The sequence below is a fragment of the Sciurus carolinensis genome, chromosome X, assembly GCF_902686445.1.
Source record: "Sciurus carolinensis chromosome X, mSciCar1.2, whole genome shotgun sequence".
Lineage (NCBI taxonomy): Eukaryota > Metazoa > Chordata > Mammalia > Rodentia > Sciuridae > Sciurus > Sciurus carolinensis.
In genome coordinates, this window is record NC_062232.1 from 56926867 (window position 1) to 57071045 (window position 144179).

Sequence of the window (144179 nt, forward strand, 5' to 3'; positions counted from 1 at the left end):
ATGGTTTAACACCACCACACATGCCTATGTATGGAATTCTTTATAGTATTAAGCCTTCCAATCCATGATCACAGGTTATCTTTTCATTTATTTAGGTTGTCTTTAATTTCTTTGAGCAATATTTTGTTGTTTTTAATTCTTGTACTTCATTAGCTAAATTTACTCTGAATTTTCTCATTCCTTTTGATATTATTATGAATAAATTTTAATATACTTTTCAGATTCTTTATTGCAGTGTAGGTAATACAATTTATTTTTGTATATTGGTCTTATGTTCTGAAACATTGTCAAACTCATTTATTAGTTCTATTTTTGTGTTGATTCTTTAGTGTCTTCTATGTAAGACCATGCCATCTATGAATGGAGAAGTTTCTCTTCTCTTTCTTTTGTTCTGGCTTTATTTCTTTGTTTATTGGTCCTGGGAATTGAACCTTAGAGCACATGCTAGGCAAGTACTCTACCCACCGAATAAGTATTTCTTGATTTCTAACCTGGATACCTTTTATTTTTGTTTCTTGCCTAACTGCCCTGGCTAGAACTTTAAATAAAATGTCAAAGAGAAATAGAGCGGACATTATACTGTTCCTCACCTTATTTGGCAAACGTTCTCTTCATTTCTAGTTTGTTTAGTGCTTTTCACTAAATTCCTTCACTTCTAGTTTGTTTAGTGCTTTTCCTTGAAAGGGTGTTAGATTTTCTCTAATGCTTTATCATGTCTATTTAGGTCATTACTTTTTAAAAAATAAAGAAATCAATATTTTTTGTTTAGGAAACAACACCAAAGCCAAAGAGGCCAAAATAGATAGAGCACAGAGAGGTATAGGAGATGTTGTAACTCATTGAAGAGGGCCCAGGGAAGACCTTGTGGGATTGTACTCGGCTTTTAGTTGGGTGTCGGGGTGCACACCTGTAATCTCAGTGACTCAGAGGTTGAGGCAGGAGAATCACAAGTTCAAAGCAAGCCTCAGCAATTTAGTGAGGCCCTAAGCAACTCAACGAGACCCTGTCTAAATAAAATATAAAAAAGGGCTGAGGGATGTGGCTCAGTGGTTAAGCGCCCCTGGGTTCAATCCCTGATAAACTTGGCTTTTACTCTGTAAGAAGTAGGAAGCTATTGGTTTCTGAGTAGCAGAGTGACCTAATCTAACTGACTCATGTGGAGCATATACAGTCCTATGACCAAGACAAAACCATTTAAGAGGTAATCGTACTAATCCTGGAGAGGTGACATTGTTTGAGACCAGGGTGCTACATATATATGGAGTTTGTGAGAAGGGGTCAACTTTGGTTTCCTGGTGTTTATGTGTTCCTTTTGACAAACCACGTTGTTGAGCAATTATTAAAGAAACCATTTTCAAGGAATAATTTCTCAGTCATGATTAATAATTAAAATTGTAACTTTTACTTATACGAATGAGGCACAGGTCACAATCACTATACCAAGAGCAAGAAAACTTTAGTAATTAGAGTAGAACATATTTAGCAGATTGGTCCATCAGAAGGAAGGACATTTTAATGGCCTCAGCTTATTGATTCAGTTAGCCACAGGATAACTAAATGAAGCTCAGTTAAGCCATGGTTTACAGAAGCTGTTAACTCATCAGTAGCAGATCCAGTCAGCCCTCACACTCCAAAGTCCATGACACCACCTCAAAAAGTGTTTTTCTAATACATATATATAAAAAAAATGGCTTGTGGTAATGAACTTCATTTATAAAAATGAGGATAATTTCAAAACAGATTGCCCAATATTGCAAGGTCACCAAAAATGCATTTCATGGAACATTAACTTGCCAAAGATATTAACATGTATTCTTTAAATACTATTATATTAGTATCTCTGGACATTAAGGAAATAAAAAAATAATACACAACTTTTCTCTTATGGAGATTTAGAATGTACATGGGTATAGTGAAAGACCTGAGAAGTTGTGCAATAATAAAATGTGTTTAACTTGGGCTGGGACTGTAGCTCAATGTAGAGCACTTGCCTAGCATGCACAAGGGCCTCAGTTTGATACCCGTAACTGCAAAGGAAAAAAAAAATCTGTTCAACTTAACAGAGCATATCAGAAACTGCTATAACCACAGAATGCTTTAAAAACCATCTACTATATTGAGAGACACTAGTGCTTAAGACAAACAGTTTGGGAAATGCTAAAGAGAGGTCTTGTAAGATTTATCTCTACACAAGTTCCTCAGAGGCAAGGCTAAGACTTTATTGAGCATTACATGCCCAGAGCAACAAACGTGAGGGAAGAGAGAAATAAAACAGGGGAAGATTGGATGTCAATATGAAGAAATAATGCACCTAAGCTGATCGCTGATCCATGAGCTCCAATCAATACAGACAATCATGCAGCCACATAGGATGATGGCAGATTGGCAGGTTAGAAAACTGTGCTTTGGAACAGTCTCTCAACAAGAGGAACAAAAAATTTATCTGCCGATTCCATATCCAGTCTCTCACTGGGAAGCATACTGTCCACGGGTAAACTCTCACAAATCAGGGTTTGTCATCTGGCTTCTTCAAGCAGCTGCTGGTAAAGCAAAATCCCACACCCAGTGACCAGGTGCTTCATATGCAAATAGTAGTAGGTAGAGTCAGAACCACCAAGGGTACAGCTGGATCAGGTCTGGGAACTGGCACTGCAGGGGCTGTCTCTATAGCAGTTGTGTTATGGTTTGGATATGAGGTTTCACCTAAAGCTCCTGTTAACACAAGAATATTCAGAGGTAAAATGATTGCATTATGAGAGCTGTAACCTAATCACTCCATCCTAGTTTGAATGGACTAACTGGGTGGTAACTGTCAGCAAGTGGGGAGTGACAAGAGGAGGCAGGTCACTGGGGGCATGCCATGGAAGGGTACATATGACTCCCACACTCTCTGACACCATCATAAACTGAGCAGCTTTTCCTCCACTGGTCCTTCGCCCATGGTGTGCAGCCTCATCTTGGTCCCAGAGGCCATGGAGCCTTAGAACTGAGACCTCTGAAATTTCAAGTCTCAAATAAATGTTCCTGTTGGGTATTTTGGTCACAGTGACAGAAAAGCAAATTAAAAGAAGGTGCTATTGAGGCCAGAGTCTAACACCCTGGGGAGGAGACTGCCAGCTGTGCTGGTGCTTGTGGCAGGAACAGTCAGGGCTATCCATGAGCAAGCAGCCAAGGGTCTCAGACACAGATGAGGCCAAAAGAGAGGACTCCCACATAACCAGGAAATGTAAAAGGGGACAGATCTATCTATGAGAGGTACAAGGGACAAAACGCACCTAGGAAAAGATGAAGGAACAGAGCATACATAGGGAAGGGATGAGGGAATAAACATGTGGAGAGAAGTGAAAGGGACAAAATGTACCTCGAAAGGAAAGTGGGACTGAGATGCTCTGAGATGATTTCCCATGATCATTTTAAACTGGGCTGTTTCCTGGGGAAAAAATGTTTTGTGTATAAATAAATTTCTCAAAAATAGAACCTATAAAGGTACAGATTGAAGATTTTTTCGTGAGAAAGGATTTAAAGTGTCACAGAATGAGGTCAAAAAATTCTTTAGCCCAGGGAAAGTATGAGGCATGATACAAGTCACCTAGGTTATTCTGACTCAGCACAGCATATTTCAGCCACCTCCATGATACAGTAAAGATAATAAAAGTCTTTCCCACTTATTGCACTTCTCTGAATGAGGAAGCAATGACAAATCAATGACCTGGGCTATGCTGGTAGAATAATGTAACTGTAACAAGCCACTTACTGTAACCCCCTTCTTGTTCTATTTTTAACCTATAAAACCAGACCCCAGGCCAGGATGCCATTTTGGAGCACTGAATCTGGGCAACTAGAATACATGTTTCCAGGAGGCCACCTCATTTTGGCTTGAATAAACTCCGCGTTCTCACATTTGGTGTGCCTCCTTGAAACAAAGTGTTAAGGGCTCCTATTTAACTTTACCCGACCCTTGTATTTTTTCTCTGACTTTTGTATTCTTCAATAATACATTCACATAACACTTCTGACACCAACTGGATAGGGTGTCCCAAAACACCAACCAATTCTTCAACTCTGGACGACAGCTGGGTATCCCACAAGTCACTTCTGACACTACCTGGAGTTAGCGCAGACCCCACAAGGGCTCAGTCCCAATAAGATTGTCTTCACTTTAGACACCACTAACAAATAGTGGGTCCCTAGGTACCCACACTTCTGTATGATGTTGCTACAAATTGAGGGTTCTCACAACCCTCTCATGAGTTTGATAATTTGTTAGGATGATTCACAAGACTCAAGGAAACACTTAAGTTTACTAGTTTATTATAAAGGGTATTATATAACAGATACAGAAATAATAGCCAGATGAAGAGGTGCACAGCGTGAATTTCATAAGGGTTCCAAGCACAGGAGATTCTGTCCTTGTCCAGGTGGGGTGCACCATCTTCTTGGCACATCACAATGTTTTTTCCAACCATGAAGCTCTCCAAATTCCATAGTTTAGGGATTTTTATGGTGGCATCATCTTGACATCATCAATTACTAACTCAATCTCCAGCTCCTCTCCACTTCTTGGGACAGTAGGCCGGTGGGGGGACAGCTAAAACTTGGAAGGAAACATCTACTCATGGTTTTGTCTTTGTGATCAAACCCCATTCTGAACCTGTTCAAGAGTCCACCAAGAATCACTCATTAGAGGCTCAAAAGTTGCTCCTATCACCAGGAAATTCGCAGTATTTGAGGGCTCTGTGTAAGAAGATAGGACAAAGATGCACGTCTATCATACAGGACATAACAAGGGTTTTAGGAGCTCCAAACAAAGAACTGAGGATAGAAGACAGATAGATAGATTGATTGATTTCAGGGGGGCTGCTTCCTAATGACATATGGGAAAGCATAATAATCAGAGATGCCACCTCCAAATGCACTTGGAGGAAGCCTACCTTTAAACTGAAATGCCTTGGATGAATTTAGATGCTAATAATCTTGCATTCCAAAGGGTTTGGGTATACTTGACCTTATCTTCTTGAACTTTTTCTTCCAACATCACATCTGTACCCATTTGATTGGGGTCTGTAGCATTGTCCACTAAGTACAAAAGTAGACATGAGCATTTTGTAGTTACATAATATAAACAGTATAGAGGCTTATATAGCAGGTAGATAAATATTTACCTAAAGGCACTGATTTTGAAAATACATGTTTATTTCTACAAAAAACAGAACTACAAAATGAAAAATGAAAAGGACTAGCAAATGAAAAGTTAAAGAAACCTAAGAAAATTATAGGACTCTATACCCTATTATCATTTAGTTCCAAAGTTCACAAAGGCCTCAGGTTCTGACATAATGAATGATGAGTCCTCCCCCTCCATCTTCTGACAGCCTTCAGCTGTGTTAAAAATATTCAGATAACAAGAAACCTCTTGCAGGCCATATAGCCCAACTTGTAGAGTGCCTGCCTCATATGCTCAAGGCCCGGGTTCGAGACCCCAGCACTGTGGGATTGCGGAAATAACAAACAAGAAACCTCTTGTCAGCTTCCAAAGTCGTGAATTCCTTTATGTCAGCTCCCACTATAAAATAATGATCTTAAGTATTCACTGTTTCTTCATTAATAAATCTATGATTTTTTTCAGAACTCATAGTTTTTTGGTTGATGTACAATCAAATGGGATTTCATGTAAGGCAGGAATACCATTGAACTCATCGGTAGTTATAATATAATTTCTTCAACTTTGCTCTTTAGGGGGCTTCTTCATGGGTGCAGATTCCTCAATTTGGGTTCTTCAGGGTCAAGATCAGATCCTTCAACCTTTGAGGGAAGTGGTGGTTTGTTCTTCATTATTCCTATTCAAATTTAGAAGTTCATTTACTATAATCTCATCTCCTATTTTATTTAATATTGTCTTCCAGGTAGGTTCCTGGCCAATTTTTCAGTAACATGAGAACATAATTGATTCAGATCTGAGGAGACCACCCATTAAGATTACATTCTGGGAGCAAATGGGCCATTGGTTGCTTGTTACAGAGTTAGAGGTACTTTAGTGTAGGAAGGAAACCCGGAACCAAGGGAAGCAGCTCAGGAAGTGAAATTCAAACTCTTTTTTTGGTACCAGGGATTGAACCCAGCGGTGCTTAACCACTGGGTCACATCTGCCGCCCTTTTTTATATTTTATTTAGAGACAGGGTCTCAATAAGTTGCTTAGAATCTCTAAATTGCTGAGACTGTCTTTGAAATTGTTATCTCCTGCCTCAGCCTCCCAAACCACTGGTATTACAGGCATGCACAACCATGCACTACTGTTTTTTTTTTCTTTTATTAATGCATTTTATGTGGTACTGAGGATCAAACCCAGGGTCTCATGCATGCTGGGTGAGTGCTCTACCCCTGAGGCACAACCCCATACCAAGATCCCCTTTTTAAATTCCTTTTTTTCTCTCTAGCTTCCACATATGAGAAAGAACATCCAACTCTTGACTATCTGGGGCTGGCTTATTTCACTTAGCATGATGTCCTCCAACTCCCTCCATTTACCAGCAAATCCCATAATTTCATTCATCTTAATGACTGGGTAAAACTCCATCGTGTATGTATTACACATTTTCTTTATCCGTTTGTCTGTTGATGGGCACCAGATTGATTCCATAACTTGAGTATTTTGAAAGAGTTTGAGAATTGTTGTTAATCATAGTGTAAAAATTCAGAATTTACAGGTGAAGTCATTTGAACCTGTGCTTTCCTTCTTTGGAAGGTTTTTGGTTACTGACTCAATCATTTTTGTTATTACAGGTATATTCAAGATTGCTTTATTTTTTCTGTTTAAGCCAGCGTTGGTACTTTGTGTCTTCCTAGGGATTATTTCTTTTATCTAGCTTATATAATTGGTTTGCATAGGATTGTTCATACTAATCTCATATAATAGTTTTTAATTCTCTACAGTAGATAGTAATATCTCCTTTCTTGATCTCAGTGAGTCTTCTTTCTTGGACAGTTAGCCAAAAGTTTGTCAATTTTATCGATTTCAAAGAATCAACATTTATTTTCATTGATTTTATTTCATTGAGTCACTCATTTATTTTCATTGATTTTCTTTATTCTCTTTCTGTTCTATTACATTTCTCTCTTTATTATGCTCTGTGCTTGCTTTTTCACCAGTTTGTTTTTTTCCCCAGTACTACAGATTGAACCATGGGGCACTTTACTACTTTACCACTTTACCAGTCCCCACCATTTTTTATTTCAAAACATCGTCTTGCCAAGTTGCCCAGTACCATCTTTCTACCTCAACCTCCTACGAATTACAAGTGTGTATCACCACACTCGGCTTTTTTTCTAATTTCTTAAGTTTTTCAGTATGTTTAAATTTGGGAAGTGTGCTATCACCAATTATTTTTTCTCAAGTTTTGCTTTCCTTTTTGTATTTGGGGTCCCTTAGATTCCATGTGAAATTTAGAATAGATGAATGTATGTATGTATCTATGCATGGATTTGTTTGTTTCCAGTGCTATGGATAAAACATGGGGCCTTACACATGTTAGGCAAGAGATCTAATACCAAGCTACACCCCAGGTCTAGGATGGATTTTTCTGTTTTTGCCAAAACATCACTGAGATTTTGATAGGAATTACACTGAATCTGTAGAGAACATTGAACAGAATGGATATGTTAACAATATTAAGTCTTCTAATCCATGAACAAGTGATATTATTTCTTTTGGGGATGTTTTCTTTCTTTCAGTTTCTTTCACTTATAGTTTTCAGTGTACAAGTCTTCATCTCCCTGGTTAAATCCTAAGTATTTTATTATTTTTCAAGCTATTGTAAACATGTTTTCTTAATTTCCTTTTCACATGGTTTAATGTTAGCATACAGAAACATGACTTACTTTTGTGTGTTCATTGGGTGTCCTGTAAATTTAGTGGGGTCATTTATTATGTCTAACTTTTTAAAATAGTTTATTTGTTTATTTTATTTATTTATTTATTTATTTGGTACCAGGGATTGAACCCACTGGCGCTTAATCACTGAGCCACATACACAGCCCTTTTTATTTTTATTTTGAGACAGGATCACACCAAGTTGCTGACACTGGCTTTGAACATGCCATCCTCCTTCCTCAGCCTCCAGAGCTCCTGGGATTACAGGTGTGTACCACGCCCAGAGGTTGGTTGGTTGGTTGGTTGGTTGGTTTCTTTCTTTTTTTCAATATGAAATCATTCAGGTTTTTTATATGTAAGATCATGTTATCTATAAACAGACATAATTTTATATTTTCCTTTTCAATTTGAATGCTTCCTCACAAACACATTTTCTTGCATAATTGCTATGTCTGGAACTCCCAGTAAAATGTTGAATAGAAGTAATCAAAGTAGGCATCTTTGTCTTCCTCTTGGTCATAGAGGAAAAGCTGTCAATCTTTAATCCAAAAGTTGAGAGTTGCTCTGAGTTTACCATATATGGCTTTAGTATGCTGAGGGAGTTTCCTTCTATTCCTAGTTTGTTTAGTGTTTTTAATCATAAAGGTTTACTGAATCTAATATTAAATTTATGTCATGATTTTTCTGCATCAATTGAGAGGATCATGTGTTTTTTCCCTACATTCTATTAATGTGATGTACTACATGGATTTTCACATGTCAAATCATCCTTGCATTTCAGAGTTTGATCCTACATGATCATGGTATATAATCCTTATAATGGGCTGAATTATATTTGCTAGTATTTGGGCTATGTGTGCATGTTTGCTTGCATGTGTATGTGGTGCTGGGGAATGAACCGAGGGTACTGTACATGCCAGGCAAACCCTCTACCACTGAGCTATACTGTTGACTTGTGTATGTGGTTTCTTAATAAATGAAAGGAACTATTGAACTCACTTGAATTTGTCTATGAACTTCTATTAATAAATGCTTTGTGTATTTCTTATTATTTAAGTATTTCCTAGATTAATATGTGGCTTAGAATACATCAACTCTATTTATATCCATCATAGTTATACTATCATATATTTTCTCTTTATAAACATGTATCTAGATTTTATAAATTAAGCTACTTTTTTATTGAAATGTAACATACATACAAAAGAGTACATAAATCAGGAGTGTGGAAGTATGTGAATTATAACTCAGTGAACCAAATCAAGAATCAGAACTTCAGCCATGCTGAGAATATAGCCCATCTCGTAGGGTGTTTGCCTAGCATGTGCAAGGGCCGGGGTTCGAATCCCCAGCACTGCGTGATGGGGGGAGGGGAACAAGAATCAGAACATCAGTAGGATTGTAGAAGCTATCTTCAAGTAAGCTCCCAATTTTTAATTGCTCCCTCTTTTCCTGTGAGTAGAACGAATATCCTTTAACAGCATAGATTCATAATACCTGTTTTGAATTATATATAAGAAATCACACAGCATGCAATCTTTTATCATAATGTTTGTATACTCCTCCATAGAATTTTTTTGATGCACATTTTAGTCATTTACAGTCTGGGATTATTATAGTACTGTTAATTGAAAGTACTTATACATATCTAGTAGTGTACATATGCACATACTTCTGTTGTTTTCATACAATGTTTCACTCAGTGAAATTTTTGGGTCATAAGGTATGCTTTTGAAACTGTCACAGTGCAGGCTTATTATAGCATATACTATAATATTATACATCAATTCACATATTCACCACTCTATTTTTCAGTTCTTATTCTTCAGGTTAACGGTATGGATAAAAAGTGGGAACCAATGATGTGATTTAAACAGGAAACCTACTTAATAATCACTTATAAATATGCAAACACAAATCAAAAGAAAACTGTTATGACAATACTGATATTAGAAAAACAGATGTCAACATGAAGAAATTACCAAGGAGAAGGACATTAAAAGTGATTAGATTGTCAAGAAGACAACAAAACCATTCTAAATAAAACAAAAATTGATAGAACTAAAGAAACATAAAATTTCAATTATTTGGATATTAAGAGTTTCACTCAGTAATTTAACAGAATGAGTTGAAAGAAAATCAGTCTATGCAAGACATGAACACCAATTGTTAATCATGTTCAACTAAATGACATTTATACCACGCTTCCCCCAAAATACAGAATACACACTACTTTATAATAGACATGGCATATTCAACAAAGCAAACTTGTGAAACACTAATAAAACAATATTAAAGCTAAGGGAATTGAACTAATTCAAAGTATGATCTCTGGTCATAATGTAATTCAACTAGAAATCAATAGCAGAAAGACATACAATAAGTTCACAAACAATTAGAAATTAAACAATACATTACTAAGATATGTATTGGATAAATATTAAATTTTGAGGGAAATTAGAAAATATTTTGAACTGAATGAAACAAAAAGATGAAATACAAAAATGTGATAGCTGAAGAACTGCTTAAAAATTTTACAGTAAATATTGATGTTATAAAATGAGAAAATTCTCTAAATAAAAAACTAGCATTGTACCTTAAAAACTTTTAAAAAGATGCTTTGAAAAAGAAGTTAAGCACCAGAAATAGGCAGAAGAAATGAAATTAAATACTATATAACCTCAGGTGGTTTTGCAGATGCTCTAAGCAGAGGATGTGTGAAGAACAGGAAGTAAAGTCATGCTAAGCAGATGCAGCCTGAAGCAAATGCAGATACTAGTAGAAGAAAGATTCTGCTCACAACCTATTTCACAAAGGAATGTGGAATAATGAATGAAAAAAATCAGAAGAAACTGGATTCCATACTGTGAAGGCTGTCGTCTCTCCACCAAAGAAGGGCTAATAAATATTAAGGGAATTGCTGAGGCAGCTAAATTAGTTCCAGTGGGATTCAGCACTGCAAATGATTTCTACCAAAGGCAATCAGAGATCAGAGTACAACTGGCTCAAAGTGTTTGAAAAACAACTTCACGGTAGAATTGAGACTGGATCACAGAGATGTTTGAAGAACTGTAAACTGGGAAAACTAGTCCTGTCATTCACTGTCTGTTAACATGTCAGCCTCTCTCTTTTTTTTTTTTTTTTTTTTTTTTTTGTGGTGCTGGGGATCGAACCGAGGGACTTGTGCTTGCAATGCAAGCACCCTACCAATTGAGCTATCTCCCCAGCCCATGTCGGCCTCTCTTTGACTGGGGTAGAGGACAAGGGAAGTCTGTATACATTAGCACAGAGGGTACCTCAAATCCAGAACAGCTGCTTGCAGTGTCTGAGAGATATGGCCTCTATGGCAGTGATGTTCTGGACAATGTAGTACATGCTGAGTATTCACACAGGCCATCAAAATCGTTGTTTTTTTTTTTTTATTTCTATTGCAGTACTGAGGACTAACCATGCCTTGTGCATACTAGGCAAGTGCTCTACCACTGAGCCACAACTCTAGCCCCAGTTTCTTTATCAAGCATCAACCATGAAGGTGGAGTCCAGGTATACAACTATGTATTATAGATAGTGTATATACCCTTTGTAGAACAGACTACTTGGGTCAAGGAAAGCTCTCTACCAGATGGGCAGATTTCCACAGATGCTTCTACAACTGGCTGATAAATTTGGTAAAGTAATGGTAATCACAAACCAGGTAGAAAGAGTCCCTCTGGGTCAATCCATGGTACAAAAAAAAAAAAAAAAACAGAATCCCACCCAATATAACACTAATGAATTCTGCCTAATATTAAAGGCAGAAATTTTATCAATTCTATACAATAGCCATAAGAAAATACAAGAGCAGAGGACCGGGGCTGTAGCTCAGTGGTAGAGTGCTTGCCTTGCGCGTGTGAGGCACTGGGTTCAATCCTCAGCACCACATAAAAACAAGTGAATAAAATAAAGGCATTTTGTTCATCTACAACTAAAAATATTTTTTGAAAAAGAAAATATAAGAGCAGCAAATGTCTTTCACCTCCTTGAGTCCAACTTTATGCTTATACCAAAATTAAATAGGAGCATTATAAGAAAAGAAAGTTACAAGATGATATCCATTAGAAAAAGAGATGCTTTTATGTTCCCCAAAATGTTAGCAAAGAAAATCCAGCAACATTAAAAAGAAAAAAAAAAATTGACATCATAACCAAGAGCCATTAGCTAGGCATGATAGTACGTGCCTGTGATTCCAGCTATTTAGGAGGCTGAACAAGAGGGCCACAAGCTCACGGACAGCCCAGACAAATTAGCAAGGCTCTGTCTCAAAATAAAATTTAAAAAGGGAGAAGAAATAAGTCAGCAGCAGAGCACCTGCTTATCATACTTAAGGCCATGAGGAGTCTGGTACCTAAACCTGGGAGAGAGATGGAAGGAGGGAGGGAGGGAGAGGGGGAGAGGGAGAGAGGGAGAAGAAAAAGAGGAACCTTTATACCAGGATGCAAGACTAACCCAACATTTAAAAATCACACAGAAGAAAGTGGCTGAAGGGAAAAAGGCAAAAGAGAGAACTTGAAAACTCCATCCCTCCACAAAAACAGATAAACTGGAAATAATGTCACCATCAACTATATCAGAATTCTGGAGAGGAAAAAAGATTTTTAGTAAATAGGTAAATGACTAATTTTTTAAAAAGGCAACTGAACCTCAATAGGATATCATTGTGGTATTTTAACTTACCCCTCCTTCCATGCCCCAGCTCGTTGGCAGCCTTAAATATGGCATCCTGAATTCTCAGGGAGGGTTCCTGGTACTAAATGAAGCAAAAGAGACTTTAATCTCTCAGAAGAATGGTTGTTTTTTTTGGTCTGTCAGTAGTGGCTCTGTGAAGGACTGGCTCAAATGTGTTGATTTTTACTTCACCTAATTCATAACTCTGGGAAGGGAAAAGTGCTTCTGAAAGGCGATAGTTGAAAAGATTTAATGGCAAACATTGGGCCACTGCTACCTGGGGTATGGAATAATACTTGGGGAAACAACAGAGAAACTAAAAAGCCTGGAAGGAAAGGCTGAGGAGTTAGATGCCATGGGGAATAAGGGCCACAAAAAATTCTGGGATATTTTTCAGAATCGTGAAGTCAACATTTGATACCTTAGATTGGGTGCATAATCACAAAATACATAAGAAACTTTTTACCTCTGGCTGACTTCATGACTCTGCCCAAATAGGAATTGAAAGCTAAAACATAGTAGCAATCTGCCCAGTTGAGTGTTGAAGGTGTGCCCTAAGACACACATGCACATACACACACACACATACACTTGGCTCTGATTTTGGTTCAAGGAACTTAGAAAAACTTCGGTTGAATCACCTGATCTACAGTGGTCACACAATAAACTCCAAAACTCCAAAAATAAAAAAGTTAACAAAAGAATAGAGAGTTTACAAGATTAGTGCAGGAAAACCACTAAACATCATTTCCTTTAGCTCCATGAGCATTGATTAAAAATCTTTGTCTAACTATTCCAATGTCTGGGTTTCCTCAAGCACATTTTTTATTAAAACTATTTCCCCCTGCATAGAAACCATATTGTTATTGCATGCCTCATAATTTTTTGTTGTGAACAGGATGTTTTTTATTACTACATTTGGGTCACTGTGTAAATGAGATTCTCCCATCTCCCCAGGGTTTGTGGGTGCCATTTGTCTTTGGCAGAATCTCATTTACACAATGATGTACAAAGAACTAAGGAAATAATCACAATATATCTTACCACTAAGAAAATATCAATAAACAGTTTGGAAATTATAAAAAAGGAACCATGTAGAAATTCTACAATTAAAAAGTATAACCAATGAAATAAAAATTCACTAGATGGGTGCAACAGCATATTGCAGTAGACAGAAGAAAATATCAGTGAACTTGGATATAGGTAAATTGAGATGATCCAATCTGAGCAAAGAGAGTAAAAGCAAGCATACCAACATATACATAATGTGAATACTTTTGCAAAAGCAGAGGGGAGATAGAAAAAGGCAGAAAAGATACTTGAAGATATATATAATGGCCCCCAAATTTCCAAAATTTGAGGAAAGACATGAATCTAAACATTCAGGATGCTCAACAAGACCTGAATAGGATAGACTCAATCCCCATCACCTGGGAAAAAGATTTAAAAATACAAAGAGATAGTACTGAAAGCAGCAAAAAGAAATGACTCATCAAGTACAAAGGATTCTCAATAAGAGCAATAGTGAATTTCTCAGCAAAACCTATGGGGGGAAGAAGGTATTGAGGCGACAAATAGAAGGTGCCACCCCAGTTCTATATTTTGAAAAACTATCCTTTAAAAAAATATTATAGCTTGGATCTTGACTGTCGCCAGAAGCTCATCCGTTGGAAGTCTGGTTTCCAATTGAGCAAGGTTCAGAGGTGGGGTTTGCAGGTAATGTCTAGGCCTCTGACCTCATCAGTGCCTTAATCCGTTTGCTATATTAATCTAATCAAGGACCACTGGAAGATAGGAAATAGGTCACTGGGGACATGGCCTTGGACTACATTTGTCCCTTCCTCTTTTTTTGCTTCCTGATTGCCATAAACTGAGTAGCTTTCTGCTATGATATTCTGCCTCACCTCAGGCCCAAATAAATAGAGTTGGCTGACTAACCTCTGAGCCAAAATAAACTTTTCCACCTTTAAGTTGTTCTTGTCAGTATTTGTCACAGGAACATAAAGGTGACCAACACAGAAATATGAAGGAGAAATTAAGATATTCTCAAAGACTGAAATTGTCCCTAATAATTCTGCCTGACGGGGAAAGGTGAAGATAGTCCTTCAGACTCAAATGAAAGGTCTCTAGACAATAATTTGAATACATATGAAAAAATAAGGAACATCAGTAAATAAGAACATAGGAAAACATAAAAGTCATCATTAATGTATTTTTGCTATATAACTCCATGTTGTTATCCTAATTAAAAAAAAGTCATAAAACAATAACTAAAAACTATGTTGAAAGACACACAATATATAAAGGATTAATTCATGGCAATACACATAAAAGGGAACTGGGATATAGAAGAGCCAAGATTTTCTATATGATTAAAAGCAAGTCTTTATGAATTAAAAAAAGGAAGCAAGTAAGAATTAAATAAGGCCACAGTGAAAACGTACCAATAAAAAATGTGAGGGAAAAAAAAAAAGACTTAAAGGCTGTAAATATATCTCAATTGCAGAGCTCTGGACTACCATGCAAGAGACCCTAAGTTCAATCCCCATTATAAAAATTAATTAATTAACTGATTAATTAATTAAATTTTTAAAAGGAACTGAATAAGAAATATAGAAGAACAGGGCATGGTGACACACATCTGTAATCCCAGTGGCTCTGGAGGCTGAGGCAGGAGGATGGTGAATACAAAGCCAGGCTCAGGAACTTAGCAAGGCCCTAAGCAACTCAGTGAGACACTGTCTCTAAATAAAAATATTAAAAAGGGCTGGAGATGTGGCTCAATGGTTTAGCTCCTCTGGGTTCAACCCCCAGTACCAAAAACAAATATATATATGAATGATATATAGAAAATCAGTAACTGTAGAGCACAAAAATGTCCTAAGTTGCTGAGGCAGGCTTTGAATTTGTGATCTCCTGCCTCAGCCTCCCAAGTTCCTGGAAATACAGGTGTGTACTACAGTGCTTGGCCAGAGGTTTTTGATTAATGATTATTTTATTCATCATAAGTCTATTCAGATTTCCTATTTCGTCATTATTCAGTTTTCTTCCATTTTGTCTTTCTAGGAATTTATTTCTTCTAGAACACTTAATGTTTTAAAATACTATTGTTCATAGTATTCTCTTATAATTCTACTTCTGTGAAGTGAGCAATAATTTCCCAACTTTCATTTATGATTTTAGTAATTTGAGTCATCTCTCTTTTCTCTTTGTTCAGTCTATCTACAGATTTGTGAATTTTGTTGCCTTCCTTAAAGAAACAACCTTTGGTTTTGGCTATTCATTCTAATACTTCTATAGTTTGCATTTATTTTATCTCCATGCTGGTTTTGGTTCTGTCCTACTTTCTTTGGGTTTAGTTAGCTTTTCAAAGTTTTATAAGATACAATTTGGTTACAGATTTTCTAGTCTAATTTTGGCATTTATAGTTATAATTTTTCCTTTTGTAATTATTGAAAATATGTTGAATTTTTTAACTGTCATTGTCAAGTTGCTTATTTTTCCCCTCAATTCTGTAATTCCTATTTTTTTATTATCTTTTTTAGTTGTTGATGGATATTTATAATTAATTTATTTATACATGGTACTGTGAATCGAACCCAGTGCCTCACGTGTGCTAGGCAAGCACTACTTCAATGAGCCATAACTCCAGCCCTGCATTTTCTATTGTTGGGTCAGTACATGTTTATAATTACTACATCTTTTTAATGAATTATCTATTTTATAAATATATAATACTTTTGTGTCTCTTCTTATAACTCTTGACATAAAGTCAATTTTATCTTATGTTGGTTTAGACCCCACCACACACATCAACTGTTTATTCTTGGCAAGCAATATCACTTTCCATCCTTCTGCTTTCAAACTGTTCATTTCTTTGGATCTACGGTGAAACTCTTGTCATCAATATATAATTGGATTGTGGTTTGTGAACCTCCACCATTTAATTAGAAAATTGAGTTCATCTATACTTAATACAATTACTGAGTCAGACATGGTTTCACAGACCTGTAATCCCAGAGAAGCTGGAAGTTGAGTCAGAAGATCACAAGTTCAAGACCATCCTTGGCGCCTTAGTGTGACCCTGTCTCAAAATAAAAAATAAAAAGAGATGAGGATGTGGCTCAGTGGTTAAGCACCTCTGGGTTCAATCCCCTGTACGAAAAGCAAATACAGAAACAAACAAACCTCTGAACACAAAAAGCCCAAAGAAATAGCTTTACTGGTGAATTCTAGTAGGGTCTGAAAGAGAAATTTTTACATGAATGCTTGCCATATTATTCATAATAACCAAAAAGATGGAATCAACTCACGTGTACTTCCATGGATGAATGAACAAAATGTGGCATATACCTACAATGAAATATTTTTCAGTCTTAAAAGGAATTCCTGGCATAAAGTACAACATGGATGGACCTCAAGGATATTATGCTATATAAATCAGGCACAAATCAAAAAACACTACCATTTTACTTAGATGAAGTACTTAGTAGAGTGAAATTCATAGAAAATGAAAGTACAATGTTGGTTGTCTGGAACTGGATGGAGGGGAGAATGAGGAATTTTTGTTTAATGGATGCCAAGTTCCAACATAGCAAGATGAGTTCTAGAGAAACATGGTAGTAACTGTTGCACAGTAATATGAATATAAAAATTGACAGTGAACTGTATATTTAATAATGGTTAAGATGGCAAATTTCATGTTATATGTATTTTATCAAAACTAAAAATAAATAAAATATTATAACAATTTTAAAAGAATTAACAAAACTTTTCTCAAAGATTAAAAAAATACATTGGGAGAGAATATATTCCTTAATCATTCTATGAAACTACAATTACTGTGATAAAAAAAAATCACACAAAGGAATAACAAAAGAAAAATGAACAACCATATCTTTTAAAAATATAAATGCAAAAATACTCAACAAAATACCAGCAACCTAAATGCAGGACATTAAAATAATTATATACCCTAACCAACTAGGATTTGTCCCAGGAATGCAAGTGTGTTTGAGCATATGAAAAACAGTTGCTATATTTATTAATAAACTCATAATTAATTTGTATACATACAATAATAATTTATCAGAAGGATGGATAAACACAATCATCTCAAATGATGTAGATTCAATGCTTTTTCATATGAAAACATTCAACAAACTAAGAATACAAAGGAACATACACAATTTGAGGAAGGGAATATAAGAAAATTCCACAGATAACAGAATACTTCAAAAGGAAAAATTGCAAAGTTTCCCAAAATATTAGATGAATTAACATACAAAATATTCTCCGAAGTGAAAGGACCCAGTGAAAAAAAGGACACAGACTGTATGATTCCATTTATATGAATTACCCAGAAGAGGAAAACCAACAGAGACAGAAAGGAAATTAGTAGACAAAAAAGAGGAATCTTGGTAACTGACTGGTTAATGGATACAAAACAATTTGGGACTATGGAAATGTCCTAAAAATGATTCCTGATGATGCTTGCATAATATTGTAAAATTTCTTATGGGATTAAGTTCACCTCAATAAAATCTCAATAAAAATCAAAGCATGGGCTGAGGTTATAGATCAGAGGTAGAGTGCTTACCTAGGATGTGTGATGCATTGGGTTGGGTCCTCAGCATCACATGAAAAAAAATAAAAATTATTGTGTCCATCTACAACTAAAATAAATGTATGTAAAATATATGTATATATGTATATATTTTTTTAAATCAACTAATGCAATTAAACATAAATAAGTAAACTGATTCATGGAGTGCTGGGGTGCTCTCTACGGATCATCTGGAACTGCTAGGGAATTTATTTCTCCATGTTCAGCAGGCAAAGTACTCCATAGCATAGCTATGGCCATGGTTCAAGTAGACCCAGGCAGAAGACCTTGGTGCCACTCACATGATGCTCATTTTTCAGGGGTGGATAATGCCAGAATTATCGATTGATAACTTTCCAACAAAATTTCAAAGGAAGACCTGGCAGGCCAGGAAAAAGTGCTGCAAGGTTAGAGTCCCTGCAGGGAGCCTCTGGATTTGGTATCTTATGGAGTTCTATGGAGTGAAGCCAAAGTGCAGACCCCAGGAAAGTAGAAGTGCCAGCAACAGTCCACACTAGTCATAAAAAACCACAGATATCCACCTGTAGCTTCAAAGGGCAGCCATGTGAGCTGCTACCAACAATGGCACAGAAGCAGGGTTACCCAAGGCTTTGGGAGCCCATATACAAAGAAAGTGTACCAAGGATGCCAGACTTGGAGCTTAAAGATTTCACGTATAGGGCTGGGGAGGTAGCTCAGTTGGTAGAGTGCTTGCCTTGCAAGCACAAGGCCCTGGGTTCAATCCCCAGCACCACAAAAAAAAAAAAAAGATTTCACGTATGCCATGCTAGGTTTCGGTCTTGCTTTGGGCTGTTTCCTCCTTTCTGTTTTCCTATATCTCTCTTTTAGATTGGGAATGTGTACTGTGCCTATCCCACAATTATATCTTAGACAGGTTGTTCTGATTTTACTGGAATTTGCCTTGACTCTCAGATGAGACTTGGAATTTGGTCTTTTGAATTTGGAATTATTGGGAATGAAATCACTGAATGTTGTGAGAAGGATATGAGTTTGAGGGAAGAGCTGGTGGGGACAGAATGTTAGTTTGGATAATTTCTCATGCAGGAATTTAATCACAAAATCCGATGTTAATTGATTAAGACAGTGGAAACAATCGAATTATGGTATTTAGAAATGAGGCCACTAGGATGCGATTAGATTAAGTGATTAGTGTAAAACCCATATTATTGAATATTAGCAGCCTTATATGGGAGAGAGCCCACACAGAAATACACACATACTCCAGAAATGTGAGTCCACCAAACCTTGTTTTAAAGTAATTACCTTAGGTAATTTGTTATAGTAACAAAGCTAACTAATATGCCATGTTGGTGGCCTAGAAGACAAAATATTGTTCAGATGTAAATTTTCTCCAAATTCATCTACATATCTAATTCAATCTTAATAGACACACTAACAGAATTTTTCAAATAGAGCAACAAAATAATTCTAAAATTTATAAGAAAAACCAAAGAACTCAATTTATAAGATAAACAACATTATATATATACTACCTGATTTTAAGTCTTCCTATAAATCTAAAAATCAATAAATCTATAAATCAAGAAACTTCAGTATTAGAGAATGGATAAACATATATATCAGTGGAACACAACAGGCAGCCGAAAAAACCCACAAAATATGGTCAACTGATTTTTGACAAATGTACAAAAACAATTCGATGAAAATAGTCTCTTCAATGAATGGTACAATTATATAACCATATTTAAAAAACTGAACCTTGAACTATAGTTAAATCTTGTACAAATATTTACCCAAAAATGATCAAAGAGGCAAGGGGTAAAGTACAGTGCTGCAGCACTTGCTTAACATCCACAAGACCCAGGGTTTAATCCCTAGCACCATTAAACAAAAAAATTCTTCAGGTTTATTTCTAGGTTTCCTTCCCTATACTGAGGCCCAGGTTTCTGTTATACAGGAGTTGAAAGATCTATAGGGGGAACACTGGGCACCCTGAAAGTCAGGAAATGGTGCAGGAGGAAATCTAGAGAGGTTGCTTAGACACACCAGAAGCCAGGAAATGGAACTCTTGATGTTCAGGATGTGGCTATTGATTCCTCTGTAGAAGAATGGGAATGCTTGAACCCTGCTCAACAGAATTTGTATAGAGATTTGATATCAGAGAGCTATAGAAACCTGGTCTTCCTGGGTCTGCCTGTCCTAAGCCATCCTGGTCACCTTTCTGGAAGTAAAGGAAGGAATCCTGGAATTTGAAGAGAGAAGAGACATTAGCCAGGGGAGGAGGATGGCAGAGCAGAGCCAAGGAGAGTTCTCTTAACAACACAGAAAGGAGGGAGTGAAGGAATACTGGAGAGGTAGATGGCAGAATAAATGCTCTAAGACCCAATATCAGACAATATGAGTCCTGGAGAGACTTAAAATTTGATTACTGGAGCAAAAAATACGGACAGAGTTCCCTAACCCTGAACCAGAACCAGGCTAGGGGTGGGGAGTAGTAATACAGAAAAAGGGAGAGGAAAAGCACATACGCTCACATCTTTCATCATAGTTGGAAAGAAAAGCAGACTGAATTGAAATGCCATAGGAATAGTGGGGTCATTCTAGAAAGAATATGTAGAAGAATGGCTACCAGTCAAAAAAGTTCCTGAAACTCCAAGAAGTGAGAGCTCAGATCCAAGTGGAAGGCACTTTTGGAAAGGGAAGATATCCAGATCATGAGTGCCAATGAGAGGTCCATAAAGGCTAGAAGCTACCTGTAGCCCAGGCAGCTTAAATGGATAGTCCCCAGATTACAGCTGGAGCCAGTGGTAGGACTGTCAATATGGGAAGTCTTCTGTGTCCCAGGAGGCATAGGGCAACAGTGCCAGGATCAAGGTCAGTGCTGGCAGGTATTTGGACACTGACTGGATGCTATCTCAGTCCCAGTCAGCAGAGGGAAGCAGTGCCCATGGTTTACAACCAGGGCAGTGGAAACTATTACCCAGCTGAACCAGTGATTGAGTCTCTTCACCCAGTAGTAGAGACAGTACCCTGATGAAGTGTCAGCCACAAATCACCAGTGGAGAATGCACTGCACACAGCCACCAGAGTCTATGCTACCTTGAAAAGGATCCTGTAGGGCCTTAAGTACGCGGTGACTCACAGCAATCAAACAGCCCAGAGCCCTGCCTACTTAACTCCTATACACAATAGAAACAACCAAGACACAACATCGAATCAGACATAACTCCTATGTTCATATATGAATACATAACCAGTGTAACTCCACATCATGTACAACCACAAGAATGGTAAGTTATACTCCACATATGTATGATATGTCAAAATACATTATCTCAGGTGTAACTAAAAGAACTTTTTTAAAAATGCCTGGTAGGAGGTCCATAGCAACTAGGAGAGTGGCTCCTGTACCCAGCATCTCTGGAGGGATCCAGAGTGAAAGAATGATGGACATCTTCTAAAGGTCCCAAGTCCTGGTAAAATCAATTCAAGACAAAAAAAATTTCTTCACTTTGGCTTGGTTTACTGTGAATAGCTCTAAATTCAACTTTGATTACAAATATAATAACTCTTCATTTTGATTTGAACATTATCATAATAGCCAAAATTGTGCCCTCAACCCATTTGATTGTATTTCTACTAATGTTTTAAAGCACTGATTGGAATCATTCTCTTTTGTTTTCCAAGCTCTGACCTATACTTTCTCCTCTTATCCCCTTTTACCTCTTAAATTACCTGCTACTGCCTAAAACCCAACTATTCATCTTTTTCTTTTTACCTTGATGTGTATTATTCTTTTCTCCTTTATTTTCTCTTCTTTCTCTCTTCTGCCCAATTTCTCTCTTCCCCCTTTTAGCCCATATATATAGTCATACCAATTTTATAATATTTAATAACTAATTTTTGAAACTATTTGTTCCAGAACTTTATTACAGGTTTATCCTGGAATTAAAGGAACAGTGGGAAAGAGGATCAATAAGTTTTTCATTTTTCATAAAGTTAAATAGGGTATGGTAAGTAGGGTTCGGTAACTTCTCTCAAAGTAGTGCTGATACTGGGAACAGCAGAGGCCACACACTGAGTGAAATTATCAATACCTGGATATTCATCCAGCCCTTCTTAGAGAAAGAAGCTCACAAAATAGTCCCTTCCATAAAAGAAGAGATAAGCAATATGAAAAGGCAAGGGAACAAAACTATCCAATACAGCCTACAACAATTCAAAAACTGACACAATAAATGTCTGAGAAAGAATTTAGAAAGTTCATAGTTAAAATGTTCAACTGACTAGAACACAAAGGATTGAAATTAGAACATACAGGAAGTGAAAGATCATTTTAATGAAAAGAGAGCGACTGTAAAAAAGAATCACCATTAGATCAGTCATTAAGACATGTTAACCAAAGATTCTTCAAAACTAAAAAATACTATTAAGTGTACCTAACAGACATCTATAAAATATTTCATCCATTGAACACTGAATACACTTTCTTCACATGAAACACTCTCTAAATACATCATATTGTAGAGCACAAGGCAAATCTCAGCAAATACAAAAGAGGTAATTTCTTGCATTCTATCAGATCATAATGAAATGAAATTAGAAATCAACAATACGATAAAAAACAGAAACCACTCTAAGACCGGGAGATTAAATAATATGCTTTTGAATGATGACTGCATAGCAGGAAAAAAATCAGGAGGAATAAAAAAAAAATTTAAACAAACAAGAATAGTGATATATCAAAATCTCTGGGACAATATTAAGGCAGTTCTAAAAGAAAAGTTTGGATCACTGAGTTCCTCCATTAGAAAAAATAGGAAGATCCCAAATAAATAATCTAACATTACACCTCAAGGTCCTAGTAAAAGGGAAACAAACTACAACCAAAATGGTAGAAGACAGAAATAATTAAAATCAGAGCCAAAAATCAATTAATTGAGAATTTAAAAAATACAAAATATCAACAAAACTAGGAGTTAGGTTTTTATAAGGATAAACATTGGTAAACCCTTAGCCAAACTACCAAAAGACCTAAATTAGCAAAGTTAGAGATGAAAAAGGAAATATAAAAGATACTACTGAAATTAAGAAGTATAAGAAATTATTTTGAAAATTTATACATCAATAAGCTAAAATATTGAAGATATTGACAAATTCCTAGACACACATGATCTACCCAAACTGAAATATGAGGATAAAGAAACCCTAAATAGGGGCTGAGGAGATAGCTCAGTTGGTAGAGTGCTTGCCTTGCAAGCACAAGGCCCTGGGTTCTAACCCCCAGCACTTGAAAAAAAAAAAAAAAAAAAAAAGAAACGCTAAACAAATCAATATTAAGTAATGAAATTGAAGCAGTTGTTAAAAACCTTTCCAACAAAGAAAACCCAAAACCCAAGGACCAGATAGATTCACAGCAGAGGTCCACCAGATCTTTAAAGAATGAATACCGATCCTTCTCAAATTATTCCACAAAATAGAATAGGTGGAAACAATGCAAAATTTGTTCTATTAAGTCAGTTTCACCTGATACCAAAAACCAGACAAAGACACATCAAGGAGAGAAAATTTCAGGACAATATCCTCGATGAACATAGATGCAAAAATTTCATTTTTGTACTTCCACTGGACTAGGGAAAGAACAGAGGGGCACTTAACCGCTGAGCCACATTCCCAATCCTTTTATTTTTTATTTATTACTTTTCTTGAGACAGGGTTTCACGAAGTTGCTTAGGGTCTTGCTAAGTTAGAGGCTGGCTTTGAATTCTTGATCCTCCTTGCCTCAGCGTCCTGAGTCACAGAAATTATAGGCATATGCCAACACATCTGGTTTAGATGCAAAAATTCTTAATATTAGCAAACTGCATTCAAAATCACATTGATAGTGCACCATAATCAAGTGTTTCATCCCAGAGATACAAGATTAGTTCAACATAAGCAAACTAATAAATGTAATTTATCACATAAACAGAGTTAAGGACAAGAATCACATGTTTATCTCAATAGATGCAGAAAAAGCATTTTACAAAGTGCAGCACCCATTCTTACAGAGAAACTAGGGATATAAGGAACTTACCTCAACATAATAAAGGCTATTGACAAACACAAGGCCAACATCATACTTAATGGAAAAAAACTGATAGCATTTCCTCTAAAATCAGGAAATGAGATGAGGATGTATGTCCACTCTCAATACCACTATTCAACACAGTCAGAGCAAGCAGGCAAGAAAAGGAAATTAAAGGACACAAACAGGAAAAGAAGTCAAATTAACTGCTGATGAGATGATCTTATATTCAGAAGACCCAAAATTTCCACCAGAAGACTTCTACAACTGCTAAACAAATTTAGCAAATTTGTATGTTACTCTTATATTCTGGGATTACAGGTATGTGTCAATGCACCTGGCTTCCTGGTTTACATTCAAAATTTAAAGAATACAAATTAACATATCAAATTGATCACTTTCCTATTTTCCAATAATGAATCTTCTGAAAAAGAAATTAGGAAAACTCTCCCATTCATAATAACCCACCCAATATAGAATACTTGAGAATTAGCCTAATGAAGGAGGTAAGGACCTCTACAATGGAAAGTATAGAACACTGAAGAAATTGAACATCTTAGAAGGTGGTAGATAATGAAGCAGAGGATACAGATAGTAAGTCCAAATGTCAGGGAAGAAGCCACTTTGCTAGTTAAGAAGGCAATATATAGTGAAAAGTATTTTTCAGAAAACTAGATTTATTTTTCTTTTAAAAAATAAAACTTTTTTTTAGTTGTCAATGGACCTTTATTTTGTTTGTTTCTATGTGGTGCTGGGGATCAAATTCAGTGCCTCACACATGCTAGGGACTCTACCACTGAGCCACAACCCCAGACCCAGGTTTATTTCTCTTGTTATCACAGACATTTCCTGACATGTTTTTCATGCTTTCAAGTTCTTTAAGGCTCCTTCCTCCCTTCCAGTGATCTCCCAGTATATTCAAACTATCAAAATACTCCCCTTTCCCTGTGAGGGTCTACACGATCTGATAGCTCTTTATTGTTCTTAGGGGTGTCCAGCAAAGCTGTGCACATTTCTGAAGACCTCTAGGTTGAGCTATTATAATATGTTAATATATCAGTTTCTCCAACATTATATAGCTATTTATCCAAATTGTCTCTTCAGATCTCTTAATGAATGCTCATAATGGATTTTATGTAAAAGATTTTCTGCCATATAATGAATGTCAGTGATTCACCATACCTGGGTATCACTTTGTGTGTACAGTTGAAAACTGTAGTTCTATAGAAGGATTTTTAAATTAATACATCTATGATTACTCATGATACGATTATTCATGATTTCTTTTTCTTGTTTCCTTTTCTGTTATATTTTTAATTAAGTTCCCTGTCATTGAGTAGGTACCACCACATCAGTTAATTATTTTTTATATTTTTATCTACACATTATGATTGGATATAATTTTCATTACTTCACAATTTAGGACAATATAGGTTGAAATTAAAATATGCATAAACCATGTGATATTTCAATAAAATTATAAATGCTTCAAAAGGATCAGATATAAATATAAATGAAAAACTATGAAATTCCTAGACGAATATACGAAAATATGGCAAATCTTCATGACAACGGGTAGTTCTCACATGTAACACTGAAAGCATAATCTGTAACTTTAAAATGTGAAAACCTTTGCTGTGAAAAAGGCAGTATTAAATAAATGAAAGAAACGTTACACACTGCGAGAACATATTTCCATGTAACGTATGTAAAAAAGAAACTGTATAAAGAATATACAAAGAAATCTATGGGCTGGAATGTACCTCAGTGGCAAAGCATCTGCCTCGCATTCTCAACGTCCTGGGTTCAAACCCCAGTTCCCCCCCCCAAAAAAAAAAAAAAAAAAAGACAAAAGAAACCCACCAAAAATAATAATAATTATTATAATAATATTTTTAAAAATACAAAGAAATCTAAAACCTAAAAGTAAGGAAAAAAACAATCAAAATTGGCACAAAAGATTTGAACAAATATTTTATCAAAGAAGAGATTTAAGAACCAGGTATAGTGGCGCATGCCTGAAATCCCAGCTATTTGGGCAGCTGAAGCAGCAATACTGTGAGTTTGAGAGTAACCTGGGCAAAGGAGGACCCATTTTTTTCTCAAGAGAAAAAGAAAAAAAAAAGATCCAGATATGTCAGATAATCACAAGAAAACATACGCAACACCATATGTCCTCAGAGAATTGCAAATCATGATAGCTAAAAATCATATATATGTAAAATACCAAGTGATGCTAAAGATGTGGAACTCTCATGGTTTGTGGATAAAATGCAAACTGATAAAAACAATTTAGGAAATAGTTTGGTACTCATTTTGTTCTTAGGTATTTATACTACAGAAATGAACAATTTTTTTCCACACAACGTTTGTATCTAAAAGTTGATAGCAAACTTATTCATATTCATCCAAACTAGAAATATCTCAAGTGTCCATTGGTTAAGTGAATGGATAAGGAGCTGGTCCATCCACACAATAAAATATGACTCAGCAATACAAAGGAATGATCCAATGAAACACATAACAATATGGATGATGCTTAAATACATTTTACTAAGTGAAAGAAGCCAGACCAAAAAGTCTACATATTGCATGATTTCATTTATATGACCTGATGAAGGCAAAATCATAGGGATGGATAACAAATCGGTGGTGCTCCGTTTGGGGGGTAGAAATGGATCAAATATAAAAATTATTAAGTTGATAGAACTATACTGTATGGGTTGGAATATACATGACTCCATGCATTTGTCAAATTCCATAGAACTATAAGACATACATAGAAAACTTTACTGTATATAAATTAGAAATAAAAATTTAAAGGCAACAAAAGTACAATTTTATCTATCAAATGAGTAGAGAGTTACAAAAAGAGAAAGACCATGTTTTGATGAATATGTAAAGAAATATTCACATTTATACATGACATAGGAATATAATTCCTATAACTTTACTGAGAACAATTCAAACACCAGCTTTTCAGATGCCCTAACACTGTTTTCATCATCCGAACAAAATAATACCAAGTTTTAGAAATTTATTCTAAAGAAATACATGTTAACATTAATGTACAATGAATGACATTCATTACATTTAAATTTCATAAGCAATATTTTAAATGTCCAAAATGTCCAGCAACATGGTATCATTAAAATAAATTTTGTTAGAGCCATATACTATTTAGAATTTAATATTGTTTCTCAAAGAACAATAATGACATGGAAATATGCTTGTGAATTTTCAAATGGAAAATAAAAACATACAATGTCAGTTGTTAGAAAATTATATTAAATACATTTACTTTTTAAGACTTTAAGGGAAATAAATCCAAATGTTACAAATTGTTGTTTTCTGGCTTATAAAATTATACATGTTCTTTGCTTCTTGATGTATACTTTTCACTGAATTTTTTAAAATGGTGACCATCCATTACTTTTACTATCAAGGAAAAAGTAGTTTTTAATTTAAAATTTTAAACAAGTCTAGCCCAGTCTAACCAATCCCATGATTTTTAAAGTTGCTCTTTCACTCAAAAGGCCAGACTTGTCCACAGGGTGGTTGTCCACTTGTTCCTTTAAGTACTGGGGTCTACTAATGAACACCTGACAAAGTGAGCAGGTGTCCAAATCACTCCAAGACCATAAAAGCTTTAAGTTAAACTGGCCTAGTAAGCCACAGGTGATACTGGGACACATGTCTGTGACCCATATAGGAAATATTTTTTAAAAAATTTTTAAACCTTTAATGACCATTCACCTTATTTAATTGGTAGTTTTCCCTCTTCTAAATGTCTTCCATGAAAGAATCTTTTTACAGTCCCTCTTGGAAGCAGCTCTTCCTTATATTTTGGATACTCCAAAATGTCTTGGGAAATAACAAATAGTTCTAAGGATTGAACTTTCATTGACAGTATTGTTTCCTTCTGACAAATATTGTGTTTAGGGCTGTTTCAAGCCATTCTACCCACTGTTCCTGGACTATCCATTGTGGGTTTTTTTTTTTTAACTATTTAGTACTACTTGTGCTATGTCCTTGATCCCCTTAACAACCTGCCACAGAATCAGAGAACTCTAGATTGCACACCTTGCCACAGGATCAGAGAATTCTAGATTGCAAAACTTGGTCTGGGTTGTTTCTCAATTGGGTCAACAGAAATCTCTACTCCACATAGGTAGGGAAGAACAACTCCAATTTTAAAAATATGGATATACGAAATGTCTTATTGCCTGCTCCATTGAAGCAAAGCATTGTCATCTCTCACTTTTCACCTTTCCCTCTCCATTCCTAAGGGTAATTAGGAATTCACTCCTAAATGCACGCTGAATATCAGAGATGTCAGGTCTACTTCCTTCATCCATGCAAACCTGTAGTCCAACATCCACTAAAAATGGTAAAGCATGTTACTCTATCATGGTATTCCAAAGACTCCCTCTCCTTCCTCTGTCCTCAACACCTCTCTTCTTATATTCATTATGCAACATGAATGTTCCTTCCAACACTGACTGAGGTTTTAATCACTAATTAACCATAAACCTCCTCTGAGAAAGAGGTTGGAGCTGATATGTCCTAGGGAGAAGGAAAGTAAAAAAAACCTGCTAAAATTCATTAGGGTGGGGCAATAAAAATGGAGAGAGGCTAGTGAGATCAAAATTTTCACTAGGATTCCACAGAAGAAAGAGATCGATCCGGGAGTGATCAAGGGTGTTCTAGGGATTCATTGGTAAAGTATTCAGAAACCACAACACTTTCTCCTTCTGTATCTTATACCATTCATCCCGAACAGACGAAAGCTAACCAGAACTCCTCATGACTACTATTACTCTATAAAACTTCCTTCCTTGGGGCTGGGGTTATGGCTCAGTGGTAGAATGCTTGGCTAGCATATATGAGGCCCTGGGTCTGCTCCTCAGCACAACATAAATATAATAAATAAAATAAAGGTAGTGTTCATCTATGACTTAAAAAATTTTTTTCAGTGTTGGGGAGATAGCTCAGTCAGCACAAGGCCTTGGGTTCGATCCCAGCACAGCAAAAATAAAAAAAAAATTTTTTTAAATTTAAAAAATTCTTTCCTTATATATGTCCTAAAACAAATGCTAATATATGATTAACAAGTCATAACTGGGGAATTGGGTTGAAGACAGTGGTTTCATGATCAGTTGAGACATAAGGATTAACTCATGGGGCTGGGGTTCATGGAGTTGCTGGCCTTGTCTACAAGTTCTCCAGTGGTCACCCTCACATCAGGCGGGGAGTAGGTATCAGAAAGATTGATATGAACTTACCCTACTGTAATACTAACTGTAACAAATTCAGCCTCAAACTTAGCATTCATACCTATGGTAGCAAAAAGGTAACTCCCAATGGCATACATGTGGACCAGACACATGGTAGAGGGAGAAAGTTATAGCTTTTATTTGCTTTCATCAGTGAAATATTTTAGTCATAGAGATTAAGGAATAAGGATATGAGCACTGGGTTTGAAGGTACTTTCAAATCAGCTGACTACCCTCCTTCCATGAAGCTGGGGTCTTTGTTTAAACTCCGGGCAATGAGGAATTTTTGACTGTTGGAGGCCTAACAGCAAGTATGCTACTGTGTTTGGGGATTGTTTCATTGTGACTACAGGGGACTCTATGGGAAGTAAGAGCTCAAATATACAGATGCAACAGAAAACAGCAACCTGTGTTCTGGAGAGGATCAAAGAGAGTGATCCCTTGTTAAGGGATGCTTTGTGAAGCTATGATCAACAGAACCTGTGGACATACTTACTGCTCTGTTCCTTTTTACTCCCTTACATAAACTCTTCTAGTTTATTCCTGAGGAATTAATACAAAGACCTTGTAACTTTAACAGTGTAGTTTTAAAACTTTGTTGAAATGTTGAATCATTTCAAGAATATAACAAAAGCCATTTATCCTATTCAAAATAAACTGAACCTGAAAAAAAAAATATACTTCCCATGTTAAAGAATCACAAACTCTCTTCTCCTTTGCTTTACCTTCTAAGTCCATAGGATATCTCTCTGCTTCAATTTCCAGCCCTCTTTACAAACAGCATGGAAAAATTCTACACTATGATCCATTAAACTGGACGTAACCTGACCTAGAATAGCTTTAAGAAAGTGGTCACATTACACACCTATTGATGTGAGATTTCTTTTCTCTATACTTCATCCTAAGAGTTGAATTAGATAATTAATAGAACTATGTCTTCTTCTGGTTATTCAATGTGTATTTTTAAAGTACTGTAATTTTCACTGGGGAGCAGTATCTCACCCCTCACCCGAGGCTCAGATACCAAAGTACCTCATAGAACATGGACAAAAAAATCTCATAACATATAATGAACTTAGATCAAGGTCAAGGAAAAAAAATTCCACCCTGAAGAAATAATTTTATGCTTCTCCAAAGTGACTAGGCTATAATACTTTCAAAAAATTAGAAGATTGCCACAGAATTCCAGCAGCACTAAAGTCTAGCAGCCCCTCTGGCTATCTTCACTAGGGATTGCTACACATTCTCACACACATGAAATGGGACAGATTCAAAAGGGGTAAATGCAAAGCACAAACCAAGTTGTCAGGCATAGAACAAGTACTTAATGGGATTACCTGGAATGTCACTGCTCTTGTAAGGCTCATACGACTATCCCATTATAACCTCTTCAGTAGCATTTGTAGTCATTGAAGTCTTTTGTCCCTGGCCCAGAATACACTCTAGGCCTTCCTTCTGTTATAAACCTTGGTGACTTCTACATTCACAGAAATCATATCTGAAGTCCTAGTTTCACTGGTATCTTGATCACTCCAGTTCTGAAATCTTAATACTCCAAAATCTACAGATTACAGGTCCTATCATTCTATTTTTCCACGTGCTAGACCTCCATTTCTTTACACTGAAACCCTTCTTTGTGTGTGTGCCCAGATTGAACCTACTCCTGACCTCACCTCCTTCTATGCCCATTCTGGATAGTCAAATTCATTTCTGGGGTGGGGATGCAGCTCAGTGGCAGAGTACTTGCTTAGCATGTGTGAGGCCCTGGAGGTTCAATCTCCAGCACCACAAAGAATTATATAAAATGGAATGTAATCCATTCCTATGTAACTCCTCTCTTCCTAGCTATCTATTTCTCAATTAATCAAAGCAAACAAACAGTACTTGCGACAATGACCCAAAACCAGTTGACATCTTCCTGGGTTTCTAATCTGATTCCAAATTTGTTTCTCACTATGCTATACTATAAGCTCTTGTTATTTTGTCCAACTACAGCCTTTTAGTCTGGATATTCATTTCATTCCCAACCACTCCTCCTCCTCTTCTACTAGCTTCGCATTCATACTCCTGGTTAGCTACCTTTGTATCATCCACTTTATAATTATAAAACTTAAATGCACTTGCCAAGTTCTCTTCTTACTCCTATCCCTATGCTCTATTGAAGAGGTAATTCTTTTTATCTAAGGCTAACCCTCCACCTGTGTTCTAAGAAATCATAGGTTTCATTTTTCAACCATCAATGGCATCATCATCATCGAAGATGTTATTCCATCTGTTATGATCTCATTTCCACATCTACAATGACTGACTTCTAGACTCTTACTGCTCTATGATCTGCAAGCACACTGCATTTTCCCCCCATATTAGAAGGGTAACTATATGGCTCACTGTAGAGCATTGAAGGGGTGGTTTATTTCTATTCTGGTTATCACATCTGCAAAAAGAAAGGATTCTCATGGAACAGTAACAACTAAGCACACTAAATAAAGAAAAGGAACTATAAGCATGGTGACTGGGTAGAGAGGAAAGTGGAGGCCTACCTTTAAATGCAGGTAAGGGGATAGCTACAGTGAAGCTGAAAGGGGAAAATTGTGAATACCAACCACGGAAGCTGAACCCAAACTACAAGAATGAGGCTCCTTCTCAGATTATGATTACTTTGGTCCAACCTAGTAAGCAACTGGCAGAATTTGTAGTAGCAGAAGCAGGCATGCAGCATTTCCAACTAGCCAAGACTAAAACCAAAGGTATATAAATGGAATATTTCATTGAAAACACAATATCAATATCACATATATGTAACACTTGGGCTGCTTCTCCCCTTTCTCCCACCTTCAGTAATATCACTGATTATATATAACCCTCTTTCATTCTGAGAGAAGAACTGACTTGGGAATCTTTTTTATAAAACACAATCGAGGCAGGAATTATCAATTAATTACAGATGGTACTTGAGATGAAGTGTATTTGCTATCATAGCACTACATAGAAAAGTCCTCAGCACAAGAATTAAAAGACAGGAGTAAGCTTCAGGAGTAAGCATTTTGAAGAGAGCTTGGATGTTGTAGGCAACTGGCGGGGACAAGCTGAGCCCATGGAGATCACAGAGCAGGCGCCCAATTAATGTCTGTTGATGATTCATTTTTTCATTCAACAAACATTTAATGAGGCCTACAATGTGCACCGGATTAGGCACTGCGAATACAAAGATGAATAAGGCACCATCCTTGCCCTTATGGAATTTAGTCTGGTAGACGAGAGCCATAGACACGGACAATGATAATACAACCTGATAAGTGTTAGGACACTTAGCAGGTTGTATTATATCCATCCGAGTAGGATTTCTTCAGAGGAACACCACTCCAGGTTGCTGATGGATCCATGAAGTCCTCCCAGGCACCAGGGCCTTCTGTTGTTTCTGTCACGCGGTGAGTGTCCCAAGAACTAACAATAATAGCTGTAATTTATAGAGTGCCTATGATATACTCTTTACAAAATCTTCATGGAACCCCTGAAAATTAATCATTAGATGAAGAAACTGAGGCTCAATGATGATAAGTAACATTCATTAGATCATATAGCTAGTAAGCAATTGAATTAGATTTCAAATTCAGTTTTGAACATCTCCAAAGCATTTTTTTTTCTTCTCATTTTAGGATAACCTTTATTCAGGTGTAACACAACTTTTTCACAGCTTTCTATTTGGAACTATGAGCAAAGGCAGTATGTTATACTAGCTAGAACATGAACTCAAGGCTTCATCTGGTTTCCTACTCTACCTGGCAGAGAGAAAAAAATTTGAAGTGACTTCATACTAGTGTACTATTGAAAAAAATCATGTAGTTTTTCTTTCTTTCTCAACCCTAACATCATCATTAATCACGAGAAATAAGTAGCAATAGTCAACCATCATCTTTTAGTCCTTGTCATAGTCAATGATTATCAGGAACTATGTTGTTATAGCATTTAGTATATTCCAAAGTTGTTTTATAAAATTTACATAATTTCCTTAACTCCTTATATTTCCCATCCTTTTTCCAAATCCTTGAAAGCAAATACTATTGCTATTTTCATAAAAGGAAACAAACTCCCAGAGGGATAAGGAATCATGCTCAAGACCACATTGTTAAGTATCAGAGGAGGTCTGAGGGCAGGCTATCTTGTTCAAGGCTAAGACCCTCAATCCACAAAGTTCACTTCACTGCTCAGGGCTTCCTTTCCAACTCTTCATTTCCCTATTGCCTCCAGTATAGCAGGTTATATAAGGTCTTGTATATAAAAACAAAACAAAGAAACAAAAAAAAAAAAAAACCAAAAATCTCTGTACTACTAAAATATAATCATTCTAGTAAAAGAAAGCCATTCTCTGAATCCCAATCAGTAATGATCTGAGCTTTAAAGTAGAAAATGCTCTCAAAACACCATGTTTATATTGCTTTGAGATGGAGGGGGACCTGGATATATTTAATTTTTGATTATTATATATGTATTTCTGTTTTTTAACTTGCAGGTATAACTATAAAAGTTTCTAAGCCCCTTAGTAAAGTTACAGAGTCAATAACAAATAAGGTAATTTCTTCATTCAGTGGTGCTAAATACAAAAGTCTGTACTTTTTATCTAAAAAAATAAAATTTAAAAAAACTTTCAGACATGTGAGGGCGAGAGTACATCTGCTACTTATGAGCAGGACCAGGAACTTGGCAATACTTACAAAAGGGTTGCTGCTATTCAGATGGCTCCCTGACAATCAATGTCTGTTAGACAGCTGGTTCCCAAAAAGAATTGGGTACAATGTGTGCATACAAGGTATGGCCCAAAAGGAATTGAACATAAAATCCATCCAAAGAACACAAGAGAATTTTTCATCAAGGCCAAGAATGTGGAGTATAGGTTCATACATTTGCAAAGTCAGAAAAGCCTTCATTTTCCCCTCTTTGTCATGGTAACTTTCTAAAAAGCTCTATTATCTGGGCTGGGGAGATAGCTCAGTTGGTAGAATGCTTGCCTTGCATGCACAAGGCCCTGGATTCGATCCCCAGCACCGAAAAAAAAAAAAAAAAGTTCTATTGTCTATGTTTATAACCTCTTATATAAGAAGTTTCCCACTCCTTGTGCCCTTTCATCATTTCTCATCTTAGCCACTAATGTGTCCTTCTAACTCATATCCCTGAACAAATTTGAACATTTCTAGAACATATTCTACACTTCTACCAGAGTGATTACCAAAAGCATCCCCTTCTAGAAAGACCCTCAACGAAATCCAAACTCCATGGCATACTGTGTGAGGACCTATTTCTACCTAGCTTTCTACCCTAACTTCATAAACTATTTGTAGCTCTCCCAATGCATCCTTCTACTTCCAATGTTCATAATTTTTTTTTAGTTATAGATGAACACAATACCTTTATTTTATTTATTTTTTATGTGGTGCTGAGGATCAAACCCAGTGCCTCACACATGCTAGGCAAGTGCTCTACCACTGAGCTATGACCCCAGCCCCCATACTTTTGATATAAAGTCCTTTCCCTTTCTTTTGCTGAGCAAACATTTACTCCCCCATTCCAACCCTGGGTAATGAGTATTGAGCCCAGGGGCACTTTACCATCTACATCCTTAGTCCCATTTATTTATTTGTTTATTTATTTGTTTGTTGTTCTTGTATGGAGTACTGTGCCAAGGCTGTCCCTGAACCGCAATACTCCTGCCTCAGCCTCCTGAGTTGCTGGGATTACAGGTGTGTGCCACTACACCTGGCTCAATCTTTACTGTTTTTAAGACATCAGTTACTCTGACTCTAGACTCATTAAAGTGATTTTTCATCTGAATTCCACAGTACCTCATACATACCTCCATTGTAGAGCATACCATACTGTTATAATTATCTGTGTACATGTTGATCTCTCTCACTAGACTGAATTCCTTGAGGGTAGGGACTGTGGCTTATTCATCTCCATATCCCCATCACCCAGCATGTGCCTGGCAGCACAAAAGGCAGCAAAGAGGAGAGTAGCTAAAGATGCAGGAGAGAATAAAGAAATATTCTTGAGTGGGGGTACAATGTAAATATGCTAAACTTGTTGAAGCTGTATAAAACAAATTTATCTCAATAGTACAAAGAAGTTTCAAAAGTAAGTTGATTCGAGGAGTTTCCCATCACAAAGTAAGACCATTTACTGTCTGTTATAAAGGGATCTGAGTTGTGATCAGATTACAATCTATGTGAGATAGTAGACTTTTAAGGTCTATCCCTGAGGTTCTAAATCCACAACCTGTACCATAATCAGCAGAATCATCACTCTGAGCCTGTATCAAAGGCACATGAATAAAGAGTGACTCCTATAGTTATGGACAAGGGCTTAGGCCTCATTCTCATTCATAATGAACTGATTACTAACTTTTAACACAACCCATACTGAAGCGGTGGTCTTCCCAGTTGACCCACAGACTGGAAGGAGGAAAAAAAGTACAGAAAAGACCAACAAGAAGGAGCTAGCAACTCAAATTTCTCCAACAACCTGCTACCTAGAGCTATGAATCCCCCTCTATAATATTTAATGTCTTTGATAATTTGCTAAAATGCCCCTTAATCTAATATAGTGAGCTAGTATCAATCAAGTTTATGCTAATTTGTGGATACAAGGAAGGTACCTCCCAGCTCTCGGTCCCATAAGATTATCTAGTATAATCTTCCTACTCCACCAACACAAAAAAATATATACAAAATATCCACATTGAAACTCCAGTACTCAGCTTCCCCACCTATATAATATGAAGATTATAAGGAATGATCTCCCTGATCTCTTTTATCACAGATAATCCAAGTAGTCTCTGAGACTATTTTCAACCTACAAATTAGATACATCGGTGGAATCTATCCTTCCTATTTCACCAGATATGTTTAAGGACCAAAAAAAAACACCATGTAATAAATGGTTTTTACAAACAATAAAGTGTAACATTTTAGGAATTACTATGAGATTAAGGTATATGGGGGAAGGGAAGTAATAAGAATGCTCGGCCATTAATTACATGTTACCTTATAAAATTTATTCTTCCTCTTATGGATGCCTGAAGGGATTGTGATGGTGATTTAAATGGGAGCATGTGAAGCGGTCACACAATCCAAGGCAGTTTCATTTGCCCACAAAGACCTTCATAGAATCTTACAAATACTGACTTTCAAGAGCTAGGGATTCAGGTCAGTGGTAAAGCACTGACCCAGCATATATAAGACCCTAGGTGCACCCCTAGGACCACAAGAAAAAGAAAAGTGATTTTCAAGAGCATTTAAATCAAATCTGCATTCAATGTAAGGAAATCCTCAAATTCAAACCAAAGTTGTCATATAAATTTCCAGGTACCACTTCAGTCTCTGAATCTTTAGACAGTTCTTAAATGTGCTTTTCCATTAATTACAACTATCTAGAAAATCAGCAAAATCCAACTATCCCTGAATCAATAAGAGACCTGAAATAAATCTTTTGAGTTCTCTCCTACAAACTAAACAGCACTAATTCCTGTGATGCTTCTCATTAACCTAAGTTCAGATCCCTCTCTGTATCATGAAAGTTCTTTAACTCCCTCCCAGAATTGCCCTTAACACAGAAATAAAACCATCAAGTGTAACAGAATTCTAGTTCCAAGTATTTTCCAGGAAGACAACCAGTTAGCTCTGTATTAGCTCTATATTAGAAGGTATAAAGGTCTTCAAGTGATACAAGTCCTATCAACAATGAGCACTAAATCTACAGGGAACTACAGGGTGAAGGAAATGCTTCTACATGGAAAGCAAAAAGTACAGAGGATGCTAACATTAACAAAAACAAATGGCTCACTATGCAATTTTCCTAAAATTACTTCACACTTCTACACTTACCCAAACCAGGACTATAAAACATTATAAATAATGCAGGTTCCTTGGAACTTCTGTAAGAAATGGTGCCATAAATCTCAAAACATATTGAGTGGCCTTCCATACCAATGGGCCCTAGTCTATGAAGATGACATCTTCTACATCTAACCAGAGTTGTACTTCCTAAGACATCTAATTCTTTCAAAAAAATGAGCAACACTGAAGGTAGCAAGTAGAATACGAATACAAACACAAAAATAAAGACTTGAATTAAAACACGTACCACATTAACATATGGGAGGATGATAAAATGATACCTCTCTCAAAATTAACCTATAGGGCTGGGGTTGTGGCTCAGTGGTAGAATGCTTGCCTAGCATGCATGAGGACCTGGGTTCGAGCCTCAGCACCATATAAAAACAGAATAAAGGTATTGTGTCTACCTACAACCAAAACAAAAATATTTTAAAAAATTAACCTATAAATTCAATTCCACTTTAGTTGAAACACAAATGATATTTGTGATGAATACTTCGCAGGCTGTTTCTAAAGTTCCTGCGGAAAAATAACACAAAAATGATAAAGAAGTTTTGAAAAAAAGTAGAATCAACAATTTTCCTTACTATTTAAAGCAATTATTAAAAACTAGGCTGGGGGTCTGGCACAGTGGCACATACCTATAATCCCAACAGTTTTGGAGGATGAGGCAGGACAATCAGGAGTTTGAAGCCAGCCTCAACAATTTAGTGAGGCCCTAAGAAAATCAGCAAGACCCTGTCTCTAAGTAAAATATAACAAGGGCTGGGAATGTGGCTCAGTGGTTTAGAGTTCCTGGGTTTAATTCCCATTAACAAAAAAAAAAAAAAGTAGGTATGTAGCAAAGGTCACCAACCACATATCTCATCACACTGCAATAAAACGATTTCTTCCTTAAAGAAAAGGTCAAATAAAAAATCCTCAACATGAAGTATCACACTAAATAACTATATGTCAAAAAAGAAGAGAAAATTTTAATCACACACATTCAGCAAGCAACAAAACAATACTACTCATTAGGCACACGGGTGCATGCCTATAATTCCAGCAACTCAGGAGACAGGCAGAAGGAGTACAAGTTTGAGGCTAACCTCAGCAATTTAGTGCGGCCCTAAGCAATTTAGTGAGACCCTGTCTCAAAATAAAAAATTAAAAGTAAAAAGAGCTGGGGTTGTAGCTCAGTGGTAAACCAATCCTAGGTGTAATCCCCAGTACCAACAAGAAAACAAACAAACAAAAAAACTACTAATGAGATCCAATACTAATGACATGCAATACTATACAGATAACCTTTTCTTTCTCTTATTATAAAATAATGAAAAAGAATTGCTCTCAGGAAAGGTAATAATGGGTCATTAAAGGAGAGACAATGAGGAAGAAACTGTTAGTAATACACCAAAAAGACAATAAAAAAGTTTAATCAATATGTGACAGATTGACATATGCTAAAAAGGATACTCAAAGATATTCAAATCTAGTCAAATAAAATTGTTGCAGCCAAAGACCTCAGATACAGAATCTGGACAGCAGAAAGGAAAAAAAACATCCAAAATTCTTCAAGGATCTTCAGTAAGAAAAAAAAAAAAAAAAAAAAAAAATCACACATTAAAAAATGCTTTTAAATAAAAATTCACTACAAAGCTATAACAATCATAAGGTATAACGATAGATGAACAAAATAGAATTGAGAGTCCAAAACTAAATTGTAACATTTAGAATCAACTGATTTTTCAGAAAAGGATCCAATTCAATACAAAGACTTTTCAACAAATGGTGCTAGGACAAGTTGATATCCACATGTAAAAGGACGTTGGACTTCTTCCTCAAGCCATATACAAAATTAAATTCCATCCTTAGCAGTACCAAAAATAATAACAAAAAAGGAAGAAAGCAAACAAAGAAAAAAAATAAACATTCAAATGGCCCACAGAACTAAATTTAAATGGTAAAACTTAGGCTAGGTAATAGATCACTAAAATCATTAGCGGCCAAAGAAATGAATTGGATTTCATCAATTTTTTAAAAACTTCTGCTTGGCATTGTGGTGCATGCCTATAATCTCAGCAACTCAAAAAAAGGCTAGGTAAGGAGGATTGAAAATTCAAGGCCTCAGCAACATAGCAAGGCCCTAAGCAATTTAGTGAGACCCTATCTCAAAATTAAATTTTTTTTTTTTTTTTTTTTTTTTTTTTTTTGGTGCTGGGGATCGAACCCAGGGCCTTAGTGCTTACAAGGCAAGCACTCTACCAACTGAGCTATCTCCCCAGCCCCTCAAAATTAAATTTAAAAGGGCTGGGATATGGTTAGTGGTTAAGTACCACTGAGGGGTTCAATCCCTGGTATTGGGGGGTGGAGTTCTGTGCTGCAACCCATACCAACAACAAAATAAAAAGACAACACAAACTATCCAAGAAAAATATGTATTCATTAATGACCTATTATCCAGATCCTATAAAAAATGTTTAGAACTCAAGAAAAGCAATGATGAACCATTTCTAATGATTTCAATAAGCAAGGGAAGCAGGGTACAGTGGCCCACACCTGTAATCCCAGTGACTCATGAGGGTGAGGCTGGAGGACTAAAAGTTCAAACCAGCCTCAGCAATAGCAACATGCTAAGCAACTCAGTGAGATCCTGTCTCTAATAAAATACAAAAAGAAGCTGGAGATGTGGCTCAGTGGTTTAGCACCTATGGGTTCAACTCTCAGCACCAAAAATAAATAAATAAATAATAAATAAATAAATAAGCAAGGGAATACACATTCCTCCAAAGATATATAAATGGCCAATAAGCATGTAAAAAAGTTGCTCAACAAAGAAATATGACTCAAAATCACAACAAAATGCTTCATACCTACTATATGGCCATAATTTCAAAAATAGAATATAATGTGAGAACAGAGATAATAAAATCCTGGTGAAAATATAATATTGTGCAGCCACTTTATTGAAGTTTGTCAATTACTTGCAAACTTAAACAATTAGCAATTACCTTCTTCAGTAGCTATTTAAGGAAAACAAATGCACATCTAGATAAAAACTTGTCCATGCATGTTTACAGCACCATTTTTCATAAAAGACAACAGGTATAAACCCAAATCTTTCAACTGATGGATAAACAAAGAATATCCACAAAGTGAAATATTATATACCCATAAGGAAGTATTATTGCAATATACCACATTATGGATTAACAAAACACTCGGTGATTGAAAGAAGTCTGTCACAATCTATATTACATTTATTTAAATGTCCAGAACAAAGGGTAGGTAGATTTGTAGTTGTCAGGATTGGAAATGAGGACAGAAGAAAAACTGCTAATGAATATGGTATGCCTTTCTAGGGTGATGAAAATATACACCAATATACTGAAGATAGCTGCACTACTCTATGAAAAATACTAAAACCCACTGAATTTTAGAAGGGTGATTTTTTTTACCCCAGTGCTGGGAATGTGGGAATGAATCTGAGATTCATGCATGCTACAGCAGTGCTCTATCACTGAGTTACATCTCTGGCCCTTTTTAAATTTTATTTTGAAAAAGGGTCTTAGTAAATTGCCCAAACTGGCCTCAACTTTGCAATCCTGCCTCAGCTTCCTGGGTAGCTGAGATTGTAGTTGTGTTCTACCATACCCAGCAGGAAAAGTGAACTTCATATCACAAACACGAAGTAATTAACTTAACAGAATCATATTAACCCATTTTATCCCAATGTCCAAGATGTTAAACATCCATAAAAACTTAATATATAATTACACAATAACAATTATATTACTTAATAGAAGATCTAGTTTATTAATTCTAATGTAGTACACTGCATCTGCATAAATTTCACTTAAATGTGTAGAATTGAAAACTTGTGACTTAATGGATTAACAGGGTGGTCAGGATAGGTATTCCTACTCCAAAGCATTATTCTTACTACAAAATTGATACATCTTAGCCACCAATCCATTTGACACACTGGTCTCAAACAATCATCCTCAGTAATCTTCACAATATGGAAAATAACACCTACATTACACCAGTTAATGAAAAACCTTACTGGAACCACATTTACAACTGGATTTATACTACGAATCTGTTGAAGTATAAATCCTTTGGTGGTTTGTAATTTAGATTGATACTATTCAATAAATATCAAGACATAAGCAATGGCTGTTAACAATGATGAAATTTACAAATACTTTTTGTTAAAGTTATTAAGTAAACATTATCAGTGTGAAAAATCAAGAGCCTGTAGTTTCATAATATATCAAGTTAGACCACCTCAAGTACAATTCACCCATGATAAGCATCTCTGAATGGTTCATTAAAAAAGATAAACTGGATTGCACATTAAGCTAAAAGTAGAAAATGAACAGTTATGCAGGTAAGGCATTTTAATGTGCTGAGCAACCCAAATAACATCACTAAGTAAAGTCTTATAACAAAAAAAAAAGAAAAAGAAAAAGAAACAAAACAATGAGATGAGGCTGAAAATCAAGTATATAAAGGGGATTTGCTAGAGAACATCTGCAAAAGTAAACCTTCACTCATTGCTTTTACCACACCTGTGGATCCTATATAATCAGTTTTTAAAACTTGGCAAACCAGGATATAAGAATAGCAACAGTACATTGACACTTACTATGCACTTTATACCATGTGCTTACTGGAGTAACGTGACATTTAAGAAATACCAACTCACGGCAACAAAAGAGGAATACCCAAAAGTATGTGAAATAATAATACTTGGAACTTTTGGAATAGTATACATTAAACTTTTAATACATGAGAATGATTGGTTTAAGAAAAACTAGCTTTGGTACCAGATTAAATAATTCATCCACAAATACTTCTTGCAGGTAACAAAACAGAACCACGTACTAATAGTGGTATTGAATTAAACAAGATTTACTTTAATACACTTTCCTACACAATACAAGATACGTATTCCAGACATTACAAACCAGGAACTACGCAATTTTAAAAAAACTAAATCAAATACCATTGAAAATCCTCAAATATATTTTTGGCTCACTGGCACATGATCAGGATACCATACTAAGACTTAATCAAACACACTGGTAATATAAGCAGGGCAATTACCATCTTTTCAGAAGTACAACAGGTTGCAGACCAGTTTATTGCTACATCATTTCCCATCAACAATTATATCTACAAAGCCAACAACACTTGGCATACTTCCAGACAATTCTAGTGGAAAAAATTAGAAATACAAGTCTAAACTTACAGGAAAATCTTCAATATAATATACAGTCCCTGATTTACACTGGTTCAACATATACTTTGGGTTTTACAGTGAAAAACATGCATAGAAATCATCCGTGAAGGGGCTGGGGACATAGCACAGTTGGTATAGTGCTTTCCTAAGTAGCACACACAGGCCCTGGGTTCAATCTCCAGCAGCACCCAAAAAAAAAAAAAAATCATCCTTGAAGACCTTTCTCCTAGCCATATACTGTACAATGCTATCATGTTGCAATGCTAGTACCCAGTTAACCTGATCATCAGAGTAAACCAATATACTACAGTATATTGTGCTGCTATGGTCTTTGGTGGGTTCAGAGTATTAAATGCATTTGACCTACAATGAACTGATCAGGATATAATCCTATCATGATCATATATAACTACACAGACCAATTTTTTAAATGCCATTCACCTAAGTAAATGAGAATAAAAAATATTATGAGAAAACAGCTTTCAGATGAATGTTTTGCTGGCTCTTTAGTAATGACATTCAGATTACAGCAATAGGTTTTTTTGTTTGCTTGCTTACTTTTCTGTTGCTGGGGATGGAACCCATGACCTCTGGCATGCCAGACAACCACTGCACCACTCAGCCACTTCTCCACCCCTAATGGTAGATTATTATGACCAAATTTCTAGTGGGACTGTTGAACCTATATTCACATATCTTTTTGGGTTAATTGAATACTGAAAGGTTTCTATAATGAAGATCCTTTTTAGTTTACTTAACTACCCAAATTTCCTTACTGTTGAAGGGCTACAACTAATGACAAATCTACCACTCTACATATTCCATTACCAATACTGTTATAAATAACTCACAATAATATAAATCTAAACCTACTACAATAGCTGAAAATCAAAATGACCTCAAATCTTAGTTTGCTTACCAGTGTCAACTTAGGAAGATCCTGTCTCCAATACATTGGTAGGTTGCTACCAGTATGTCTGAAGGGAACACCACTAGCACAAGTTATGAACAAACCTAATAAATTTCCACTATCATTTCTTACTGCTCAAAGAAAGCCACCAAATTTATGGGTGTACAATAAATGTATGGAGAACATACCATGGACCTCACTAAATTTCACTCCCAATGCTTCAAGTGAGGGAAATAAATTGTTATCAATGGGTATCCATTAAAAATTGTTTAAAAACAGGCCCAATACCCAGCAGTGGTACACGCCTGTACTGGGGAGGCTGAGGCAGGAGGATCACAAGTTCAAAGCCAGCCTCAATAGCTTACTGAGGCCCTACGCAATTCAGTGAGATCCTGTCTGTAAATAAATGTAAAAAAGGGCTGGGAGTGTGGCTCAGTGGTTAAGCAACCCTGGGTTCAATCCCCAATACAAAACAAAACAAAAACAACAAAACGTATGCCCAATAACAATGGATGCTTACTTAACACACTAGTGGAATCACATGGCAATTCTACAACAAAATTAGGGAGGAATTTCTCATAGAATGCTTTTGCCAAGGGCATAACCAAGTGGGAAAAAGTCATACTACAAATCTATACATGTCAATACTAGTTAACTTACTGCTAAGTTAATTCATTCCAAAAACATATAATTGACTACTTTTACATGAATCCTACTTTTACAAGGACTTAAAGACATGTGTAACTGTCTTACTATAACAGCAAATTAAAAGTATAAAAATTACAATATAAAACCATTTCTGACTTCATAACACTCAGCCATTACACTGTATTGCTAATGGAACCACCTTCCTCAATCCATATGAACTTCCAACCTTCTAACTGCCCCCCCCCCAAAAAAAGAAGAGGAGGAGGAGGGGGAAGGGGAAGAGGGAGGAGAAAGAAATACTGCATGGTACATACTAAGTACAACAGATTTTCTGGTTGGGTACCATGTGGTCAGAATTTAGATAAATCTAGAAAGACCAATATGCAAACAACTTATGAAAACTGCACATCATTTACAAATGTAAATTTACAAATGTAACAAACATCCATGACACAGTATGAGAACCAAGGGAATCAGGCCCACATTTTTAGTAAATTCACCTATACATAGAGTATTTTGAGGTCTTTTCAAAAGCAATTAGTATGAAGATTCCCCTTAACTAGAACCAAACTTGGGTTCCCAATTCTAGACGATCAACAGCTAAATAGCAATCCTGTATATACAAACTTTCCAGCCCATTATTTTATCAAGTCTCCAACAAAGGAGCTCCAAACTTGTAATGCACAAGTATGACAAGAGAAACAAACACTACCAATGATGGGCTAGAGTTGGTGAAAAATTACTTGCAAATGACAACGGTAATAAATCAAATGTTATAAGATCTTGAATCTAAAGGACCCAAAGCATACATACCTCTACAATTAAAGTAAAAATGTTTGATTTTTCCATACCTTTATCAATGAATTGTTTTCAATATTGCCAAGAGGCATTCTAGGATGAATTTTCGTTATTCCTAAGTTCATTGAATTACGAAGGGCAACACTAAGAAACAATTGGATGCTGAAGATTCATGGTAAAAGGGGCTTTTCTGTGAAATGAAGCACCTAGTTTGAGATTTAGACATGTTAAAAATATGACTGGTAATGAAATTCTACCTAACATTACCAAAAAAAAAAAAAAAAAAAAAAAAAAAAAAAAAGCAATGGGAAATGCCTCTCCCCAAATAAAAAGGCACACAGGTACATAAGTTATCAAAATATATTTACATTGAATAACTTAGTTCAAAGATCTTTAATAGCCAGGCATGGTGATGCATGCCTGTATTTCCAGCATCTCTTGAGGCAGAGGCAGGATTGCAAGCTCAAGACCAGCTCCAGCAACTTGGTGAGACCCAGTCTCAAAATAGAAATCAAAAGGGGTGGGGAAATAGTTCGGTGGTAGAGTACCCCCGGGTTCAATCCCCAGTACCAAAAGGACAAAAGATAAAATAAAAATAAAGGGTTTGGAGTGCAGCTCAATAGTAGAGGACCACTGGGTTAAAACTCCAGGATAAAGAAGCAAGCAAACAACAACAAAAAAGTGGAAGAAACCTAATAAGATGTGACTTTTAAGTACCAGAAATTTACAAATAATGTCCTCCCTAAAAGGGGCAACTGAGCAATTAGGAAGCTCCACATATTTGTAGAATGTAGTTGGCCAAGATAGACTTGTGACATTAGTATCACCCATGTTGATGACACAAAGTTGGCAAAGTACAGGTAACCATGTTTGATATGCATCTATCATCAGTTTGTCCAATTACAGGACTAAATGTCCCACAGAAAATTGATATATGGTAGTGAAATTTACATTAGGAACTATGAATTTCCTTATTAGTGGCTTACCATTTCAAAACCAGGTGCCATTATGGTCATGGAGGCATATGCCTATAATCCCAGAAGTTTATGAGGCTAAGGCAGGAAGATAACAAGTTTTTAGCCAGCCTCATTTTCGTAGCAAGACTGTCTCAAAGTAAAAATTTTTTTAAAGTCATGGGGATGTAGCTCAGTGGTAGAGCTCTCCTGGATTCAATCTGTACTATTGAAGGAAAAACAAAAATAAGCACCAAATCTTATTGCACAGGATGGAAATAAGGATTCCTACTAGCTACATGGATTGTTTAAATGTAAGTAGATAACAGTGCAACAGGAAAGGTAGTATGACTAGCCTATCACTATGTATACATGAGCATGAATACATATCTCTTGGAAGTAAGCCCTAGTGTTATGACTAGTAAAAGCAATGTACTGCTAAATGCACCGGGTTTAAATTTCAGAAGACATTTCTATACCAGTTCTTTCTAAAAGCTAAACCCATGCAATCACTTATCAATGTATTCCATTGATTCCACACACAAAGGAGCCAAAACTGGAAAATTCATTATAATCACACTCCAAAATGTCCCATTGCCTAGTTTAGCTGTTAATTGGGTTTAAAATCCAATTTGAAAAATCTATAAAGCTAGAAGTAAATTATTAACTTTTTAAAGTTGTTGGCTCTACTTCAGGACAGTAATTCTCTAATAGTGTATGTTGGCAATTCTGTAGCAAAGCAGCATGTACTGTAGTACCCTTCACATATATTGGAGGGGCAGATGCACAATTATTAAAACAGGCTGGGCAGCAATACTCCTTTAAGGAACCAAAATATTTCACATGTATTTATGAAAAAATGGTAAGGAATCTTAGCTATATTACCAATGTTAAGTCTTGGCCTATTTAACCATACGCCCTAGACAGGATGATTGACAATAGTAAGCAGCTTTTAATTCCATTAAATCACTTAATAGTAGCATTGTTAATTGGTTCAATTATGATGTGGCCAACCAAGTGACAGTTCAGAACCAAAATAGATGGTGCCCGGTTGGCAAAAAGGCAAAAATCGTTAGTGCTATTACTAAACAATTTCTTACCTACTTGCAGAAAAATTACTCTAAGATCTTATCTTTTCACCAATAGGCAAACAAGAGCAGGAGCACTATATACCAATAAACTGTATCAGAATTTTTTCAGAAAACAATTAAAGGTAGGCAAAAATTGTTAAGAATTCCAACATAAGGGGTAGGCGGGTGGTGGAGTGTACCTACGTTCCAAGCAATACAGGAGACTAAGGCAGGAGGCCATGACTTGGAAGCCAGTCTGGGCAACATAGCGAAGACCTCCTATATTTAAAGGAAAAAAATCCACCAAATTTTTAGGACTTAGTACTATTGTGTATTTTCTGATAATGATGGCAAACTCTCATCCAATGTTCTGCTGTCTAGTTCACCTTAATTACCTTTTTACATGCTATACTAAGGCAATTCTGACATTTTATTAAGTGTCACACAACACTTAATATTCTGACATGTCTGAGAAAGTCCCTATCCATGGATAGTCTATGTAGGACAATATGGACATCTACGTGTTTCTAGATTACATACTTTAGTCCAAGGTAGAGAAGGACCAATGAAAGAAAACTAACCTTAACTTCCAACGATGAAAAATCTTCTGTGCTGCAACACGGGGCTCCTTTGCATTATGCAGACAGCCAAATGGGTAAGGGTATGCGTGGATCCCACCCTCACTCCAAAGACACAGAAAAAGTATTTATTCCCACCCTCTTGTGGAAAGCACACCCAGACTACACGTATTAAACTATGCATAAAACCCATTGCTTTTTGGATGAAAACATTCTATGTGTTGGGGTCTAAATTTAAAGATACTAAAGCAAGTTTATTCACCCAGGCCGCTATGTAACTTTAGAAGCCTAAATAAATCATTCTTTCCATGAGTGCTTTTAACATGTGGTGATGTTGGCATTTGAATTGGTAAGTGCAAAAGGAAGCTTTCAGGGCCTTACAAACTAAGTAAAATAAATACTTTATCCCATCAAAGGACAGATAACTTAATATAGGGTACAGGACACTAGTTGCACTGGCCATTCCATCTGCCAGTGCTTTTATGGGCATCGCAGAGCTGATTTGGCTATGTGCAGCACAAGCAAAGGGTGCTATTTTCAGGCTCATTCCTCCTCCCGATGGATTGAGGGGTACTTTTTGTTCTCGTCATTGAAAAACTTCTTGCAGACACTGAGGTTGATGAACACAAGAATCTTCTGTCACAAAACCATCATGCTACATTCTTTACTACATATTTGGTCCTAACATAAGACATGGGATTTCTTTAATCTTTTATTTTAGAACTCCACATAAGACCTGCTAACTGAAAATACAAACCTCATTACTGTACTAAGTTAAAAGCTAATGTGCAACAAGTCCCCAAGAGGAACATGAAGAGATCAGAATAGAAGCATTAAACTGGACACTTGCCTGATCCTGCCAAGCAGAAGCCTCTGAGAAGCACGATTAATCAAAAGATACCCTTTCGGGGCTGGGGAGATAGCTCAGTTGGTAGAGTGCTTAGCTTGCAAGCATGAGGCCCTGGGTTCGAACCCCAGCACCACAAAAAAAAAAAAAAAAAAAAAAAAAAAAAAAGATACCCTTTCTAGTTTCCATAAAAAGGGACACCTGGAATCTCACCAGTACTACACATAGTTGACTAAGGGCCTTGGTTATATGGTGTCCTAGTCCCTGGGGAACAATGGATGCTGGTATTTATCGTCTTGTGGAGGCATCTGCATCTTCTTTGAAAAAGATTGGCTTCCTCTTTCAGGTGTATTCACCTAAAATAGTTCTGGGATCAATGAAACTCCTCAGTTAACTTTTCCTAAACATATCAAGTGTAAAACATGGGAAATAAAGACTTCTTAAAGTCAAGTTGCTGAAGTAGAGGGCATCTAGTATCTTTGGTTGTATTTAGTTGTATAAAATTCTTTGAAGTATGTAAAATTCACATGAAATCATTAGGATTTTAACAGCCCAATTCCCCATTTTAGCCTCTCTCTCTCCCTATTCCATTAATTCAGAAACTGAACACAAAAGTACTCAGCGCTATTAGGACACAGAAGCACATCAAATCCAATAAGCCACTAGAAGTTAGGGAAGGAGAAGAGAGTAAGTCTGGATATAATAACGTTGTCATCACAACTTTGAACTTTATACTTGGCATACTAACCAAGTTGGAAGTGGAATAGGGAAGTTGCAAAGGAGTCATTTTTTTTCCTCAAAGTCACTGCTAATAACTACAATAGCTGTTAGATAGGGGCTAGGTAATAGAACTACAACTACCACTGACTTGGGGGGCAGTAGGTGTTTTATAAAAACCTGTGATCACTGATCCTAAAAGATATGCATCCTTCACCCCATGCTGTCCCAAGTACCTCCTCTGCTACTCCCAATCACCTTGGCACCACATGCCGATATCACAGGAAACCACCCGCTTCGACTCTGTTCTGGTGAACTAAATGAAGTATTCCCTCACTCAGGGTTTCAGCCCACGAAATATATGGAACCAGTATTAAATAGGTAAAAGTGGAGCTTTGCCTTCTCAACAAGACAAGGGCAGGATTTGAGGTGACTTGAAGATTACTGCTGAGATCATGTTTCTTCTTGGAATGATGTTTAATGTCTTCAAAGCACTATGCAGGTTTTTCTCCACTGAAACAAATTCCACGTGGATCCTCTTTCCCTCTTGTCCCAAATCCTTAGGCTCCCACCCCTAGCTATCTTCCCTACCCCAAATAGGAAAATTCTATTTCAAATAGGATTTCTAGTACCATCAATTCACTATCTCACTCCTACTACTTCCCTTCTGTTATATAATTAATGAGAAGTCAAGACTCTCAAAACTCTTCAACATCAAAAAGGAAAAGTACTGGATGGGCTCATGTAGTTTACTTGAGTTCTGAATCTACTTCTCAGAAGCCTCTACCTCACATTAGAACCTAGGTTTCAGTGGTCACACCTAAAAACTGATGAGGCCTAATCAGGTAATCATCTGTTGAGCTCATTCTACAGAGACTATGGACTTGCATTTGCCCTCTCCAACCACATACCCCTTACCTTGAGGTTCTGGAGGGGCACTGCCAAACCCAGCAGTTATGGTAGCAGTGACCCCAAAGTACTTGGTTCAATTTTCTGAAGATGCAACAGGTCTTCGGAAGAAGTAGCAGGCTGCCCAAAATGTTAAAGTCTAATGCCAATTCAGCTCTTGTCCCCACCTTGCCCCCTGTACAGGAAGTCACCTCCCATCCAATGCTTGGTATAAGGGGTGATTAGGCATCCAATGGCACAGTAAAAGTAAATGATTATGATCCCCAATATCTGGCACTGCTCAGGTGACAGGTGAAACAAAGAGAATTCCTGGACAGACTAACTTCCACTGGTACTGGGAAAATGAGAGGACACTGGAGATGTGGTACCAGGCCAAATGTAAATGGGGGAAACCTACAAAGGGCTCCCTAAATCACTATGGAACATTCTCTCAGTATGTCCGTATTTAACTATATACTTATTAGGCAAATACTGGGAAATTTTCAAGTATATGAAGATTATCCACACTTCTTTTCCTTAGTTATATTCCAAACAATTTGAAGCTTCTTTGGGCTATATAAAATGCTATGAATTGGGCCTTTAATCATAAACTAACTTAAAGGCATTTTGAGTCAGGCATGATAGTGCACACTAGTAATCCCAGTGGCTCAGTAAGCTAAGGAAGGAAGATCACAAGTTCAAAGTCAGCAACTTAGTGGGGCACTAAGGAACTTTAGCAATACCCTGTCTCAAAATAAAATTTAAAAAAGGGCCTGGGGATGTGGCTCAGTGGAAAAGTGCCCTGGTACCAAAAAGGGGGTGTGGGGGCATTCTGATATTGTCCAAATTATTTACTCTCCAATTCACACTTCTCTATACAATTTATGTGATATTAATAATAAAATAGGGCTGGGGAGATAGCTCAATCGGTAGAGTGCTTGCCTTGCAAGCACAAGGCCCTGGGTTCAATCCCCAGCACTGCAAAAATAAATAAATAAATAAATAAAAATAAATAAAATAATTAGAGGATATGAGGAAGAGACTATGTGCAAGGACTAGTATAGATAATAATAAATAGGAACATAGACATAAGATGTTTGGTTTGCAATAATAAAGTTATATTATTAATGTGTTTTCTTTAAAAATCAATTAAGCAATGCATTACAATTTATGACTTCTTCTATAGCTTAAATGAATTAAAACTCACCCCTCTTACAAAAAGACAGCCCTCTTCACAATAATATTCCCAGTTATTATATGGAATGATTCCTCATCTGACATAACTCTGCAATGCTCACTGGATAAGGTGGAAAGTTAAATGGAGGTTGAAGATCTGAAGATAGAGGGAACCGAATGTGGAAAGAAACATCTAGGGCAAAATAGCTGATTGACCGCTCTCTTGGTTGCCAAATGAAGGAATCAAAAGGCAATTCTCTACTTGGAAAGCCAATGAAATACTGTGGAACAAGTCTCATGTTAAAAAGCTTCTTCTATGGAGTGAAGATAAGTTGCAAAAACATGTTTATAAGAGACATTCGTGGGCTGGGGAGATAGCTCAGCTGGTAGAGTGCTTGCCTTGCAAGCACAAGGCCCTGAGTTCAATCCCCAGTACAGCAAAAAAAAAAAAAAAAGAGAGAGAGAGACATTCGTCAGGAGAAGAAACACCAGAACCATAAAGAGTATCTAAAAAAGCCCAAAGATGACACTACAGAATAAGTGGAACAATTATGAATTAGGTTAGACTCAGGTGGGTATTGTGGCACACACCTAACATCCCAGTTACTCAGGAGTCTGAGGCAAAAGGATTGAGTTTGAGGTCAATCTGGGCACCTTATCAAAACCTTGTATTGATATTCTTTTCAAAAAGAGGGGCTGGGGATGCAGTCCAGTGGTAGAGCACTTGTTTACCATGCATGAGCCCTAGATTCAAATCCTTATACCACAATGAAAAAAAGGGAAAGATAGGTTACACTCTTGCACAATAAAACATGGGTTCAAAATGGGAATTAACACTAGCTTGCCATTGTTGGCCTAGTTCTACACTTCCATTGGTTTGATGGCCTGTCTTTAAAATCTAATGAAAACAACAGTTAACATTGGAATTACTCAGATAACTGAATCATTTAGAGTCGATTAGAATAAGTTACAGGTTTGACTATTCCTAAAAAATGAACCAACACTGAGAAAGAAATGGCCTTTTAAAAGGTTATTTCTGTGCCAGGAACGGTGGTACACAACTATAATCCCAGCAACTCAAAAGGCTGAGGCAGAAGAATCACAAGTTCAAGATCAGCCCCAGCAACTTAGCAAGACCCTATCTCAACTGGATTTGATACTTGGCACCACATAAAAATAAATAAATAAAAAAAAAAGGTATTGTGTCCATTGACAACCAAAAAAAAAAAAAAGGACTGGGATTTTAGCTCATTGGTAAAGCATCCCTGGGTTCAACCCTCAGTACTAAAACAAAACAAAACACCCAATAAAGGTAATTTCTGTATGGGTTCATTGTACTTGCCCAGTTTGAAAATCCAATGTGGAGATAATTATCACATTCGGGTGTTCTACTACAACAGGACTGCAGTTAATCCTAATGTTTCTATGCTATAAACTTTTCTGTTTCTCCTTTGCTGATATTCCTAGAAACACAATAGTCACCAGAAATTGAAAAGGACCTCACTTTTACCTCCAACTTAAGCATCACTGATAATGAGAGTCTTCACTCTGACATTTGGGAGCAATGTTACTGAGTACATTTGAGCTCAATTACCCGATCTGAAAAATTAAGAGATCAAATTAGAATTTACTTTCTAAGTATAAAAACCATTACTAAACATGTTAAAGTGTGCTCAGGTAATGTTAACTATCATTATTAAAAAACTATAATAGAAAAAACCATACTATACAAAACATACTGTTATCTAGAAAATAACAAGTAGATGAGAGATGATTATTAGATATTTAAATGAGAAGGAATGCAGTTGTACTTGGTACATAGTGCTGGAAAAGCAGAATGATCTTGCAAACATTAAAAGTCATTAAAATTATTCAGTAAGGACAGGGCATATAGTTCAGTGATAAAGTGCTAACCTAGTAATAAGCAGGAGGCTCTGGGTCTAACCTCAAGCACAATGAGAAAAAAATGAAAATCATCCAATAAAACATAAATGAACAGTACCCAATCCTAGAAAACAAAAGACAAAGAATGGTAGATAATAGCAGGGCACAGGAAGCTTATGTGTGTCAGTGGGAAGAATGAAGAAAAAGTGTGAAGAAATGAATGAAGAGTGAATATATGACCAACATGTGATTAACAAGGCCCTAATTACCCCTGATTATGTACCCCTAACTCTCTTTAGCTATTTAATATATGGCAAAAATAAATAAAAATCATAACCAAACAAAAACCAAATCAAGTCTCTAATAACTTCAGTTTATAATAATAAAAGAAACTGTCAGGGACATATGCATAAAAAATGTTTCCAATGAGTATGCTCATTGGAAAAAAATTTAAAATGCTCCCAATACTTAAAAAGTATGGAAATGTTCTTAATCAATCATGGTCCAAATTAAGAGATCTTTATGTACTCATTTATCTAAAGACAGGAAAATGTTTTTGTTAAAGAGTCATCTTAAAACATTAAAAATAAGCACACATTAGAAATACAGTGCTAATCCGAGGGTTTCTACATATGCTTTCATTAATCATGCTATGATTGTTTTCAAATTTTTGAAAATGAGAAAACTACACGTATAATAATTTTTTATGCATAGTATACTGGGGGAAACAAAAAATGAATCTATGTAACCCTGAGTGAAAGATAAAGATTTAAACATATTCTTCCCTACAGAAATTCTTCCCTACAGAAATTAACTAGAGGCTCTCAGAGAATGGAGAGAACATAAAGGAAAAAAGAAAAGACAACAAGAGAGATCCAAGGAGTTGACATCAGTTTTACACAACACATCGAACTATATTAAAGACAGTCAAAAAGGAAGGTATTTTTTAAATCACATAATACCATTTTACTCAGTGAGATTATTTTACTTTAATCAAGGAGAAAAGAAGGCAGTGATGCCAAAGATATCATATATCTAGAATAAGAAAATGTTTGTGTTAATTTTTGGATAATGTACACTAATATTGATATAACTACCTCATAATTACAGTGGATCGAAGTTGTATCTTAACAGATCAGTATCAATTTTGAGATTTTATTCCAAGAGTTAAATAATTCTCTAATATACACTTTACCTGACCAAATTAATTACCTTAATAAGATGTGGAAACAATTAAGAAAAGTATTACAGCCACAAGTAGTGGCACACGCCTATAATCCCAGCGGCTCGGGAGGCTGAGGTATGAGAATGGGGAGTCCAAAACCAGCCTCAGCAACTTAGTGAAGCACTATCCAACTTAGCAACACCCTGTCTCAAAATAAAATATAAAAAGGGTTGGGGATGTGGTTTAGTGGTACCAAATAAAAAAAAAAAAAAAAAAAGAAAGAAAAGCATTACATGCACATTCTAAAGCAGCACTATCCATAAATAACAGAAATACAAAATGCTATATATAAACACATCTATACATGACATATATATAAATATGGTACATAAACAAAACCAATGGCTAAACAAACTGGCATGCAAATATATAACGAAATATTAGTCATCATAAAGAATGAAATTGTGACATATGCTACAATAGGGATGAAGTTCAAACATTGTGCCAAAGGAAATCAGACACAAAAGGAAAACAATACCAATTATATGAGGTACCTAGAAATTCAAGAAAATTCATAGAAATTTAAAATATATTACAGGTTATCAAGAGCCGGGATGAGGGGGAATTGTGGCAGTGGCAAACAGACTAGACTAATGTAATGGGAATTCTCTGTACTGTCTTTGTAACTTTTCCATAAATCAAAAATTACTTTGAAATAAAAATTTAAAGAAAGAGAACAATGATATCCAGCCTCCCACCAATTTTACCCAAAAAATAAGCTAACACACATTTGGATTTTTCTGTGTGCTAAAAATTAGACTTTTTACAAATTAAATAATGTAAATTTATAATTTTCTAGTGAGACCCTTGTGGAAAAACTGTTATGTGATACAGTGTCAAAATACAGGTTAAATCGTCCATAGTGATAATTTTGAAGGAAATTTCTTCTTCCTTTTTTTAAATTTTTTTTTTCTTAGTGCCAGGGATCAAACCCAAGGCCTTGCACTTTCTAGCCAAGTGCAAGGAAATTTCTTAAGCAACTACAAAGGGGTAAGTAAAAACAATGTATAAATTAATACATTTGGGGGAAGGCAATGTGGAAGGAGCTTTAATAAATAAAAATTGCTCATATTTTACCAATTTTTCCAAAGATGTCATCATATAGAAATCTTTTGTAGGGTTTTTTTTTTTTTTTTTTGCATTTTTAAAAATTTCTTGGTTCTTTTTATTTATACTACATGACAGCACAACCCATTTTGATATAATTATACAAGCATGGAATATATCTTATTCTAGTTAGATAGAAATCTTCTTAGAAATACTCACACAAGGACACTCGGATCGTGTTTTCACTGCACCATTATTTGTGAAAGGGACAACCTAAAGACGTGTTAATAAGTAAACTGTTAGATAAATTATGTAACATAAATTATGGTATCTACAAATTTTCATTTCAAACTAGAGTCAAGTATTCTGACATTTAGTCCAGAGTCACATGTTAAATGCTAAAACTGATGTTACTAAGACCATAAAACTGAATGACTAAAGTAGGAAAAAGGGTCTTGTTTAAGGCATGCAAAGACCCACGCCAAAGCAGAACATTATGAATATAATGGTCATGACATAATCCATAAAAATTAACTTATCACAACAAGAACAAAAGCAACTTTTATATTACTCAGCTATAAAGAAGAATAAAATTATGGCATTTGCAGGCAAATGGATGAAATTGGAGAATATCATGCTAAGCGAGATAAGCCAATCTCAAAAAAAACCAAAGGATGAATGATCTTGCTGATAAGCGGATGATGATACATAATGGGGTGTGGGAGGGAGGCAAGAATGGAGGAAGGAGGGACTGTATAGAGGGAAAAGAGGGGTGGGAGGGATGAGGGGAAGGAAAAAATAACAGAATAAATCAAACACTTTTACCCTATGTAAATGTACGATTACACAAATAATATACCTCTACTTCATGTACAACCAGAGAAACAAGTTGTACCCCATTTGCTTACCATAAAAAATAAATAAATAAATAAATAAATAGAACAAAATCGATTTGTAGCAACTGGCATGCAAGAAAGCACAGATCATGAAATATTATCTAAATATAGTTTCTAATTTAGCTCTGTTACTGTTATTCTGTTATGTGTATTCCGGCTAAAATCCCCCTAAATTTTAATTTTAATATGTAAATTCTATTAGAAAGGTCCATATATGTATGTATACAATGTGGCAACCTTTCAGGACAGCTGCTGAATATGAAGTAATAAAAAGGGAAACACAAAAGGGCCAGATAGAATTAACACAACACAGAACAGTGAAAACATTCAAGATGGAGATGACTCCAGTAAATAGTTAAAGAAATTCAAAAGCCATAAATATGAACAATAACTGAAACAAATATAATTGAAACAATAAAAGAATTAGAATAAAGGGAATGGCATCACATAAACAAGTGGAAATGTGGACAGGGAGCCAGGGAGCAAGTTGGTATAACAAACAGTAACACTCATAACACTTAACACAATCCAAATAACTCCCTACTGTCACAGGAAAAGACAGTTAATGAAACAAACCAGTGCATCCAGATGTAGACCCAAATAAATGTAAATTTAGTATTTGACAGATGTAATGTTAAATGAGTAAGCAAAAGATGAATTTTGAACAAACACTGGTCTAATCACTTGAAATCAAATGTAAGTTCATATAGCTGCTGAGATCAAACTAAGATCCAAATGAATCAATGACTGAAAAATAATTAAATGTTAAAGGACTAAGAAGAAATTCCATTTGTAGAGATATATATGTAGGGCTGGGGAGATAGCTCAGTTGGTAGAGTGCTCGCCTTGTAAACACAAGGCCCTGGGTTCGATCCCCAGCACCGCAAAAAAAAAAAAAAAAAAAAAAAAAAAAAAAGAAAAAGAAAAAGATATATATGTAATTTCATTTTTTCTGACCTTATTTTTTCCTAAAGTTGAAGCATCCTTGAATGGTTGGTATGAATGACTTACTTGTTGTATATTACTCATAAATTTGCTCCTGCATTCTGCCTTACATATCACTATCAAAAATGGGACTAAAGGGCTGGGGATATAGCTCAGTTGATAAAGTGTTTGCCTCTCATGCATAAGACCCTGGGTTCAATCCCCAGCACCACGAAAAAGGGGGCGGGGGATAAAGTGTTACTTTTCAGTACCTATCAAGTCACTGTTTCTATAATATGCAGACTTAATAATCACACTACTGTCATTTGCAGAGACTATCACTAAAGGTCAAACATGAAATTAATAGTACATGGACTCTGGGAAAAAGAAGAAATGTTGAGACTAGGAAATCAGGATTGGAAAGGAAATTTATGCCTAGATCAACTTTTGTACAAATTGAATTTTATGCTATTTACCATTTGAATGTATTATAGATTTTAAAATATAATCTGGGAGTGACAGTAAAACTGGTACATTTTCAAAGGGTAATCGAATCCAATTTTTAAATGTGCATAGATAGCCCTTACTGAAAATTTTATCATACAGTTACTAGTACAAGTACCTAAAAATGAACATATGAGACATATAAAAATATAAACCTGTAACACACTATTTGTATTTATGGGATGATACATAGGACATTATATACATGGTAAGATATCCATTATTCATGCTTATTCAACATTTACTAGGAACCTACTATGTACCAGGCAGTTACAGGAGCTTGAGTCACAGTATTCCAAAGGACAAAAATCTTTTGTTGACATCCTCTTTGAATTTACATATTGGCAGCCACAACCAAATCTCTACCAGGCTAACAATAAATCAGAGTGCAGAGAAGTATTGCAATGGAAGATGGCAGATGACCTTACATTTTTCCAACCTAACACAGGTCCCAAGTGTTAATGCAGAACAAATGAATCCCTACAAATTTTAAAATATACAATATAACTCTGACCTCCGTGACTATGGTATAAGTTCACTGATTTTAAGAGATTCACTCAGTCTACTAAATGGTATGTTTATAACCTATACAATAACAATGTAATTTCAAAGCCAGGCTACCCTATCTATATACTATGATACACCAATTGTTCAATCCCAGGTACTGGCAGATACATCATCTATTCCCCTAACATGAAAAATAATTAATCCCAAGTATTCAACTGCCAATTGTATACTGGTCACTAAAGTTACAAAACACACTGACCCACTGGGATAGCTATATTTGGTCTGATGCTTTAGGGGGACCATTCTAGGTCAAAGGAACCCCCAAGCAGAACTTAAGTCAGAAGCTCAACACTACTTAAACAGACTTTTGGAACCCTACAACCTGAAAATAATCTGGAAATTACTCCAGGTTGCCAAAGTATCCTCATTGTAAGACAAAAGAATTGACAGTGTTTGACAATTTAACAGGGTAAAAATGGACAAAACTTACGTAAGGACTTTGTGAAAATGACTATATTCATGACCATCATAATTACTGACCCAAACTGCAACAATTATAGCATGAACAACTACTCAAAATTAAGGTTCCTTGAAATCTCCAATATTTGGGATTTAAGCCCTTGGGGGCTGAGTATACACAGTGGAAAGTCCACAATTACAAAAGTTATTCAGAGAAAAAGACCTACCAGTGTGAGTTGGGTCACTTGGCTCCAAAACTTCAGTGATAAAATTCCCCTGGAATCCAATGTAGCAAAATCTTATTCCCCTTCTTATCATGAATTTCACATCATCTATAATGTTAGATAACCCTTCTATGTATCTTAAACTTTATTATACTTTTCCTCATTTCCCTGAGTAAACCTAGAAACTACTATATACGTAATTGTATGTCTAGTATACACACCATGGCACATGGGGCATTTAATTTATGCAAGTTAAATGCAAATAAAATAAAAGAGCCACCAGGTATGGTGGCATGGTCTATAGTCCCAACACGTCAGATGACTGAAGCAGGAAAATTGCTTGAGCCCAAGCAATCAAATCAACCAGAGAATGAGTGAGAAGAAGAGTTATGATTAATTTTTTAAAAAGTCCTATTAAAACACAGTTAAAACAAACAGTAATAAGACCAGTATGATAAAAAGAACTGACAGACTAATGAATAAAATACACCTTAGAAACGTACAGTATTATATATATATATGTAATACTATGACAAAAATTAAAGGTATTGGGCTAGGGATGTAGCTCATTGATAGAGCACCTAGCATAAGCAAGGCTCTCTGTTCAATTTGAAAGGAAGGAAGGAAGGAAGGAAGGAAGGAAGGAAGGAAGGAAGGCAGGCAGGCAGGCAGGCACTATTTTTTTTTAGTTGTTAAAGGGCCTTTATTTTATTTACTTATATGTGGTGCTGAGGATCAAACCCAGTGCCTCCCACATGCTAGGCAAGCGCTCTACCACTGAGCCACAGCCCTATATATTCACACATTTCAAAAATAAAAAATAAAAAGGGCTAGGGGTGTGGCTTAGTGATAGAGCATTTGCCTAACATGGGTGAGACTGAGGTTCTATCCCCAGACCTAAAAAAAAAAAAAAAGAAGGAAAGAAAACTAAATGCCAATAAATTACACTACAAATAGTAAAAATGGCAAATTTTATGTTATACATATTATCACAAAAAGAGAAAAATGGATTACCTGAACCTTACAAATACTGGCATATCAAGTCTACCACCAAAAGAACTCCAACTGTACACAGAAAACTCTTATTCTAACACTGGATATACCTGCCCCATTCTCCCAGCACTTATATATCTCAGTGTCAATTTTTTAAAAAATAACTGAACAGGTATAGTTCACCCATCTTCTACCAGAAAGCAAGCTTTATGTAGTACCTTCTACACACCTTATGTTTTTCAATTAATATATTCTTAAAATTTTCTTCCATTTCAGACTGTTTCCTCACTTAGTGTTACAGCATTCTAGTATTCCATTGTGTGAAAAAACCAGTTGTCCCTTGCTGATGGACTCTGGGGGTTATTTCTGATCTTTCATTATTTTACAACATTCTTCAAATGAGACATGGTGGTACACACCTGGAATTCCAGCTACTCTAGAGGCTGAAGCAGAAGGATGGCAAATTTGAGGCCACTCTGAGTATCCCAGTGATGCTCTCAAAATAAAAGGCCTGGGGATTAACCCAATGACAATGCCTCTGGGTTCAATCTCCAGTACCACACACACAAAGAAATCCAAGATTATATATGCAATTTTTGTTTCAAATTTGCAGATACGTAGTATCATTCTGAGAAGAGAGATCACTAAATCAAAAAGAACAATTCTGATAAATGTCTAAAATGCTCCCCGTAAGTACTATACTATTTTGCATTGTAACAGTTCACAAGTGCCAAATTTTTCAAGTCTTCCAACAAAGTTCTGAAATATTAACTTTCTGTACTTTTGTTTTACATTTCTCTTACAAATAAACTTGAATATTCTTTCACATTTAAGTGCTGTTTTTCTGTGAACTATCTGTTCACGCTATGACTCATTTTTAACTAAAGTTTTCTGACATTATGTTTTAGAAGCTTTTTATATATTAATGGAAATTAACACTTGGTAATAAGTGTTACAAATATTTTTCCCAATTTCTTATCTTTTGACTTGATTTCCAGTGATTTTTTAATGAGGCATGTTTCTTCTTTTTAGCTGCATTTTTAAATCTTATGGCTTTTATTTCTGAAAACACAGAAAGATAATCCAAAAGTGAAGGATGGGTTCATGCACAAATAAAATGCATATTTAACCAATTGGGATACAGAAAAAGAGTAAATTCTTTCATTATTTTAAAAAAAAAAAATCAGATAAAAACTGGGAGTTTTAATAATCCCAACTACTGGCCTGTACTCCCAGTTATTTGGAAGGCTGAGGAAGAAGATAACAAGTTCCAGGCAAGTCTCAGCAACTTAACAAAACTCTGCCTCAGAATAAAATTTTAAAAAGGGTGTCTGGGCAGTGATCAGTGGTATAACACTTACCTAGCATGTACTAAGCCCTGAGCTTGATCCCCAGTATCACTAAAATAAATAAATAAATCACATTAAGAAAAAAAAGATATTGGTGGGGGGCTAGGGGTGTAGCTCAATGGTAGAACAAGTGTTTAGCATGTCCAAGGCTAGGTTCAATCCCCAACCATCCTCCCCATAGCCCAAAAAGAGAGAGAGTCACTTTGGAAGAATAAGGAAAAAAATAAAACAAATATATTGATTTGGTCTCAGAGTTACAAATTTCTTTCTCAAACTACATACCAAGTCAAACATTTATTTAAATATGTTAAAGTCAATTGAATTTTGTTATCACATTCATCAATTTTTATTTTAGGGGTACTTCTTTGATATCCAATTATTTTCAGCATTCTTTTTTTTTTTGGGGGGTGCTGGGGATCAAACCCAGGGCCTTGTGCTTGCAAGGCAAGCACTCTACCAACTGAGCTATCTCCCCAGCCCCTTATTTTCAGCATTCTTGACAGAGAGACATTTTAATGTTTTGAAAGGGCTGTCTGCCCCCTTGACTCCTACAGGAAACTTTACTATCTTGAGCATAAGACAACTACTCTCAATTTCTAACCACCTAGCTGTTTTGTTGCTGCTGTTGTTATTTATTTATTTTTTGTGGTATTGGGCAACTGAACCAGGGGTGATCTCCCACTGAGCTGCATTCCCCAGGCGTTTTTAAATTTTATTTTAAGACTCAGGCCATAAATTGCTGACACTACCTTCAAACTTCCACTCCTTCTGCCTCATCCTCCAGAGTAGATGAGATTATAAGCATGGGCCACCATATCCAGCTGAAATGGTATATTTTCATTAAGCCAAAAATATTTTTACTTTTAATTAAAGCACCCCAAAGGAAATTATAATTACTTATGTCTAGAATAACCAACATGAACATTATGATTTTGCTTTTGGAGGAGGGGGGAGGGGATGCTGGAGATGAAACCCAAGGTCTCCTACTTCTTAGGCAAGTACTCTACCACTGAGCTATATCCCCAACCCCAGATTTCGACATTTTTAACTTTATTAGGAAAATGCACTAAAAAAGTTTACGACAATTACTTAAATTGTGGGTAAGGGGAAAAAACTACCTGAAGCAAATTATGCCCAGTACCACAATCTGTTTTTCAAAATCTTATCAAATGGAAAGGACTGTAACTTTCTGTATTCCAATTAAACTGATATATCATACAATAAAAATTTAATATTCCCTTGGACATCTTTCTTAAAGAATAGTTCCTTTCTCAGGAGTGGTTGGCACATGCCTATTCATTAGGATCACAAGTTTAAAGTCAGTCACAGCAATTTACCAAGACCCTGTCTCAAAATAAAAATAAAAAGGGCTGGGGATATATCCCAGTAGTAGAGCACCCCTGGGTCCAATCCCCAGTACCACAAAAAGAAAGGAAGGAAGGACGGACAGGCAGAGACACAGACAGACATGCTAAGGGTGTTATATTAGATGAATGATATGAACTCTTGATATTGACATACCCAGATCTGTCATGGAAACAATTCCAATCTCAGAAAGGAAACTGAATTTTATTGTCTTCAAATTTTGTCTTAATTTCAATAGACAGTTTTCCTATTTGGAGAAATCCTTGTTTACCTCAGGGGCTGGCCATGCTTAGCCCTGGGAGGCCAAAGTTGTTTGGCTGGTTTTACAGAATTCTATTTCTTGACAAGTCAGGTGACCACAATACCAGAATTGCTAACAGGGTTTTAGCCACAACTGAAGCTCATCAAGAATATGCGTTTTCTGCAATTGGTTGAAGTGTCACAGTAGGAAGTAAGGAAATGAGAATCCCCACTATCACCACATGACAATAGCTCCATTAGTCCAAGACAAAGGTGCTAATTAGGCATGTAAAGCCACTAAAGCTAATGTCATCAGGAAGGAAGCTGTGGCCACAGGCTCACTTGAAATTTGTTGTCAAAGGCCAGGTAGTAAATATTTTTCACTTTTGCAGACCATATGGTCTCTGTCCCAATTAGTCTATTCTGGTACAGTAGCATAAGCTACATATACAAATGTAAGAAGTTGTCACTGTACCAATAAAGTTTTAGGTAATAAAATTTAAATTTATCACTATTTCAGTGTGTCTTGAAATATTATAATTCTTTTGATTTTCTTCAACCATTAAAAAACATGAACACCTCTCAGCTCATAGGCTATACAAAAATTGTGGTGTGCCAAATTTTTTGAACCCTCATACACAGAATTAGTTAGGCACCCTTTTGTGTTTGAAGATGTTCTTTGAAGAAAAACAACTGAACAAAGTTCAATTAAATACAAAGCCAGAGAAATTGTTTTCTTTCATGGGATGCCAAATCAAAAGACAAATATGGAGCAAGCCTATGCTATGTATGACCTTAAGTTCTTTGAAGATACTAAATTTTTAAAATATTCTGATAGCTGTGTAAACTGTCTTTACAGTGTAATATTCTACCTCTATTTTTGCCACCTTAACATTTTATGTATTATAGTTCAGTAGTACATTCACACTTTTATGGAACTAATCTCCAGAATTTTTTTCCTCCTACAAAATTGAAACTTTATACCCTTTATCCCCTACCTCCATTCTACTTTGTTCTATCAATTTGGGTCATGTTCATGTGGGATTTTTTTTTTTTTTTTTTTGTAATGGGAGATTGAATCCAGGGGTGCTTAAATCATGAAATCACATTTCAGCTTTTTTTATTTTTTTGTTTTGAGATAGGACCTCACCAAGTTGCTGAGGCTAGCCTTGAACTTGCAATCCTCTGGTCTCAGACTCCAGAGTGGCTGGGATTACAGTGAGAGCCACAATGTCCACCTGGGTCATATACTTTTGAAGCTATACCACATAATCATTTTGGGACACAAGTGCTAGGCAACAATTTGTGTTATTATTATTTTTTAAAGCAGCAGAAGTGAATCCATTAGGGAATCTATACATGAAAGTTGTAAAATGTTAAGGTATTTTAGGCTAAAAATATTAGCAAATATTGATCTTCCTAGCAGCCACATGCTAAAATATAACTATCAGATCAGTCATGGTATCTGCTGCACACACCCTCAACCTAGTCTGTGGAAAACAGAATTGTACAAATTTCCTATCAAATACAAAACCATAGAAAATGTGTTCTTTCATAGGGCACCAAATCAAAGGACAAAAATGGAGTAAGTCTATGTTATGACCTAAAGTAAAAAACTCTGGCCAAAAAAAGATTTGAACCAAGATTTTCTGGTTTTCAGGAATGTGGTTCATAGAACAATCAGGTAAAAGGACAAAAGCTGAAGTTGAAGGATTTCACAAAACAAAAAGCTATGAAGGATATATAAACTCAAATTGTTAAGAAGATGAAACTATGCATGAAGGAGAAAATAGAATAATTAAACATAAACTGAAACAGTCTCAAAAGCACAGATCTAGAGCAATGATTCTTACCCAGACCACAGGACAACCCTTGGGCAGTGCTGTGAAAATTCTGTAGAGACCTTTTTATTTTTTTCATAATGACCAAGATCACTATTGATGTTTGGAGGAAAGCAGCCAGGGATATAAGATATCCTGCAATGCAGCACACAGTCCCTCAAAACAACAACTGAAATATACCACCAGACTCACTACTTAGTACCTAGATACATAACAAAAACTTAGGAAGTCATATAACAGCTCAGTAATTCATGATATGTTACGAAACAAAGTTCAAATAGGAGTGCTGACACAAGATTTCAATACTATACCAAACTACAAATCTAGTTGAAAACCTGACTCTAATACCAGTTACTGCTTACTGCAAAACTGACAGATTTAGCTGCAAATAAGAGTTTTTCAGGGAGGATGAAGAACTGATTAGGTTAAGTTTCCTTAAATCCCTTACTGTTCCTAAGAGGAATGGCAATCAATTCTAAAATTAGGTTCTTGTGAAACAGGATATCACCACACACTGAAAATGCCTTAAGTGGCTGGGCAGGTAATATAAAAAAGAACTATAAAAAAGAACAACAGGATGGTATACAATGTGGTAAACAACAGAGTAGAAGGCCCTACTTTAAAATAAGCCTACCACTACTTGGCCTCAGTGGCAACAGTCCCTAAAATGAGGCTTCTCGTTTTCTATCTTTACTTTTTCTTTTTTTTTTCTTCTGGTACTGGATTGAACCCAGAGCCACAGGCATACTAGGCAAATACTATACCACTGAGCCACACCCTAGCCTTCAGTTTAAATCACTCAATCCCTGATATTTCAGAACTACATTAAAAATAGAATCTATATTTTTATGTAAAACCTTTGAAATTTTTATATATTCACCCAATTTTAAAGAAATATTTTTGGGGGGATCAAGGAGACCTATCTATAGCAAGGATCTAGTCCACGGGATCCTCGTTTGCTCACAGTCCATCACTCACTATCTGACAAAGTTGTTTAATCCACAGTTAAGAAATATAATCACAGACAGCCAGGCACAATGGTACATGTCTGTAATCCCAGAGACTGGAGAGGCTGAGACAAGAAGTTCAAGGCCAAGACATCTCAGCAACAAAGTGAGACCCTGTCTCAAAAAATAAACAGGGCTAGGGGTGTACCTCAGTGGTTCAATCCCACTCCGGGTTCAATCCCGGGTATCAAAATATAATACATATAGGGGAAGAGTTACAGGCAGGGGTGTGGCTCACTGGTAGAGCACTTGCCTAGCATAAACAAGGCCTTAGAGGTTTGATACCCTGCAAAAAAGAAAAAACAAATGTAAGTACACTAAAGCATGGTGGAGTGGCACTCGCCTATAATCCAGCTACTTAGGAGACAGAAGGAGCAAAAGTTTGAGGTCAGCTTGAGCAATTTAGCAAGGCCCTATGCAACTTAGTGAGACCCTGTCTTCATATAAAAAATAAAAAAGGCTACAGATGTGGCTCAGTGGTTGAGCACCCCTGGGTTCAATCCCTCATACCAAAAAAAGAAGTAGTAGCACATTGGACTAAAAATAATTAAGGGTTGGGACAAAAATTTCACAAACTACTAACCCTTTGCAAGTTGGAAGTTAGTTTTTTCCTATTTTCCCTACCTATCTTAATCTATTCTTTCCCAATCTATTTCATTCTAATTCATACAACTACATTCAAGTAAACTGTGATCCAGTTTCAAACACTGCCAATGAAAACTGCTAAGCCCACGCCCCAAGTTGAGTTGACCAGGTAGTGCTTCATACTCATGTGTCATGACACATGAAAAAAAAATCACAAATAGCCAAAACTGTGAAAAAGCAGAAACTTTACATAAAATTGTAAAAGCATTTATAAAAATATTCTGTTGGACTGATGCATTAAAAAAAAAAAAAAAATGAAGCCAATCAAATTTCTAATAAAGAGCCAGAAATCCTAGCATCCCTAGGCCCATATTACTAGGAAATTAGTACCAGCCAAGTACCAACAAGTCATCCCCTTTAGATGAATGGTGCATGTTCCAGTTAACCACAATCCCAAACACTCTTAGATGCATCAGTTACCTCTACCATCACATTTGCACATCACATTTGTTAATATTTCAGAGTAATCGTTCTTCTATCATTTCTATCAAAGGTAGATAAAAAAGACAAGGAAAACAAAAAACGAAAGACAAGTATTTCAAGAAAAAGGAGAATGAAAACCAGAACCATCTCACAATTACCCCATGTGGTTCCTGCAGGCATTTGCAATTGCAACCCCTGAAACAAAGGATGAAGAAGTTAGTTGTTAATTGCTGTGTTAGAAGCTGAGAAACAAGCAGAGTAAAAGCATCAGAGGCCAGTGTGGCATCATATTAACTGCAGAACACAAACCACTGTTTGGATGTTACTATCTAACTAAACTGGGATAGGACAGGCCTAGTAAAATTATATTCTCAGGAACCGGAATCTGGCTGTCAAAAGTAATCATAGTAAAAGGAAATGAAACTGAAAGAATATGCAAGAAGCCAACACGCAACACACAGGTGAGGCCGTGAGGGCCAGAAGCAGCAAAGCTTATAAGAAAGGTGCCATAAGAAAGCAAAACCTAGCCGGGCGCAGTGGCGCATGCCTGTAATCCAGCGGCTTGGGAGACTGAGGGAGGAGGATTGAAGTTTAAAGCCAGCCTCAGCAGCTTAGTGAGGCCCTAACTAGTTTAGTGAGACCCTGTCTAAAAATAAAAAACAAAAAAGGGCTGGGGATGAGGCTCAGTAGTTAAGTATCCCTGGGTTCAATTCCTGGTACCCAAAACAAACAACCAAACAAACAAAACCTATGAATGGGCTAAAAACACGAAGTAGAGAAAAACCAAAGTGGACAGACAGGCCGACACCTATAAGGACAAATTATGAGACACAAAAGTAAGCAGAGAAACAGACAAGTTCAGTGATATGAATGATACAACCCCAATGTAAAGATGTAGTACCTCCTGCTGAGTGAGTTTCCTGGGGCTTCTCTGAACCCAGTTATCACCCTTAAGAGGCTTAATCATATTAAAGTCTCCCTACATTTGTAAATGCATATGATCTTAGTCAGCATTATCTCTCCAAGGGGGGGGGGGTTGTAGGGGAACTGCTTACCGTTATGGGAACTCACCAGAGAATTTACTTCTAGCAATTGAAGTGCCTAACCTAGCCAAGCATGGTAGCACACATCTATAATCCCAGCAATTTAGGAGGCTGAAGCAGGAGCAAGTTCAAACCCAGTCTCAGTAACTTAGTAAGGCCCTAAGCAACTTAGCAAGACCCTGCCTCAAAATAAAAAATCGAAAGGTCTAGGGGTGTAGCTCAGTGGTAGAGCAACCCTGGATTCAATCCCCAATAACACACACACACACACACACGCGCGCGCGCGCATGCACGCACAAATAAAAATAATAATAAAGAAAGAAAAGAGAAAGTGCCAAACCAATACCAATATTAAGAAGCAAAAGAGCCCCTCAAGAAGAATACAGTTTGGGGAACTGACTATGAACTTGTGGACACGTATGATGATACTTCTAGATGTTCTATGACTGGGTTGACTTCTAGTTTTATAGCAATTAAATGATACTAGAAATATTCATAGTAACTGGATTCTGTTAGGCTAAAGCAATTTTGAATTATACATAAAGAAAAAAAAGACAGTCACATTTAGCAATCAATAGGAGGAAATGCCCTGGACCTGTCACATACAACTCCTACAGTCTCAAGAAACTTCAGAACTCAAAAGGAATCCAATTTTCACTTTAATGACAACTGAACAGCCTGGAGAGCAGCAAGAGTTAAAGCAAATAGTCTATGAAGAGAAAGATGAGCTAAAATGAAGGCCATGTCTACAGAGATTACAAAAGCTCAATTGAGACTGAAAAACAAAAGCACTTAAGCCTCCAGAAAGCAAGACAACAAGTATGTGGAATCAGAAATAAGCTAAAGTGAATCACAGAAATGATAAAGCACTAGAGACGAGTTCTGTGAATATCTTAAAACTGATATAAATCAGCCTGTTTCTTGAAATAAAATCTCAATTGCAAAAAACAGACCCTCAAAAAGAATGCAGCTATTTGAAATTAGTCATACTGAAGCAGGAAGGCAGGCAGGCAGGCAGGCAGGCACAACTTGCACATCCCAGCACATGATACAAATAACATGCAAAGCACCCAGTTTAGCTACCACCTGTGCTCTCAGAAAGTTTAATGTGAAATATGGCAACAGGTAAACAGTAGGAAAGACCGGAGGTGAAAATAGTGATCTAAAAGGTTATAGGGAGATAGTGCAGTGGCACACACCTATACTCCCAACCACTTGGGAGGCTAAGAAAGTTCAAGTCCAGTCTGCACCATTTAGCAAAATCCTGAGTCAAAATACAAAGTAAAAAGGGCTGAGGGCTGGGGACTGGGGATGTAGCTCATTGGTAGAGCAACTGCCTAACATGAGTGAAGACCTTAGTTCAACCCCCAGTATTACAAAAAAAAAGGCATGGGAGGTGGAATGCTGGGGATGTAGCAAGTGAGTGGTAGAAAACTTGCCCAGCATGCATTAAACCCTGAATTGCATCCTCAGTACCACCAAAAGAAAACAGTAAAATGACATAAAAAGCAGGTATTGGGAAAGTATGGCCCACAGACCAAATGCAGCTACTGGTTATTTTTTAAAACTAGTTGTTGGAATAGTCATATTCATTTATCCATTGTCCATAGCTGCTTTCCCTGCTGCAATGGCAGAATCCATATGGCACAAGAGCCTAAACTATTCACTAACAGACCATATACTGAAAAAGTTTGCCAATTCCTATCACAGACAGCACAAGCCAGTGGTAGCAAAACTGACAAGACACTTACAGAAAGAGGGACTGAGATAATATGTAACTCATGTTAAAAGCAGGGCTCTGGAGCCAGGCGTGAATGGAGGCTGAAGCAGGAGGATCCCTAATTTGAGGTCAGCTTCAGCAACTTAGCAAGACCCTGTCTCAAAAAATAAAGAGGGCTGAGGATGGGTCTCAGTGGTAGAGTGTCCCTTAGGTTCAGTCTCGAGTATGGGGGACAGGGTAGGGGTGGGGGAGACAGGGGTGAAATATTGGGCAAAGATTCTGAAACTCCTACTGAGATACCCTCTTACTCTTGGAACCCTGAATGTGCTGGACACTTAGAATATTAGTTATATACCACATACCAAAGAAATATACAATGAAAAGACTCATTTAAAAAATACTAAGTAGAACATAAATGAATTATGAATATATTTATCTTCATATTATGGAAAGAAAGGGGAGAATAAATAATAAAGAAAAAGATATTTGAAGGGAATGGGGGAGGGGAGGGGAGGGAAGGGAAAGGGGAAATACTGGGAAATGATATTGGCCAAATTATATTGTTACACTGTGTGCATGTATGACTATGTAACATCAAATCCCATCAAGTACAAGTATAATGCATCAAATTAAAAATATGGGGAAAAAAAGATATTTAAGCTACATGAAATTATAATTTTTCCTTGGGAGGCTGAGAAATGAACATCACAAGTTCAAGACCAGCCTGGACAACTTAGCAAAACCTTGTCTCAAAATATTTCAAACAACAGTTGGGGATGCAGCTCAGTGGTAGAGCACTGCCTAGCAAGCAGGAGGCTCCGTGTTCAATCCCCAGTACTACCAAAAATATATATATATGAAAAAGAAACTAAAAACTTAAGACCCAAGTAGGATTTCTATCTCCTCTATCTCATTAGGAATCAAAGACATACATACTAAAATATCAAAGGAGACCATTTTTTCACCTTTGCAATTAACAGATTTATTAAAAACCTTAATACAGTATATTGGTGAGGATGTGTAAAAATGGGCATGCTCTACTAAAGGAATAGTACATTTTCTTCAACATTATGATATAAACATAGATATGTACAATTTATCTACAGGATGTTCACTGTAGCATTATTTACACACTTTAAAAGGACAGTGCAGGCTGGGGGTATAATTCACTGGTACAGTACTTGCCCAGAGAGCCCCAGAACAGCAAACAAACAAAAACAAAAACGGGCACCAACTGAAACAAGGGTCCAAATATCAGAAAACAAAATTAATTTTTATATTCAGTATTATATTATGTACAAATTTGAAAATGATCTTATTAAAGTATATTTAATGGCATCAGATGTTTGCAATACGCTTAAATAGCAGTCAACAAAAAATGTGACTAATGATCCTAACTATCAACAGACTGTCATCCTCCCCCAAACTAACTCACTTTTGAACCTAGAAAAAAGATTGTAATTTAAAAAAAAAAACAGAAACAAAATTCAACTAATAACTTTAGCAAATATAATTCAAATTCATTGAAAAATAGAAATTTTTTTCCAGAAATGTTAAGGTTGGTTTATAATTAAGAAAACTATTATCAAATACAACAAAAAGGCCAAAGAAAAATATCTGCTTTCATGTTCAACTATCACTTACCTGATTGAGAGATATCCGTTCCTTTGTCCAGATCACCTTTTGAGATAGCAATGGAAGGATTAATTCCTCCAAATCCTGAAAGCCAAATTTAGGGATTGACATAGCAAATTACGAAAACCACAGGACCCCTATACCTTGACTGTTGGGACAGTGATTATAACTTATTAGATTCACTTATTAGCCTAAGTAAGGCAGAAGACATGCTGGTGAAGAAGGCTAATACTGGAGCTGATAATGTAAGTGTAAGTAATAAAGACAATGTCCCTTCTAAGCTATGCAAAGACCCACAGCAAAGAGATTCCTCTACAGGGATGATAGTAACATGGCCCATGAAGATTATGTATCATTCTACCATGCACTTAATGTATAGACCATAAGAGACTTTCCACTGCTGGTTCAAGTACAGATGTATTATTGTTATTGTACTATATACAATATGATTAAAATTGCTGTGAATGTTTGCTTTATTGTATAATTCTGTTCTAAAGTCTCTGTATATATACTGCAAAGTAGGGAACAGCATACAGGCCTGTGGCCCAAATCCCCACCTATTACCTGTTTTTGTAAATGAAGTTTTATCAGAACATAATCATACCCATTTGTTTCCATATTGTCCATGGCTGATTTCATGCTATAATTGCAGAGCTGAATAGATATTATCTGGCTCTTTACAAAAAATGTTTGCCAACACCTGCCACAGAGAATTCCTTTGTGTGACAGCTGGACAAAACCTAGATCTGGTCAAATGAAGGAGATTTATATTCTTAATTGTTTGCCAAATTAATTAGACTACTCAAAACAAACTGAGTTAAGTTAATCGAGTCAGAATACTGTATTATGATATGGTACAAGGGAAAGGACAAGTGATTAGAACTAATGATGACTATGAGCAATGACAACAAAATGTATGTGTGACTTCACAGGGCTTTCTGAAGAAAAACCTCCAAATTAGATGTCAGAGAATCTATAACAGGTTGAACATAACTAATCTAAAAATCCAAGATACAAAATAATCTGAAATCCGAAATTCTCCTAAATACAAACAGAGCATTTTGGATTTCAGATTTTCAGATTAGGGATAACCAGTATGTAAATAAACCCCAAATCCAAAAAACTCTGAAGTCTATATAGTTCTAGTCCCAAACAATTCAGATAAGGGATATTCAACCTGTGGGCATATATAATAACATAACATTGTCATTGGTAAAGAAGTATCAATGTAAGTCATTACTATATGGGACAGATTTAGAACCATATGTGAGTAACTCTCTATGGTTCCCATCATACTGCATTTTCTTTTTTTTGAGGGTCATCATGAGGTATTGTAAAATGAAGTGATATATCAAAAACACAGCCGAGTGTGGTGGCACATGCAAGTAATCTCAGCAGCTCAGAAGGTTGAGGCAGAAGGGTCCCAAGTTCAAAGCCAGCCTCAGCAACTTAGCTAGGCCCTAACTCAGTAAGACCCTGTCTCTTAAAAAAAACAAATACAAAAAGGGGTTGGGGTGACTGGGGAGATAGCTCAGTTGGTAGAGTGCTTGCCTTGCAAGCACAAGACCCTGGGTTCAATCCCTAGCACCCAAAGAAACAAAAACAAAAACAAAAAAAGGGGGCGGGGGCTGGGAATGTGGCTCACTGGTTGAATGCCCCAGGGTTCAATCCTCTGTACCAAAAAAAAAAAAAAAAAAAAAAAAAGTACAAATGATCACAAAACACTTATGATAATAATCTATCTGGACCTGTCCCCTGTCATTAAAAAGATTTTTTTAGCTGGACATGATATAATCCCAGCAACTCTTGAGGCTAAGGCAGGAGGGTCAAAAGCTTCAGGCCAATCTCAGCAATTTAGTAAGACCCTCACAATTTAGCGAGACCCCATCTCAAAATTAAAAAAAGGACTGGGGATATAGCTCTGTGGTAAAGGGCCCCTGTATTCAATCACCAATACAAAAAGAAAATTTTTATTTAGCAGGGCCTAGTGGTGCACACCTCAGGAGGCTGTGGAAACTGAGGCAGTTCAAGTTTGAGGCCAGTTGTGACAACTTTGCAAGACCTTGTCTCAAAATAAGAAATAAAAAGGTAGGGAAAAAAAAAAAAAAGGTAGGGATATAGCTTATAGCTCAGTAGTAAGCACCCCTGGGTTCAATCTCCATTACTGCCCCCCCAAAAAAAATCAATTTTAAAAATAAAATTGATTGGTCAGCATGCTTGAGGCCCTGAGTTTAATCCCCAACACCGCAGGAAAAATGTTAAGACTATTTTGACTTCCAGAACTTCCAAAATCACATGCATTCAACTCTAAAGGATATTCAAAAGTGACAGTAGTGATTCCATGATTCCATGCATTTCCCCAGATCCATATCTATCTCTACTTTTTGAGTCCACATTCAAGTAGCCAGTTTAAACTGGAAGAAAGAGTTCATTATTTTGAAAGAAATAAAAAAGTGGTTGTTTTACATAAAATGAAAAAAGAAAGGAGGTATGGAGGGCAGGTAAGGAAACAAAGACATTTCAGAACACAAAAGATAAAAAAAACCGTAGGATAATCCATTACTATAAATATTCACTTGGCTGTCAATGCTAGGTAGAATAAATCAGTGTAAGAAAAAGTAGAGGTACCACTTCAATATCTGCTTCTTGGGTCTGGCTAGTTTTAATGGTACTACTGTATACACTGACTCATTATAAGACTGGTTTTGAAACCAAAAATTTCCCTGAAGAAAGTAATCAGAGTAGTACACTAAGATTAATATTTACAATTAACATTTAAATAATAAACTAAATGCAGTAGAATGCACCTATTTGTTCCAGAACTTGGGAGGTTGAAACAGAAGGATCACTGAGACCAGGAGTTTCAGACCAGCCCGGGCAACACAGTGAGATCCCATCTCAAAAACAGATAAGTGTTTTTAAAACTTAAAAGTAGGCTATTATACAGAGAAAAAGAAAAAATGATTAGATAAAACAGGATAAAAATAGCACATGGGTGGGTTGCAGGATCATTTCCCTCTTACTACTACTTACAGATAGTTTCCAATATAAAGTCTTTACACGTATAAACATAAAATACTTATAAATAAAAAACAAAAGAACAGAACCTGCTGTGTATACCCAGTGCCCTGAATGGATGCCAACACTGCCATGGTATAAAGACTAAACTGGGGGATGTCGTGGGGGGGGCTTGAAGACTAGACTATGGAGGAAAAGAGAAAGGAAATTAGAAACAGGTTATGCTATGACAAAAAAGAAGAGAGATAACACAGGAATGGAAGGAGAAAGGAAATAAGAGTAAATAAAACGATCATTCATTCACTTTACTTGTGAACCATTTCAATGTTCCATAGAGTCCCACATGGAGATTTTCAAAGACTGCAAGGCCTTTTTGATTACATACCATTTTAAGTCCAAAAGCCCAATGATGAGTACTACTCCACATATTAAAGGGTAGTACAATCAAGAAGGCCTTGCAGGCCAGTGCAGAGGCACACACCTATAATCTCAGCAAATGGGGAAGTTGAGACAGAAAGATCAGAAGTTCAAGGCCAGTCTGGGCAACTTAGTGAGATCCTGTCTCTACATAAAAAATAAAAAGGGCTCGGGATGCAGCTCGTTTAAAGCCCCTCCAGGTTCAATTCTCAGTACTCCCACCCTCACCCCTCCCACACAAAAAAAGAAGGTCTTATAGTCTTAAATTCTCCATTTATGGAACCTAAAACAATGAGCCATAGCCAGGCATGGTGGCATATGTCTGTAATTCCAGCAACATGGGAGGCTGAGATCAAAGGACTGCAAGTTTGAGGACAAACTCTGCAATTCAGCAAAATCCTATTTCAAAACTATAAAAAGGGCTTGGGATGCACTCAGGTGCCAAAAAGCTCCTCAGTTCAATCTCCAGTGCCACAAAAACAAAAAACAAAAACAAAAACAAAACACATCCTGCTTTTATAAGGCCCTTTTATGGTTCATTTTCTGTGGGATGCCCATTATGCCTGCCACAGTTTAACACCCTGCTACAGAAACAATAGTCACATTGATGTGTTCTATTACTACTATAGAGGAATCATGGTTATCCTAATATACCAATGCTGGGAATTCTCCCTAGGAAGATTCATCAGGTCCAATTTGGCATTCAAATTATAAAAAGCTGGGGTAGCGGGTCCTTCAGCCTTCAATCTAGACGTCAGAAGGATTAGAGAGGCTGAGACATGAAAATCACTTGAGTCCACCAAGGATACCATAGGTAAACCCTATTTCAAAAAATAAAAAAAGAGAAAGTTCTAAAAAGTTAACAGAATTCTTGAAGGTTCCCAGACCCTCCCCAAAGCCATCACCCCAAAATCATTAGCTATTAAAGGCTCCTCATCACCTCATCTAATCCTTTGAGCATAAGAACCTATTTACTATGAAAAGCTATCATAGGCTTTGAACAGACTAAGACAGTAAGGTTTCTAGAGAGTTAAGTATGTGGCTGGCCTCAGACAGACAGAAACAGAAAGAAGAAACTGCTGAGAAGGGTTTTAGCTAGAACAACATTACTAATTCACCCTAAGTTGTTGAAAAGGAAAACAGAAGGGATAGCCCAATATGCCAGGGAGGGAGGATATGTAGGATATGCTAGGGAGGGAGGGTATGTTAGGTGATCAAAACTGGCTTCTGACTCCTGATTCTAGTAAGCATTTCACTTCATACACATCAACTAAGTCTCTCATTAAGAATTTTCCAAGTCTCGGTTGAGGACATAGCTCAGTTGGTAGAGTGCTTGTCTCGCATGCACAAGGCCCTTGGTTCAATCCCCAGCACCACCAAAAAAAGAATAAAAATAATTTGTCCAGTTATAGCCAGGCAGGCCGGCTCAGAAGGCTGAGGCAAGAGGACTTTAAGTTCAAAGCCAGCCTCAGCAAAATCAAGATGCTAAGCAACTCAGTGAGACCCTGTCTCTAAACAAAATACAAAAAAGGACTGGGGATATGGCTCAGTGGTCAAGTACCCCTAAGTTCAATCTCCAGTACCCAAAAAAAAAAAAAAAGAATTTTCTCAGTTATTACACTATGTTTCTCTATGCTCACTAAAGGTCAAATTCCAAGACTCGAAATTGAAAAAACAAAACAAAAAAAACTCTGTTAACATTTAAATAGAAAATGGGAGGGCTAGGGATTGTAGCTCAGTGGTTGAATACTTGCCTAGCATGTGCAAAGCCCTGGGTTTGATCTCCAGGACCACAGACTATCAAAAAAAAAAAAAAAGAAAGAAAAAAGAAAAGAAAGAGCTGGGCCCGGTGGTACACTCCTATAAACCAGCAGCTCAGAAGGCTGAGGCAGGAGGATTGCAAGTTCAAAGCCAGCCTCAGCAACCTAGCAAGGCCCTAAGCAACTGGGCGAGAGACTGTCTCTAAATGGAATATAAAAAAGGGCTGGGGATGTGGTTCAGTGTTTAAGTGCTCCTGGATTTAATCCCTGGTACCCCCCCCAAAAAAAAAAAATTAAGAAAAGAAAGAAAACAGGGAAATGGGCTGGGTGCAGCTCAGGGGTAGAGCATATGCTTAGCATGCACAAGGCTCTGAGTTCAACCTCTAGCCCAACCAACCAATAAATAAATAAATAAAGGAGGAGGGCTGGAGATGTAGCTCAGTAGTACAGTGCTTATCTGGCAAGCATGAGGCACTGAATCCAATCCCCAGTACCAGAGAGTAACAGGAATTATGCTTTCAAGTTCCATTTGTTCCAGTAATTAGCAATATGACTTAGGTAAAGTTTTATTTGTGCTTTCCAAGGCTCATCTTTGAGATGGAGATACCTTGCCAAGCACAGTGGTCCATGCCTGTAATCCCAGCAGTTCAGGAAGCTGAGGCAGGAGGACCACAAGCTCAAAGCCAGCCTGGGCAATTTAGCGAGACCATGTCTCAAAATAAAAAATAAAAAGAGCTGGGGATGTGGCTCAGTGGTTTAATGTCCCTGGGTTCAATCCCTGGTACCAGGGGAAAAAAAAAAAAAAAAAAACCAGATAACTGATTTAACACACAACTCTTTGGGTTTGAGCAGGTTCTATGAAAATGTACATAGGCTCCTAGTAAATGCTCAATAAATGGCATCAAATGAACAAAAAGCTTTAAGTTACATATTTTCCCAATATAGAACTATAGAAAAGTATGTTCTAAGATGGTTTTTCTCCCCCAGAAAAGGCAAGACACCTGCAGAAATATGCAAAAAAGTCAGAGGGAGGAAGTATACTAAAATCAGGATAAGGTTAAAATTAAAAATCGTAAGTTGTAACTTTTTGGATACTCATGAATGGCCTAATTTTAAAACAGTTATAAAAAAAGAAGAAATGGGACAACCATATACAATAAACAAATTAACTACAATGAAGCATATAATACATAGTTCCTTCTATATATATAGCCCAATTTGTGAATGTACTTTCTTGGTGAGTTTGAGAAGAAATTAAAAAGCAAATTGATTTCATATATTCTAGGATCAGCTGTAAACACAAACCCCATAGAAAGAAAATGGGATAAGGAAGATTTGTGAACATAGTACATTTAACCTACACTAGGAGTTGGCAAACTTCGTATAAAGGGTCACATGATAATACCTCAGGCTCTGCAGACCGTAAGTCTCTGTCACAAGATCCTGCTGAAGCAAAAAAAACAACCCAGACAATAATGAATGATGACTATGTTCCAACAAAACTTTACAGAAAGCAGGAGCTTAGGGGTTGGGGGTGTAACCCAGTGGTAGAACATGAGCTGGGTTGGATCCCCAACACCAAAATCCTGGAGCTTATGCCACCTTGTTTACTTAGGAAACATTGCAGTTATGACCCTCAGCAGTAGTGATCACAAACTGAGTAAGTATATCATCCCTCCAAACAATTTTGATAAAAATATATTTTAGAGAAAGCTGCAAGCTTTCTAAGTACTGGCCTGTCATTTGTGGTCTGAAAATGGCATTTCTAAGAGCCTTCCTGACAGGAGACAAAGCAAAGTCAACCTTTCCTCTCCTACTTACCTTTTTTACTGTGTTACCTTAATCACTGTGACCCCCCCTCCTCTTCTGCTGTGTGGCCACTCACATGGAACATCTGGTGGACTCTAAAACACTGTTCAAAGATATCCTTCACAATCCAGCCTAATGAAAAGTTACAAAAAGAAAGAAAATTATCTGCATTCAGTTAGGTCAGCCTCCATTGCATTAAGAAACAGTGGCAGGTATGAAAGGGGAGAACAAGTAGAAGAGAGAAAAACACATGATGTTGCTCAGTTTAACTCAATCATTTCAAATGCAAATACTCACTTCCTAATGGGAAAAATCCAATATAACACTTATGGTACGTTATACATATTTTATCCTTTTTTTTTTGGCAGAGCTGCAGATCAAACTCAGGGCCTCACACATGCTAGGCAAGGGCTTGACCACCGAGTTACATCCCCAGTCCACATTTCACATTTACTGGTTATTCATCATTTTGTCCAAATTAAAGTTCTGTGATGGCAGAACTGTGTTAATGTCAAGAACAGTTTCTGGCACTTAGTAAGTACTTAATAACTGTCTGCTAAAAGAAGGCTGGAAGTGCCACATCATGACCACTTTCCCTTCTCTACCACCAACAAAACTACTGACAACTTACCAAGGCTTCCCAACTGCCTCACAAGGACATCCTCAGCAATAGTGATTCATCCTGGCACTCTGGTGAATATGCTGTGCAGGAAGGCTAGTATAAGTATCAGACAGAGCAACATGTGGTGGTCACACCTGTAAGTCCAGCAACCCTGGAGGTTGAAGCAGGAGGATCTCAAGTTCAAAGCCAGCCTGAGCAACTTCGTTAAGACTCAGCAACTTAGCAAGAACCTGTCTCAAAATAAAAATTATGAAAACAAGAACTGGGGATGAAGCTCACTGGTAAAGCGCCCCTGGGTTCAATTCCCAGTACCTAAAAAATAAATAAAAGTAACAGGCAGATCTTTATTTTGCTTTTGACTAATGAGAAAGTTTCTGGTTGCCCAGGAATCTGCATGGAAATTTCTATCATCAGATAAGTAGAATCTCAGAAGTTATTATAAAAATCTTTTAGTGTAAAAACTATTACCCTATGTAAATGTATGATTACACAAATGGTATGCTTCTTCATATACAGAGAAACAAGATGCATCCCATTTGTTTACAATAAAAATAAATTAAAAAAAGAAATCTTTTAGTGTGAGGACTGGGATGTAGATCAGTGGTAGAGTGCTTGTCTAGCATGTGTGAGGGCCTGGGTTCAATCCCCAGTGCTGCAAATAATAATAATAATAGATTCTTCTTCTGTCTGTCCTCACTTTCTCTATCCTCCTGGCTTTCCACTCTCTCTAGCGCGCGCCCTTTCTTTTCCTTTCTCTTTTCCTCTCCTTTTCTCTCTTACCCTGCAGGGAGACACTCTATTTGCTTAATAAATTCCCTTATGTGAAAAAAAAAAAATAATAATATTAATAATAATAATAATAATAATAATTACAGCAATGGCAACAATAACAACATTTTAGTGTGAAATAAAATCATTTCTGTCTCACATGGCCTCCTTATATGTGGATGGAATCTAAATTGAAGCACTGGGTAGAAGACACGGTCCTGACTTGGATTCTAATCTATTTCCTATCCCAATATAATCTCAAGCACTTTCCAATTCTCCTATCTGTAAAAATGGGAGAATGGGGAAAAAAAGGTTAGGTTCTGTATTCTCTAGTACAGCCTGAATATCTTAACATGTTTTAATTTAACGTAATAGAAAAATGTCAAGTAATTACCTAATGCCTATTTAAACCACCTTCCTTGTCCCCTTCCTACTAATTGGGCAAGCCCACCAAAATCACTGATCACTTACCAAAATGTCACAATAGTTTGATAACCATGTGCAGCATGGTGATTTGAGCCCCTCCCAATTCACTGGTCCCTCACTGGACCAGGAAAGGCTCAATGTATCTCTTCACCAGCATCAAGGTTTCTGACAGCATTAGGCATCATCTGTCTGACAGGGAAAAGAAACATACAACATGGAACCAGTCAAGTTTTGAGATCTAGATTTAATTATAACACCTTAGTCATCTCTATCCAGTCACACCATGGACTTCAGATTTCACTCTTGCTAAGTATTCACATTAGCATCACAATTATGTTCTTTATCTGGCAAAAGTTATTGCAAGGCCTATATTTTTTATTTAATAAAGGATTCTTGCTCCCATTTTAAGTGAGGTTAGTTAACTTGGGTGCAGAGTCACCAAGTGACTATATCAGGGTTTTAGAACTCAGATGTGAACTCTGATACTGACCTTCCTATTTTCCATCAATATCCCCATCTTTGAATAAGGGTTAAACTTTATCCCTTAGTAACCTTGCTACATATGGCAGTTTATGAACCTATGTTCTACACTGCTAACTAAACAGTCCCCAAAAGATGAACAAAACCTTCATCTAGTCATCAGATAGTATCTGGTTCATGCTATTAGGAAAGTTAACAAACTCTGAGTTCTGTCCCAAGTCCTGTTATTTACTAGTTCCATTCCCACCAGGATCTACCATAAGTGAAAAGTAAGACACAGCAATCTGAAACCAAGGAGCTAGGTGGAATCGTGGTTACTCCCCTAACCCCAAGACTCAATCACTGGAGAAACAAGGCTTTGAGGGGCAAAACTTCACAGAACAAGCCAAAGATACAAACTACCAACACTGCTGCTGCAAGGGTCTTTCTTTCTAAAAAGGTAGCCTATTACTTGTACATTTCCCAGTCCCTAGCTGCTTAGAACAAAATGCAACCCAGAAATCTGGCAGTTCAGTGGCCTAAAGCCTAGACTATTAATTTTTCTCATTAGATGCTGGTAGCACCAGTTAATCATGTCAGGTTTCCTCTTACTCTGCGAAATGCAGGCAATCCTCAACTCAAACCCCAGGAAGACCCAAGGAGCAGTTTCCTGGGGTTCATTTTTAACTGTTTCACTCATCACTCAATACTAGCTAAAAAGAATCTGTTCTCTAATCTACTAGTGACCAAGAGACCTAGAAAGTCAAATATTCATCTACAACATATTTTTATTTTTCATGGTTCTGTTTTATCATGACATGAGTACACCATAATTTATTTTACCAAATTCCTATTCATGAACAAGTTTTGCACTGTTTTGCTATGAACAGTATAAAGATGCCCATCTCTTAACCTTTTTGTTTGAAAGTACTGAGAATTGAACCTAGGGCCTCATGTATACTAGGTAAGCACCCTAATGCTGAGCTATATCCCCAGTTCTTTTTATTTTGAGACCAGGTGTTGCTAAATTACCCACACTGGCCTTGACTTTACAATCCTCCTGCCTCAGTCTCCAGAGTAGCGAGAATTATAGGCATGGATCACCACAACCAGGTCATCCCTAAATCTTTTTTTTGTGTGTGTGGTGGTGGTGCTGGGTGGTGCGCAAGGCAAGCACTCTACCAACTGAGCTATATCCCCAGCCCCCCTAAATCTTTTAGAATATCCTTATATGAATATTTAGGGGTATAGTCCTAGACATGAATACAAATCTTTATTACTAAGAGAACTACAAGGTGACTGAGACATGGTCTCTAACCTTGAGCTTAAATCAAGGGAGATAAACATTTACCATTATTGTGTACTTGATAATTTCAGTTCATGGTGCTTCCTAAATGAAACTGTGGCTATTGTTAACAGAAATGGTTAAAAAGAAAACTACTAAGAGCTGGTTCAATCCCCAGCATTGAAAATACTAAAATAAAAAAATACTGCCAGGTGTGGGGGCACACACCTGTAACCCAAGCAGCTCGGGAGACTGAGGCAAGAGGATCTGGAGTTCAAAGTCAGCCTCAGCAACTTCGAGAGGCACTAAGCAACTCAGTGTGATCCTGTCTCTAAATAAAATACAAAATAGGGCTGGGGATGTGGCTCAGTGGTTGGAGTGCCCCGAGTTCAATCCTTGGTACGCTAAATAAATAAATAAATAAAAATTAAAAATACTATTAGAAGTGTGAGTCTACATTGTGTACAACCATAGAAAGGAAAAGTTGTACCCCATTTGTGTACAATGAATCAAAATGTGTCTGTAAAAATAAAAAAATATTTTAATAAAAAATACTATTAGAAGCCCAAATTAAAAATCCACTCACTAGAATTCCAAAGTTATATTAAGGCTGAATATCATCTCACTGGACCTTTTTATGTGACTTGCTATTTCTTATTTATCAAGTTTTAAATGAAAGAACCAAATGGAAAAAGATCCTCCAAAAACCACTTGCCCCAAAGCCTAAGAAGCGATTGAAGTGCAGGGCAGTACTGCACATTGGGCTTGGCCTTCCATCTTTCCTTCCCCCTACTATTTCCAGTAAACAACAGTGAGATGCAGCCATTTTCTTTAAAAACAAAATGGTTCCTCTCCCTGGATCTCTCATTCCCAAATAGACCTACTGATACATAGTTAGCCTGTGATATTCTTCCCAACCTAGAAGATACAGGTAAAATTCAAAAGAAACTATTTTTTGGTGCTGTAATGCATTAGATACAGATGAGATTAAAATGGATGACAAGTATTTTAAAGACAAACAAAGATGAGTTGATGTGATAAAGCAAATATTATAAAATGCTCATTATAAATCTAGGTTGTGTGGGGCTGGAGTTGTGGCTCAATGGTAGAGTGCTTGCTTGGCATGTGTGAGGCCCTTGGTTCAAACCTCAGCACTGCATATAAATAAACAAAATAAAAATATCCACTGACAACTTAAAAACTATTGTTAAAAAAAGTTCTTTAAAAAAAATCTAGGTTGTGGGCACACAGGTTATCACTATAAGATTCTATCAACTTTTCTGTATGTATATTTGATATTTTTCTTTATAAAGTGCTGGGAAGCCAGGTGTGGTGGCACATGCCTGTAATCCGGGATACTTAGGAGGCTGAGGCAGGAGGACTACAAGTTCCAAACCAGCTTGGGCAATTTAGCAAGACCCTTTCTCAAAATAAAAAATAAAAAGGGCTGGGGATATAGCACAGTGGTTAAGTGCTCCTGGGTTAAAACCCCAGTACAGGGCTGGGGAGATAGCTCAGCTGGTAGAGTACTTGCCTCGCAAGCACAAGGCCCTGAGTTGGATCCCCAGTACCGCAAAAAAAAAAAAAAAAAAAAAAAAAAAACAGTACAAAAGCAAACCAACAATGAGAGGAGAAAAAAATCCAGCAAGGAAGCAGCTTGAAAATTAAGGATATAAAGTCTTTCCCTCCATTTCACTACTTGAATAAACCCATCTGATGTAATTAGCCTAACCAATGTTCCCTCCATTGTGGGTTTTTTTTTTTTTGCTCTTTGGTGCTGGGGGTTGACCCCAGAACCCTACTAAACACAAGCTCTACCACTGAGCTACAACCCCAGCTCTCACTGTGTGTGTGGATTTTTTTTTTTTTTTTTTTTTTTTGCAGGGGCTAGGGGTCGGGGGATTGAGGGGTTGCGGGTGGTTTTTGTGGTGCTGGGATGGAGACCAGGGCCTAGTTAGACAAATACTCTACCACTGGGCTATACCCCCAGGCCAGCATGTTTTTTTAATTCAGCTTTCTTGCATCTGAACTGGAGCTCTTTAACTTTCTAATGAAGTGAAATCAATCACAATGTGCTCAAAGGTAGATAACTAAGTTAATGCAAATGAGGTTTGGAGGCTAGAGAGGAGGGCTCTAGGCTCTTTGAAATTCTGGCTGGGTACCTAAATAAATCTGGGTAAGTGAATAGTCCATTAAAAATTAGGATCCTCTAAACAATGGGCAGGGATATAGCTGAAGGATACAGCACTTGCCTAGCATGCAGGAGACCCTGTTTACATACCGAGCAGCAGGTTTAAATAAATAAAAAGAAAAGAAAAAGAATCCTCTAAACATCTGCATCAGCCTACCTTTCTTTTCTGCCTTATCCCACACTAATTTCTTATTTTCCAAATTCTCATTGCAAAGAGCTGTGTAGGCAGGAAGTGGGCAAGGGAGAAGGCATCAAAGAATGCCATGCCCTTGTGCTTCAAGTTATGATATAATAAAAGGAATTTCTAGAGTTCCAGCTCAAAATTTTATGTTGAAGGGCACAACACAACTGATCAAACAGGACCCTGGAAGAGGCCATATAATCTCCCAGTTTAAAATATGTCCTAGTTGACCCATCTGTAATACAGGAAAGGCTTGTCACAAGCAAAAACAAATGAAGCCAATAAACGGGTTTCTGAAATGCTAAAAAGATTTCTGGTGAATGAAGTAGGGAAGGAACCATCACTGTTGGATGATGATCTAGAATAAGGTCAGTAAACTTTTCTGTATAGGCTTTTGTGGGGCCACAATATCTAACACAGCTCAACTCCCCTTGTCCTTGTGGTGCTCAAGCAGCCCCAGGTGAAATGTCAAGGAATGTGTTTTTCTAGAACTTTGCAAAAATAGGCAACCCATAGGTTGTAGAATTTGCTCACCCCTGATCTAAAATGTGGAATACTATGTAGGAATACTATTTGGAGAATGGCCTGGGAATGAAAAGAGGATGAGTGGGCTGGGGCTCAGTGGTAGAGTACTCATGTAGGAGGTGCTGGTTCGATCCTTAGCACAGGAAAAACTCAACTGAAATAAAATAAAGGGGATGTGCTACAAATAGGAACCATTTAGCAAACACTGGACCATGAGGATGAGGCTCTGAAATTCTCCCCCAGGTCCCACCAAGGAAGAAGTTGTCAGCAGTACCAACGGCAGCAACATCACATCTGCAGATACCAAGGACTGAAGTCCAAATATACCACTGCCTCATGAGAAAAGAAACAGCAAGTTTCTGACCACATACATTTTGAAGTAATAGCTGACAGTCAGAGCCTGCGGAGACCACTTTAGCAGGCACACAGTAAATGTTTGTTGATGACTCATTCATTTATTCATCCAATAAACATTTACTGAGGCCTACTAATGTGCCAGGCTGGGCTCTGACAATGAAGACACCATTCCTGCCCACAAGGAGCTCACAGTCTGTTAACATAGGAAGAGAGAGATAGGCGTATACACAGACAATTACAATACAATCTGATAAGTTCTAGAATACTTATCAGGTTGTATTATAATGGCCGATGTAAAATTTCTTTCCAGGGGTTGCTGCTCCAGGCTGCTGCTGGCTGTAACATGAAGAGAGGGGGAGAAACAAATGGTAGGAATAAAAAATTAAATGCTTTTCAGTCACTTCAAATATCCAGACTCTCCCTAGTCACTGATTATGGATAAATATAGGAACTAGATAGACAATGGCATGATAAAATGAGATTGCCATGCTTAAGATAAGCAGAGACCTTAAAAAGAAGGTCCTCAACCACCTCTTCTAAAAGATGAGCTCCCCTTCCTCTTCTGGTTTATACATCTCTCAACCTCCCCATACTACCACATACAAGCCTGGTTTAATATCTTCAGTTAGAAAATTGCTGAATGGTTAGGTACAGTGGCACACGCCTGTAATCCCAACTTACTTAGGAGGCTGAGGCAGAAGGATAACAAGTTGGAGGCCAGCCTCAGGGATTTAGTGAGATCCTGTCCCAAAATAAAAAGATAAAGGGCAAGGAATGTGGCTCTCAGTGATAGAGGGGCTCCTGGGTTCAATCCCCAGTAAGGGGGGAGAAAAAAGTTATAAGGGCTGGAGATGTGTCTCAGTTGTAGAGTGTTCCTGGGTTCAATTCCCAGAACCAGGGGGGAAATGGCTGGAAAACCGCATCTCACATCTAACTGGATTAACCCAGTATAACTAGCTAACAAAAATCAATTCAGTTCACTTGGCACCTCTAAATCCAATAATCCCCTCCCTTCACTGAAAAAATAAAAATTAGAATGTTATTAAATGCAAGACAGATAACATATGGCTAATGGAGTAGGAATAACAAGTTAGAAGGGTTTATTTAATAAACATAATTAAACAGATTCTGTAAAGCAGAAATAACAAAACCAGTTTCAGGAAAGCAGACCCTTGAGACCCTTCCCTCAAGATCTTTGAGACATATCTAACTCACTAACATTACAAACAAGAAAAATGAAAGAGGTAACACTCTTCCTGCTCCCTTTTTCAAAACTGGGTGACAGTAAGAGACTCCTTGAGGAGATTACCACTGTAAAAAAGTTATTTTGTTTAGATGGTTTTATACAAAGATAGGATGGAATTTTTCTGTGTCCCATACTGTTATTTTTTATTGTTGTTATTTGAGACAGTCTAGCTAAATTGAAGAGGTTGGTCTCGAACTTGTGATCTTCTGGCCTCAGCCTCCACAGTTGCTGGGATTATGGGTGTGCACCACCATGCACTGAAACTAATAAATATTTTAAATAAGATCAATCCCTGAATGTATGGGGACTACTGTTTTGTTTCTTGTCTAAGTTGATTTATTTTTAGGGACAAAATGTCTTCTCCCCACAACCACAGCCAGGGAGCACCACTTCTGTGCAGCACTCAAAAGTGATTTCCTTCTAAATAAAAAGAATTGGCTACCTTTTTAAAGGACAGACAAATATTATATCAAAATGGCTACCGAGAACCTGACATGTATTCCACAGAGCAGTTGTCTTTGGAATCACAAACATTTCTTCAGACTCAGTGCAACAAACACACCAGGAGTGTATTTGCAACAAATGTCATTTACAAATAGATTAACATTTAGGCCCAAATGGAGTAATACACAAAACGAAGTAAGACCTAATAACTGAGATCTGACTGGAGGCCCTGGATTCAATCTCCAGCACCAAAAATAATAATAATTAAGATTTGAAAGTCCAGCCTCACTGATAATCAGAGAAATGCATGATAAAACAAAGATATCATTCTTTTATATGTTAAGTTAGCAAAAATGAAAAAAATTTAAGTACCTAAATAACCTAAATAACTGGGTACAGAAACTGACATAATTTTTTGGATTACGGTAAATATTTATAATGTTCAAACCTTTTGACAAATAATTCTAATTCTGGAACTCTATTCTATATGAAATAACCCAAAATAGACAAGTAATAAAACCTAAGTGAAAAAACATCCATTATATAATTTACTGAAAATCTATAAAATACTTCCACACAACAGAATATCATGAAACTATTAAATGATAATTACAAAGAATGTTTAACATGGAACACAAAATGCCATATAAAATAGTACACATGATCAACTATATAGAAAAATGCAGAAAGAAATTAACAAATTAATTAACACTAGTTGTGGGTGGTAAAATTATAGACCTTCTTTCCCCACACTTGATGGCTGACCTCAGACAAAGCTGCAATTAATATTTATCTAATTTCTGGATTAAGGAAACTATTCAAACTTAACGAAAGAAAAACCACAAAACAAAAAACAGATTTGATCAATGATTTCATCTCAACTACAAATATAAAAGCAAAATTTAAAGGCAAAAAATAACCTGAAGTAGGTATTTATAACATATTACAGAAATCTGAGTAACAGTATTTATTTACAAAACACATTCTAACAGAAAATAAACACTAAACTTAAAACTCCAACAGATAAATCAGTGTAAAATATGAACTATCATCACATGAATGCAAATAAAACTTCTAAGAAATAATGGAAAAAGGAACCTAATCTCACCAATAACCCAAAAATGAAAAAATACTGGTTTTTATTCATAAAAATAAGTTTTTCAAAAAACAATTCTCAATGCTTTTGAGTAGAAATTGGTACAACCTTTTCAGGAAGAAAATTGGCAATATATATATTGAGTGCTAAAAATATTCATATCCTTTGATGTAGTAATTCCAATTCAATAGATGTATCCTAACCAAATAATTCAAATACTTGTATGTTCTGTCTTTAATTACAGAAGAGGCAATAATCTTTCCTTTACTATCACACATTTGGATCAATGCACCAACATACTAATCTTAAGACTTAAAAAAAAAATCTCTACTACAGAAAAGACTAGTTGTCTCAAAGCCTTAGACCAGACCACAAATCAGGCAAAAACAGGGAGGGTGTGTCCAGCCTGCTGCAGTCGGCCATTTTAGACCCTCTGCAGAAGGACAACAAAAAGTGTACATAAGGATAGCAACCCCAGGAGGCTCCAAATCAACAATTGTTTACTTTTTTATTTCCCAGATATGTAACACTGCACTATGCAGTAAGTCAAAAGCAGTAAATAGGCCTCCTTCCTTAATGGCTTAGATGAGTTTTATGATTTCAAAATAAAAAGTTTCCTTTAAATGTGCCCCTTTATTTTAGGGATTAAAGCATAATGTTTATGAGCACAGGATTCTGGAAAAATACTGCTTGTATTAAAATCCAGTCCACCATTCAACTGGCTGTAAAGTCTTGGACAAATTAATCCGGGACCCTCAAATTTCTCATTTGTAAAAAATGAATAAAGTACCGCTATTTCATAGGATTGTGGAGAGTACTAAATGAGTTAAAGCATATGTAAAAGCACGTAGGCCAACCAGTACCTTGCACTAGTAAATACTACAGACATTTAAGTATAATTATTATAAATAGGCCCAGAGAAGGAAAAGGACCAGCCTAAGGTCATGGATAGGATTATTGGAAAAGATTTCTCCTCACTTTTGAATCCTGGGCCCTCTGTATTACAATCTATAAGTGTTAATTATTGCTTTTAGCAATTAACAAAATACATCCTCACTGGCAGCACTCAGCCACAACAGTGCAGCTGCCTTAAAAAAAAAAAAAAAAAAGGAAAAAGAGAAATCAATTACCCACCACTCCCGCCTCCGACAAAATAGCGTTGGAAGTTCTACAGAAGAAAAAATAATTTAGAGAAAAGTGTGTAAGCCCAAGTCACCTTCACACTACCATAACCCAAAATTTCTCTCCCTGCCCGTTGGGAGTCCCTGGCAGCCATTTGCCCAAATCCCAGGTTTCAAGCAAAATTTAATAAACATTTGGAAACACACCAAAACCTCACCCCTACGTTCTCAAAGGGAGAAAAATCGGAAGTTTTCAGCCAACATAACAGTAGATCCTCATACTGCAATCACTGTGCTGTGCTACTCTGATGCGATGAAATAACGTATCTAGAAAGACGCATAGCGGCCCAAGATCCGAAAGCCTTTTAAATGTATTGCATGAAAGCGGCCGGTCTCTAGGTGCTGACCTTTTACGTATGTCCTACACACAGCCAGCTGCCGCAACCTTTTACAGTCATCCCCTCCACATTTTTAAATGCAAACATCGGTAGGCCAGCAAGAGGCTAAGATTCCGCGTTACTTCCTTGCGGATTTAGCCACAGCCTACAACTTCCAAATCAGGCTGATTCCTTCACCAACTAGAAAGGTAGATCTGCTTCTCTGCAGACCCTTCTGGCCCAAAATGGCCAAAGAAAACTTACCGACCCCCTCGCCATTTTGTAACCTTAATTACCCATACGCTGCGCGCCTCCCTCCCTCCCTACCCCCATTCTGTCGGAAATACGCATGCGCGCCGCTCGCTCCCGACAGTTGAACTCAACCGTCACCATGTTGTATGAAGTACGCATGCGCACCTTCACTCTCCCCTCCAACCGCTGGTGCAACTTTGATTTCTTCACTGAATACACGTCTTTCACTTTTCGACCCTCCACGCCCACCCCCACACAAGCCTTGCGCCTGCGTGCCTCTCTTCCCCGCCACTGGAGCCCCTTTGCTTCACATTAGGCCTTCTCAGGACTTGAGTGCCGCCACTCCGCGCCGCGCTTCCTCATCTAGCCTCTCAAATGCCGCGCACACAGCGCCTGTCCTCCCTATTCTCCCCACTCCAACTACCACCTCCGTCAAGCACACGCGCGCGCATGCACACTCACACACACAGGCCTAATGATATCTGGATGTGTTTCTCGCCATAGCTGTGCCCCAAGTGCCCAAAAAGAGTCATTACCAGCCTTCCCGAATACAGTTTGATGTGATAAACTAAAGGAAGTTGAATACCGGGAAAAGGCGTTACGGGTGATCACAGCATATCCCAGAACTAGATGTATCCGCCCCGACCCCAAGGGAGGAGCTAGAGTACCCTCGGATTCACATAATGTATTATAAGACCCGCCAACCTGAACAAAGTCAAGAAAGCTTTCATAAACAATCGGATGAGCCTAATCCTAAGGCCTCATCATTTGCATACACCTGCTCCAAATGAGGAGCCCCCCAAAAAAATTGTTTAAGCAGGGAGCATTAGGGAAAATACCGATGCTCAGGTGCCTCACCCTACCTAAAGGAAAGCCTGTATCCCTTTCACAATGGGAAGTAAATGCTCAACGTCCTTTTGTTGGTCTGAGGCCCGTACTGACCCTCATTTTCTCCTCCCGTCAACAGGGGGAATGCACAAATTAAGGATCTCCATGGCCCGAGTTCCCTCCGCTACCCACCACGTTACGTTCTTCCCCTATGTCGTTCCTTTACCTCCTGGCTGAATCGAGTCCATAGCGAGAATTCTTAGAGCCGGCCGTCCCAAGACAGTGTGGAGACAGCAAGAGATACCTGGGTGGCAGCAGCAGGCCTTAGAAGCAGTGGATATTGGGCAGAAAACCTGCCATGCCTCCAGCCGCAGAGTTGATGCCAGAAACCCACAGCTTCTCCAGCAGCTCCGCAGTGTGCTTCTGGCGCATGCGCAGCGAGTCTCCTCCACCCCACCCCCCGCACGCCGCCTGGAGTCCAACCTTTACCAATCCACCCCGGGCCTTGACCCATTACCAAGTACTTAGGTCCCTAGCCTATCCTGCTTCTTCAACGTTTCGGCTCCCCTAGTTGGCACCAGCTTCCACCACCTCAGCCCATTCTTCTTTCGTCAATCCCTTTCCCATTCTTAACCCACCATTCCATTGCGAAGTCTGACTACCTTTATTCTGTCTGTTATTATCCTTGGTGATCTAAACTCCAATTCTTGGGCCTTCCGTGTCTGCAGCCCTACTGGGCCTTTACTCCCCCACCCCTGCTGTTTCTGATATTTCAAATTGTAAAAGGGAAGGGAGAAGAAAAAAGAAAAAACAAATAAACAAACTTGGAAAAACCGTTGTTTAAAAAAAAAAAAAAAAGTCTGCTGGGCACAGTGACTCATGCCTGTAATCCCAGCTATTCAGGAGGCTAAGGCAAGAGAATCAAAAATTCAAGGTCCCCCTCGGCAATTTTTTTTAACAAGACTTTGTCCCGGGCCTGGGGAGATAGCTCAGTCGGTAGAGTGCTTGCCTTGTAAGCACAAGGCCCTGGGTTCGATCCCCAGCACCAAAAAAAAAAAAAGACTTTGTCTCAAAATTAAAAATTAAAATTAAAAAAAGGACTGTGGCTGTGGCTCAATGGTAGAGCACCTCTGGTTTCAATCTCCAGTGCAGAAAGAAAAGAAAAAGGGTATATCAGTCATAAAGCACTGGCCTAGCATACACTCCCTAGCACTGCAAATAGAAAAACAAAGAAGACAAAAGATAACTACAACTGATGTTTTAGTGTTAATTTTTTTTTTCTTTATAGATTTTGTGGTGCTGGGGATCTGATTCAGGACCTTGGGCATGCCAAGAACAAGCTGTACCACTGAGTCACAGCCCTGGCCCTAATATTTTTTTTATCTATGTAAATGTACATCATGTCCATAAATCCTTATATAATGTATAAACAATTTGGAAAACAACAAAGAAGAAATCTGTCTAAATATTTCTGGCTTTGTAATTTATTTCCCAAGTAATAACCTTTTTAAAAAATATTGAGGGGCTGGGGAAATAGCTTAGTTGGTAGAGTGCTTGCTTTGTAAGCACAAGGCCCTGGGTTTGATCCCCAGCACCCCAAAAAAAATATATATATATTGAATGCTTCAATATTGTTCTGTTGTATAAATTAAATGGTAGTGATAATGTTGAAAACTAAAATGGACTAAGCATGCCTGTAATTCCAGCTACTTGGGAGACTAAGGTAGGAGGATCACAAATTCAAGACCAGCCTTAGCAATTCAGGGAGACCCTGTTCCAGATTTTAAAAGCGAGGTGCTGATGATTAGCTCAGTGGTAGAGGGTCCCTAGGTTAAATCCCCAGTACCAAAAAAAAGGGGGGGGGATTGTGAGAGTTCGCACTGTAGCATTGTGGCATTTTACACATTATTTTTTTCTATCTTATGTATCTCTTATCTTTACAGACACACATTTTGTTTTTTAAAACAACAATGACAAAAAAGGGGAAAAAATGAGATCTGGGACCCAAGCTGATGGCACACGCCTGTAATCCTTGTAATTCAGGAGGCTAAGGCAGGAGGATCACAAGTTTGAGGCCAGCCTCAGCAATTCAGGGAAACCATGTGTCAAACTGGGAAAAAGAAAGAAAAAAAAAAAAAAAAAGTAAAGGTCTGGGGTATGTAGCTCAGTGATAAAGCACCACTAGATTCAATCCCCAGTACCCTCTCCCCGGCCAAAAAAATAAGATCTGGGGATGTAGATCAGAGTGGTAGAGTAGTGCCTGATATGTGGGAGACTTTGAATATTCTCTCTCTCTCTCTCTCTCTCTCTGTCTGTCTCACACTCACACACACGCCTCCCCTGCACAAAAAAAATTAGGAAAAATAGTAGTTTTTACTGTAATGTTATAATTTTTTCCTTTATTGGATTGATTTCTCACAGATTTTTTTATCCTGTGTCTACAGAGCATATATAAAAACTGATTATCTACTAGACCACAAAGAAAGCTTTTCTTTTTGGGGGGTGATGGTGGTGCTGGGATAGTGAACCCAGGGCTTGCGCATGCGCCATACCACTTAACTGTCCTCAGACCGCGGAAGCCTCCTAGTTATGAGAAATTCTACAGGCCACATTGTCTTAAGAGGAAACGATTCAGACTCATACTTAGAGATTCAAAAGTTCAAAGTAAAAGTGAGCCGGGCGTGTTGGTGCACACCTGTAATCCCAGCGACTGGGGAAACGAGGCAGGAGGATGGCGAGTTCAAACCCAGCCTCAGCAATTTAGTGAGGCCCTAAGCAACCCAGCGAATCTCTCTAATAAAATATTAAAAAGGGCTGGGGATGTGGTTCAGTGTTTAAGCGCCTCTGGGTACAATCCCTGGTTAAAAACAAAAAAACAAAAAAAACCCGAAAACAACATTTAATAGTACAATTCTGGCTTCTTGAGTAGGAGGAAAGTTAGATGGGAAGGGCGGCTAGAACACCTGTGAATGAGGCCGCGCGCAAACCTCATGTGACGTCACAGAGGTCCCTGTAGGAAAAGAGCCATTTCCATCTTAGCCATCCTAAGGGGAGTTGCCTCTGGGCCTCCGTGGCACCGGTGGGTGGGCCGGCTCACCAGAAGATCTCACCGTGGCCATGAGCGGTAAAGAATGCTTCAAGTGTGGACACTCTGGCCACTGGGCCCGGGAGTGCCCTAAAGGAGGAGCTCGAGGGCGAGGACCTAGAGGCCGTGGCAGAGGTCCTCAGTGCAGTTCCACCACCCAATCTGACATCTGTTACCGCTGCGGTGAGACTGGTCATCATGTCAAGAATTGTGACCTTCATCAGAACATCTGCTACAACTGCGGGAGAAGTGGCCACATCGCCAAAGACTGTGTAGAGCCTAAACGAGACAGAGAGCAGTCCTGTTATACCTGCGGCAGACCAGGCCATTTAGCCCGTGATTGTGACCATCAGGAAGAGCAGAAATGCTACTCTTGCGGTGAATTTGGGCACATTCAGAAAGACTGTACCCAAGTCAAGTGCTACCGATGTGGCGAGACTGGCCATGTGGCAGTGAACTGTAGTAAGGCAAGCGAAGTGAACTGCTACCGCTGTGGCGAATCTGGACATCTAGCCAGGGAATGCCCCATTGAGGCTACTGCTTAGATCACTCCCCTACCCCCCTCTTCTTGGCTGATTAGTTGTATTTTCGCTAAAATCCCTTCATGGACCAAAAGGTTAATAGATGGAAGCTACTCTTAGGCCGGCAAACTTTATTTACCACGTTAATGGAGGAAAGGGCTGGGGGGAAAAAGTCAAAAAAAGTTATTGTAATTAATGTGCTGTTTCTGTGCCACCCAGGAATCCAGATGTTGACTAATCATTCTGAGCACTAGGCAATTTCTTGGTTCTTTGGGTGTATTTTGATTTTACATAATTAGGAGTTAGCAGTGAACAAAACAGAACAAGTATGAACACAGTCCTTGACTCTTATTAACATAGGAACAGATAAAATATGTAGTGTGTCCAGTGGAGGTAGATTTCCATACAGAAAAAGAACATCAAGTAAAAGGATTAAAAGCCTGTATATGTGGAGGGGGGAAGACAATGTAGTTCTCTTTTAGATTCACAAGGCCACCCTGAGAAGATAACATTTTCTCAGAGATCCATGGAGCAAATAAAGCTGATTTTGGAAATGTCTGTGACCTTGTCGATTTTATTATGTTGATGGCTTTAAATTATTTGACCTCATTAGCTTTTAAATAAAATACACAGAGTTTAATGAAAATAAATGAGAAAAAGATGTATGTGTAGCTTTGAGAAAGAGAAGTAATCAGAAAACAACAAAAAGCAAAGAGTGGGCATACAGTTACTGATGGCAAAGTTTAGACATATTTTTAAAATATCTAAGAAAACAAGTGTCATTAAAACTAAACATAGCTTGAGGTTTCAGTAATTTCAAAATACTTTTCACAGTAATGAAATTTATAGTTAAGAGTTTCTGAAAAATATCTATTTTCACATCTATAAAAATGTTGAGTTATGGGGTAGGTGTGTAGCTTAGTGGTAGAGCACTTGGCTAGCATAGGCAAGGACCTGGTTTTGATTGGGGCAAGGTGGGGGTTGGGGGTGGAGTTAATTATTGTATTAGGAGAAAATAGAATGGGAAATGGTTTAGAAAATAACAATAATGGCAATACTACATATCAAACCTGGGATATGATAGAGTTTACAGCAGAAAGACTAGCATAAGAGGTACAATTTTTGGCCTATAAACTCAAATGATCCAAAAATGTAACTTTTATGACTGAAACCACATTCTGTTATGAACCTTCATAAGAGTTGCGATATAATCCTTCATTCCCATTTGAGAGACCCTTTCATTTCAGCTGAGTTCCTTCCCTCTTCTGTGATTCTCTTGGGCTCCTAGAAATTGATTTCATCACTCTGTGCTGTCTCAACAAGATAAACTCAAACACAGTTCCAGCCCCTAAATAGGACAATCACAGTCGAATCTGCCAAAACACAACATGAAACTCCTACATCAGACTGTGCCAAACAAATTCCTTGATCTCATCTCAATCTTTGACTCTATTTAGTATTTAGAGAAGAAGAACACAGAATTCTGTCCCTATCCCCACCCCACACCCATCAGTGCTGAGGGATCAAACCCAAGACCTCACACGTGCTAAACACAACTTTACCAGTAAGTTAGTCCAGGATTCTGAACTTGAACCCCTCAAAACCATCTAGAATTTCATTTCCCACGTGTCAGGAGTTTGGTGCACAGTTGGAGTGGGAAAAGAAACTGGGTCCCTCTATTAAGGAAACATTCAATATTTAATTCTTCTCTATTTCTTCTTCCAGGAAATCTTTCTAGTTCCAGGGAAAGGGAAGCCTTATTTTGACTCATGAGTATCCCTACACCAGAAGACATAAAATGGCAGCCCTCTCACTGAATCAGGTTCACAAATGAGTTTAGTTTGACCTATACATTGTTAAACAATATTTGTGAATTAAAGATGTAACATTTAAAAAGTGGAACACTTCACAAACACATATTTATTTTTATGCTCTCTGGAACAAAAGCAAGGATCAGGAAGCAACAAGCACATATTCCTGTGGGAATACTTTCAACTGCAGGTGAAGAATTGTCTCCCTAAGACAAGTAAATGGTTACTCCCTTAATCCCAGCCCCCACTGCTCCTGGGGTCTTGCAAAAGTCTCAGTTATTCTTTACTCATTTACTTTACTTGTCAAGCCCCTAAAGCCATTTGAGTCTATAACTCCTGCTGATACTAGGAGCTGTTATATATAATTCTCATATTAATAAATGTGATCATGGACTGGGGTTATGTCTCAGTGGTAGAGTGCTTGCCTAGTTTGCATGAGGCCCTGGGTTCAATCCCAGCACTGAAAAAAAGAAAAAAGATACAAGCAGAAAAGCACATATCAATAAAAACTAAAAAGACATTTTGTGAAATTGAAGCTTCTTCCTGATTTAAAAACAAAGTAACAAAACATCTATTAAAAAATGACTTAAAATGGGCTGGGCATAGTGGCACATACCTGTAATTCCAACTATTAAGGGATTGAGGCAGGAGGATGGCAAATTCAAGGTTAGCCTAGGCAACTTGTCTCAAAAATAGAAATTACTGGGAGTATAGCTCACTGGGAGAGCATACCTGGACTCAATCCCCAGTATTGCAGATAACAACAATAATAAAATTAAATTTAAAAACAAAGATAAAAACGACTGGGATGTAGCTCAGTGGTAGAGTACTTACCTAGTATGTCTCTGGGTTCACTTCCCAGTACTGATGGGGGAAAAAACAAACAAACAAAAAAAAAAAACAACCACCTTAGAATAGGGCTAATAGGGTTTTTGCTTCCAAGATGAAACAGGCCGCGCATGGTGGCACATGCCTGTAATCCCAGCAGCTTGGTAGGCTCAGGCAGAAAGATCATGAGTTCAAAGCCAGCCTCGGCAACAAGAGGCACTAAGCAACTCAGTGAGACCCTGTCTGTAATAAAATTAAAAAAAAGGGCTGGGGATGTGACTCAGTGGTTGAATGCCCCTGGGTTCAACCCTTGGTACCACAAAAAAAAAAAAAAAAAGAGGATGAAACAGATGCACCCTCTTCCCACTAAGTACACTAATTACTACTAAAAACTCTCTCTCTCTCTCCATATATATATATATATAAAATATTATACATATGTGTATATAATATGTTATTATATGTAACATATATAATAAGACTATAATACTGAAGAGTGGTGGGAAGAAGACAGATGGGCTAGGGACCTCTGGGCCAAAGAAACCACATAGTAGTAAATTCCCCAGGTTTTCTTTTTGCCTCATATATTGCAGACTTCAAGCTAAAGAAGGCAGTAACCCAGAAACTTCAATAGGCACAGACATTAAAAAAAAAAAAAAAAAAAAGCTTTTGGTACCAGGGCTTGATCCTAGGGATGCTTATATCACTGAGCTACATCCCCAGCCCTTTGTATTTTTTTTTTTTTAGAGACAGGGTCTCACTAAGTTGCTGAGCCTGGCTTTAAACTTGAAATTCTCCTGCCTCAGCCTCCAGAGTCACTGGGATTATAGGGATGTGCCAGTGCATGCAGTCTGTCTCTCATTTTTTACTTTTATACTTATTTATTTGGTTGTAGAGAAATTCTTAATTTATCTGCAGTCAAATATATTGTTTTGTACTATTGTTATTATTTGGTCATAATTTCTACCTTTTAAGTCATTTTGAAAACAATTCATTTCCTAGTGTTTGTTTATTTATTTATTTAGGTGCTGGGGATTGAACTCAGGGTCTCTGTCTTCCATATGCTATGGTAAGTACCACTGAGCTACATGCAAAGGCCCCTTATATTTTAATCGTTTCATTTTATATGTATATCTGTAACCCTATGGAGGCTATTTTGGCAAATTTTTTTAATTTTTTTTTTTTTTTAGTTGTAGATGGACACAATACCTTTATTTTATTTATTATTTATTTATTTATTTCTATGTGGTGCTGAGGATTAAACCCAGTGCCTCACACATGCTAGGCAAGCACTCTACCACTGAGCTACAGCCCCAGCCCGCTGGGGAAAAGTTTGAGGTTGGGATCTAACTTTACTTTTCTGCCATGTTTTACTACTTTTTCCAACATCATTGATTGAATCATTCTTCATTCACTTACAATGATCCCCTTTTCCTATAATAAGTTGCAGCATTTGACAGGACAACTTGATGGCAAGGGACAGAACTTCAACTCATTCCATAGTACTAATATATATATATGATTTTATATTTATATAAATACACACACATATACATTATTTAACAATATGTACAATCAGGTAAGGCAGGAATAAAGGTTTAAGGGACAATTTGAATTAAGACCTAAAAGCAATCAGGACCCTATCCAAACTTTATCTCTGCTTCCCTTAGCTTATCAGTTTCACAGCTGCCAAACAATGGCAAGATTTTCTCACTCTCTAAAGGCTGGCACTCTCAAAGGTTTGTTGACCACAAACCTGGTTAGGGATGAAGTTAGAGACTGGGGATGTGACTCAGGGGTAGAGTGCTCAGGTGGGAGGCTCCAGGCCCTGGCTTTAATCCCCAGTAGTGCAAAAATGAAAAAAATAAAATACCAGAAGATAGTGAGTGGTTTTCAAAATGACACTGAAAGCAGAAACTATGACATAATAACAATAAAAATATTTACTGTATAAAATTAATATTATTAATTTATTTATTTGGAGATACCGTACTGAGGATTGAACTCAATGGTGCTCTGTCACTGGTTACATCCCCAGCCCTTTTTGTTTTTCTTTTTTTTTTTTTATTTTGAGGCAGCATCTTGCTAGGTGACTCAAGTTGACCTTGTACTTGCAATCCTTCTGCCTCCATCTCCCAGTTGCAGAGGTTACAGAGGTATGTGACTGTGCTAGGCTAAAATTAAGAATTTCTGAGCCGGGTGTGGTGGTGAATGCCTGTAATCCCAGCGGCTCCAGAGGCTGAGGCAGGAGGATCCTCAGTTCAAAGCCAGCCAGCAATTTAGCAAGGCCCTAAGCAACTCAGTGAGACCCTGTCCCTAAGTAAAATACAAAAAAGAACTGGGGAAGTGGCTTAGTGGTTAAGTGCCCCTGGGTTCAATCCCTGGTACCCAAAAAATAGAATTTCTTTATACACTGGGTACAGTTGTGTACACCTGTATTCCCAATAACTCACTCAGGAGGCTGAGACAGGAGGATTGCAAGTTCCAGGCCAGCCTCAGAGACTTAGCAAGACCCTTAGCAACTTAGCAAGACCCTGTCTCAATATAAAATAAAATAAAGAGGGGTGGGTGCTTGGGATGTAGCTCAGTGGTAACATGCCTCTGGTTCAATCTCCAGTCCTACCAAAAAAGTTGCACATGGTGGTGCATGCCTGTAATCCCAGTGACTCAGGAGGCTGAAGCAGGAGAATCTCGAATTCAAAGGCAGCCTCAGTGATTTAGTGAGGCCCTAAGCAATTTAGAGAGACCCTGTCTCAAAAAATAAAAAGACTGGGGACGTGACTCAGTGGTTAAGTGCTCCTAGGTTCAATCCCCAGTACCAAGAAAACAAAACAAAACAAAACAAACAAACAACAACAAAAAAAAAAAAGAAAAAACTACCAGAAAGAAAAAACTATGAAAGTAAGACGACAAAAATTAAAACAGGGGGCCAGAGTTGTGGCTCAGTGGTACAGTATTTGCCTGGTGTGTGTGAGGCCCTGGGTTGGAATCTCTGCACCACATATAAGTAAATAAATAAAATAAAAAAGATCCATTGACAACCAAAAAAAAATTGAAAAAATTAAAACGGGAAATTAGAATTGATTTTCAAAACAATTAATTCAATGATTTAGTGTTCTGTGCACTTCTGCAGGCTACAGGGGTGTGCTCTGCAGACATAGGACTGAGTTGGGGCATTTTGCAGGTATAAATCCTGTCAGGACACCAGGTGGGCAGAAGTGCATGAGAGAAGGGAACTGGGAGTGGGGCAGTAAGAAGGGGCCCACAGGGAGGGTTTGTTCATGTTTGAGAGGACAGCTCGCTTTGAAATTTAATGGCTATTTGTTTATGTTTTTGGTACTGGGGATTGGACCCAAGGGACTTACATACTGAGGTACATCCTCAGTCCTTTTTATTTTTTATATTGAGACAGGGTCTATTTAAATTGTTGTACATCTCTCTAAATTGCTAAGGCCTCAAACTTGTAATCTTCCTGCCTCAGCCTGCCTAATCATAGTCTTATGCAACCGTGCCCAGCTAATAGTTGTTTTTTGATGGTAGATCATAGTTGCAAAGGTGTCTCTTCCTATGTATGCCCTTATTCAAGGACTGTCTGCAGAGCTCCAGAAGCTTCAGAATGTAAACAAGGAACCCCCAATTTCAAGATCTGAAGCATCTGTTGCTTCCCCACCTGCAATCCCTCTGTTCTTTGCAAATTCAGCCTCCCCTGCCTGCAGGTGCTGAAAAGTACAACCAGTGAAACAGGCTCCCCATAACCAGAAGACAGGGTGCTGGGTCCCCACGTAGGGAACCTAGGTTTAGACACTCTCCCACAGGTCTCAGCATGTGGAAAGGCCTTGGAGGAGCTCCATAGGGTTCTCTTCTCAGACTGAGTCCAGCTGCAAGGGCATGTCTGCACACCAGAGACATCTGGTGGCACAGGGACAGGTGGTGTATTTAAGTTATCCCAGTCACTCAGGAAGCTGAGGCAGGAGGATCACAAGTTCCAGTTCAGCCCGGGCAACTTAGCAAGACCATGCCTCAAAATAAAAAATAAAGGGCTGGGGAGAGCACTCTGCGCGTCTGCTCTTCTGCTCTTCGTTTTGTCTTACTTCCCGCGCCGCCACCATGAGGGAGATCGTGCACCTGCAGGCCGGGCAGTGAGGCAACCAGATCGGCGCCAAGTTCTGGGAGGTGATCAGCGACGAGCATGGCATCGATCCTACCGGCACGTACCACGGGGACAGCGATCTGCAGTTGGAGCGCATCAAGGTGTACTACAACGAGGCCACCGGTGGCAAGTACGTGCCCAGCGCTGTGCTCGTGGACCTGGAGCCTGGCACCATGGACTCGGTGCACTTGGGCCCCTTTGGGCAGATCTTCAGACCAGACAACTTCGTTTTCGGTCAGAGTGGTGCTGGGAACAACTGGGCCAAGGGGCACTACACAGAAGGCGCGGAGCTGGTCCACTCTGTGCTGGATGTTGTGAGGAAGGAGGCAGAGAGCTGTGACTGCCTGCAGGGTTTCCAGCTGACCCACTCCCTGGGTGGGGGGACTGGGTCTGGGATGGGGACCCTCCTCATCAGCAAGATCCGGGAAGAGTACCCAGACAGGATTATGAACACGTTCAGTGTGGTGCCCTCCCCCAAAGTGTCGGACACAGTGGTCGAGCCCTACAATGCCACTCTCTCAGTCCACCAGCTTGTAGAAAACACAGACGAAACCTATTGTATTGATAATGAAGCCCTCTATGACATTTGCTTCAGAACCCTAAAGCTGACCACACCTACCTATGGTGACCTTAACCACCTGGTGTCTGCCACCATGTGTGGGGTCACCACCTGCCTGCGCTTCCCAGGCCAGCTCAATGCTGACCTTAGGAAGCTGGCTGTGAACATGGTGCCCTTCCCCCGCCTGCACTTTTTCATGCCCAGCTTCGCCCCCCTGACCAGCAGAGACAACCAGCAGTATCGGGCCCTGACGGTACCCGAGCTCACCCAGCAGATGTTTGATGCCAAGAACATGATGGCCGCCTGTGACCTCCACCATGGCCGCTACCTAACGGTGGCTGCTGTGTTCAGGGGCCGCATGTCCATGAAGGAGGTAGATGAACAGATGCTTAATGTCCAGAACAAGAACAGCAGCTACTTTGTCGAGTGGATCCCCAACAATGTGAAAACAGCTGTCTGTGACATTCCACCCCGGGGGCTAAAAATGTCTGCCACCTTCATTGGCAACAGCACAGCCATCCAGGAGCTGTTCAAGTGCATCTCGGAGCAGTTCACTGCCATGTTCCGGCGCAAGGCTTTCCTGCACTGGTAAACCGGTGAGGGCATGGAGGAGATGGAGTTCACTGAAGCCAAGAGCAATATGAACGACCTGGTGTCTGAGTACCAGCAGTACCAGGACGCCACAGTGGAGGAGGAGGGCGAGTTTGAGGAGGAGGCTGAGGAGGAGGTGGCCTAGAGTTGTCTGTCTGTGAAGCGTGGAAGCAGTGTGAACTCTTTATTCATTCAGCTGTTCTGCAGGCCATATCTCACTGTGCACTTGCTGTCTTCTGTCTAACGTCACATGCTGTACAGACACCACCATTAAAGCATTTTCAGTGTGAAAAAAAAAAAAAAAAAAGGACTGAGGATATAGCTCAGTAGGTAGAGTGCTAGCCTTGCATGCACAGGCCTGGCTTCATTCCCCAGCACCACCTAAAAATTAAAAAATAAATAAATAAATAAATAAATAATAAATAAAAGGGGCTGCCATGTAGATCAGTGGTAGAAAGCTTGCCTAGCAAGTGCTAGGCCCTGGATTCAATCCCCAGCACTACAAGGAAAAAAAAAATCTGCCCTAAATTCAGAAAGGGGTTTGAGGGTGGGGACCAGAGATAAGCACGTGGGACCTAACCTCTGCTGCTCTTCCTGCCCCTCAGGGGCCCAAGTCCAGGAAAACCTAAGGCCTGCATTCCTAGGACTGTGGACACCTGCTGCCAGTGCTGAAGATGTACAGCTCCTGCTGGGTCCTAAAACAACCTGGCTTGAGGTGGGCCTCTCTCTTCCTCTCTCTCCCCTGCCTTGACCCCAGGTGGGGTTGGAGCCCCTGTAGGGCCCAAGGGACCTAGACAAGCCTTCCTGAGGCCCAGAGGAGGCCACAGGGTAGTAGAAAGAAAAGTAGGTGGGATTGAGTGGCACCCATGGCCCTTCTGGAGTTTTCCCTCATCTGCTCCCTCCATCCAAATTTACAATTTAATCTGACCATCCCTGGTTTCTCTCTCTCTCTCTCTCTCTCTCTCTCTCTCTCTCTCTCTCTCTCTCTCTCTCTCTCTCTCTCTTTTTCCATTCCCCCTCTACTTCAAAATGGGCTAGGCCCCCTTACCCTGGACCAGGACAGAAGGGGAGCTGCTGTTGGTCACTAGTATAGGTGGTGATCATACAGAGAATGCCTGGCCACTGCTCGAGCTAATACAATGTCCTGAGACCTCTGTTCCTTAATTGTTTATAATCACCTTCTGTTTTGTTGTTCTGGCTAAGGAAGCCAAGATCTAAAGGTCAAACTTCAATAATAATAATTAAATGTGAATGGGATCAGAACTTTCCCTGGGTCCCTGGCTGGCCTGGACAAGGATTTTGCACTAATCTGTCCAGAGGTAGACATGGTCAGGAGCTTGGTTGATAATTGTACCTGCCTCAGCATCCTGAATGTACCACACAGCAGACTGGCAGTTGGCCTGGGATCAGAAGAGCCTTCCAGAGTACCTTAACATCTTTTTTTATTCCCCCTACTGGGATTGAAATCTGGGGGTACTTTACCACTAAACTACATTTCCAGCCCTTTTTATTTTTTATTTTGAAACAGGGTCTTGCTAAGTTTCTTAGGCCTTGCTAAATTGTTCAAGCTGGTCTTGAACTTCCAATTCTCCTGCCTCATCCTCCTGAGTGGTTGGGATTACAGGCCTGCACCACTGTACTTGGCACTTGAGCCTATAGCATATAGTATATATATATATAGTTGTAGATGGACACAATACCTTTATTTTATTTATTTATTTATTTATTAATTTTTATGTGGTGATGAGGATCAAAACCAGTGCCTCACACATGCTAGGCAAGTGCTCTAGCACTGAGCCACGACCCCAGCCCCACTTTAGCATCTTATGATCATGCACTCTACCACTGAGCTATAGGAGCTACACTTGTTTTCTTTCTTTAATTTTTGTTTTTGTTTTTTGTTTTGAGATGGGAATTCTCCATGTTGTCCAGGCTGGCCTGGAATTCCCCATCCTCCAACCTAAATCTCCCTAGTAGCTGGGATTACAGGCATTCAAGAAGAAAGAAGCCTTTGTTTTGCTCTTCCTGTCTCCTCAGACCCCTTTATTTGATGCTTTTGGATAGTCAAGATGGTTAGTGTTTAGCCATGACTAGCAACATTATATCAATCACAAAAAGAACAGATATCAGCCAGCAACCTGGGAAATCCCAGGGCTCCAAGCATACTCAGAGCTATTTCATGAGGTGAAAATCCATTGCAACCAAACAAATGATGTCATTATTAGTTGTCAAGTGCTTTGTAAGATTTATTTTACATAATAATGTCAGTTGACCCCCCCCACCAAATAAATGTAAGTTAGCAGACAAAAACACAATTGATAAACAAAAAGAAACTTGCTTCCTTGAAAAAATGTAAAATAGAAAAATTTAAGGCAGGTGACATTTTTTAAAGAGAAAGACAAAGTAAAACACAAATTAGGAATGTGGATGGTACATGAACAAAGTCAGAGCCAAAGAGGAGTTACCGTAAAAGAGCATATATTTCATACAGACTTGGATTTAAACTCCTGCTCTACTGTGAGATATTAGGCAAGTCTCAATTCTTCATTTTTTAAAAAATATTTTTTAAGTTGTTGATGGATCCTTATTTTTTTTTAGTTTATTTATTTATATGTGGTGCTGAGAATTGAATCCAGTGCCTCATACATGCTAGGCAAGTGCTCTACCACTGAGCTACAACCCCAGCCCAAGCCTCAATTCTTGTGAGATTATTTTCTTATTTGTAAAATAAGCAGTAGTGCCTGGAAAAGTCACTATGAGGCTGGGGATGAAGCTCAGTGGCAGAGGGAGCATCTAGAATGGGTTAGGCCTTGGATTTAATCCTGAGCACCATATATGCATGTGCAAACACACACACACACACACACACACACACACACACACAGAGTCAGTGTATTACTTGAGATACATTTCATTTACTTGGCACAATATGTGGTACAAGGTGAACTTTTAAGTTTTTAAGTTTCTTGGGGCAAAGAATTGTGAGAAGACAACTATGTAGGGAAACTGGTGATAAATAAGGGTTAGTTTTAGCAAGATTTGTTATGTATATTGCTCTGATGCCATCTCCAGGTTAAAAATCTAGAGTTAAGGTGATTAAATTCTGTCCTGCCTAGTAGAGAAGGGAGTGTGGACACCTTCACAAACTTATGTTTTTCCTTTAGGCAAAAAGGGGAGGGGTAGGCAGAGAGCTGTTTTTTGTTTGTTTGTTTGTTTGTTTTTTGTGGTGCTGTTGGGGATGGAACTAAGGGCCTCATGCATGCTAGGCAATATTCTAACACTGAGTCATAGTCCAAGAGCTTTTATTTGTTGTTTGTGTTTTTTGCAGTGCTAGGGATCAAACTCAGGGCCTTGCACATGCTAGTCAAACTCTTTGCCATTTAGTCACAACTTTAGCCCTCAGAGAGCTTTTCTTTCATTTGTTTCTTCTCAATGCCTTTGGCTCAAAATAATACCTACGCCAAAGTGACATATATTTGGGGATGGCATATTCTACCACCCTTCAGACTTAACCATGAAGGCAGAAATTACTTTGTGTGTTTACAACAAAAGGATTATTTTGCAGGGAACTGGTCATACAGGTGACAAAGGACCTGAAGATCCAAAGGGAATGCCACAGTTTAACAACAGCAGGATTCCACAATCACACCTGGATTGAAGAGACAGAGATAATAGATAATGTCACTGGACCTTAAGAAGTCATCCAATACAAGCTACAACTGTAGCAGGCCTATCTAGTTGGACCAACAGAGAAAATGGAGCCAGACAGGCTGTCTGAAGTAGAGAGAGAAGAATTCTGCTCTGGCTTCTATCTTCCAACCCACTTTGGAAGCTTTTTCCCAAGAGGCTGAAAGAAAGGGGAAGTGAAGAATGATTTCGAAGGCCAGTGGTAGCACAGACTCTAAAAGGCTACACTGTGCGGCTCCAGAGACTAAGGCAGGAGGATGGGGGTTTAAAGCCAGCCTCAGCAAAATTGAGGTACTAAACAACTCAGTGAGACCCTGTCTCTAAATATATTAATAGGGTTGGGAATGTGACTGTTGTTGAGTGCCCCTGAGTTCAATCCCCGATATCGACCCCCCTCAAAAAAAACAAAAACAAAACCAAAAAAACAAAAAACTACACTGCATGTCAAGGGTGAGAGTGAACCAGAACTAAAATATCCTTTTCCCTTATAATTTATAAGCCCCCTGCTCCATTTGAAATGCAGATGACCCAAAGCACCAGGACACAATTTTCATAGTAGAGTAGAAGTTAGACTATATGTAATTACATTGGAAGACCCAGCTTTGTGAGACCTTGTCTTAAACATTAAAAAATAAAAAAGAACCGGGAATGGTGGCCCATGCCTGTAATCCCAGCAACTTGGGAGGGAGGCTGAGGCAGGAGGAATCACAAATTAAAGACTAGCCTCAGGGGCTGGGATTATAGCTCAGTGGTAGAGCGCTTGCCTAGCATGTATAAGGCACTGGGTTCAATTCTCAGCACTACATATAAATAAATAAAATAAAGGTCCATCAACAACTGAAAAAAAAAAAAAAAAAAAAAAAAAAGACTAGCCTTAGCAACTCAGGGAGGCTCTGAGCAACTTAGCGAGACTGTCTCAAAATAAAAAATAAAAAGGGCTGGGGAAGTTGCTCAGTGGTTAAGTGCCCCTGGTTTCAATCCCTGGTACCAAAACAACAACAACAAAAGTCCAGCTCTGATATTGGTGTCCTGACCAGGGGAACCAGCAAACTGTTAAGACCACATTTCTTAACTTCCTTGGAGAAGAATGAATGAAGCTTTCACACCTTAATAATTTTTTATTATTAAGGAAAAAAATTATCCAAGAACCAGCTGACAAAGACTTTCTCCTTAATCCAGGTCTTCTGGGTTGTCTTTTTAACTAGACTGCACCTTTGGACTCTGTTCTTATCCTTGTTAACACAGTTTTAGCAAGAATCTTGTTGGGTCAGTTTAGCAAGATTCTTCCAACCTTGATATCTTATCACCCTGGCTTGCGTTCAGCAAAAACAGACAAATCAGTTTAGTCTGAATCCCCCTAACCTCTAATATTTCATTTTAGTAAAATTATCCATCCCTACCTTGCTCTTTGACTATGATTCCCTCTTATCTTATTCAGAATGGAACCCAGTTCTATACTTAGGTCTCTTTCCCATTATTGTAATAGTTCCTGAATAAAATCTGCCTTTATTCCTTTAACTTGTGTGCAGCTCTGATTTTCTTTGACACTGTCCTTAAGGCAATCCAAAGAATTCTCCCTGACAATTCTTGAAGAAAAACTTGCCCCAATCACTTTTTTTTTTTTGCGGGGGGGGGCGGTTACCAGGAATTGAACTCAGGGGCACCCAACCACTGAGCCACATCCCCAGCCCTGTTTTGTATTTTATTTAGAGAAAGGGTCTCACTGAGTTGCTTAGTGCCTTGCTTTTGCTGAGGCTGGTTTTGAACTCTTCATCCTCCTGCCTCAGCCTCCAGAGCTGCTGGGATTACAGGCCTGCGCCACAGTACCCAACCACTTTTTAATTTTTTTTTTGTACTGGGGATTGAATCCAGGGGTTTTTGTTGTTGTTGTTGTTTGTTCGTTTGTTTTTATCACTGAGCTACATCCCTGGCCTTTTAAATTATTTTCAGACAGGATCTCCCTAAATTGCTGAGGGTCTTGCTGAGACTGGCCTCAAATTTTGATAATTTTGAGTCTTACTAAATTGCTGAGATTGGCCTCAAATTTCGATAATTTCAAACTTATTGCCTTAGCCTCCCCAGACTCGGATTACAGGCCTGTGCTAGGCTCTTGGGGTTTTTTTGTTTGTTTGTTTTTTGTTTTTGTTTTTGTTTTTGTTTTGGTATAGGGGATTGAACTCAGGGGCACTCAGGCACTCAACCACTGAGCCATATCTCCAGCCCTGTTTTGTATTTTATTTAGAGACAGGGTGTCACTGAGTTGCTTTGCGCCTTGCCGTTCCTGAGGCTGGCTTAGAACTCGCGATCTTCCTGCCTCAACTTCTTGAGCTGCTGGGATTACAGGCATACATCACTGAACCCTGCTTTTTTTAGTTGTAGCTGAACACGATACCTCTCACATGCTAGGCAAGTGCTCTACCACTGAGTTACAACCACAGCACCAGCTAGTGTTCTTAATAATAAAATGAGACTGTGCATAGGGTTGGAAAATTCTAAAAGAATAACAGGTGAACCAGGCCTGGTGGCTCCTGCCTGTAATTCCAGTTGTTCTGAAGACTGAGGCAGGAGGATTGTGAGTTCAAATCCAGTCTCAGCAACTTAGTGAGGCCCTAAGCAACTCAATGAGACTGTCTCTAAATAAAATATTAAAAAGAGCTGGGCCTGTGCCTCAGTGGTTAAGCATCCCTGGGTTCGATTCCTGGTACCAAAAAAAAAAAAAAAAGAAAAAAGAAAGAAAAAGAAAAGGTGATGGTGCTGAGCAGGGCAAAAAACTTCTGTGTCTTTGTCTCTTCACTTTCAAAGGAACCTATGCTCCATAAAATTTACATCAAATAAATTGGTATATTTCTTTTGTTAATCTGTCTTTTATTATAGGGGACCCTGCCATGAATCCAGCAAAGAGTAAGGAAAAGAAATCTTTTTCCCCTATTAAAGGTAAAAAAGAAAAATTTCCTTTTACCATCTTGCACCTTCCTTTCCTCCTCAAAGGTAAAGGAACTAGTAACATTTTCCTGTGTACTTTTTTATGTTTTCTTAGTTATAGATGGACATAATACTTTTATTTTATTTATTTATTTTTATGTGGTGCTGAGGATCGAACCCAATGCCTCACACATGCTAGGCAAGTGCTCTACCACTGAGCTACAGCCCCAGCCCCTCCCATGTGTTTTTCCAGAGAGATTTTTATGCATATGCTAATATATGTGTACCCATAGTATTAATGGGGTTCAGGATACAGTACCCCAAAATATAGTTCTTTAGCACATTGAATACTTTAACCTGAAGGAATTTGAGAAAATGACAGAAGCAAGAATTTCACAATGACTTTCACCCTGCCTTTCTCACTTGAAACAGATGGTAAAACCTAGAAAAGATTTTTCTGACTTTCCCCTCATTTGAGAGGTACCCTCCTTGTATATGGAGGAAAGGAACATCCTTATCTCTGGAGACAAAGAAGAATCTGAACAAACAAGCCCAGTTTATTACCATTAGATCATAACTATAGTTCTCCATGACTATCTTCATCAAATCTACTACTATAACACAGAAATACTTCAATTTAATCACTTCTTTGAATGTTCATTTTCTTATTAAACTTCCCATACCACATAAAACTTATGTAAATTTGTATGTTTTTCTCAGGGTAATCTGAATTTTTTATTTTTAGGCAGGGCCTCATGTATGCTAGGCAAACCTTTGACCACTGAGTTACACCCCCGCCCCTTAATCTGGGTTTTGTTACAGAGGCTTCATTCATGAACCTAAGATAGTAGAAGCATCTTGAAAATTCTAGATAACAATGTAGTCTGAAAATTCTTCTGTATCAAGATGATAGGAGAAAACTAGTGACAATGTTTAACTGAGTGGAAGCCCTGTGCTCCTGGAAAACAAAGATGATTGAGAACTTCTACCCACCCCTGTCCTTTTGTATTCTGAAGAATGGATAACCACAAAGGGCCATCTTGTCCCTCTCTTACATTCCCCTCTATTCTTCTTTATAACTTAGATAAAATTTGCTGTCCACTCTTTCTGATGGCTCTCTTATTTACTTGCCTCTATAAAACCACTGCCCCTCTTCCTTTTCTTTGAAGTATTCTTCCACAGAAATATTTACCTTATTGCGATAGCCTGAATAGAAGCATCTTTTTAATTGTCTAGTCCATTTTGCTTTTTATACTAATAATTGAGCAATTCTGTTTTCTTCCTATAAGCAAAAAAGACACACTAACCCCAACATTAGGTCAAATTCTTGGTCAAATTTTGGCTTTTTCTGAATTCTCACTTTGAACTGCAAAAATGAGGTGCCACAGAATCCTTTGGTTTCCTGACCAAGACTTCCACATCCCTAATGATGTCTCCCCACTCTTTTTGTTTGTTTGTTTGTTTTGGTTTCGATACCTGGGAATGAACCCAGGGGTGCTTAACCACTGAGCCACATTCCCACCCTTTTTATTTTTTATTTTGAGACAGGGTCTCATTGAGTTGCTGAGGCTGGTCTTGAACTTACCCCTCCTGCCTCAGCCTCCCTAGTTGCTGGGATTACAGGTGTGTACCACTGTACCCAGTTTTTGTTTTCTTTTCTTTTACAGTACTGGGAATTGAACCCAGGGCCTCCCACATGGTGAACAAGTACTCTACCACTGAGCTACATCCCCAGTCCTAATTACCACCATTTTATTTTTTTTAAAACTCTTCTTTTTTTTTTTATTTCTTTATTTTCATTTTTGGTACTGGGGATTAAACCCAGGGGTGTTCTACCACTCTGTTATGTCCCCAATATTTTTCAAAAAAAATTTTTTTAAGTTTTTTTTTTTTAATTATAGACAGACACAATACCTTTATTTTAATTTATATTTATTTTTATGTGATGCTGAGAATTGAACCCAGTGCCTCACATGTGCTAGGCAAGTGCTTTACCACTGAACTACAGCCCAGCCCTTTCAAAAATTTTTGAGACAGGGTCTTGCTAAATTGCCCAGCTGGCCTTACATTTGTGATCCTTCTGCCTCAGGTATAATCCCAGTCATTGGGAATATATGCATGGGCTACCCTACCCAGCACTACCACCATTTTCAGAAGGCTTTTTCTCCTACAATTGATCTTCCTCTTTTGTCTTTTTTCCCCTCCCTTTAGTATTCTTCCCATAGTCACCAGATCCAATCCTTCAATGTTTTCTTGTTCCATCATTTTTTACCTCTCCTTATTGGTAATGATACAGGCTATGTATGTAGTGCAATTGGAAGAGCACAGGTCTTGGAGCTGTATTGTCTATTTTTATTCATTGTTGTATTCAAGCACCTCAAACAGCGCCTGACATGGCAAGCACTCAATTTCTGTTGAGTAAGTGAATGGAATAGGAGATTAGCATTATGTTGTCTATTTTTGTTTTTATTTTTAGATGGGCACAATACCTTTAATTTATTTTATTTATTTTTATGTGGTGCTGAGGATCGAACCCAGTGCCTCACGCATGTTAGATGAGCACTCTACCACTGAGCCACAACCCCAGCCCATGTTGTCTGTTCTTGAAATTTAGTTTATCTTCAAAAGTTACCTTTCAAAATCAGCTTGGTAAGGCATGCCTGTAACCCCAGCAATTTGGGAGGCTGAGGCAGGGGGCTTATAACAGTGGTTTACATCATACTTTGAATATAGTCCTTGCTGCTCTGCCACTGAGGCTTCTTTTAAATGGTTGTTTTTTCCTCTTCTCCCTCTCCAAATTAGCAAGTGAATTTTGACACCCACTCCTAACCCCTGTGAGGGCACACCTGCAATGTAGCTTTTGAATCAAAACTGTTTTCCCTGATGGACAGAATCACATCCTCTGGGACAGTAATCCCCTGTAGTTCTCCTTTGCTAGCAAAGCAATAAAACTACTTTTTCCTTTTTTATTAAAACTGTATTGCATTGGCATCTGGGACAAGGACCTAGCTTTCGGTAACAGGATCAGAAATTGGTCAGCCTTAGCAATTTTAGCAAGGCCCTGTTTCAAAATAAAAATTAAAAAAAAAAGATCTGGGATGTGGCTCAGAGGTTAAGCATTCCTGGGTTTAATTTCAGTACCATAAAGTTTAAAAAAAAGTTGTCTTTCAAAGATAACTTAGGGCTGAGTGTGGGGTAGCTCTGTACAGCAAGTGCTTAGTATACACAAGGTTCTGGGTTCCAAGATTCCAGGGTGCTGGGTTCTGTCCCCAATACAAAAAAAAAAAAAAAAATTCCCTGTGTTTCCTGAAACAAGAGGAAATGTATTCTCTGCCTTGGTTTTCAGCAACCAAAAAGAAGGGACTGCTGGATACTCTCAAAGAAAACCAGAGCTGGACACTAGAGTGGTAAAGATGAATTTTTATTCAGAAACTATTGCAATAGGAGAAAAGAGACTCAGTATGGAACTGTACTCAATTCCAAACACAGCAAAGATAGCTAGAGATTTATAGGTAAGGAACAGAGTATATATGGGTATGGATATATGTGTGTGTTGTGGGGGTATTGATGGAAAATTACTGAGCAGAGACATCAAAGGTAGGGGAGATTCTTGCTAGACTGACCAAATAGGATTCTTGCTGATGACTGACCAGGAAGATCAGATATCAAGGGTGGGGATATGAGGAATGTGATAAGATATCAAGTGATCAGTTATCAAGGGTAGGGGATTCTCTCTAAATTGACATAGTAGGATTCTTGCTAAAGCTGGACTATGCAGGTCTAGCAAACATGTGGCCAAGATTCTTTGCTTGTCCAAAGTTTATTAAGACTCTGGAAACTTCTCCTAAGCCCTTCTGTTTGCTTCCTTGTAAAAGCCAGTTTTAGCAATTTCTGTTAAATCGGTTTAGCAAGACCCCTCCACCCTAGACTACACACATGCACATATACTCACTAGCTGATCATCCTTGATATCTGATTAGGTTCTTCATTTTCCATTGTCCTTCATGTGATATCTGATTACTGTAGTTTCTTTTCAGCAAGTACCCTATTGGGTCAAGAATCCACCTTAACCCTGATGTTTCCTTTTAGTAATTTTCTATCCACTTACTCCCACCCTGCTCTTTGTCTAAAAATTCCCATTGCCCACACTTTATTCAGAATTGAGTCCAAACTCTCTTCTCCATTGCACCTCACTATTATAATCAGTGGTCCCAACACTTGAATAAAGTTTTCTCCTCTCTCCCTTTCCTGGTTTTTTCTTTTGGATGGGGGATTGAACTCAGGGGCACTTTACCACTGAACTACATCCCCAGCTCTTTTTTTTTTTTTTTTTTTTTCTTTTTCTGTGAGTCAGGTTCTCACTAAGTTACTTAGGGCCTTACTAAATTGCTAAGACTGGTCTCAACCTTGGGATTCTCCTGCTTCTGCCTCCCAAATTCTGGGATTACTGACCTGCACCACCATGCCTGACTGAATTCAGGGCCTTGCACATGCTAGGCAAGTGCTCTACCACTAACCTACATCTCCAGTTTTTTCCTTAAATTTTATTTTCAGACAGGTCTCACTGTTTTGCCTAGACTGCCCTAAAACTTGTGATTCTCCTGCCTGAATCTCCTGAGTCATTGGGATTCCAGGGATGTGCCACCAAGCCCAGCCTAGATCATTTATTTATAACTCATATAAGGGATAATCTGAAAGTTTTAAAGGGAAGGCAATAATAATTTGTTGAGGATAGGACTGAGTATTTACTTATTTATTTATTTTTGGTATCAGGGATCCAACCCAGGGGCACTGAGGCACATTCCCAACTCTTTTTATGTTTTATTTTGAGAGAGGGTTTTGCTAAATTGGTTAGGGCCTGGGTAAGTTGCTGAGACTGGCTTTGAACTTGTGATCTCCTGCCTCAGCCTCCCGAGCCGCTGGCATTACAGGAATGTACCAACGCGCCTGGCAATATATTTCATTATTTTTATTTATTTTTTTATTTTTATTTATTTTGCGGTACTGGGGATCGAACTCAGGGCCTTGTGCTTGCGAGGCAAGCACTCTACCAGCTGAGCTATCTATTTCATTATTAACCCTTGATAGTATGAAAGGATATAAGATTGAATGAAGTTAGAATCATCTGATAGCCAAGATGGATAAACATCCTCATGAGCCTGAGCCTTCCCATGATAATTTCAAGAAGGGATAGATAATGTGGAAATAGGAATGCCAATATGACACTCATGAGAGTAATGGGTAGCAATCATGACCTGGTAAATGCTATTCTTCAAATAGTTTAAGCACTCTGCTCTTGAGGATGCCATTAGCTCTTCCAATGGTGCCTGGTGACTTAGGATTGGAAAGGCAGTGGAATCTTTGACTAATATACATTGCTTTTTCAATTTCCTGTAAATGAAATGTGATTCTCTGTTGCTAAATCCTCTGTCATTAGAGATAGTAGAGGAGATACTCCAAGCAGGGAAGATTTATTCTTAGCTATCTTTAGCAAATGACATTGCTGAGGCATTTTGGCAGGAAGAGGCCTCTAGCCATTTAAAAATCGCGGTGATTAGAGTGATTGCTTTGTGCTTTTGGTAATCAGGCAAAATCTACTTGCCAGGGACAAAAGGATTTACAGGTTTTTCAGGGTTTTGTTTCTGGCAGAGGCAAGTGGCAACCTCTTCTTGGTCCAAATAAAAGCTAAAGATTCAAGACACTGTTTGCCTAATATATCTTCTTTTGTTCTTTCCATGGTGGACCATGCTGTATAAATCATACACAGTGATTCAGATGATGGATTCAGAAGTTACCTTTCCTAACACCTTTGGGTGTTTTCAAAATTCATCTATGTGGATTAAACATTTGATTTTTCCTTTTTTTGTGTGTTGTAGTGGAGCAACTCAGGGTCTTTGCATGCTAGGCAAATGCTCTACTGGTGAGCTATTTCCTCAGTCCCAATTTTTCCCAACTGATTCCTTTTTTTTTGTGTGTGCCAGAAATTGAACCCAGGGGTGCTTAACCACTGAGCCACATCCCCAAATTCTTTTTTTTTTTTTGGATTTTTTTTTTTCAGGGCTGAGGACTGAACTCAGGGCCTTGTGCATGCTAGGCAAGCGCTCTTGCCACTGAACTAAATCCCCAACCCCCCCAAACCCTTTTTTATATCTTATTTAGAGGCAGGGTCTCGAGTTGCATAGGGCCTCACTAAATTGCTGAGGTTGGCTTTGAACTTGTGATCCTCCTGCTTCGACCTCCTGAACCACTTGGATTACATGCTTGTATCACAGCACCCAGACCCATCTGGTTCTTTATGAGACTGAAGCTTTATTTAGGCAATGGGATCTCTTTTATTAATTCCTTAGTAGTTTTTTTGTTTGTTTGTTTGTTTCTTTTGGTACCAGGGATTGAACTCGGGGGCACTCAACCACTGAGCCACATCCCCAGCCCTTTTTTGTATTTTATTTAGACAGGGTCTCACTGAGTTGTTTAGGGCCTCATTTTTGCTGAGGCCGACTTTGAACTCATGATCTTCTTTTCTCAGTCTCCTGAGCCACTGGGGTCACAGGCCGGCCCACTGTGCCAGGCTCTTATTAGTCAGCTTAAAGAAGTTGTTTTCCCTCAAGAGAGGGTGAATAACCCCACTATTAGTACAGGGTCTCACAGTAGGATCTATGGTACATACCTAAGCTTTAGGAACTTCTTGGATTTCCAGAATTTTGGAAAAGAGGCTTATAATTTAGTATATTAGTCAACCAATCTATTTCTCTAGGCCTTGTCTGAGAAATAGACCTTGTTTTTATTACCATTTCTCTGGGTTTTAACTATAACCATCTGTTGGAATAATAAAAATGCCTTTAGAAGTTCTGCTATTTGGGATTCATATTTTTAGGAAATCTCATTATGTTGCCCAGGCTGCCCCCAAACTCCTGGATTCAAGTGCTCCTCCTGCCTCAGTCTTTGGAGTAGGTGGGTCTACAGGTCCATATGGCCAACTTGGAGTCCATTTTTGACTGGCTAATGAGGAGTATTAGTCAGTCTTTAGTCACTGTGATCAAAATACCTGGCATGAACAACTAAGAGGAAGAAAAGTTTACTTGGGTTCATGGTTTCAGACATTCAGGCCATGGTTGACTGACTCCATTGCTTTGGACCTAAGGTAAGGCAGAATATCATGGCAGATGAGCATGGTAGAGCAAAGCAGTTCAGTTCACAGCAGGTGGGAGGGGAGAGAGAGAGAGAGAGAGAGAGAAAGTGAGGAGCTAGAAAGAAGACATAGCACCCAAAGGCACACCCCCAGTTACTTACTTCCTCGAGCCGTGCCCACCTGCCTACAGTTACCACCCAGTAGTCCATTTAATCTACTAATCCAATCCACTGATGAAGTCACAACTCTTATAATCTAATCATTTCAACATTTCAACTCTGAACATTCTTGCATTGCCTAACACAAACCATAAGATCAGGTGTTTTCATGACTCTTCTCTGTTTAAATAATAATAAAAATCACACAAAATCCCCAAAGCACAGCAGCTATCAATATAAATGTTAATGTTCATTTTCTCTGTTTCTTTTTTTTGGGGGGTGGCAGGGGTGCAGACGCCAGGGATTAAACCCAAGGGTGTTTTATCACTGAAATACATCTGCAGCCCCTTATTTAAATTTTTATTTTGAGGGCTAGGGTTATGGCTCAGTGGTAGTGTGCTCACCTAGCACGTGTGAGTTTGATCCTCAGCACTGCATAAAAATAAAATAAAGGTATTGTGTCCACCTACAACTATATAAATATATATGTATATATGTGTGTGTGTGTGTATACACACATATATATATAAATATATATGTATATATGTGTGTGTGTGTATATACACACATATATATATATAAAGTAAATTTTTTATTTTGAGACAAGATCTCCCTAAGTTGCTGAGGATCTCACCAGGTTTCTGAGACTGGTTTCAAACTTGCAATCCTGTGTCAAGCAAGTCTCCTAAATCATCAGAATTTTAGGCATGCACCACTGTGCCTGGCTCATTTTCTCTTCTCTTATGTAAGTTCAAGTACAAGCAATTAATTTGGTCACCTGGGCTGGTTTAACCTTTGCCAGAATCTTCACATTCAAGATGCTTGTACTGGTGCAAGTTTGAGCCAAACTTGACAACTCTGTGAGACCCTGTCGCAAAATAAAAATAAAAAGGGCTGGAGATGTGGCTCAGTGGTTAAGAACCCTTTCAACTCCCAGTAACAAAAAAATAAAAAACAAAAATAAAGAAGGGCTGGGCGTGTTGCTCAGTGGTAGAGTGCCTCTGGGTTCAATCTTTAATACCACACACAAAAAAAACGTTCTTTTCTTTCCTTCTTTCTCTTATGCTGGTAATTGAACCCAAGGTCACTTGTGCTCTACTACTAAGCAATACTCTCAGCACCCTGGGGGAAAGTCCTTCAAAATTGACTTGGCAGAATTCTTGTTAAAACTGGATTTGGCAGGTCTTGTAAGTACAGGGTCAAAGCCCAGGCCTAGTCAAGGGAGGACTTAGAAGAGCCTGACTATAAGTTTGCTGAAGGAGAGATTCTTTGTAAATGTTACCACACCTTTATTTTCTTTCTCATCTAAGGTCTAATAGGGGTAGAGCTTGACATGGAATGAGAGATGGGAGATGAAACCCTGGGTCCCTAAGTTTCCAAGACCCACCGGGCTCACTGTTTTTCATGGACATAGGGCCCTCATCAGGAGCAGCTACAGAGAGATCCCCTGGGGATGGATAGGGAGTCAGGAAGAGTCATGCAAGGGACCAGACATTTCTCTTCCAAGAAAACACACACCTCCTCAAGGGCTCAGTATTCACAAATTTCTGAAATACAAGACTTGGGAACCAAATAATGAGATCGACCAGACAGGCATTTCCTTACTTTTTCCTGGAAAGTTTCAAGAAAACATCTCTGCATGTCAGCATGTCACTGATCCTGATGTAGAATCCACAGGATGTTTTTCAGTGTTTTCTCTCTTCCTTCCAGTGTCATTCTCCCCCACATACATATATAGGAGGAGACCAGCAGAGATGGACAAAATGGACCCCTCACTCAGGCATCTTTATGTTAATCATCTGAGTCAATGGAAGCTGAATCACAAACACAGATGAGAGGAAGGGAACATGTTGGTCTGGATCAGTTGGGGAAAGAAAGAAAACATGTGCACCATTGAACTTGTGCCATGTTTTGAGGTCCCTAAACATCAAGGCAGTCGGACAGAGAAAGGACACCAAGTTTACAAGCAACTTCTGGGACTGGGCATGTATTCAGTGATAGAGTGCTTTCCCAGCATGTGCAAAGCCCTGGTTTGATCCTCAGCAGTGGAAAAAGCAGAGTGGAAAAGCCACTGAAGCCTCCACAGTGAGCTTTGGGATTCCAATCTGCTACTTGAAGAACTCTTGGCCTAAAAAAGGGGAGCCAAGCCTGGTGAGGTGTGCACACCTGTAAACCCAGTGACTCAGGAGAATGAGGAAAGTGTATTGCCAGATTGCAACCAGCCTCAGCAACTTAATGAAACCCTCAACAATTTAATGAGACCCTGTTTCAAACTGAAATATAAATAACACAGGATTAGCTCAGTGGTAGAGCATTTGCTCAGCATGGGCAAGGCCCTAGGTTGATCCCCTGCCTTGAAAAAAATAATTCTTTTTTTTTTTTTTTTCAATACTGGGGATTGAACCCAGGGTTTCTCAACCACTGAGCCATATCCCCAGTCCTTTTTATTTTTTATTTTGAGACAAGGTCTCACTAAGTTGCTGAGGATGGTTTTGAACTCCCAATTCTGCTTTAGCCTCTCAAGCCACTGGGATTGCAGGCGTGTGCTGCTGTGCCCAGTAGAAGTGACCCAGTTCTTGCCAACATGACAAAAAGTACCTGAAGTTCAGCCACATCCTCAGATTCCTTGTCTAACCTGGAGAGGAGAGACCAACTGCTCTCCAGGGCTGCCTTCCTTGACCAACCAGAGCTGACTTCTCCAGAAATGGGCACAGCCAGGGCAGTGTCTGCAGCACAGGAATGCCCATGAGCCCCTGAGATGGGATCTTCTGGGTTCCCACTGTCTCCTGGCTTACTTCAGTCTGGGGTCAATCTGGGTTGGATTGCCTCTCTAGCTAGGCTGCAGGCTCCAGGTGGTGGTGGGGGACATGTGTCTCCTGTTCACTGTAAAGTGCCCAATGACTCAGCCACTATTGGATGAATAATGAAGCTGCCTGGAGACTCAGTGGTTCTCGGGTGGGGTGGTCAAGTTTGAGTCCCAGCTCGGGCACCTGACCTCTTTCCTGCTATGTGCATGCACGTGTGTGCACATGCAAGCATGTGTCTTGTCCTCCCCCAGGAGGACTCAGGAGCTCCTGAGTGTAGGGACCACAGACTGGTTTTAGTTCACACCCCAACTGTTCTCTCCTAGGTGACTGGCTCTCCATTTCACAGTCTCCATGCTACCCAGGAAAAATCCCCACTGAGGGGGTGAGTGTCCACCCCTCATGTACCCCAGGTTCCCCTGTCTCAGCTCTGTGCCACCTCCAGCAGTTCCTAGTTCCTTGTCTGGAAGATGGGGAGCAGGGCTAATGCAGGGCAAGGAGCCACCTGTTCCATGATGGCCCATCTATGCTTTGCCTGGACACTGCTGCCTCCTGAACCTCGGGATCAAGAGCAGGGACTCGAGGGTGCAGACCTCACTCTCCCACAGTGCCTTGAGTTGTGGTGATGAAAATGCCTGTCACTCACTCAGGCACTTCTGGGAAGATCAATATACTCAGGCCTTAGCGAGAGGAAACGGGGGTGAGAGACAGGAGGAAATAGGCAGGAAGACCCTCCTGGCAGGAAAGGTCATTAGGACCAGGAACCATTTACCAAGGAATGTGGTGTCTCCTTTTGCTGGAGACGACAGAAACTTGGAAGCTAATGGGTCCCTCGAGATCATCTGGCCTAGGCTCTTCGTTGTCTAGATAAGGAAACTGAGACCCACAGAGAGGAAGGTGCCTGTCGGGGGTCGCAGAGCTGCATGACAGAAGAGCAGAGACCAAGCCCTGAAGCCAGGACTCTCTGGCCAGAGTGGTTTCCGCTACTCCAAGCTGAGAAGCCTCCTCAACCGCAGGACACCCCAGCTGACTCTGGAGCATCTTTGCTGTGCAGGTGAGGACTTCTTGTGGTCCTCAGAAGGGTAAATGGTCAGAGGCAGGAGGCTTAAGCCCAAAGCCCTTATCTTTAGGATACTCAGGCCCAAGCTGTTCCCGGACACTGCCTTGCCTCCTCTGAGGACAAGTCTGGCCACTGTTAACTCTGGAGTGTGTGATGGCCGGGTCTGGGATCTCTCCTCAAAGCCTGGCCAGTAATTTCAGCACTGCCCGCCCCAAGGCTTCAGGAAAATAGGCATTTGGCTCCCACTTGGTAGCACTTTCCAAATGGTTCTGACTGAGGTTAGGCTGGGGTGGCGGCACATGTACCCAGGATCCAATGTCCCTCCCTGCATGTGCACAGCTGCTGGATCTGGGGAGACCAAAGCACATGCACCCAAGGGTGTGGGAAGCTGTACTAATTTAGCGGAATCAGACTAGGTTGAGCCATGGGACACAGAGGCCTGGCTTCTAGGAACTGCCAGGAAGCATGTGGCACTATGTGCAAGTGGTTCCCTGTCTCCTTCTGGAACTTTCCCCCTAAGAGAATGGCTTCCCTAACTCCACCCTATCCTGTCCATCACAGAAGAAGCTCCTCACGGTCCTTGCCCACTGTCCCTGTGTGTCTATAAATAAAAGAGAGTTGGGCGAGTTGTCCTTGTAAGAGGCCAGAGCTGGTCTGGCCAGACCCGTCACGCCCCCTCTGATAAAGAGTACTGGCTCTTGTGTGTTGATTGAGTAGAAAAGTTTTTTGAGTAATATATAGAAAAACCACCAACATCCTCCTCTGGCAGTTAACCCTTTTCCCCTCCACGCGGGACTTGGCAGAGAGGACCCACACACAAGGGTACACCTGTGGGGACAGAGTTGGGCCATAGATGAGAGGAGATCACAGGAGGTGGAGCTGCACTGGCCTTTGACAGATGCTGGGTGGGATTGGGGTCAGGCATGGGGTGTCAGTGGTAGGGGCCTCCCCTGCCCTCACTTTCCTGCAGGCTGGGCAGGTGGTGGTGGCAGAGTGTGGGGGTCAGGGCATATGCAGGAGTCAGGATGTCCCTCCCTCACTGGGTGACAAAGAGCTCTTTATTTCACTGCTTTGAATGTCAGTCTCATCTGGAAACTTGGGAGCTAGTGTTGCCTGATGTGGGGAAGGCAGAGCTCGTGGTGGTCTCAGGAGGAGCCCAAAGGTCAATGGTTCTGGGACAATCCTAGTTCCTGTCACTTCAGTCTATTCAAGAGGGGAAACTGATGGAGTAACACGTGGATTTAATGTAGATCCTGACTGAAATAAAGTGGAAATATCCCCACAAACCTAAAGGCTTTCATGACAATGATGAGACAGACATTTGGATATGGACTGGGTATTTGATGGTATTATGGGATGATAATTATTTTAGTCTTTATAATGATATGGTACTGGTGTTTAAAGAGGTGCTATCTTTCAGAGCTACATTCTGAAATTCTTAGGGATGCATTGGTAAGATGAGTGGCCAGGAGGGGATAATCCCTGAAGCAGGTGTTGTGTACAGCAGGGCTCATTGTGCTGGTCTACTTGTTTACAGGCTTGAAATTTTCCATAACAAGCTTTACATATGAAATAGAGAAGGGTGCAGGGGAAGGTGTTTACCCAAATGTGGCTTATCTGTCCCCCTTTGGAAGACCTTTCATGTGGAGAACAACTTTGGAAAGGTGAGAAAAGCCTTGGGTTAGTTGACTGTGGTTGTGAGCATCAGAGTCGCAGCCGGAGGTGGCCTGTGTCTACAGACAGCCATCTTTCAGCCCCCTCGTTCTGACAGCATCTGTGCTGCTCTGCTCAGCCTGTGGTGGCAGGTTTGGTTGCCAGGCAATGGAAGGTAGAGGCCAGAAGCCCTTTTCTTGGGAGGGAGAAGAGGGGAGGGAGAGAAACAAGAAATAAGATCCTCATGGAAGGCTTGTTTCTGTCCCAGAACTCAGCTGGGGGAGAGATGGAGGGTCCCTTGATTCCAGTTTCCCCATGGCCCCAGTTCCTGCGGTTTGCTCCTGGGGGCAGCCTCACTATGAGGGCTTGAAGTCCCGGATAGTGGTGGGGAACGCTTGCACCTGCACCTCCTGTGAGGCCAGGCACTCTGTGACTAAGGAAGATACCCATTACCACCCTTGCACAAAGTCAGAATTCCAGAAAGGCCTCTTCTTGGCACAGGGACCTGGCAATCTCATGGATCCTGGCTGTTGTGAGGAACCCTTTGTTCTGGTGTTGAGTCAGAGCAAGAGTTCCCTGAAAGGCTGTGTGGGTCTGAACTAGGCTATAACTGTTTCCTTGAGGTCTGGGAACAAGTTATATTGGTCACTTGCTTCCTCAGGTTCGGATGTACTGGGATTACATCTCTTTGTTCGGTCCTTAGGCCGAAGTAACTCCATTTTGAAAATCAGCACCTGCTCACCCAGGTATGACCTTCCCAGTAAGCCCACCTCAAAAGAGTCCCTAACTACCGAAACCACAGCAAAGACGCCAAATAACAATCACAGGGCCAGACAGGTTATTTTTTAACTACTCCATTGTACATGACTATATAGGTAAGAAGTTTTTTCCTGCAGCCTGCTGCACCTTGCAGAGGGGCAGCCTGGTAGACTTTTTCTGTCACTAAACTTTTGCTTGAACTTAGAGATGTGTCTCTCATGGATATTTGCACCAGCTACCCTAACATCCCCCTGCCCCAGGCAGGAATTGCGGTCTCCTGGGGTGAAAGGAGCTTGACTCACCTTATTTCCACCCACCAGGCCTGCCTGGAGGAACCAACATATCCAGTGACCTCCACCCCTCTTTAGTAAAGGTACTTCCTAGAGCCACCCTGTTGTGATCAGGAGCTACCTCTATGGACCTGGGAAGTGAGATTCAGAGGGGCTCCAGGCTGGCAGCATGGTGGGGCATAATGTCATTTAGCTGCCCCAGATATCAGCAAATTTCAAGAGTCATTATGAGAGAGAGAAAGGATGTCTGTATTTTATGGGAAAAACATCGGGGAGGCCAGCAGTCAGTAGCTAAGCAAGAGCAGGGCTGGGACAGCCCCCTCTTTCTGCAGCATCTTTGTAGTTCCCGGTTGCTAGGAGATGGTGTTTGCATTGCTAAGCAACGGGAGCCTGGTGGATTAAAATCAATTTCCTGATTCACTGGAAGGGGGAGGGAGAGAAGGTGTTATGCAGATGCCTTGGGAAAGCTTATCCCTCCTCCAAGCTTTGCTGGAGGATGCAGGTGCAGGGTGACTAGGCATAAGGTTGTCAGTGTGAAGACTTAAAAGAGAAAGAGAGTGGCAATTAAGATGCTGATTAGAGCACTAACAAATGGTAATGCTGTTCCTTTATGAAATCCCAGGAAAGTCCTGCAGTCCCTGGTGTCTTTCTGAGCCACCTGGCCAGCCCACTGAGAATTGGGCAGAGTTTGTGTTCCAAAGAGAAGGATCCCTGAATTTTAGAGTCAATGGTCCCTAGAGTTCCTAGGATTCAATCTGTAGTTAAATGACAGAGGCCCCTTGTTTTTCTGCTTAGAGAAGCCAGCAAAATCAGGAAGCTCACTTCCTCCAGTGGCAGCCCTTTCTGTATCCTGCCTTTAGAAAGAAAATACTTTGCCCTGTTCAGCCCAAGTCAATGTTCTTTTGCTCCTTCTTGCAGGGGCCAAAGGAGCTACTCCAGTGTACCTTTCTGTGGGAAGCTGTAGATTCTTTCTTCTGTGAGCTCCACTTCCCATCTCTAGTCACCTCTGGGGAATAAGCTTAAAGTAGGGAGGAGAACCCTCCCCCTGAGCTTTTTCCTTCTCATCTCTCACTACACACCAGGCCTTTATGCAATTTTCTTTTTCTCCTTTAAGGGTGAGATACTAGTTTTGATTATTTTACAAAGGGAGTTCAGGAACCAATTTCTGCCCCGGACTTTTCTCACTGAGCTGCCCAGAGAGGGACTTCCTGGCCCAGGGTCAGGTTAGTGAGTGTTCTTCCCTGCGGTGAGGTTTCTGTTTTTGCAAAGCTGGTTGGATAGATAAATTGGTAAAGAGGAGAGGGCAGTGGGTCCTCTCCATGCTGGATGTTGGTGTTCTGATCCCGAAACTCTTTAGTTTGCAGTTCTTGGATCTTAGCTCCTGACTTCTCAGCCATTTTTTTTTTTTTTTTCTTTGTGGTGATGTAGGGGATGGAACCAGGGCCTCTTGCAGGCTCCCTGAGTCATACCCCCAGCCCTTGGCTCCTTATTTCTAAATAGGAACCCTCCTTGCTCTTGGGCCTGGCTAGGCTTTGATAAGCTAGGCTGGGCCTACAGACTACCTTTTCCATATAGGTGTGCCCCTTGGTGATCAAGTGTACATTCAGTTAGGCCAAACAAATATTTCATATATCTCTATAACACTTTACATGTTTTTACTTATTTATTTATATTTTGATTCTAGGGATTGAACCTTGTGCATATTAAGCACATGTTCTACCCCTCAGCTCCATCCCTAGCCCCTGTATACATAGTTTTCATAGGGTACTTTTTTTGTGCTTTTTAAGTTTTGTACCATTGGTACAGAGCTGGGGACTTGAATCTGAGGCAAATGTGAAGACTCCCCCAATTCAAACCCTGATTCTTGTGATCAAGTCAGAAAGATTTCAGACATGTCATTCGGAGTAATAATGTTAGGCAGGTTAGTTAGCCATGAACAGGTGGGGAGAAGGAAAGGACAATGAAGGATAGACATTAGGCCTATGCACCAAGAGGAATCCAGGAGCAATAAAACTGAAGCTGTCGGAATCTAATCTGAACAGGCAAACACTGGAAAATGAGATTTGGAATGCCTGTCCTTCCTCAGGCTGCAGAGAACTATAATCCCTTGAGGGAATTATTACTTAAACTCCTGGGACCCTAACTAAAATAGATAAGTATTAGAAAAGTTGGGTCTGGTACATCAAGACCTCCAGCTACAGCAAATTATGACCCCTTAAGGGGCTCTATGGTTTTCAGAAATTGCCATTATTATCTCTTGCAAACAACTGTGTCACAACCACCCTGCCAACCAGAATATCCAGGCACTCAAAAAGGAAGTTGCTGAGGGCTATCCACAGGGTAATAAACCAAGTTAGGGGAGACAGGGAATCAAAGGACTTTGTTTCCTTAAAAACTCAGACCCTGTGAGCACCACACCATTCTCTCTTCGAAGAGGTCTGTGCAGTCCCTATGCTGAATGTAACCCTCTTCTTTCACTCTCTTTATTAAACTTTTGCTTACTACTCTGTTTCTGGGGAAGTCACAAGGGTCAGCACCCAAGGACTATGGTGGCTGCCCTGGCTTCAACTCAGCAGGTCCCCAGCTCAGTAACAATAGGAATGAACTTATTGAAGGGATAGGAAAAGAGAAAGGTGATACTCTCAAGGGAGGTAGTGAGTCCTCTGAGAGAGGAGGGGGACAATATGTCTCTCCTGCTCTTCAGTTTTATTGAGTTTCCCAGAGAAGTTTCCAGACAGTCCTGCCCAAATCCACCTCTTGACTTTGACTGACAGCAAGGTGACATCAGATTTTCAAGTACCCACTGCTGTGATAACTCTAGGTCACCTTGGCCCATGCTGACTGATTCTAATTGAATTCTTAACCATACTTTCTTACAGATTTTATGGTCATGAGGAACTATTCTTATCTCCCAGAGTTTCAGGACCTAGTCACAAAAATCTCCTCCTTCAAGGTAACCTGGGTTCCTCTTATCAACATTATTTTGGGCCTGCACTTCTGCAGTTAACAGGTAGTTTTCTAAGGAATGTGACATATCCTGCCCACTTTGGCCAGGCGGAACTGTAGGTAAATTGCTTCTTGGAAAAAAAGCATGTGGGGGTCAGCACAATGGGCCCATTTTACAGAATTATTCTCAACCTCATGTTCCCACCGTCCTCATCTGTCTCTTCCCTAGCACTATTAGCATGTACTACTTATGTAAATATCTTATTACAAATTTAAGAATTCAAGGCTGGTGATGTAGCTTGCCTAGCATGCATGAGACCATGAATTTGGTCCCCAGCACCTCAGAATAAATAAATACATTTAAAGTTGAAAAAGAATTGTAAATTTTCAAAAATAAAAATCAATTCAGAGAATCACTGCCAGCAAACTCAGGCACTACTTTTTGTGAGTATGCTTGTTAAACACTAGTCATATGGGCCTCTGTAGTCCCCCAACTGCCATCTTCTAGGCTGTCTATACTTATCCCAATAATACCTTGGCCAGGGCAAGTTATGGCTTATGTTGAAAGAAACAAGTTCACATTATATGCCAAACATTTTCAGCTGTGTTCGTTTCAGGCAGCAGGATTTCATTCTCTTGTTCTCTCCTATCAAAGCTTAATAATTGGGCTGGGGATATAGCTCAGTTGGGAGAGTGCTTGCCTCGCATGCAACAAGGCCCTGGGTTTAATCCCCAGCACCACCAAAAAGAAAAAAAAAAAAGAAAAAAAAAAAAAAAAGTTTTAATAATCTATGCTAAGCAAAATAATCCAAAACCAAAGGTCGAATGCCTTTCTCTGATAAGCATAATGGTGGTGGGGGTTGAAGAATGAAGGAACTTTGTTATGTGCAGAGGGGAGGGGAAAGAGTGTGTGGTGGGGGGAAGTTCGGTAGTATGAGACAGATATTATTACCCTATATACACGTATGATTACACTATTGGTGTGACTCTGCACCATGTTCAGTCAGAGGAAGAAGTCACGTTCCATTTGTGTACAATGTGTCAAAGTGCATTCTACTGTCATGTATAACCAATTAGGACAAATAAAAAATTATAATTTTTTTTAAAAAAGATTAATAGAGGTGGGAGGGGTGGGGGGAAGGGAAAAAAATAACAGAATGAATCAAACATTACCCTATGTAAATTTATGATTACACAAATGGTATGCCTTTACGCCATGTACAAATAGAGAAACAACATGTATCCCATTTGTGTACAATAATAAGAAAAATAAAAAAAAAGATTAATAATCATTTCTCTTTCTCCAATATGAATGTAGCTATGTCTTTGGTGAGATAAACCCTCTATTCACAGCTCTTGGGAACGTAAATTACTACCGTTTTTTCCAGAAGGTGGCATATCAGTATATACTAAAGTTTAAAAATCTTCATCTTCCTGAACATCTATTTCTCAATGGCTTAAAGAAAATATTAGAAAAGGGCATCATGTTTTAGCATAAAGATATTGGTCATAGTGTTGTTTATAATGGGAAAATATTTGAAATCCTATAAATGTCCAAGAAGGGGGAAATAGATTTAAAATAAATTCTGGCATGGCCACGAAATGGAATATCATGTGTCATTTTAAGACATCACATTTTGTGAGAAATTGATTTTTTTTTTTTTTTTTTTTTAGTACCATAGATTGAACCCAAGAGCCCTTAACTGCTGAGCCACATCCACAGCCCTTTTTAAAAAAAAAATTTAGGGCTGGGAAGATAGCTCAGTTGGTAAAGTACTTGCCTTGCAAGCACAAGGCCATGGGTTCGATTCCCAGCACCACAAAAAAAAAAAAAAAATTTACATTTTGAGGCAGGGTCTTGCTAAGTTGCTTAGGCCCTCCATAATTTGCTGAGGCTAGCTTTGAATTTGTGATCCTCCTGCCTTTGCCTGCTGAGTCACTGGGATTATAGGCATTTACCACTGCACCCAGCAAGAAATTTAAGTATAATGAAGAATGTTGAAAGAAATGATTAATTATATGTACTGTTAAAGAAAACCCAATCTGAACAGTAGTTAAAGCAGCAAAAAGATTTTTACTCAGGAGTTGTTGTAATGGGGGAAATGAAACCTCAGTATATAATTGGGCTCAATTCTCAATACAAGGAAAAGTGGGGATTTATAACCAAGGAGCACATTGTGGGTGAGGACGAGTTAACTGGACTTTGGAAATTATTAAGAGGAGACATCCAGGGTTGTGGGTATTCTTGCTCTACTGACTCAACTCCTCTCTTATGAAAGCTGACGAGGGTGATGACATATCAAGAGAGGGAGTTAGAAGAACTCAACACAGGCAACACCATTTTGAAACATTTGTCATCTTAGAACAAGAGTCATCTCAAGGTCATTCTGACTCAGCTTGACCTAAACTACGTATAATACTTCATGATCATACAAAGGAAAGAAATTGTTATCTGGTATTGAAATCCTTGAAAGTACCTAGTTTGAAGTAGGACAGTGACCACATCAAAGAATAGAGGTGACTATCACAAGGACCTTTCCCTGAGAACCCCCTAGCAATGGCTTAACCACAAAAATTCCCCTACTCCCTCATGCCCTTTTATCTACCCAGGTTGTAAGCTGGGGCCTCCCTCCACAGGTTTGCCTGAATAAACCTGTGTTACTGTTGAAAGGCCTCTCCTCTCTATTTCCTTCATTGGCTTCTTTCTTTACAAGGGAGGGATTCTGTTTAAATTGAATTAACAGAATTCTTGCTAAAAATAGGCAATGGAAACCTGACAAGGGTAGACACTGAAGCCCAAGTTTGAGTACTTGTTGAGTACTAAAGCTTAGAGAAGGCTGTCTAAGGTTTGCTCAAGGAGAGTATTTTATTTTTGTCTGTCTCTCCATTTGTTCAAGAAAGAGACTTTTTTCCCCTTTGAGCAATACTACTTCAATTTTTTTCTCTATCCACTCCCCATTTATTTATTTATTTTATTTTTTTGCAGTACTGGGATCAAACCTAGGGCCTAATATGTGCTAGGCAAGTGCTCCACCACTGAACTACACTCCCAGCCCTTTTTGTTTTTCATTTTGAGATGATCTTCCTAAATTGCCCAGACTGGCTTCAAGCTTGTGATCTTTCTGCCTTTGCCTCCTGAGTAGCTGGGATTATAGGTATGCACCACAGTGCCTTGCCCAGCTTGTAGAGTTTCTGTAGATAGCTCCAATAAGAATTTAGGCAGTCAGGTTTTGGTTCTCAGTCTTGCCAAGTTAGGAGAGTGAGAGAAAAATTGGAAATATTAATTTGGAAAGTTGTAGTCAAATGTTAGAGGAAATAAGAATTGATAATTTGGTAAGGATTAACAAAACATGCAAAGATGTCAAGATCCGGGCCAATTTATGTGAGATAACAAAATGGAAAGTAAAATAGTGTTTACCAATAGGTGAAAAATATCTCAATTTCTTTCTTTTTAAAATTTGTTGCAATATTGGGGATTGAACTTGGCCTTGCACATGCTAGGCAAGTGCTCTACCACTGAGTTATACCTCCAGCCCTGTAGGTGAAAAATATCTCAGAAAATGAACAAGACTGTAGTCAAGTAGTCCACAAATTTCTCTCTACAGTCACATTCCCTTTGATTCTTATTTACAAAATAGTCTGGTCTCATCAGAATTGAGTTGATTATTTACATGAATGCAACAAGACTGCTAATTTACCACTCAGACCTTTGTCTTTGTTTGGGTGGATGTTTTAATAAGGAATCTCAGATTGGATTTTTTAAAAAAAATTTTGTAGTGCTGGGGATCAAACTAAGGGCCTGGCACATACTAGACAAGTGCTTTATCACTTGTCTAACCTGCAGATATGACTTTTAAAATTTCTCAATAGTTGGAGGTGTGTCCCAGTGATAGAACCCTTGCCTAGCATGTGCCAGATCCTGGGTTCAACCCCCAGCAACACACACACACACACACACACACACACACACACACACACTTCTGAAAGCTAAGAATCCAAGCCAAGGTCTTGCCATCAAACTTTGCCTGCAATACCTATAGATGTTGATCAATTTTCTCTTTTCCAGGTTCCTGGGATATGACCTTTCTTAATGACCTCTGAGCTGGCAACCTTGCAAGCCAGTTACCACATTAGCTTTCCCAAGGGGGCTTTGTAGGCATTGGCGCCATAAATTCAACTTCAGTTTCTTAAAACTATCTGGCCATATCTTTCTGAAACATGACCTTCTAGTAAAAGTTTTGATAATATAACCAATGCTTCCAATTGTACCTTGTTACAAGGAGATCAGATTCTTATTGAACTTATGTAAATACCTATACTGCCATAAAAATACAAATGTTCAGTAAGAGAGTTCTGAGTTTTGGAGGAATCAGGTAGAAAGAAAAATAACTGTTTCATCTTTGTCTACAAAGGTATACTTTAAGCCTGGCCTGGTGGTGTATCTCTGTAATCCTAGGGACTTGGGAGGCAGAGTCAGGAGGATCACAAGTTCTAGGCCAGCCTCAGCATTTTAGTGAGATCTTGATTCAGAATAAAAAATAAAAAGGGCTAGGGATGTGACTCAGTGGTAGAGTGCCCCTAGGTTTAATCCCTAATAATGCAAAAAAAAAAAAAAAAAGTATATTTTATTAAATTGCTGTAAGTTATACATAAGAGAAAGGAGAAAAAGTTTTCCTTAAATTTGGAAAGTAAAACATTAAAGAAACAGCAATGTTTCAAAAAGAAGTTATTAAAATTATAATAGTCTGGGGGTGTAGAGTACTTGCTTAGAATGACTGAGGCCCTTAGATCAATTCAAAAGAAACAGAAAAAGAAAAAAGAAGAAGACTATAATCATCTTCATCTGTTAATTCAGTCTCATGTAATTAATTCATATTCTCCTTGATCTTGGGTTAAATATTTTTGTTGTCATTTTTCTTTTTTTGTACCACATCCCCAGCCCCTTTTTATTTTTTATTTTGAAACAGAGTCTCACTAAGTTGCTTAGGGCCTTGCTAAATTGCTGAGGCTGGCCTCCAACTTACCATCCTCCCATCTTAGCCTCCTGAGTCACTGGGATTACAGGTGTGCATCACCACGTCTGGTGGTCTTGGGTTAGCAGTTTCACAGATCCATCATTCTTCATTAATTCTAGAAAGTCAGTCCAGTGGCATGGTCTCAAAGTTATCATTAGTTTTTATTTCATAGTAACTGTCAGAATCATCTTCATGAATCCTTTGAAGATGAAGCATTTGGTCTGTAGTTGATTGCAAAAGCCTTCGGAGGAGAATCAGAGTAAAATTAAAACCACAGAGGCTGGGGATATGGCTCAGTGGTAGAGCAGTTGCCTAGCATGCTCAAAGCCCTGGGTTCAATACCCAGTATCAAAAAAGAAAAAAAAAATGTGAGTAGAGTTTATTTGATAAGGAAATTTGGTTATTTCTCTGGCATACTGCTTTTCAACATACTAACTGGATTTATGAGCTGAGTGCAGTGGCACACTAGTTCCTTGGGAGGCTGAAGCAGGAGGATCAGGAGTTCAAGGTCAATGTGCACAACTTAGTGAGACCCTGTCTCCAAAAAAAAGGGATGTTGCTCAGTGGTAGAGTGCTTGCTTATCTTGTGCAAGACTCTTGGTTTAATCCCAAGTTCCCACGAATAAGAATAGTTGAAATTATTTAAATAATATAAATAACAATTATGCTAGAAGTATCATTAACAGCAAGTGTATCTGTATTGACAAATTTCTGTGAACTTCTGAAACATTTATACTACTAGCAGATGCACTTATCAATACAATATCAAGAGTGTTAGGTCTGGGGGTGTAGCTCAATGGTAGAGTACTTGCCTTACATGCAAGAGGCTCACAATCCACCCCAGAACTGCAATTAAAAAAAAAATATTATATTCATTTATATTCATTTGACAATGTTTGCCATGTTCCCATGTAATTTAATATATCAAATAACCTAATTAGCTTAATTGCTCTGTCTTTGCTTTTTTTTTTTTTTCAGTGCTGGGGCCTAGAATATGCTATGCAAGCACTGTAACACTGAACTACACCCCCAATCCTAATATCTTTCTTCTAATAAGGACACAGAACAAGTGTTTTGAGATTTTTCAGAAGCTCTTTGGAAATTCCAAACTTATTCAGAGGTTACATAGTTGAAACAAAACTTAGCTCTTTTAGTATTTAGAGTATTCACTTTTCTTAAGTTATCAGAGGACCTGATAAAGATAACATGAAGCACAGAAAACTAATTGTTTGGTACTGGGGATCAAACCCAAGGCTCTCCCACTGAACTACATCCCCAGTCCTTTTTTTTCAAATTTTGAGACAGAATCTCACTAAGTTGATGAGGCTGATCTTGAATTTGAGATCCTAATGCCTCCGCCTCCAGAGCTGCTGGAATTATAGGCATGTGTCATGGCACCTGGCTCAGAAAAGTATTCTAATATACAAAATCTTGCTTTCCTTTTTTTTTTCTGTTTTGTTTTGTTTTTTTGGTGGTGTTGGGGTTTGACCCAGGGCCTTGAGCATGCTAGGCAAATGATCTGCTACTGAGCTGTATCCACAGACCCCAGATAGATTCCTTAAAAAGTAAATTAAAAAAAAAGTGGGGGTGCTGGGGTTGTGGCTCCGTGGTGGAGCACTTGCCTAGCATGTATGAGGTACTGGGTTTGATTCTCAGCACCACATATAAATAAATGAATAAAATGTAGGTCTATCAACATCTAAAAAAAATTAAAAAAAAGAATCTTTTACAATCTCTTATTAGGAGCACACCATAATTCAAGGAAACTTTCCAACTTTCTCCTTTTTTAAAAAATTTGTTACTGGAGATTGAAACCAGGAGTACTGTACCTTGAGTTACATGCTCAACAGGGTCTCACTAAATCACCTGGGCTAGCTTCTAACTTGTAATTCTCCTTCCTCAGTCTTCCAAGTAGTTGGGGTTACAATTGGGCCCCATCACAGGCAATTTTCTCCTTTTTTTTTTTTTTTTTGGTACCGGGAATTGAACTCAGGGGCACTTGACCACTGAGCTACATCCCCAGTCCTGTTTTGTATTTTATTTAGGGACAAGGTCTCACTCAATTGCTTAGCACCTTGCTTTTCCTGAGGCTGGCTTTGAACTTGCGATCCTCCTGCCTCAGCCTCCCTAGCCACTGGGATTATAGGCGTGCGCCACCACACCTGGTGCTCTTTTTATTTTTTATTTTTATTTAAAAATGTTTGGTACATGGAATTGAATCTAGAGGCGCTCAACCACTGAATCACATCCCCAGCTCCCATTAAAAAAAATTTTTTTAATTTAAAAATTTTGAGATGGGGTCTTTTTAGTTGCTTAGGACCTCGCTAAACTGCTGAGGCTGGCCTGGAATTTGTCATTCTCCTGCCTCAGCTTCCTGAGTTGCTGGGATTACAGGAATGTTTCAACTGTGACTGGCTTTTTTTTTAAGATGGGCTCTTGCTATGTTGCCTGCCCAGGCTGACCTTGAACTCCTGGTCTCAAAGGATCCTCCTGCCTATCCTCCCTAGTAGCTAGTACTACAGGTATATGCCACCGTGCTTGACTACTAAAACTAATTTTATAAAAATGTCATAAATAAATCCATCCAGATATTGGCCAAATTATGTTGTTATATTGTGTGCATGTATAAATATATAATTATGAATCCCACCATTATGTTCAATTATATTGCACCAATAAAAATACAAAAAAAAACCTCAATAAATAAATAAATAAATAAATGGACAAAAAATAAATAAACCCATTCAATCTTAGCCAGCTTTGACCACATAGAAGTGTCCTTTTCCAAGATTTTTTTTTGCATAAACTCTCTACATTTGAAAAATATCCATTCAAAATTAGCCATGGTGACGCATACCTGTAATCTCAGCGACACTGGAGGCTAAGGCAGAAGGACTGCAAGTTCAAGGCCAGCTTCAGCAACTTAGCTGAGACACTGTCTCAAAACAAAAATAAAAAAGATAGCTCAGTGGTAAAGTGTCCCTGGATTCAATCCTTGGTATCAAAATAACAATAAAATAAATAAATATACTCTTTCAGCTCTTATTCTACTCTACTAGTTGTTCTTTATTTACAACTTTAAGTTGTAATAAATGTCCTTACCAAAAACATGATCTTCATACTTTGCATAGTTTGCATATGGGGACAAAGTTGTTTCCCTTCATCCTTTTTGTTTCCTTGTAGTTTCATTTACATATATTGAACATAATTTTTAAACTTTTAGTAATCCTAATTTTCAGTGAAAACTAGGAAACAGGTAACTGAACATATATTATACATCAGTATCCCAAGCTGGGTGTGGTAGTATACACCTGTAATCTCAGCGCCTTGGGAGGCCAAGGCAGGAAGATTGCAAGTTTGAAGAAAGTATTAGCAATTTAGTGAGATCCTATCTCAAAATAAAAAATAAAAAAGACTGGAGATGCAGGTCAATGGTAAAGCATTCCCTCGGTTCAATCTCCAATACCAAGTAAATAAGTAACTCAGTAAATAAATAAATACAATAAAATAAATAAATCAGCACCCAATAGTAGATCAGTAAATTAATGAATATATCATTTTATAATTTCTAGAGGCATGCTGTGTGCAGTGGTGAATGCTTGTAATGACAGCAATTTGGGAGGGTGAGGCAGGAGGATTGTGAATTTGAGGCCAGCCTTAGCAACTTAGTGAGGCCTTAATCAACTTAGGAAATACCGTCTCAAAATTAAAAAGAAAAAGGTCTGGGGATGTAGCTCAGGGATAAAGTGCCTCTGGGTTCAATCCCTGTACCAAAGTAAGTAAATAAGTAAGTAAATAAATAAGTAAAATAAAATTTCTGGAGGCATATGCTTCCTCATAGCACAATCTTTCAGTGTAGTAAAGGACATGTTTACCAACAGATGCAATGACTTGTCTTTCTGTAAAAATTAAGAATCCAGAAGTTAAGTTTATGCTCAATAATTAATGTTTCCATGTTTTATCTTATTTAGGAATGAGTTATATTTTTAATGACTGTTTATTGCTTAATTCTTTTTTAAATTTTTATTTTGTGGTTTTTAAATTTTTATTTTGGGGATTGAACCCAGGGCTTCATGTGTGTTTATCAACTACTCTGTGATTAAATTATACCTCCAACTTCTCTATTTCTTATTCATTCATTCATTTATTTGTTACTCAGGATTGAACCTGGAGTCATTTTACTACTTAGTTACATCCCCAGTCTTTTTTATTTTGAGACAGGATCTTGCTAAATTGCTGTCTGGCCTTGAACTTGGGATCATCTTGCCTCCGTCTCCTGAGTCTCTGGGATTATAGGCCTGGGCCACTGTGCCCAACTCTATTGCTTAATTTAATTTAACATTATTGTGGCAAGTCACCAAAAATATTTGGGAAACTATTTAATACACACACGGCATTGCTGGGGATTGAATTCAGGCTCTTACTCATGCTAAGCATGTACTCTAAAACAGAGCTACAGCCCCAGACTTAAGAAGAAACAATAAAATATGATTACTAGCCAAGTGGGGTGGAACAGGCCTATAAACCCAGTAACTCAGGAGCGGGTGGAAGGAGGATCATAAGTTCTAGGCCAGTGTGGGCAATTAAGTGAAAACATGTTTCAAAATGAAAGATAAAAAGGACTGGGGATGTAGTTTAGAGGTAGAGGGCCTCTGGGTTTATTCCACAGTACCGTAAAAAATGAACAAACAAAACCCCTCATAATTATTATTGAAAGTTCATTTGTTCTGGAGAGACAGTAAGATGGCAACATAAGACCCTCTAGAGATAAGCCCCCCACAGAAACAAGTATCCATGCATGACAGTGCCTTCACAAGAGCGAAGGAAATCAGGTGAGAGATCATGGTATTTGGTTTTAGTATAATCATAGACAGTGAAGAATATAAAAAGGACAGAGTTGCATTCATTGTCCATGCCACCCCTTCCCCAATTCCAAGCAGTGCAGAATGGAGACACTCATTTGTGGGAGGAGGAGGAGGAAGAAATTGTTGACATTTGACTTGGAACTCAGTAATGGGCCAGCCATGGTGAAACCCAGTACCGGGCACAACTCCATGGTCCCTGAAGTCAGATCTGTGCCTATGGATGGAGTCTCCATTGCCAGAGCCAGGCAGAATCTTGTAACCTCAGCAGGATGGACTTGTATTCTGGCCCACATCACTGAGGGCTGGGAGTAACCCAGGACTGTGCTGGTCCCAGTGAATGTGACCTGGTGAAATTCAGTGTAGTGACAGTCCAAGGATCTCTGGCGTGCCTTCATCATCCCCACCCCCACCTTCAATCCCAGGCTACATAGCTTGTAGGCTGGCTCCATCTGGTGATTGGAAGGAGATTGGAGTAAGTGCAGGACTCTGGATCTCCTTGTACAGTACTTTGTAACCTGTCACAGCTGAACCCAACACCAGAGAGAACCCAATAGCTCCTGACCCTGGGTCAGTGCCTAAGGATAGAGCTTTTGGACTCACAATGGTGCCAGGAAAAGATGTGAGGCCCTGGTGGGATGGACTTGTGTTCTGGTCCTCATCACCACAGGTCAACTGCAACAGCCTTACCAGTCTTGGGTGGCAAATAAATCTGAGCACCAGGCAGGCTGTAGCACCATGGGCCTTGGTCCTGCCCTTACACTCTCCTGGTCTTTGTGACTGTAGGCCTCAAGTGTGATCCAGTAAATCCAGGCATGGTGGCACATGCCTGTAATCCCAGGTAGTTGGGAAGCTGAGGCAGGAGGACTGCAAAGTTGAGACCAGCTTTGCAAATTAGCAAGACACTGTCTAAAAAAAAAAAAAAAAAAAAAAAAAAGAGCTGGAGATGTCGCTCGGTGGTAGAGTGCCCATGGGTTCAATCTCCAGCACCGTAAAAAAAGAGTGACCAGTCTTATGGTACCACAGTTGCTATATTGCTGCCTCATCCCTCCCCTGACCCCAGGTAGAACAGCATGAAGAGAGTTATTGTCTACAGGGGAAGGACAGGGAAACAAGCACAAGACCTGGTCCCAAGAAGAGTCATTGCACATCTGATTGATCATCTGGACTTTCCCTGGCCTAAAAACTTGCACACTCAACAGGATTCACTGTACCTTTTAGGCCTTCTCCAAGCTTATCTGTGCAGAAGTAACCCACTAGCTGCAGGCTGAGGGCAAGCCTGGGTTTAGGTCGCCATCTAGTGATCAAACAGTGGCAATTACCCTGTGCTTAAAGAACATCATAATCTGCCTGTTTAGAATCTCTGGAAGGACTGATACAAAGTCAGAATGGAAAGAAGGGTATAAATACCTAATCCTTCAATGGTCAGATATCTTAATATGCACAGAAGCATTAAGAACATTCAGAAATCATGACCCACCTAATACACAAAGAAGGCACTGGAAACTGGCCACAAAATGATGCAGAAGTTTGATCTCTGAGAAAATTAAAAACAGTTGTTTTCATGAATCAAATGAACTTCAAGAGAATACAGAGAAAAATCTAGCAATTTATCATACAGTTTAGCAGAACAATTGAAATAATAAAATAGTGAAACAAACACAGGAGCTGAAATATACAATGAAAGAAATGCAAAATGCAACGTCACCATCAAAAAAATCAACAGAGGAGGACTCAGTGATCTTGAAGACAGGCTATTTCAAAGCAAAAAGTTGTGAAAGAAAAAAAAGAAAGATGAAATGAAATGAAGAAATCTTATGGGACCTATGGGGCAGCCCCCAAAGAGCAAATATTCAGGTTATTGAGGTTCAAGAGGGACTCACAAATGCCAAAGAGATAGAAAGCTTATTCAGGGAAATGAGAAAAAGCATCCCCAACCTAGAGAAATATACAAATACCTGGGTACAAGAAGGTCGAAACTCACAAATCTGATTCAACCCAAGTAAGTCTACTCCAACACACATTATAATCAAGCTCTCAAAGTTCAAAGACAAAGAATTCTGGAAGTAGTAACAGAAAATAAATAACACATGAGATTCTTCCATTTCTCCTGAAAATTGACTTCCCAGCAGAAAACTTTCAGGTAAAGAGGAAATGGAGGAGGTTTCAAGATGGGGGACTAGAGGGTGGCTGCATTTCATGTTGCTCCAGGACTCAGGATTCAAAAGAGGAGATATTGAGAGACTTGGGACCAACTCAAAGCCGCCGGGGAGTCTCTCCCGTTGGGGAGGCGTCCCGGATGGGGCGGTAGTCCCGGAACGCAGGGAACTTTGTGAAGTAGAGTTGCCCAATGAGACATCCCTCCCCCGCTGGAGCAGTGAATTCGAACAACTGGGAGCATTGGAGAGGAGGCCGCTCAGCACAGTGCTTGGACTCGGAGTGACTGCATCAGGGCTACAGGCGGCTGCCCAGAGGAGGAGCTGCGTGGCGAGCTGTTTGGACTCAGAGCGACTGCTCCTGAACACCGGGGGGGCTGCCCGGAGGAAGAGGAGGAGCGTGGTGGGTCACTTGGATTCAGAGTTGTCAGGGACCAAGAAGAAGTTCTCATTCTGAGGATGTTCTGACCTTTATGATAAGCAGCAGCCCAGGGAGCATTTTGCGGTTGCCTCCCCTGCACAAACACCCTGCAGCTGAAGGCTGACGGATTCCCGGAGTGCGCCCCCTCCCCACTCCCGGCTGATAGTTCTGCCTATGGCCCACCGGCGTGAACTTGCACCTTATCAGGAGCCCAAAAGAAAAACACAGCCAACCAGCCTGTGTCTCATCATACCACTCATTCCCTCAGCATAAATACCCTTGAGAACAATAAAAATTTGCAGCTTGATCAGAATTCCTGTCTTGCTGTCACTCCCTGTGTCTCTTGTCCCTTCATTCCTTCTCTCTTAGGTTTGCCGTCCTGCATTGATGTCCCCTGGGTCGGGACAGTTGGCACCCAACGTGGTTGACTCCAGCCTTTGTCTGAGAAGCGAACGCCGCCCTCCGGTGAAGCCTTGGCCAAGCGGGATTCGGGATCACCTCGGTAAACGCGACCGGGAGTCAGATCCAGGAGGAGAGTGAGGCCGGCGCAAGGTGAGTGACACACCATGGGACAAGCAGTTTCGTCACATGATTTGTTTCTGACGCATCTCAAGGAGGCCCTCAAGACTTGGGGAGCACGTGTTAAGAAAAAGGACTTAAAATTGTTCTTTTCATACATAGAGGATTTGTGTCCTTGGTTTCCCCTCGAGGGGTCAATTGATGGTAAAAGGTGGCTCAGAGTAGGAGACTGCCTCAAAGATTATTATGAGACTTTTGGTTCTCAAAAGGTGCCCGTCACTGCCTTTTCTTATTGGAATTTAATTAACGAGATTCTTAAAAGTTCACCCTTTGACAGTGGTACTTTAAAACTTGTAAAAATTGGGGAGCAGGCAATGCAATCCACCTCTCTCCCCCCCCCCGGCATACCCTTCGGTTAGTATTCAAATGCCCCCTACTCAACCTTCTCAGGACCCTGGGACCCTCCCAGACCCCGGGACCTTCCCAGACCCAACCTTACCAAAAGAGTCCCCTAAAAATCCCCCTAAGATTTATCCGGTTTTAAATCCCTATTATGAGGTGACCCCAGAGGAGGAGGCTACCCTGGAGGAGGCAGCAGCTCAATACCATTCTCCAGACCTGCCACCTCTTAAAAATCCACTTCCCTCTTATACACCCCCTGCCTTTCGTGCTGCGGCCCTTCAGGGACCTACTGCCCCCCCCCCTTGACATTTTTTCCCTGCTTCCCTTGCCTAATCTAACCCCTTTACGTGAGTCTCTCCAACATAGGCGGGAACAAATCCAACTTTTAAAAGAACTAAAAGCCCTTGATGCCGAACTTCGCTCACTGGCCTTGGGCACGGAGTTAACACAAACTGGCCCCAAACCCCTTAATACTCGTAAGGTGAAGCCACATGGTCAGCCTGTTCTTGCCTTTCCAGTCACTCGCAGTCAAGCAGATCAGCTCACACAGACTAAAGCAGAGGGTCTAGAAGGAGGTCAGGAAAAGGAATCAGGGGAGGAACAAGAGGTAGAACCAGAGGGAGAACAAGAGGAGGACCAGGAATCAGGGGATGAGGAGGAGCCCACCTCTGGACAGAGTGGAGCCCTTGGTTCTTATAAAAGACTGAGTCTCCGTTTTCTTGAAAGACTTAAAAAGGCTTGTGCTCACTATGGCCCCACTGCACCTTATACACTGGCCTTGCTAGAGAACCATAGTACACAATGGCTCACCCCTAACGATTGGAAATTTTTGGCCCGAGCCACCCTCAGTGCAGGTGACTTCCTGTTGTGGAATGCAGACTTTAAGGAATACTGTCGGGAAACTGCCCCCAAAAATTCAAGGCCCTGGGTTCAATCTCCAGCACCACCAAAAAAAAAAAAAAAAAAAAAAAAAAAAAATTCAACCAAGGCTTCCTCTAAATCCTGGACCTATGTTAAACTAGTGGGTAATGTGCCATTTGATACTAACCCTAAACAGGCACGCTTCCCTACTGGGCTCCTAGCACAGGTTCAAACTGCTGGTTTGCATGCTTGGAGACAGCTCCCTCAAAAGGGCTCGGCCACCACCTCCCTAGCAAAAATTCGTCAGGGTCCTGACGAGCCTTACAGTGACTTTGTTGCCCGGCTTAATCTAGTTGCAGAGCGCTTACTTGGACCAAGTGAAAGCGAGAGCTCCTTTGTAAAATATCTTGCCTTTGAAAATGCCAACCCAATATGTCAAGATGTTCTTCGGCCCCATAAAGATAAAGGGGACCTTTCTGACTTCATTAGGCTGTGTGCCGGGGTAGGAACGGCCCATGCCATGGGTCTTGCTATTGGCGCCGCCTTCACCAAAGCCCTTCACAACCTTGGCCCACGTACTTTCTTTACTTGCAAACAACCTGGCCATTTTGCACGAGAGTGCCCAACAGGGAGACTGGGTCAAGGACCCATATCTCCTCAAAAAGGGGCTAAACCACCTCTGCTCACCCTTTGTCCTAAATGTGGTAAAGGTCGCCACTGGGCCAAGGAGTGTAGATCCAAGACCAATGTCCTTGGAGAGCCTATTCCCTCTAACTTCTCGGGAAACTCCTCTCGGGGCCAGCCCCTGGCCCCGACCGCCCCCAGAACAAACCCAGGGGCAATAAGGTTTGTTCCCTCTCAGACTCCCAACCCAATCCAGGCCCCCTGTCCTTCTCCACAATCACCTCCCTCCAACGCGCTACCCCAGGCAGCGCAGGATTGGACCTCTGTGCCTCCACCGATACAATATTAGACTCTATGCAAGGACCCCAAATAATACCCACTGGGGTTGTAGGCCCCCCTCCACCTCATATGTGTGCTCTTATTCTTGGGAGAGCTTCTACCACCTTACAAGGTGTTCAGGTCTTCCCTGGCAACATTGATAATGATTACACTGGAGAAATTAAAATACTGGCCACAGCTATTAACGGAATAGCGTCCATCCCTGCAGGAACAAGGATTGCACAATTAATACTCCTTCCCCTCAATTCAGGAAACACTCTCGCCGCCCAAAATTCACCACGAAACACGGCCTCTTTAGGTTCCTCTGATGTGTATTGGATCCAACCTATCTCCCATAAAAGACCCACTCTTACTTTATTTATTGAAGGAAAGAAATTCCAAGGGATCCTAGATACTGGTGCGGACACCACAGTTATTTCTCAAAAATATTGGCCATCAGAATGGCCCCTCACCTCATCACTAACTGACCTTAAAGGAATAGGGCAATCAAAAACCCCTTAGTTAGCTCCAGGGCGCTCAATTGGACTGACACAAAAGAAAACACAGGAAATAAAGGAACTGTTACCCCCTTCGTTGTTCCTGATCTCCCTGTCAACCTTTGGGGACGAGACATTCTAAGCCAAATGAAAGTTATTCTTGCTAGTCCCGACTCTTTAGTCACACTCATCAAATGCTTCGTATGGGCTTTATCCCTGGTACAGGCCTTGGGAGGCTAGGACAAGGACAGGTTGAGCCTGTACAGCCCATACAAAAAACAGACAAATTTGGACTTGGGTATGTGGATTTTTAGTGTCGGTCCCTGACCCTCCTGTACCCCATGCAGACAAAATTATTTGGGAAACTCAAACTCCTGTGTGGGTGGATCAGTGGCCCCTTACCCAAGAAAATTAGAGGCTGCCTCCATGTTAGTACAGGAACAGTCGACAGCCGGCCATGTGGAACCCTCAACCTCACCCTGGAACACTCCTATTTTGTTATTAAGAAGAAATCAGGCAAATGGCGCCTTTTACAGGATTTGTGCGCTATCAATAAGGTTATGCGCCCGATGGGGGCACTACAGTCAGGCATCCCTACACCGGTAGCTATTCCTAGGGACTATTATAAAATGGTCATCGACTTAAAAAAATTGCTTTTTTACTATTCCTTTACATCCTGAGGACAGACCCTATTTTGCTTTCAGCCTCCCCCGCATCAATTTTCAGGGCCCTATGCAAAGATTTCAATGGAAGGTCCTTCCCCAGGGTATGGCTAACAGCCCTAGTCTTTGCCAAAAATATGTTGCTCAAGCAGTAGACCCTGTGAGAGAATGGTGGCCACAAGTTTATATATTACATTATATGGATGATTTGTTAATCACTGCACCTAATACCTATGATCTTAACAATTGTTATTTGGATCTCTATAAGGCCCTCACTGCCTTGGGACTTCAGATAGCTGCTGATAAGGTTCAGACACAGGACCCCTACACCTACTTGGGCCTCAAACTTCAAACTAATCAAATTCAAATCCCTAATATACAATTGCGTGTGGACCATCTCCACACTCTTAACGATTTCCAAAAATTACTAGGGGATATCCAATGGCTAAGACCATATTTAAAACTACCCACCTATGTGCTTTTGCCTCTTAATGATATTTTAAGGGGAGATTCTGACCCCTCTTCTCCTCGAGAGCTTACTCCCGAGGTGCAGCAAGCATTAATTCAAGTCTCAGAAGCCATTGCTCAACAATTTGTTACACAAATATCTTATAACCTTCCTTTGGTTTTGGTTATATTACACATCCCTCATACACCCACGGGACTATTCTGGCAGCGGGATCCACATTTTAAAAATAAAGGTTGCCCCTTGCTTTGGGTTCATTTGCCTGCCACATCCTCTAAAGTTATTGCTGTCTATCCTGCTCAGGTAGCTTCTATCATTATTAAAGGTCACCTGCTTTCTCGACAACATTTTGGCAAAGGCCCTGATAGCACTCTGATTCCATACACTAAGGATCAGACCCAATTTTTACTATAGACAAGGGTGAATGGGGTGTTGCCCTATCAGGCTTTTTGGGAACAATTGATAACCACCTTCCCAGTGGCCCCCTTTTGCATTTTGCTCAATTACATCCATTTATTTTTCCTCGGGTTACTCGGAAGGCTCCTATTCCACAAGCCCTTACTGTTTTTACAGATGGCTCCAGCAACGGCCGTGCAGCCTTTGTTGTTGATAATCAGCCCACCATCTTTGACACTGCTTATCCATCAGCACAGCTTGTAGAATTGTTTGCTATAACACAAGTCTTTATGACATTTTTTGATAAACCTGTTAATATTTATACAGACAGTGCTTACATTGCCCATTCTGTGCCCCTATTGGAGATTTCACCCACCATTAAGGCTTCCTCCAATGCAGCCTTTTTGTTTAACCAGTTTCAACAACTAATTCAGGCTAGAAAACATCCATTTTTCTTAGGACACATTAGAGCACATTCTGATCTTCCCGGTCCCCTATCATGGGGTAATGCTCAGGCTGATGCAGCCACTCGCTCCCTTTTCCCAGTTCTTATTGGATCCATCCAAGAGGCCACAGATTTACATAACCTTCACCACTTAAATTCTCAGAGCCTTTGGTTACTTTGTAAAATTACCAGGCAACAAGCAAGGGAAATTGTAAAAGCGTGTCCTGCTTGTGTTGTCTCCCTTCCTATTCAACATCTGGGTGTTAACCCTCGAGAATTACTGCCCAGTGAGATTTGGCAGGTGGATGTTACTCACTTTCCTGAATTTGGAAAAACAAAGTACATACATGTTTCCATAGATACCTTTAGGGGCTTTATTTTTGCATCACCGCATTCCGGAGAAGCTACCAAGGATGTCCTTTCTCATCTTGTCTCAGCCTTTTCCATGATGGGAAAGCCAGCACTTATTAACAGATAATGGCCCTGCATATACCAGTACCAAGTTCAAACTGTTTTGTGCCACTCTTCAAATCTATCACACTACTGGAATTCCACATAACCCTCAAGGTCAAGGCATTGTGGAACGTGCACACCTCACCTTAAAAACCTGGCTTACCCGCCTTAAGGCCTCTTCCCTTGCATTTACCACTCCCAGGGATCGCCTTAATCATGCATTATTTGCTCTTAACTTTCTTACCCTAGACAATGAAGGACATTCGGCCACGGACAGACATTGACATCCCTCTTCTAATTCTGCTCGCCCATCTGTTATGTGGCACGATCCTTTAACAAATAAATGGAAAGGCCCAGATCCCGTCCTCACTTGAGGATGAGGCTCAGCTTGCATTTTAGATCAAGAACAAGCAGCCCCAAGATGGTTACCAGAACGCCTGGTCCAACAGGTCAATGATTTACCACAACCCAGGGACGGAAACCTTCCCCCTGAGGATGAATCTTCCTCTCTTACAGATGCAGCCGACAATCTATGCGAAAAATCCCCTGAATGGCAAACCCTGTGACTGCACACCATTGCTTCTCTGGATAATGGCTGCCTGTTCACTGCTCTCCCACAGCCATGCAGGATTTGAGGACCCTGCTAAGGCTCATGAGTATTTACTGGAGCTCAGAAACAAACCATTGTAAGTGTGAGGGAGGATTTATATTAAGTACTGATGAGGCAGATCACAAGCTATCATACGTTGGTAATCTCCCAAAACAACGCCAAGTGATAGATTGCGGCAATCACATCGCATTTTGGGAGAC

The 144179-nt window shown here is 39.0% G+C and overlaps 1 protein-coding gene, 1 long non-coding RNA gene and 1 pseudogene across 13 annotated transcripts; 2 read left to right on the forward strand and 1 right to left on the reverse strand.

Moving 5' to 3' along the window:
* Positions 1 to 4300: 4300 nt before the first annotated feature.
* Positions 4301 to 90723, reverse strand: LOC124971839 (uncharacterized). Of its 12 annotated transcripts, none has more exons than XR_007106380.1 (12): positions 90546 to 90723; positions 80003 to 80146; positions 78773 to 78993; positions 78171 to 78273; positions 71147 to 71221; positions 58880 to 58928; positions 55582 to 55635; positions 19462 to 19513; positions 16761 to 16814; positions 16581 to 16656; positions 12582 to 12654; positions 4301 to 5837 (listed from the first exon to the last, which is right to left on the reverse strand). It is a non-coding gene; the product is annotated as an uncharacterized LOC124971839 (long non-coding RNA). The 12 variants fall into 12 exon arrangements; XR_007106384.1 differs by having other exon boundaries at positions 78154 to 78273; XR_007106388.1 differs by lacking the exons at positions 19462 to 19513; positions 58880 to 58928 and having other exon boundaries at positions 4301 to 4812; positions 4932 to 5837.
* A 2713-nt stretch (positions 90724 to 93436) lies between these two features.
* On the forward strand, positions 93437 to 93949 carry Zcchc13 (zinc finger CCHC-type containing 13). The gene has a single exon (XM_047536965.1). It carries the CDS (start codon positions 93437 to 93439, stop codon positions 93947 to 93949), a length of 513 nt encoding a protein of 170 aa, XP_047392921.1.
* A 6722-nt stretch (positions 93950 to 100671) lies between these two features.
* Positions 100672 to 102009, forward strand: LOC124971843 (tubulin beta-4B chain-like; annotated as a pseudogene).
* The last annotated feature ends 42170 nt before the right edge of the window (positions 102010 to 144179 follow it).

What these genes read in the sequence shown, in the direction of transcription:
- Zcchc13 (XM_047536965.1), top strand. Translation starts at nt 93,437, where the DNA reads ATGAGCGGTAAAGAATGCTTCAAGTGTGGACACTCTGGCCACTGGGCC.